Here is a 144,179-nt window from a genome sequence, read left to right on the forward strand (position 1 = left end):
GAGCGCGGCTAGGCCCGACGGCTGAAGAGGACGCGTGGGCAGCATTTGTTTGGCTCGGGCTGGCAGCGACAGGAAGATCAGCTGTCTGTCGGGCTTCTCTGGTTTGATTCGGGGCTATTAATAGCGCAGGGCAGCAGGGCTAGATCAGAGACCCGGCGGCGGGCAGCGGGGGGGCAGGCTGGCGATCAGGGCACCCCCCCCATCGAGCCCCGCCGTACAGGAAGGAAGAGGGCCCCTAAAAGGATATGGGGGGAGGCCCCTGGGGCTGGACAGGCCAGTAGACCGGGCGGAGAGGGAAGTTCCAGGGGGGAGGAATGCAGCAGGGGGCAGGCCGCAAGGCGCAGGGGGCTGACCCCGAGGGCAGCAGGCCGCCGCCAGGGGAGGGCCCCATCTCGGGGGCCATGTGGTAGAAGGACAGAGGCCTCTGATCCTGGGGAGGAGGACCCCAGCCCAGTAGAAATGAGTGGGTCGGATGAAGGGTCCCCCATGGCAAGGTCAATTAGGAATGAGGGTGCGGGGGATGAGTCAGTGTCTGTCTCCTCACACCTTCTTTCTGCCTTGCTCGAGAAATTGGATGAGGGGCCGAGGAAGAGGGGCAGGCCCCGGCACGAGGGCGCCAGGGGTGCCACGAGCGCGGAGGGGACCCGGAGCTCCTCGGACTCGGCGGAAAGGTTCCAGACGGTGAGCTCCGACCGGCGCGCTAAAAAAAAGCGCAAGAGGAGGCGGGGAAGCAGGGCTGCTTCCTGCTCAGAGGAGGCTGATGACGACTCTTCACATTGGGGTGACTGCCCTGTGCCTAAGCATCGGTGGTCCCGGCCACGGGGGCCACGAGGCAGGCTATGGGCGGTTAAACGCAATACACATAAGTCACACAAAACATGGTGTTTGTGCACGGCAGCCCAGGTGTGGGGGAGGGGCCGCAATCGTGGGGTTACAAGGAGGGGCAGAAAGAGAAGGGACACATCGAGGGATAGCTCGGAGTCCACAACAATGGAGTCCACTGATCCCTACGAGGGCGACAGTGACAACCCCTTTGCACCCGGCCTCCCTGACACACCGCTGAGCATGCATATGTCGCAGGCCCTTAAGCGAAAAATTTGGCGCGGGGCCTATGTGGATATATTCAACATTTTGTTACCCGAGAAATCCAAGAAGGATAAGGACAAGGACGGTAAGAAGGGGTCTGACGAGGCAAAGGACACCAAAATGGATAAGGGGATCTTAGTGTGGGCTTACGCCTTCCTGGCATATCATTCAGTAGTTGTCGAGGATGATGTGCACAAGACCCACGAGCTTATCCTATATATGAATATGATCTTAATGGCGTATCAGGAGTTTGGGGGTGAGGCTTGGAAGCAATATGATGAAACGTTTCGGAGATTTGCCGCACACAATAGGCACTGGCCTTGGGACATGGGGCACAACGACCTGTGGCTTCAAGGCAAGCAGCTACCCTGGCTAGCGGGCGGACGCCTACCGGCCACCTGCTGCTGACCCAAGGAAAGGAAGCCACCCTCCCCCGCCCCGGGGTGGGTTCGGGGCCCCAGGCCTCTGCACAGCGTAGTGGGGCGGGTTCGCCCTTTCGGATCCCGCCGTACTGTTACGAGTACGGCGCCAGGGGAGCCTGTTCCAGGCCAGTTTGCCACTTTCGCCACGCCTGCGCTTTGTGCAATGGCAGGCACCCAACATCAGCCTGCTACAGGGGCAGGGGGGGAGGCGGCAATAAGGGGGCAGGGGGCCCTTCCAAGCCCCAGGCAGGAGGAGCTCAGGGTAAGGGGACCAACCCCCATTAGGTTGGACAGGTTGAGAGAGAGGCTTACCGGCTATCGACCTAGGAAAGGTGCCGAGTTTTTGGTTGCAGGTTTTTCTGAGGGCTTTAGGATTCCGTACAAGGGGCTTAGGATCGCTTGCCTTGCGGACAACCTGAGGTCGGTAGCCAGCATGGGGCACGTGGTACGGGAAAAAATTATGAAGGAGGTGCGGGAGGGCCGGGTGTTGGGCCCCTTTGCGGAGCCGCCCCTGCCCTCTTTGCAGGTATCCCCCCTGGGAGTGGTGCCCAAGAAAACAGCCGGGGAGTTCAGGCTCATTCATCACCTGTCTTTCCCTCCGGGTGACTCGGTAAATGATCACATCCCTGAAGACCTGTGCTCAGTGCGCTACACACCCTTTGAGACAGCTGTCTCAATGGTACGAGAGTGCGGACCGGGGGCCCTGATGGGCAAATGTGATATTAAGTCAGCCTTTCGACTTTTACCGATTCACCCCGAGGATTTCGACCTTTTAGGTTTTCAGTTTGAGGGGGAGTTCTTTGTTGACAGGGCCCTGCCGATGGGTTGTTCAGTTTCCTGTTCATTGTTCGAGAAGTTTAGTTCCTTCCTAGAGTGGGCCCACGTGAAGGGTACCGGGATTCGGTCGGTTGTACATTACTTAGATGACTTTCTTTTCGCAGGGCCAGCGGGCTCTGATGAATGCCAGCGGGGGATGGCAGGGTTTCAGGATTTATGCGTGGACCTCGGCGTGCCTCTGGCACACGAAAAGACCGAGGGGCCCACCACTAGGCTTACATTTCTGGGCATTGAGGTGGATTCGGTAGCGCAGACTTGTAGGCTACCTGAGGTCAAGCTAGCGAGGCTGCGGAATACGGTGAGGGTTGTTCGGGCCGCCAGAAGAGTGACGCTTAGGCAGGTTCAGGAGCTATCTGGACTTTTGAATTTCGCTTGTAGAGTGATAGCGCCTGGCAGGGCATTCATGTTTAGGCTTTACCAGGTGACGGTCGGTCTGAGCAAGCCGCACCACAGGATTCGCTTGACGGCTAGCGTTAGGAAGGACCTGGGGGTGTGGCAACAATTTTTGGACATGTACAACGGGGTTTCCTTTTGGAGACAAGACATGTTGTTGAAAGGCGACTTCCAGGTGAAGTCGGACGCAGCCGGCACGGCTGGTTTTGGTGTGGTCTGGAAGGATAGATGGTTTAGGGCGGACTGGCCGCAGGAGTGGCTGGGTACCGCAGTTTGCAGGGATTTGACATTTTTGGAACTGTTCCCAATTGTCGTGGCAATCGAGCTTTGGTCCCCTAGCTTCACCGGGAAGACGGTACATTTCTGGTGCGACAACATGGCCGTGGTACATGTGGTCAACACGCTTTCCTCCAAGAACGAGCGGGTGATGGGGTTGGTTCGTCACATGGTAGTGAGGTGCCTGGCCCATAACATGCTCTTTCGCGCACACCATGTCCCGGGGATTAGGAACGGGGTGGCCGACGCATTATCAAGGGGGCAGTTGGCTAGTGGCTCGCTGCTTGCCCCACAGGCCGAGGAGCACCCGGAGGCAGCCCCCCAGCACCTGTGGCTGATTGGAGGGCCGAAGTAAACAGGGCAATGGACAGGTCCATAGCCGCAAGCACCAGGAGGTCGTACCAGCGGGCAGGTAGGGAATTTTGGGCTTTTCGTCAACTTAGGAGATACGATCAGCTTTGGCCGGCCCCGGTCGAGCACCTACTGGAGTTTTGTACACTTAGTAAACACCGGGGGTTGTCAGCCCGCACAATTCAGGGCAAGCTGGCTGGCTTGGCTTTTATAGCCAAGTCAAGGGGTTTCTCAGACACCACGGGGGACTTTAGGGTCAGGAAAACACTGGAAGGATGGATTAGGGAGAGGGGCCCGGCCCGGGGTGGCAGCAGGCGCCCCCTTAAGTTAGTTCACCTGCGGGGTTTGGGAGACTTGTGGGACGGGCTCTGCCGCTCCCAGTACGAGGCTGCACTTTTCCACGCGGCTGCGGTGACGTTATTTTTTGGAGCTTTTCGTATAAGCGAGGTTTTGGCAGCATCCAGGTTCGATAGCTCCGGCCGCGCCTTTACGGCAAGAGATATTAGATTTAGGCGGGGGTCAGTTTTCCTACGGCTGCGCCGATCCAAAACGGATCAGAAGGGACGGGGCGTGACAGTTAAGCTTTCCCTGACTAGCCACAAGAGGGTGTGCCCCGGGGGAGCAATCTCAGCGTATTGGGCCCTTAGGGGCAGTGATCCCGGCCCGCTTTTCTGTCATTCCTCTGGGGAACCTCTCACCAGGTACCAGTTTTGGACAGTGATGACTAAGGCCCTGGCCCGGATGGGCCTGGACCCCAAGCGTTTTGGGACTCACTCTTTCAGGATTGGTGCAGCTTCTTTTGCAGCCGAAGAGGGTTTCAGCACTCCGGACATACGTTCGGTGGGCCGTTGGAGATCCGCGGCCTTCCGGTCCTACATCCGCCCTTAGGTGAGTAGGGCGGGACGGCCAATTCTGACGCTGCTTTGTTTCCTCCCTTCCTTTTAGATAACATACAGGGTGCGCGTAGAATCCTGATCTGTGGCCACAGCATGATATACTGGGCCGAGAAGAGGGCCCAGGTGACAACGCCAGGCATGCAGTTGGAGCTGGACCGGCATGTGATTGTTCAATGGTTGGGCCGTAGAGGCCTACGGTGGTTTGATTTGCTTCCCCTGTTGTTCAACAGCGGGAAGGTGCAGGGGGTGCCTGGATGGTTGGTCTTACATGTGGGAGGAAATGACCTGGGAGCAGTGACGGGAGTTGACTTGTTGTGGCACATTTGGGATGGCTTACAGGTAATTTGGAAGCGGTGGCCGGACACCCGCGTGTTGTGGTCCAACATCTTGCCACGTAGGTGTTGGAGGCATGCTAGGAACCCCAGGGCGGTTGATGGGGCCAGGAAGAGGGTCAACAGAGCAGTTAAGAAGTGGGTACTCCAGGCCGGGGGGGAGTGATAGACCACCCCGATGTCAGGGCATCCCAGGTGGATTTATATAGGCAGGACGGGGTACATTTAACAGATAAGGGGAATGACATATTTATAGCGGACCTGCAGAGGTGCCTGCACATTCATGTGCAGGGGGGGAGCAGGGGGAATAAATTATAATTTCACCCCCTGCTGTGGCCGATAGGGGGCGGAAATGGGCGTAAGCAGCAACTGTGTGATCTCCTTAGGGGCACCTCTACTGAGGTGTGGGGGGATCCCCTTCTCGGATTACAGGGCTCGACCGGCCTGGGTTCGGTGAGGGGGGTCGCTCCTGTGGCTCGCTGCATGGAGATTATCAGAGACCAGTGGCGAGCCATCCCACATGCCGTGGGGGCGTGGCAAGGGGCAGGGGGCAGGTGTAATTTTACCATGACCCTGCACCCAGGCATGGAGCTTTCGCCCTAGAAGTTGCTCAGTTGAGTTTGGTTGGAAAGTTAACTCCGCCCCCATTTGATTTATGCACCACTGCAGGTCACGTGGGCTTATTTGGTTAAATAGTTAATTCAAGTTGGTTTTAATAAAAGTGACCCTATTTATACCCATTCCTTGTGTCCGACTGTTACTCCGACTGCGCCGCAAAACAGGGTGGGTTTTTTATTTGTTTGTTTGTTTGTTTGTTTGTTTATTTATTTAATATTTTAATATACTTTTCCGTCCACCCCCCAAAAAAATTAGAGGGAACACTTACACAGACACACAAAAATATACATTATCTACCATATAAACTGTATGTGTATGTACACACACACACGCACGTACAGCTCCTCTAACATTATACACATTCAACCTCATTTGCTGCGATAGGAAAAACATACCCAGAGCCCAGAAGGGAAAAAAAGAAAAAAAATCAATTTTTTCCTACCGATTCTGTGTACCTGACCAAAAAATTTTCTACTGATTCTGCATACCTGATGGTACCCATAGGAACCCATCACTGATGGCAGTTCTGAAAGAGGCAGTACATGACAGACAGGCATGGAGAGCACCGAGGGTGAGACGTGAGTGAATGGATGATGACAACATTTCTTTCAGATCCTACATAAAACTACATTACCTTGTTCTGTTTTATCTTTTTTAAACTTAGTAAACCAGTAGCTCTCAACCTGTGGTCCACAGACCCCTGGGTATGTGTGGTGGTGGGGGTGCAATGTCATAATGTTGTGTGTTTGTGTCTGTGAAGGCTTGAGAAAATGTTGATTTAAATCTAGAGTTAAGTCTTGGGAGCCCATGGCCAGCGTCTATGACTACAAAAGATATTTGGCGGCCCCGACCCTCTGGAACCAGCTCCCCCCAGAGATCAGAACTGCCCCCACCCTCCTTGCCTTTTGTAAAGTTCTTAAGACCCATCTCTGCCGTCAAGCATGGGGGAACTGGGACATCTCCCCCGGGCCTATACAGTTTATACATGGTACATGTGTGTATGCTTGCTTTTAATAATGGGGGTTTTAGTATTTTTTAAATTATTAGATATGTTCTTACATTATCTTTGTTATTGTTGTGAGCCGCCCCGATTCTATGGAGGGGGCGGCATACAAATCTAATAAATAAATAAATAAATAAAATAAAATAAATTTAAATTGAGTCCTTGGTGAAGAAAAGATTGAGAACCACTGTTAATAAAACATTATTCGAAGTAATTTCAGCTGTAAATAAAAGCAGTATAGCTTCAATTCAAAGAAACGAACTCTATATTTAACTTTAAAAAGGAAATGGCTCCATTCTGAATAAACTATCATTGTAAAAATGTAGCACAAAGCTGTTTGTTCCCTTAGCATAGCAACTAAAAGCTCTAATTGATTTATCTGCAGCCTCCTCCACAATCTAATTATAACCCTATGGCTTGGCTATCAGTTCCAACTTTGTCCTCCTTGCCCTCTTTTTTCTTTGTTGCCAATATGCTTAATGTAAAATTCCAGAGCATCTGTAAGCTTGTATAATACTTTATGATCACATATCGGCCTGAATTTTTTTTTTATCCTAGTGTGAATTTTGGAATGAGCAGAGTCAATCAATAACCAAAGATTCACACGCTTGAAATCCTGAAGTGTATAATTGAGTTTTTAAATGATACGTGCATGTAGCATGGTTATTCAAACATATATGGTTCTAAGATATATTACAAATTTTGCCAGTAATAATATTGGTATATAATTGAGCTTGCAGTTAACTTAAACTGATTAGTATATCTCCAGGACCGCCTTCTGCCGCACGAATCCCAGCGACCAGTTAGGTCCCACAGAGTTGGCCTTCTCCGGGTCCCGTCGACTAAACAATGTCGTTCGGCGGGACCCAGGGGAAGAGCCTTCTCTGTGGTGGCCCCGACCCTCTGGAACCAACTCCCCACAGAAATCAGAATTGCCCCCCACCCTCCCCGCCTTTCGTAAGCTCCTTAAAACCCACCTTTGTCGTCAGGCATGGGGGAACTGAGATATTCCCTTCCCCCTAGGCATATACAATTTATGCATGGTATGCTTGTGTGTATGTTTGGTTTTTTAAATAAGGGTTTTTAAAATTATTTTAAATATTAGATTTGTTATATGCTGTTTCATTATTGTTGTTAGCCGCCCCAAGTCTAGCTAGACAGACAGACAGACAGACAGACAGACAGACAGACAGACAGACAGACAGACAGACAGATAGATAGTACAGTGATCCCCCGGGTACTGCGATCCCGATCATTGCGAAACGGCTATATGGCGATTTTTCAACCCGGAAGTCAAAACACCATCTGCGCATGCGCGCCCTTTTTTTCTATGGCCACGCATGCGTAGATGGCGCCGGGCAGATCAGCTGCTGGGCGGCTTCCCTGGGTCTTCCCCCTCTTGCTGGCGGGAGGGCGAGCGGCGGGCATCAGCGAGGAGTTTCCCCACCGCCCACGCAAACTCCTCGCTGCTGCCGCGCCCGCCGGTTGTCTTGTCCGCCGCCTGCCTACCCGCGCGCCCGCCGCTCGCCCGCCCTTCGCCCGCCCACGCCGTTCGCTCGCGCCGCTTCCCAGCTGAGTCCTGAAGCGAATTGGCTTCAGGACTCTGCTGGGAAGCGGCGCGAGCAAGCGGCACGAGCGAACGGCTTGTCCGCCGCCTGCCTGCCCGCGCGCCCGCCGCTCACCCGCCCTTCGCCCGCCCACGCCGTTCGCTCGCGCCGCTTCCTAGCTGAGTCCTGAAGCGAATTGGCTTCAGGACTCAGCTGTGAAGCGGCGCGAGCGAACGGCGTGGGTGGGCGAAGGGCGGGGGAGCAGCAGCGAGGAGTTTGCGTGGGCGGTGGGGAAACCCCAATCTTCGGCTCCTCGCTGCTGCGGCGGAAGTAAAAACACCATCTGCGCATGCGCAGATGGTGTTTTTACTTCCGCAGCGCTACTTCGCGAAAAACCGATCATTGCGAGGGGTCCTGGAACGGAACCCTCGCAATGATCGGGGGACCACTGTATACTGGTTTGCCTGTCTTAATAGGACACCAATCTAAAATGGTGATTACTTTTGCATGTATTCAAGTTTCCTATTGCTTATATAGAAAACTTGAATATATTCAGAAAAAAACCCTATTTTAGGGGGTTTTAGATTGGTAGTCCTATTAAGACAGGCAAGCCAGTATGCTAATCTGATAGCATAAATATTCATATTAGGCTATCAGTAGGCAATTTTTATGGCACATTATTCTGACATCCAGTATTAATGAAAATGTTGCTGCTATGGAAACACCTCAGTACTGTTAAATATATAAATTATTAAAGCTTCTGTTGCAGAAAATTGCTCATTTCTAAATCCTCCATGCCACAGAAATATTTGTAGGACCTTTACTAGTTTATACTAGTTCTCAGAAAAAGTTAGAATACAGGTCAGGGGTAAAATTCTACCAGTTTGGGAGTTTGGGAGTTCCAACGATTGTGTGTTGCACAGCTAATCTTTGGAACTCCCCCCCCCCACAAAGTCTGCTAAGCCAAAGACACGGGAGGGGGGGTGTAGGCCAAAAATGGGGGTTGTAGGCTAAAAAATGGTGGGATCCATTTTTCCTCATCTAGTCCAACAGTTTTCTTTGGACTTGATGAGACCAATGGTTTTCTTTCAGCTTTATGTAGAGCCTTTTTGAGTTGTATATAGATTCTTACATTAAGTTTCAACAGAAGCCATATTATATTTTTGTAGTTATTAAACATAATATCTCTATAGTACAAATTTATTTCTGCTTCCTCTTTTCCACCCAACTCTAAAATTCTTTCCATATCTCGCAGTATTTTGATTCATCCTTATCTTTCAGTTCTTGTGTTAGCTTATCTAATTCTGTGCAATCATATATTTTTTGGATCATAATTCTCTATGTTGGCGTTTCCTCTTTTTTCTGATTTTGAGCAATACAAATCCTAATCACTGCGAGTATATGTTGTATGAAATAATAGTATTCTTTTTTCATTTTTTGGTCTATTATGCCTAGCAGGAAGATCTCAGGCTTTAACTTAAGTTTTTGTTTAGTTATTTCAGTAATCCATGTTTTAATTTTATTCCAGATTTTCTTTATTTGGGAACATGTTTACCACATCTGGCAGAAAGTTCCATTCTCATTTCCACATCTCCAACAGTTTGGCCTTATATTAGGGTATATTTTTGCTAATCTGCCTGGCGTTAGATGCCATCTGTAAAACATTTTATGAATATTTTCTTTATATGTTATTGATTTTGTCATTTTATAATTTCTAGTCCATGTACTTTCCCATTGATCCAGATGTATATTATATCCCGTGTTTCTTGCCATTCTATTCTATTCTATTCTATTATTCTATTCATACTTGGAAGCCACACTTGGAAAACTGCATCCAGTTTTGGTCGCCATGATGTAAAAAGGATGTTGAGACTCTAGAAAGAGTGCAGTGGAGACCAATAAAGATGATTAGAGGATTGGAGGCTAAAACATGAAGAACTGTTTCAGGAACTGGGTATGTCTAGTTTAATGAACAGAAAGACTAGAGGAGACCTGATAGCAGTGTTCCAATATATCAGGGATTACCACAAAGAAAAGGGAGTCAAACTATTCTCCAAAGCACCTGAGAGTAAAGCAAGAAGCAATGGGTGGAAACTAAACAAGGAGAGAAGCAACTTAGACCTAAGGAAAAATTTGCTGACAGTTAGAACAATTAATCAGTGGGACAGATTGCCTCCAGAAGTTGTGAATGTTCCAACACAGAAGTTTTTAAGATATTTGATAACCATTTGTCTAAAATAGTGTAGGGTTTCCTGCCTAAGCAGAGGGTTGGACTAGAAGACTTCCAAGGTCCCTTCCAACTCTGTTGTTATGTTGTTGCTATTATTGTTGTTGTTGTTATTGTTGTTATTATTATCATAAAAAACCAGTAATACACAGTAAACAAGATATATATGCTGAATTTCCTATCACAATATCACAAGTCAAACATTTCCCAAGCATCTTGGACTGTGTGATGTATATTTGTATGATGCGTGTAGATCCAAGTATTTATTATTTATTTATTATTAATTGGATTTCTATGCCGCGCCTCTCCGAGAACTTTTTGCAACTGACAGATTATGATTTTGTCAATATTTATGGTTTTCAGATGCAAGCTGAGGTCTTTTGGCACATCACCCAGTGTGCCGATTACTACTGGGACCACCTGTAGTGGTTTATGCCAGAGTTGTTGTAGTTTGATTTTAAGATCCTGATATCAGCTACTTTTTCTTGTTGTTTTTCATCAATTCGACTGTCACCTGGTATGGCGACATCAATGATCCACACACCCTTCTTTTCCTCAATCGTAAAGTCGGGTAAATTGTGTTCCAAAAACCTGTTAGTTTTAATTCATAAGCCCAAAAGTATTTTGGCATGTTTGTTTTCAACTATTATCATTATTATACTATATTATAATTATAATTATTCTATTCTATTCAGAAATCAAGTTTTTCCCCCTGGAATAAACAGTAAAAAGTTATTAAAAGTTTTATTTTAAAAAGTTACAAGTGGATTGAGTCCAAATAAATTTGAAATAATGGAACTAATTAGTAAGAATTCTTCCCATGGGAAAATATTTTTGTTTCCAATTCTTAAAAAGGAATAAGATAATGTTCCCTTTTGCAGTAAATAGAGTTATGCAAAGCACAAAAAGAAGAAAAAGTAAGCAGTGTAAACTAAATGTATAGTGTTATGGAGTGTAAAGCAACACCACTGATTACAGCTCTCTAAAGTTTTCTTTTTGCAAATATATTTGACTCTATCACTTCCTTATCCTCTTCAAAATATTGCCTTTTGTACTAGAATCTTCAGAGAGATGACAGCTTTCATTATTTAAACAAACTCATTTGTTTTCATTCTTTCCCTTGCATCCAGCCTGCTCATTCTTCCTTCATGTTTTACAGCTTTATCTACATTCATTTTCTTTCTGTGATTAAGCAACATTAATATATTTAATGTGTTAACTCACTTTTGTATTCAATCCACAGTCATACAGCACACCTGTTCATTCTTGACCCTATCTCTTATTTTAGATCACTTATTTCTGAAGTAACCCATTCCCCCTATATTTGGTTTATTTGTATGTTTCTTCTGATACGTGTCTCATTCTCATATAACAGGTGCCAAAGTAGATTCATGTATTCCAGATACAAAATGTTCTTTCGTATATATTTGCATATTAGTAAGTAACTACAGAAGTTCAAATCTGTCTTAGCAATATGTGAAACTCCAGCCAAATTTTCTCTATGGTTCTATGATTAAGCATACCATAGAGCCATAAAATTACATCTTCTCTTCTGTAGATTCAGAGTATTTAAACAGAGAGAAAATATTTTACTTCTGTTATGCAAAAAGAAGAAGACGAGAATTAAAGAAGTATAGGGAATGAGATTATAGCAGCTGGGCAAGTCCTAATCCTTTTGGACATGATCTTTGACCTCATATTTTTCCTGTTCAGGTATATGGCACAGCTTTGGGTTATGAGTCATGTAATAACTTCCCACTTGTCACCACCATCTTCTTGGAGGAAAGACATGCCTAGACCAGGCTCTTCCTTGTCCTTCAAGCTTGTAAAAGAGATAAGGCTTATTCATCCATAAAGGTGAAATGAAAATAACGCAGTAACAGCCCGCTCTAGCATAACCTCTTGGCACTTAATAGTTTTGAGCATATGGCTACAGGACAGCAGTTCTATCTCCTATTGAAGAGATTAGAACAAATTCCTCCCTGAAACTATTCCTCTCTGAAACTATTGTCTGTGATCTATCCCTAAATACCACAATTTGCTTCTTACTCTGCTACAGAGCTCCTGACTATGACATTGCACATGCAAACAAATTATCAGCTCTACTAACGTGGGCTACCCACTGTTCTGCCTGACTGGCTCAGGCAATGCGTAATAGTCCAAGGAAAAGAAATCAAACACACACGTGCTCTGCTAATCAGCAAACTTGTATTAAATAAACAAAAAAGGGTTACTCAAAACAGTTCTTAGTGTCCAAAAACAATGATAGTGCAAGGCTTACTTCAGCCGCATACAAAAACACAGGAAAAAACAAACAAAGACAACCTGGAATGAGCAAAGACGTTTCAGGAGTCCTTTTGAATCTTTGAAGCAAACAGCAAGTCCCAGAGTTTTCACCTCCCACTTGTCTGAAAAAGCTGGGTTGAAAACTCCAATGGCACAGAACAGAAACTTCAGAGCAGGAACCACAAAATAACACAGATAAACAGCCACAGTTTGCCTTGGCCTTTGTTCCCTTTTATCCCTTTAGCCCTCATTAAGGGAACCACACCCAGCCCTCAGTATAAGAACCACACCCAGCCCAGGTGCTCCTATAATGACTTGTAATACTCCTTAAAGCGATCCCTTCTTTGCATAGCTCTTCGCTACGCAGATCAATATATTGATCTGCAGAAGAACCCAGGGACGAAAGACTGTCTGAGAGACTGCATGCCAAATCCCCTGGGCTGTCTGCTGAATCCTGTGTCCCAGTGGCCTCGTCCTCCTGGCTGTCTGCCATGTCTTCCTGGCTATCTGTCACATCTTCCTGGCTGTCAGCCAGGCTTTCGCATTCACTTTGTGCCGTGTCTCTCCCATCTGTGGGAGCAATGGCTGGCCCAGGCCCAAACACAACACCCACTGCCCACACCCCATCATCTTCCTTGGTGACCTCAACCTACCACATATTAACTGGACATTAAATGAATGTAGCACCGAACCTATCCACTCTACTATATATAACACAGTCACCAGTCTGGGACTTGACCAACTAGTAAGTGGCAATACTAGATTAGATAACTGTTTGGATCTCATCTTCTGCAACAGCAAAAGTACAATATATGGCTTAAAAATAAAAGAACCTTTTTCCGACAGTGACCACAACATGATAAACTTCAGTCTCAACCTAAGCCACACTAAGATCCACCCAAATAACGCGACTCCGAAATTCAACTTCAAAAAAGCGAACTACAAACTCATTGATGCCCATCTTTCAACATCAAACTGGCAAACTTTATTCTCTAATTGCAACTCTTTGGATGACCTCTACAACACATTCTTGCTTGAGATGAAAATAATCATCAGACTTTATGTACCATTTGCATCTGCCTCAACCAAGAAAAATAACCTCCCCATCTCAATAAGAAAATTACAATAATAAAAAAAATATTTCTGGCATAAAAACAGAAAAGGACAAGTAGTAAACTTCAAAAGCCGTTATAAAAGCATATGCAAACAAATAGAAGCAGAATGTCTCAATTACCACAGCATACAAGAGGAAAACCTTCTATGCACCAAATCCAATCGTGCCTTCTACAACTTTGTCAACAACAAACTCAAGGACTCTAGACCTATCCCACCTCTCAAAGGACCCAACAACAAAGAATACCACAATGATTCATCCAAAGCTAACCTTCTCAATTCATTCTTTGGCTCTGTCTTTGTCAACAGTAACGGCTCATCCCCCAAACTCATCACTCGCACCTCAAACACTCTCAATGACCTAACCCAAATAGACTTCACTGAAGACTGAGTCGAAAAAGCATTACGTGACCTTAAACCTTCCCTATTAGTCGGACCAAATGGTCTATGTGCATACTTCCTAAAAAAAGGTCTCTTCTGCTATAGCTAGACCACTAAGCATAACTTTTGAAAAATCCTTCAGTACCAGCACACTTCCTAAGATATGGTCAGAAGCAATGGTCATCCCCATCTTCAAAAAAGGAGACCCCTCTCTTGTCGATAACTACAGACCAATATCACTATGCTGCGTCCCATGTAAAGTTATGGAATCAATTATAAACCAATCAATTACTCTCCACCTAGAAACTAATAATCTGCTCTCTAACAAACAATTTGGATTCAGAAAAAAACTATCCTGCAATCTACAGCTCCTTCACTGCAAAAACATATGGACAACTCATCTTGATCAAGGAAAATCTATAGATGCAATTCATATTGACTTCTCCAAAGCCTTTGATTCAGTGGTCCATGACAAACTACTTCAAAAACTCAAATCCTATGGCATCTCAGGATCCCTCCACAGCTGGATTACTGCATTTCTGTCTAACAGGCAACAAGTGGTCAAAATAGGAAGCTCCATATCCACACCCGTCCCTGTTAAAAGTGGTGTCCCCCAAGGTAGCATACTGGGACCTATACTCTTCATTCTCTACATCAACGACCTTTGCGATCTCATCACAAGCAACTGTGTTCTTTTTGCAGATGATGTAAAACTCTTCAACACCACTGATAAAACAACTACTCTACAAAAAAACCTAGACTCAGTTTCTGACTGGTCCAACACATGGTAACTACAAATCTCAACCAGCAAATGCTCTATCCTACACATTGGCAAAAAGAATCAGAACTTCAAATACGGTCAAGGACCTCGGGATACTAATAACTAAAGATCTAAGTGCCAAAACCCACTGCAACAACATCACTAAGAAGGCCTCAAGAGTTGTTAATATAATCCTACATAGCTTCTGCTCTGGAAATCTCACACTACTTACCAGAACTTACAAAACTTTCGCCAGACCCATCCTCAAATACAGCTCATCTGTTTGGAACCCATATCGCATCTCAGACATTAACACCCTTGAAAATGTTCAAAGATACTTCACAAGAAGAGCCCTTCATTCCTCCACTCGAAACAGAATACCCCATGAAACTAGACTTACAATCCTGGGTCTTGAAAGCTTAGAACTATGATGCCTTAAACATGATCTAAGTATTGCCCACAAGACCATATGTTGCAATGTCCTGCCTGTCAAAGACTACTTCAGCTTCAACCACAACAACACAAGAGCACACAACAGATTCAAGCTTAATATTAACCGATCCAAACTTGACTGTAAAAAATATGACTTTAGTAATCAGGTTGTTGAAGCATGGAACTCATTACCAGACTCCGTAGTATCATCCCCTAACCCCCAACATTTTACCCTTAGACTATCCACAGTTGACCTCTCCAGATTCATAAGAGGTCAGTAAGGGGCGTACGTAAGCGCACTAGAGTGCCTTACGTCCCTTGTCCTATAGTCTCTCCTATATCTTGTATTTCTTCTCTACTATATCCTCTATAACCGTCATTGTGTATTATTGTGTATTGGACAAAATAAATAAATAAATAAAATAAAATAAAAGCACTCTTATGATTTAAGCTTATTTAGAAATAAGCAAAATGTATCAGAAATAAGCATATTTTCTTTATTTTTCAACATTTATTGTGAAATTTGCATAGCATATTTTTTTCTTATTAACCTATATAAAACAATACATAAAGTAATGGAGACTTCAATACTAAGTAATTAGCTTTATTGCAATATTTTGGTGCAATCTTCACCAGTTATTTTTTATGTTACATTCAGTTTTGGATGAAAATGCCAAATAATCTTACACTCATTAACACTGCAGTCTAAATTGTAATTAATATAATTTGAATAATTATTTCTTCTTTTTATTCTCTACTGCCTAAGCTATCTACACACTAAAGTATTAACAATCTTCAGTCAATACTTTACAAATATTATTTGATTAAAATAGTGCAATGTATTGAGTTTTACAACAACATAATTTTTAAAAAGCTAAACTTTTAAAAACTTTTGTTTAGCTTGTGTAGCCAAATGCCTAATTACAAATTGTACAGAATAAATTATTTAGCGCTGATAAAATACAAATGGCACCTCAAACATCAGTTTCTCACAGAATAAAAAGAATAGAAGCTGCAACTCAAATAGCTTGATGGAATCTATAAACATGGGATTTACAATAGACAACCAAATTCTGATTCTAAAGGCAAGTGCCTTGAGTTAATTAACAGGCACTTTCCAAATATCAGAACTCATGAAGCAGAGTAGCAAACCTGAAAACAAAATAATCAGTATAGATCCTCAGTTAGAACTTTCACTTTGACATCAAGATGAAAATTCTGCTCCCCACCTGGTTTTTCCAGTCAGTTGAACATTACTGTTTTCTACTTCTCCTGAAGACTATGTGACTATTTTCTACTTACATCTTGCCTACATCTTACCATAAAGTCCCTTTCTTCCTTTTTTCTGCTCTCAAGTTATTTGCTTCCTTTCATCTCTACCAGCTACATATCGTTCTGCTTTTTCCCCAAGGCAAAGAGTTCCTGCCCACAACAAGGCAAACCAGTTCAGCAAGTCCAGGCAAATATCTTTCTCCCACCTCTCTTGAGAGGCTTGGATTTTAAGCTAATCAGGAATTCCTTAGTCACTCTCTGTTGTCAAGCACTGTACGTTTTCTTAGATGAATAGAACAGAACAGAACAGAATTTTATTGGCCAAGTGTGATTGGACACACAAGGAATTTGTCTTGAATTATATGCTATCAGTATACAGAAAAGAAAAGAAAATTTCATCAAGAATCATAAGGTATAACACTTAATGATAGTCTGGGTACAAATAAGCGATCAACTCATATTAGAAACCAGTCAATATAAATTGAAAGGATACAAGCAACCAAGTTACAGTTGTACAGTCATTTGTGGGAGGAGATGGGTGATGAGAACAATGAGAAAATTAATAGTAGTGCAGACTTAGTAAATAGTTTGACAGTGTTGAGAGAATTATTTGTTTAGCAGAGTGATGGCATTCTGGAAAAAATGTTCTTGTGTCTAGTTTATTTCTTTAATTTCTTTTATTTATTTATTTGTCAAAACATATATAATATACTAGTAGTTTGTATAAACATAAGTAAAAAGTAACAATAAAGGAGGACAATGGGACAGTAAGACAGGGACGGTAGATACAGTGGTGCACATATGAACATCCCTTACAAATCTCTTAGTAAGGTCTCTTACAGACCTCTTAGTTGTTCTGGTGTGCAGTGCTCTATAGCATCATATTGAGGATAGGAGTTGAAACTGTGTCCAGGATGTGAGAGGTCTGTAAATATTTTCACAGCCCTCTTTTTGACTCATGCAGTATACATATCCTCAATGGAAGGCAGGTTGATAGCAATTGTTTTTTCTGCAGATCTGATTATGTCTGTGTCTGTCTTGTTGGGTTGCAGAACCCAATCAGACGGTTATAGAGGTGATAGATTCAATAATTCCTCTGTAGAACTGTATCAGCAGCTCCTTGGGCAGTTTGAGCTTTCGGAGTTGGCGCAGAAAGAACATACTTTGTTCTGCTTTTTTAATGATGTTTTTGATGTTAGATGTTCAGTTTAGATCTTGTGATATGATGGAACCTAGAAATTTGAAGGTCTCTACTGTTGATATTGTGTTGTCTAGTATTGTAAGAGATGGAAGTATGGGAGGGTTTATCCTAAAGTCTACTACCATTTCTACGGTTTTGAGTATATTCAGTTCCAGATTGTTCCGGTCACACCCAGAAGTGGGCTGCTAAAATGGAAAGGTGATGTGTGCTCACCTCCGTGGCTCTGAATGCTAGTGGAGTCCAGTGCAATTATGCTACTGCACCTGTGCAGATAGAAAAATTGCGCACAGAGACACGGGTGAGCACGTGTTTCAGCATGGGTTTTTGCATGTGCAGAAGCAAAAAAAGGTGCCAAAACATGGGTGCACCTGCATCTCCGCACATGATTTTGCTACCTGCACAGGTGCAGTAGCATAATTGCACTGGACTCCGCTAACACTTAGCTATGGGGGCGAGCACACCTTATGTCCACCTTAGCAGCCCATCTCTGGTTGCACCAGAAAGTTAATTGTTCAACCTCCCGTCTGTATGCGGATTAATCATTGTTTTGAAAAATACCCATCACTGTTGTGTCGTCTGTAAACTTCAATACTTTAACAGATAGATTGTTAGAGATGCAGTCATTGGTTTAGAGAGAGAAGTGGAGAGAGCACACAGCTTTGGGAGGCCCCTGTGCTAATAGTACAGGTATCTGATGTGATTATGCTTAGCTTGAATCTGGTGTCCCATGCCTAGGCATCATATATCAAACTTGAAGTGGTAGTAAATGTGGGAAGGGGAAGAGAAGAGTCTGGCATTCTTTGCCTAAGTGAAAAGGGAAAATGGGTACTTTAAACCTTCTTAATTAAAGTCCTCCTTCTGAATCAGGCTTGGCTCCACCTACTTTTGGAATGTATTCTTTACATATTATACTAAGTCTGTTGTGACCTACAAATTGCTGGGATTTGCACATTCTTTCTTTAGCTCAACATGCAGATTGAGTCAATTATATCTTTACAATTTTAGTAAAACAAATATATACAGAGGAACAGCAATTAATCTAAAAATAAAGGGGAAACATTTGATAAAATGAAAATAAATGAGATTTTAAATCACTTCTCCCCAGCAATGGACATTTATTTGGTCAAACCCTTTTAGCAGTACATCATGAGGTTTACGCACTTAACAAAAATTGTTTCTCGGAAGATGAAAACTTGCTTTTCTTGTGGGGCCATGTAGCTCAAATGTTTATTGCATATTTTCATTTGGCAGAATCAGTCTTGAAATGTTTTGGGAGAAAAATCAATATAAGCTACTTATTTTAAAATGAAATCTATTACATTTGCCTCTCTAATTACAATATTTCTAATATATTTTTTAACTTGAAACATCAGGAGAAGTAACTCTATTTAGTGATCAGACAAGTCAATATCATTCAATAAGGTGGTATGTGTTTGGGAGCTATGTACATAATAACAATAACCACCAGTGTGATGGTAGAAGAGTACTATTTTACTTGACTACATTAATCCATTGTTCTTTTTAATGTAGATTCCCTCATATCATTTTTAGTAAAGGATATTTCAAGAGAGAAAACAAAGAAGCCCTGAGAGCAGCCGAGGGGGAAATCTTATTATCAAACTGGCACAATATTCCTATTTGCTATTCCAACTTACAAAGTCCTTATTAAACAGTACTGAGCAGATTCCTGAAAATGACAAGGATCAAATTGCCAATTATTTTGCCCAAGTACAGCTTCTGTGCCTTGGGAAAGTTGCACAGCAAGATGCTGCTCTAAGGCAACCAATTGTGAAAGGAAATATCTTTCCTGTTCTTTTCATAGTTACTGAGGTGTGCAAATCAATGGTGTAAGTTATTGTGCAACAGCCCTAGATCAGTTTAGTAGTATTTATTAAAAGTAAGAAAACTTCCCCAGTTAAGGTTTTTCATCCCCCTTCAGAAGATAACTTCACCAGCCTGTTAAGCTGCTTCCAATAGGAAATTTTCCAACATAGGAAAATGGCTAGAATTACAGTGATATGAATAATGGCATTGATTTTGAATTGGGTCTGCAAAGCACTGTGAGCAGGAAATCTTCTCTGCCTATGGCAGTGTTTCTCAATTATTTTCTGTTATGCCCCCCCCCCCCCCAGAAGAAGTAAACATTTTGGGGGCCCTCAACTCTCCACTGGAACAATTGATTGCAATATTCAGCATGTTTTCGCTGAAAAAAATGAAGTGGATTATCAGAGTGATTGGGGTGTAATATGTTTAAGGGGTGCCTTAATTTATTTGGCTTCATACTGTCTGCTGCCAACTTGCATGTCTTTCTTCATCTCCCACCGTAGTCACAGTGAAGCCAAGCACTACAGAGTGGCGCAGCAGGTAGAGTGCTGTACTGCAGGCCACTGAAGCTGACTGTAGATCTGCAGGTCAGCAGTTCAAATCTCATTACCGGCTCAAGGTTGACTCAGCCTTCCATCCTTCCGAGGTGGGTAAAATGAGGACCCAAATTGTGGGGGCAATATGCTTGGCTCTGTTAAAAAGTGCTAACATGTTGTAAGCCGCCCTGAGTCTAAGGAGAAGGGCGGCATAAAAATCGAATAAAATAAATAAATATGCTGCAGCATATTTCCTCATCGTAGCTTTTGGGAGACTTATGTTTGTCTCATTATCTCCGTCTCTCTCCTCCTTTCTTTTCATCCCTCTTAAATATTTTTCCATGGTGTCTCTTAAGGGTTTGTTGTCTCCTACTCTGTGCTGTGTGCTATTGTTCAGTGCAAAAAGTCCCTACTCCCTGCAGCAAAAAAGCACGTTATCAAGTGCCTTTCCTAGCATCCAGGGGGGCCTGCCCCACTATTTGAGAAACACTGGCCTATGGGAACCTAAGAAGAAACCAAAAATAAGACTTAATTTTTAGCAGTTGTAGCAGGGAGTATGTGGACCACAAAGGTCATAATAGATGTTTATATATACCGGTATATATTCTGGGCCCTTATTTCAAACATGGAAAAGTATTATTATAGGGTATGTTATAATAATACTTTGTTTTAACTTCCAAAGTTGCACTAAAAATCAATGAGTAGCATTTTTTATTTTGATTTTTTGCATTGGCTGTGCACAAAAAGCAGAATGCACGTTTTAGTGCCCAGGTGTTGCCCAATATTTAACATTAAAAAAGGAAACAGCTTTATGGGTGGCCCATGAGTTTATATGCAAAATCAATTTAGAGTTTATGCTATAGCTAAACATTTTTCCCACCCAACTCACAAGAAAATCCCACTAAATTCCTATGGGGGGAAAATGGGATTAACAATTGCTAAGCACTGATTTAGCCACAAGTTGTCTATTCCTACGTAATGCCAGTTAAAGTACTAATAATTGATTGGACAGTAGCACCTGGCATTTACCAACAACATTTTATTTTATTATATTTCTGAGAGCCACAGCCATCTCTCTTGAGATTCATACAATAATAAGAAAATATTTTTTTCAACTTATATGTTTTACCCAGGATGCTTTTTTAAATATGAGATGAACAGATGTTGCATTTCAAACTATAGATTTGTTTTGTTATCATCTGGATGAGGGGCACATAACTAATACAGGGATTGTCCATAATTATTATCTTATACCATGATTTGTAGCTTAACCTTTTATGTTAAATAGGAAGGTTTAAAATACTATAATTAGCAAGGGCTAATTTGCATTGTCTGCCTGGTATTACAGTATTTGCCACTTTGATTAATTTTGAAACACAATTTAGGATATAAGTGAATATTACTACAAGACATGCAATGCCAGCAAACTTAATTATGGATTATTTTGCTAAACATCAGCGCCAACAAGGTTTATGTTAGATTAAATAAATGTTCTAAATTTTAAATATTCTGACTTTACATCATACAAACAACCTTTTCAAGATTTAGTCTGTTTGTCAGAACCATTCTCTCTAAAATTAATTTCCTTTTATTTCTCCAGCATGCTGATCATATTCACTTTTGTTGAATTCAAGAAAATAAAATTATATATACTGGTAGCTTATACCTTTGAACTAACAACTGTAAATCTTTAAGCATACTAGTTGATATTTTTACCATTTAACAGTGACCCAGATTTTTTTCCATAATGAGCTCTCCTAAATCTTTTATTTTCAATTTTTAAAAGGTGACATCTTATCTCAAACGGTTAGCATTTCAACCTCCAATTTTGTTTCCAGCTATCATCCTTTCAAATCCTTCCATTCTTATATATTCTCTATTTAAATTAAAAAGATATGGGAACAATATACATCCTTGTCTATTTTTTATTCTGAAGCACTCTTTTTCTCCCTTTCAGTTCTCATAGTAATTCCTTGCCCATTATAAAGGCTCCTCAGTGGAATAATCAGATATTGTAGTATACCCATTAACTTTAATATATTCCACTTATAACATGATTGACATGTTTAAATGCCTTGCTGTAGTTAATAACTTATTAGCAATTATCCATCTTACTCTTGCTATCTGATCATGTGTTCCTCTTCTTCAAACTTTCTGGGAATTTGACATTTTTCTTTATCTTCTTTGCTCAAATCTTTTTGTAAGATATTAAATTGCAACCTTGGCTTGAGTTCAAATTATAGGCCAAGACATTTGGAAGGTTTTCCAAATATAAAAGGCAAAGTAAGACAATATGGTTTTCAGAAGAATACAAGATAGTATCAGGACTGTGGAAGAGCAGTGTGGCTCTGTCTAAGTTGTAGTCCCATAATTTTCAAGATATAAAAGTACCATTATTTGGCACTTTGAATACTTTCCAACCTTATTTGATTCCAAAAACAATATTGAGAAAGATAATAAGGACTGAAGGCCTGTCAGAGTGTTTGGTTGTTATGACATGGATATTTCCTTTTGGATCCAATACAAAACATATAGAGCACCAACAATAAAACTTCCCCAGTTACGTTTGTCTGATGTTTTACATTATCTTCTATGCACATTTCATTTATACATTTAGTTTGTTTTCTATACATAAATTACCTTATAATTCACAGGATATTTTATTAATTCCTGTATTTTATTTTTAAACTTTTTTCAGTTATTAAAGCTATTAAAGTTTTCAGGCTAGCTATAATTAGTAGGATATCCATTTATGTAATATTTTAGAAATGACTTCGCATAGGTAACTTTTATGTGTTTTGGAGTACTTTTAAATAAAACATTTGTGACTACAGGTAATTATATTTGTTTTTAACATACTTCCAATTCATGCATATTTTTGTGCATCTATATAGATAATTTTATTAAGATTTTTAAACAAGGATATTAAAAGCTAACACAAACTAATAAAAAGTAAAGAAAAAAGAAACAAAAAAAGCAAAAGATACAGGAGAAAGAAAAAATAAAGAAAAGAAGGAAAAATACAAAAGACTTTAATTGAATGGATTATTTGGAGCTTGTTGATACATGGAGATATAAAAGGATGGTTCAAAAGAATATACTGTACAGTACCTTTTTTCTGAAAGACAAATATTTTTGAAGAATAGACATGATTTGGATTTCTAAGACTGGCTATTTGGCAATATTTATAAAGCAAAGATATTAATAAATACCTTTTCAGTTTTTTTATATTGATGTCCAAGCAAAAAAATTGCCCACAATTCAATTTCGCTATAACCCCCATCCATTTCCCCCCCTTATATGCGTGGGGCAAATCACCAATGTGCATTATACATAGTAATATGTCATACTAATCATTATTATAGAATACTGGCTTATAGAACTACATTAGTACTACTTTTTGTTTTATTTGGTCAATTTTTGAACAAGGTATTTGTTCATCTTACAAGCTGATATGATCTCATAGTGCAGTGATGGCGAACCTTTTTTTCTTTAGCTGCCAAAATAGTGTGGGTGTATGCTATCGTGCATACGCGAGTGCCCACACCCATAATTCAATGTCAGGAGAGGGTTAAAACAGCTCCCCCCACCCCCTGGAGGCCCTCTGTAGGCCTGAAATGGCCTGTTTCCCAACTTTTGGTGGGCCTAGTAGGCTTGTATTTTGTCCTTCCCAGGCTCCAAAGGCTTTCCTGGAGCCGTGTGAGGGTAAAAATTCCCTCCCCATCCCCCCTGGAGGCTCTCTGGAAGCCAAAAATGCCCTCCCAGAGCCTCTGTGTGAACCAAAAATCAGCTGGCCAGCATACACGTGCATGTTGGAGCTGAGCTAGGGCAACGGCTTGTGTCCCAGCAGATATGGCTCTGTGTGCCGCCTGTGGCACCCGTGCCATAGGCTCGCCATCATTGTCATAGTGTAATGGTTAAAATTATATTCACATATTTACTGTTTTCTTGGACTTGTTATTTCAGACCCTTTTTCTATCAGTTTTGCCTTTCACCAACTCATTTCTCTCCCCCCACCCTCTCTCTTTACTTTCTCTGCAAGCTAATTATAATTCAAGAGTTGCTACAATCAGAATAGGGCTCCTCATTTCCAGCCTTCAAATCTGTGTGTGTGTGTGTGTGTGTGTGTGTGCTGCTTATTTTTGGAACTGAAATGTAAAATATCTGCTTGAGGAAGACTCTTCTTGAAATACTTGGAAATGATGTAAATGTACCACATAAAATACAAATAGTCCAAAATAAGAATTCAATCAAATTTCATTAAAATGTTATTTCCCATATATTTAAATTGGTGGCAACTTTTGGAGGCTGCACAGGGTTATTAGGAGCACTAGAGCCTTGGGCATCAGGTTATATATTCCTAAGGGTAAGTAATATGAGTTTTGCCTTAGCCCAGCATTTCTCAAATTTTCTACAATCAGCAATTACTAATTAAATTGTGAGAAAATGTAGGGATTTCCTAATTAACTAACCACTTTTTTGTATGCCATGTTTAAATATGTGGAAATTCACTTTTTTGATAAATAAGGTGATTTTAAATGTATTCATGTATGCCTTTCCTTTGCCTTCATTTTTAAAGACCTCTTAAAATTAAAATGTGCATTTTAAAATTTAATCCAAATGCTTTTCTTTTCCATTAGATTTATTCTATGCATCTTTTTCCATTTAATGTATGGGGAAAAGCTTAATGCTAATATTCATGTTGATGCTTATGTAATCAGCTGTATGCTCCAAAATGCATTTTAAACCCACGGATACATTTGCACAATCTAGTAACATTAACTTCTAACTCTAATCAGCCCAGCTAACTGGTATCAGAGAACTGACAGCATAAGACTTGGTGTTGCATGTTTTTGATGCATCTAGCAGTGCTAAGAGTGGATGGGGCAACTTTATTAGGGATGTTTGTGAGTAAAGAGGTAAAAAAACTACTTTCTTTCCCCCCCACACACCTGCCCAAAGATATATGGCTCTGGGAAACACCAACCAAAGATTGAGGGGTATATACATGCTTGCAGCAATAGGAAGCCAATAAAAACAGGGCAGATTCTAATTCCTAATTTTACTCCAGGGCATTACTTACAAATTATACCATATAGATTTCCATTAGCTAAAGGCAGGAAATATCATCTTAAACTGGAACATGAAAAAATGAGGTTAGTTTCATGGTGGGTTAGGGTTAACAAATTCATCCATTTGTGTCTTCCTGAAACACGAGCTATTTCTCTGCCCAATTAGATGGTCATGTAAAAATATCTGAAATGGGATCAGATCAGATTAGTAGCTGAATGAAACAACTCTTGAGAGTATCAGGACTATAAGGTTCACTGACAAACCATTTCTACATATGTCAAGAAAACTCTGATTGTAAACGCAAATTACTGAATCAAAGAAGGCTTCAGTTTTATTATAAATTTGATCAATAGCATGCAACTGCAGAGAAATGGATGCAAGATATTTTGTATCTTCTTTTTATGCCTCCTTCTAATTCTACATACTGTATCTGAACTAAACAAAAACTATATTTGCCATTCCCTTACTTATGTAGATGTTATGAAAACAAAGTAAATACACTAGCAGAGAAATATTATGGTATTGTTGCAATACCATCTTATGTTTCATTGCTTTATTTATAGCTTAGTTATAGACTAAAATTGTTTTGCATGTAGGTCTGCAGTATAATATTTGTATGTCTAATAAAACAAATATCATATTGCAAGCATTAATGTTAAACAATGTTGACTAGAGAACTTCCTCAATGTCTAAATAATTTGACCTACTACAAGGCAATTTATGGTATACTGTACTGTATATTCCTTAGTAACATTAGGGTGATACTTGTTTTTCCATGAAACGTGAATTGATCAGTTTTCTAATTGCCATTATTTTATACTAGAAGAAAAATGCCTTTCAACCTTCTATGTACAGTATTTTATATTTTCAAAGCCACAGAGTCTATTTCAGATGTCCTAGTTACAGGCAGAAAATTAATCTGTATAAAGTGATTCTTCCTGACTATGCATTCTTACTGCAAGCTAAATTAGGTGTTAAGGGAAGGACATTTTCTTTTAAGACACTTCACCACTGACACGTAAAGCTGCCTGATTTTGAAATTAAGACTTATACTGTATGATCACTGACATATTGAAAGAAAAATCACCATGCAATAGTTTATCTATATGAAAACATATGCATGTGTACCGGACACTTTAAAAAGACACTTGGATGAAATTACCTTGCCATTAGAAAAAAAAATCACAAGTTATGCGGAATTGGACTTGTTTTATTTTTGCAATATTTGGGACTTAAAATAATAGGATTGTTTAGGCTGATAGTTGCATAACATTATATGTATTCTGCACTTTAACCAGGATGTGGAAATTATCAAGATGTTAAACATTTGGGGCATGAGGAGTGCAGGCTGGCCAAAATATTCAAGAATAATTTACCCCTGATTTGTAGCAGTGGATTTCAGCGATGTGTTATAAAGATTTGTTTCTGCTGATCTGACATGAGGGCATCAGAAAAACTTCTGCCTGAACCCAGGGAAAATTTGCTGCTGGACAATGAGAACTCTATTGATCAAGGTGGCCTTGACCAAGGTGGGGAAAGAACGCAGGGCTCCCCAAATACCTGAAGAATAACACATATAGAGTACACTCTTTCTTTCTTTCTTTCTTTCTTTCTTTCTTTCGTTCGTTCGTCCAATGCACAATAATACACAACGAAGGCTATAGAGATTATACTCGAGTAAAATATATTAGAGAACAAATAGAAGTGAAAATTTAGGAAGAGAATATATTAATTAGAGAATAGAAGGATATTATGAGAGTAATAGAAGAATAGAAGAATATTAGATACGATATAGGAGATATAGGAGAGACAATAGGACAGGTATAGTAATAGAAACATATCAATGAAACAATAGAATAAGATATATAGGAATAGAAGAAAGGTATAGGAGATATAGGAGAGCAATAGGACAGGGGACCGAAGGCACTCCCAGAGATCTGGACACGGAATAGTGATTTTTTTTAAAAAAAATCTATATTTATAAGAAGGCGGACTGATTAGATACCAAGGCAAAGTTCCTAATGCGGAACTTGAGTGGAAGCAGTTAACTTATTTATTTATTTGTTTGTTTTGTCAAGTACGCATTGGTAATATACAAAGATATAATAATATTTATATACATGATACATGATACTAAAAGAGAAACATTAGGACAGGGGGCGAAAGCCACTCTGGTGCACTTATGCACGCCCCTTACTGACCTCTTAGGAATCGGGAGAGGTCAACAGTCTAAGGGTAAAGTTAGGCAGATGGCGGGATTTTCACTGCAGGACAACGGGCTTTCTTTTAAAAGCTGCATTCCCGCGTTTCGCAGGGACTGGCCAAAATAGCCCCTTTCGCTTCTGCGAGTCTAGCTGAGATGACACCAAGCCGCCCATCCTCGCTAGGAGTCCCGGGGAGGCGGGGAGGGGGAAGTGAGGAGAGAATTCCACGCTCTGCCAAGAGGAGAGGACGGGGACGCAGCCATGCGCCGCTCCGAATAGGCGGAGTCGCAGATGCGGCGGAGGGCACGGGAAAGGCGGTGGGGACAGACATCCGCAACACACAACGCTCCCGCCCCCGCCCCCCTAGCCAAACAGGGAGCCGGGCTGTTCCATCCAATCTCTGTCTTACGTTCTACCTCGATTGGCCTCTCGCCGGCTAGGTGAGTGCCGGGATTGGTCGGTGTTGCGCAAGCCGCGGCCGTGATTGGCTCGGGCAGCTTTCAGTCCCCAGACCGTCTATGTGTATGTGCGCGAGAGTGTGTGTGCTTTGCTACTGCCGCTGGTGGTGCCCTCTCGGCCTTTGGCTTGAGAAGCGGGTAAGTGGCCGTGGCCGGAGTTTGCGGGGGGGGGGGGGGGGGGGCGAGAGAGACGGGCCGGAGATGCTTGTGTCCCTGTGCAGAGTGGGAAGAAAAAGGCGGAGGCGCGTCGGGGGGCGCGGGTTGGTCCTCCTCCTCTTTCTCTACCTACCTGTCTCGACGTTGCGGCCTGTTGTTAGAGGAGGGGAAGCAGGCCGCGCCTTCCGGGCCGGTTCTCTCCACTGTCGCCGCAGCCCGAGAGAGGGTTCGGATTGAGGCCCTGAGTTATTTTGAGGCCTCGGGATCGCTTGAGAGCTGAGGGGAGGAAGCGGGCGCCGGGAAGGCGCGGTGACAGGGTTGCGCGATATGGGCATCCTATTCTGGCAGGCGGGGGGGGGGGATGAAGGGTCGGGGGGTTGTGTGTGTGTGTGTGGTTGGGAAGCTTGCGGACCTGAAAGGCTGAATCCTGAACTCGCTTCTGAAAAGAGCCCTTTAATTCGGATCAGTGGGAAGAAGATGGAGAGAATGCCATGGGGATGAGGTTCACTTGACAGCTTCGCCAGACCTGGACTATTTCCAGGCTGCTGGGTTGGGAAAATTGGAGATGTTGATTGGTCACTTTAGGTCAGAACCAACCAAATGGCTCCCTTCCGCATTGAAGTGTTAGCTTATAGTACACCAGAACCTAGGTAGGCAGGGGGAAATTTGTTTTAAGTGACCTGGAGGGAGGCATAAATCATTGTTTTCTCTTTTTCATTTGACACATTAATTGGGACAGTTCCCCCCCCCCCCCCACATCAGAATGTTTTCTCTAATTTGATCCGAGATCAGTCTTATCAAGAGATGGCTAAAACGTTTGGGTATATAGAAAAAAAGACTGGCCCCATCACATCAGTTTTGTGCATATAAAATCCTGCTTAGTCAAACAATTCTGAATCACCCCCCCCCCCTCTTTGATTGATTGATTTGATTTGATTTGTATGCCACCCCTCTCCGAAGGCTTTACATCTTAAGCCTGTATATGTAGGATAGATATTTCATATACATCTTGGCTTATATCATGTATGCATTTATAAATCTCTACATCAGTGGTTCCCAACCTTTTTTTTTTTGGCCATGCCCCACCTAAGCACCTATCTGTCTGTCTGTCTGTCTCTGTCTCTCTCTTTCTCTCTCTCTCCTATGTATCATCTATCTCTATCTATCTGTCTGTCTGTCTGTCTATCCACAATATAAAGCAATGCATATAAACAAATCTAATTAATTAAAAACTACAAACTAAAAATCCAGTATAATAAAATCCATCAGCCAATTCAATCACAGTCATACATCACAATTAGTAGTCGGAGGGTCTTGATCTAATTGCTCCATGCCTGGCGACATAACTGAATCTTGAGACTGTTACGGAAGGTAAGGAGGGTGGGGGCAGTGTGAATCTCTGGAGGGAGCTGATTCCAGAGGGCCGGGGCCGCCACAGAGAAGGCTCTTCCCCTAGGCCTACCCAGATGACATTGTCTGGTCAACAGGACCTGGAGAAGGCCAACTCTGGGACCTAACCAGACGCTGAAATTCATGTGGCAGAAGGCGGCCCCATAAGTAAACTGTAAGCATCTCTAAAATCCTGAGGCCTTTCCCCCCCATGACATATAATTCTTATTATTCAAAAAATGAACTACTCATGCAGAGGATTCGATGTACATTCTGGCCATTAATTAGGTTAACAAGGTTCCAATTGCCCCCCTGTGGAGCGTGGGCTCCATGTTGGGAACCAGGGCTCTACACGTTTGAGCAGAATGTACATCGAATTATTCTATTTTCCTAGTCTATATTTCTTCCTAGTATATATTTTAGCTCTTCACAAATAAAAACTAGCCATTAACGAGTATTTCATAGAATATCAGAGCATTTGTTCTAAGTTTTTCTAAATGTTTCATTTTCACTATCAAGCTGTGTGAACCAATATATTATCAGAAAATGTTATGTTCTTTTATAGAAATGCTTCTATGTGGCAAGTGATGACATGTCATCCACGAATCAGCATTGGGGATGTTTAATGCTAGGCATTCTCCCAGAAAAGTGAAAGTGACATTCTTTTTTCCCCTTTAGCTGAAAATAAGAAAGCGTACTGAACTTAAATTTATTTATTTATTTATTTATTAATCAGATTTGTATGCCGCCCCTCTCCGCAGACTCGGGGCGGCTCACAGCAATCGCCATACAATGTAAACAAATCCAATATTTAAATTAATTTTAAAACACCACAAGTTAAAACCAATCATACACACTAGCATACCATACATAAATTTTATAAGCCTAGGGGGGAAGGAACATGTCAATTCCCCCATGCCTGACGACAGAGGTGGGTTTTAAGGAGCTTACGAAAGGCTAGGAGGGTGGGGGCAACTCTGATATCTGGGGGGAGTTGATTCCAAAGGGTCGGGGCCGCCACAGAGAAGGCTCTTCCCCTGGGTCCCGCCAAACGACATTGTTTAGTTGACAGGACCCGGAGAAGGCCAACTCTGTGGGACCTAACTGGTCGCTGGGATTCGTGCGGCAGAAGGCGGTCCCGGAGATATTCTGGTCCGGTGCCATGAAGGGCTTTATAGGTCATAACCAACACTTTGAATTTAAATTCAAATTTAAAATCAATTTAAATATATGGGTAAAGTTTTAATGTATTGATTAAAATAAAAATGAGAAAGCTTGTTTGTATTTATACATTCATTTGGTTTTGATTAATTGGATTACCTTATAAAAGTTGTACATTTTAAATAAATTAAATGGAAAGTGGGTGCTGTGCTTAATCAGGTGCTGCTTTTATTACTTTTAAAAATGTCTAAATTGAAGATGCATATGTTGATTTATAATGTGGCAGAGTTTATCCCTACATTTAATACACTCAGGGGGAGTGAGGGCTCAAAGGTTTTAGACATTGAGCTTGTCAGTTGAAAAGTTGACAGTCCAGGTTTGAAACCCAAGGACTGCATGACAGGGTGAGCTCCCATTATTGCCCCAGCTCCTGACCACCTAGTATCTTGAAAAGCGTAAAATGAAAATAGATAAATAGGTACCACCACTTAAGTGGAAACATAATAGCATTCAGTGCACCTCCATGTATACTGGACACATGGTCATAGAAATGTCTTTGGCCAATGCTGGGTCCCTTAGCTAAAAATTGGAGTGAGTACTACCCCTTATATTGAGCACTTTCCCCTAGAGATGGAAATGACTGGATAGAAGAAACCTTTACATTTACCTTTTTAATGCACACACATTAAATGTTTTGATAGTAAAAAGTGCTATATAATAGCCAGTTGATATGTAGTAGGTTTTATTGAGATAAATTATTGTTACATTCTAAGATCTATGCTTAGAGCCTTGATGAAGAACCTGTGGCACACAGAGCTATATTGGAGGGTATGGGAGGCGTTGCTATAGGTCATCTCCAGCGAACATGCACGCACTGACCAGCTGATTTTTAGCCTTGGGGAAGGGTGTTTTCGCTCTCTGGAGGCTTCCCTGAACCTTCCAGAGTATGATAAACGGCCCAACGGGCAAACTGGAAGTTCAGAAAAATAGATTTCCGGTTTGTCCATTGGGCCATTTTTTGCATCCTGGAGGTTTTAGGGAAGGCTAGAGCAGTGCGGGGGGGAGTTGTGTGCATGCATAGGGCATGGGGTTTTGTGCATGTGCTGGGTGAGCGCATAGGTGTAGGTATGCACGTGTGTGTTAGCGTGCACACACACCCTTTTAGCCAAAAAAGGTTCACCATCACAGATTTAACAGTGGTATAGCTATTCTTCTTTTGCTACAGTCCTCCCAATTCTAATATGTTCATATGTGGGTAAAAGTACATAGTGCTATTTTGTGCTTACACAGCTTTAGTAAACAATATATCTATTTTTGCTTGGTAATGATTGCGAATAGTTTTTGGAAATTTAACTATACAGTATTTGAAATACACGCTGATCCCAAGTCATGACTGGCTTGATATTTATAATATACAGAAAATATGCAAAAGAAATAATTATATAATTATTGCATCAGGAATAACTTCATATATTGCATGAAATCCATGTTGAAACATAGGTGTGTAAATGATTATGCTGACACTCTAAAACTGAGGGGTTAGCGAAAGAGGAACTCATGAAAAAATTTAATGTGAAAGGTTGGAGAGTGGCTATAGATCTGTATTGGACCTAATAACATGTACCGTATTTTTCAGAGTGTAAAAGAGGCTAAAAATTTGGGTGCATCTTATACTCTGAATGCAGCATTTTTTCCCCAAAGCTTTTTCCCCCAGCCCTAACTAGTTGCTAACAATCTTCCCAGCTCTTATCTTGCAGGCTCTTTCATTGTTTCTTTCTGTGAAGAATATTTTCCAAGCCCTAAATCTTCGCAGGTTTCTTTTCATTGCTCTACTTGCTCTGAATATTTTTTCTAGCCATAACCAGGTGCTAACAATGTTCCCAGCTCTTACCAGCTTGTAAGCTCTTTCATTGTTACTCTTTCCGAATAAGGTGCGTCTGAAAAATACGGTAACCTGAATCAATTAAATATTCAATATGAAATATGCATAATAAGTAATGATAAATATCAGGATAAGATATTAGGTACTTCTTATGTACTTTCTGTGGTGATTTAAAGTTAAGATGCACGTGTGGGTTTTGTATAATATTTTTTATAAAAATGAAGTTGCTTGGAGGCAGAACAATGTAATAGAAATAGTTGATGTAATAGAAAATGTAATAGAAATGACTGATGCTGTAGTTATAAGAGCATTTCACTTTTCAACTGGCAACAATGAAATACTGTATACAGTATTTCAGTATCAATGCTCCAGTAGTTTTAAGCTCTGTAAAATAAGGTATAAAAATTTCTTACAATTGGTTATTGATATAAAGAAAATATTATCTTAAAAGAGAGTGTGAACAGATAAGTTGAGTGGTTTTCTTTAAAGAAATGCCTCAGAAAGAATAGAGTAGAATAGAATGGAATGGAATAGAATAGAATAGAATAGAATTCTTTATTGGCCAAGTATGATTTGACACAGAAAGAATTTGTCTTTGGGATGTGTGCTCTCAGTGTACATAAAAGAAAATATATATTTGTCAAGAATCATGAGGTACAACACTTAATGATTGTCACAGGGCTCAAATAAGCAACCAGGAAACAATATTAATAAAGATCTTAAGGATGCAAGCAACAAGTTACAGTCATACCGTCATAAGTAGTAAATGGATGATAGGAATTATGAAAAAAAACTAGTAGTAATAGTAGTGCAGACTTAGTAAATATTTTGACAGTGTTGAGGGAATTATTTGTTTAGCAGAGTGATGATGTTCGGGGGGGAAACTGTTCTTGTGTATACAGTGATCCCCCGCTCGTTGCGAGGGTTCCGTTCCAGGACCCCCCGCAACGAGCGGGTTTTCGCGAAGTAGCGCTGCGGAAGTAAAAACACCATCTGCGCATGTGCAGATGGTGTTTTAAACTTCTGCAGCGCTAGCGAGGAGCCGAAGATTGGGGGGCGGCGCGGCTGTTTTAAAACGTCGCCGCCGACATGGGGGGCTCGCTAGCACCCCCCGAACCCCCAACCTGGATTTGGGGGGGTGCTAGCAAGCCCCCCATGTCGGCGGGGATGTTTTAAAACACCCGTGCGGCTTTCCAATGAGTCCCGAAGACAAACGCGGAAGTTTGCCGTTTGTCTTCGGGACTCATTGGAAAGCTCCGATCGTTTTAAAACAGTTGCGCCGTTCTCCGCTGACTCCTGGCGAACTTCCCCGCTTTAGGAGTCAGCGGAGAACGGCGCGCCTGCTTGGCTTCGCTGCCTGCAGCGGATCAAGCCCGGCTCCTCTCGGCCCAGCATCCCAGGCCAAGCGGCTGCCTTCCGTCACTGAGCCTGGCTGGCCCGGAAGATCGTAGCGCGCGTTGGCTGCAGCGGCGGCGACATTGCTGCCGGCTTGGCTTCGCTCGCCGCTGCAGCCAACGCGCGCTACGATCTTCCGGGCCAGCCAGGCTCAGTCACGGAAGGCAGCTGCTTGGCCCGGGATGCTGGGCCGAAAGGAGCCGGGCTTGAAGATCGCAGCGCGCGTTGGCTGCGGTGGCGAGGGCTTGCGATGGAGGGTGGAGGAAGCAGCCATGGGAGGGCGAGCTGCCTCAGGGAGGAGGATCGGGCGGGACCAGGTGGGGGCTGGAATTTCTCCGCTGGGAAGAAGCGGCCAGGGCGAAGGGCGGGCGAGCGGCGAAGGGCGGGCGAGCGGGTGCTGGGGAGGGCTTCTCGCCCTCCCGCCAGCAAGAGGGGGAGCGAACGGCGTGGGCAGGCGAAGGGCGGGCGAGCGGCAGCGAGGAGTTTGCGGTGGCGGTGGGGAAACTCCTCGCTGATGCCAGCAAGAGGGGGAAGACCCAGGGAAGCCGCCCAGCAGCTGATCTCCCGGTTGCCATCTACGCATGCGTGCCCATAGAAAAAAAGGGCACGCATGCGTAGATGGTATTTTGACTTCCGGGTTGAAAAATCGCAAATTACCCTGTTCGCAATGGTCGGGGACGCAATAACCGGGGGATCACTGTAGTTGTTTTGGTGTGCAGTGCTCTGTAGCAATGTTTTGGGAGTAGGAGTTGAAACAGTTTATGTACAGGATGCGAGGGGTCAGTAAATATTTTCACAGCCCTCTCTTGACTCGTGCAGTATACAGGTCCTCAATGGAAGGCAGGTTGGCAGCAATTGTTTTTTCTGCAGTTCTGATTATCCTCTGAAGTCTGTGTCGGTCTTGTTGGGTTGCGGAACCAAACCAGACAGTTATAGAGGTGCAGATGACAGACTCAATGATTCTTCTGTAGAACTGTATCAGCAGTTCCTTGGGCAGTTTGAGCTTCCTGAGTTGGCGCAGAAAGAACATTCTTTGTTGTGCTTTTTGATGATGTTTTTGATGTTAGGTGACCATTTTAGATCTTGAGATATGATAGAGCCTAGAAATTTGAAGGTCTCTACTGTTGATACTGTGTTGTCTAGTATTTACTAGTATTCTAAAGTAAAGTTATAAAAGATTTACAGAAAAAAATATGGAAAAAAAGAAAATAATCATTTATATGCCTTTGACATTTCAAGTACATTTTTCAACTCTTCCAGGCTGCAGAACCTGTTAATTACATTTTTTTAATATAAAGGCAGTGTGATGATTATAGAAAATTGGCTATAAACTGAAAAAATAAATGGTTATTATGCATTTGGTTTATTGAAAGGATTTATTAAAAACTACCTTTTTAAGCAAATCCCATGCTGTTGTTACGCGAAGATGTCACAATGTCATCATTTGTAATTTCCTGCCAACTTCACAATTGACTTTGATTTTAGGCAACAAGTAAAGGTTGCAGCCATGTAATTGCAAGGATGCTGCAACAGCCAGAACTTTTGAGGAGCAAATATAAATACCACTTATTCAATACTGTCACAATTTCAAACAATCACTGATTATTATAGTGGGAAGAATGGTTTTGTAGATGTTGGGCTAGAATCATTTTTCTCATCTCTTTTAAGACTGATTATATTTTACTATCAAAAGGAGGAAGGGGCAGCGAGGTAAGTTAGAACCCACTCTGTCTTATCCGGAAAGCCTGCACTTTCCCAGGTCCAGAAGGCCACCCCCCCTGCCACCGCCTACAGCTCCCCTTTCACTTACCCCCATTAAACCCCCTGCTGGGTTAGCATCTCCTGAAGCTGCATTGCAGCAGCTGGTCCATGTGCTCTGTTTGGAAAAAAACAGCAAAGGGGAGAAATAGCCACTTTTCTCCACACTAAGTTTAGTGCAAAAGCAGCAAGCAGCCATGAAGGCAGCCAGAGGAATATGGGGAGTTACTCCCTAGCCAGTGTCTTGAGGAGGAGCATCTCCCCATATGCCTCTTGCTGCCCCCATGGCTGCTTGCTGCTTTTGAACTTAAACATAGCTCGGAGAAAAGTTTCCCAACAAGGGAGGGAAAGCAAGTAAAGGGGAGAAACAATTTTGGTCCTCTTACAATTCTCAGTATAAGAAGTAATAAGAAATAATCAACTTTTTTTGCTTGACTAAAGTATGATTAATCTTATTTTCCTAATTTTAAAAATACAAATTATGCTTAATATGAATACCTAAATAGCTTGAAGTAATATCTAATGGCAAATTTCATGTGCTCTGAAACATGATTGATTAAGATGTAATTAATCTTATTTCCTAATTTTAAAAATACAAATTATACTTAATATGAATACCTAGATAGCTTGAAGGTTAATATTAATACTTAATATTAATACTTAATATTCCTGTGCAGTATTCATTTGATCGTTTATATTGAGCATACATATTCCATTGTCATCACAAAAAAGTTGATTTACTATTATTATTAAGTAATTTTATATGATCACACATATAAGTAACATAATTTAATTTATCATTTATCTTATAGAACAGTCTACTTTGTTAAATATTCAGTTTACAACCCAAATCATTGCATTGTTTAGAATGGATTTATTAATCTATGGGCAATAACTCCATACATTTTTTAAATCAAACAAATTGAATTTCATATCGTTCTATCATCATTAGGAATGTTCTGATGAAATACTTATCATTCTGACTCCCCATATGATCAGTATCATTTTTAGATTTCTGTAGAAGACAATAACCTTATAAAAAGCAATGGACAACTTGATTACAATGTACCATTTCTTTTAGCCACTTTTTAAAAAAAATAAAACTACTTTTAAACTTGGTTTAAAAAGTGCTAATTAAAATCATGTGATTGGCATCATACAGGTTTCATGGACAAATAAAATGATAGATCAGATGGACAGACAGATGGCAGAAAATGACATACAGTACTGGGAAAATATGGCTCAAACTGAAGTACTTTCTTACAGGACCCTGTTGAATTGTAGGTATTCTGAAATAATTAGACTGATGAAAATATACATGGAACCCAGGAACAAATTTCTACATATAATGGACAGTTCAGATGTTGCAGAGAAAATGATCATGACTTTACATAGATTTTGTCTTGAGAGGACTTTTTCTTCCTTTATTCTTTTGCTATCTTTGCTTAATGTTAAATCAAACTTCAGAAAACCTCTTCAGCTGCAGCATAAGGACAATTTTATTCAGAGACGCAGGATTAGGAGTAATCATAGAACTCCAGATTTGGCATTGTGATGTGAATCAAGATGTGGAAAAGATAATGGCTGCAAATTAAGTATGAGCATGAAACATGTGCCTTGATAAGCCTTGGGCATTTGAACTGTTCAATTTATCTAAACCTATAAAATCAGTTTATACATGTACATCATATATTGTTAACTAATTGGACAGCTAGGATCTAGGTCAGTGATGGCAAACCTTTTTTTCCTTGGGTGCTGAAAGAATGTGGATGCACTCTGTCATGCATGTGTGTGTGCCCACACCCATAGTTCAATGCCTGGGGAGGGCGAAAACAGCTCCTGCCCTCTGGAGGCTGGAAATGGCCTGTTTCTCAACTTCTGGTGGGCCCAGTAGGCTCGTGTTTTGCCCTCCCTAGGCTCCAAATGCTTCCCTGGAGCTGGGGGAGGATAAAAATGCCCTTCCCCACCCCCCGGAAGCTCTCCGGAAGCCAAAAACGCCCTCCCAGAGCCTCTGTGCGAGCAAGTAATCAGCTGGCTGGCATGTACTATATGTTGGAGCTGAACAAGGGCAACAACTCACTTGCCAGCAGGTATGGCTCTGTGTGCCACCTGTGGCACCTGTGCCATAGATTCGCCATCACTGATCTAGGTGTTGTTACTCAAAGTATATTTTTGTTTCCGTTTGTAATTTCATATTCCACTACTTTAATTGTAATGCAAAGTGGATTGTGTGGACAGAAATCAAAGCAGATTAAGCAAATATTGGCAACGTTTTATTTCATGTTTACGTTATGTTGGCAAGGTTTATATCATTTTAGTTGAAATCAGTAAGATTTAGTTTTGATAGAAATATATATAATGACATTATAGGTCTATACTAAGTAAACAGACATGTATACAGATTTTTATTTGGTTGAATATAAATCCAATATATAATATATTGAATTATAGATGAAGAAATCATATTACTAGCATTAATATGATACAGATAAAATACAATAGATTAAATTGTATAGTCAAAGTAAAAGAGAATACTGTATGTTAACTAGCAAGACTATATTTAGATTTCATCTTAATATGTATCTGGATACATTTGCTAGTTGAGGCTCGTTATTTTCCTTTGAAACGAATATAGTTTCAATTCCTGCATAAAAGGTACAGGTATTCCTATTGAAATCTTCAATGTACTGCCCAAAGTTCTTTATCACAGAGTTCATTCTCATTTCAATGATAAAAGGTGAAAGAATTAGAAATGATAAATTATGAATTACATTTTCATTCATATGTGTCAAACTGGCAGCCTGCAGGCCAGAGTTGTCATGTGCTGGCCCCATCCCGGCTGGTTTAGTGAAGGGGGGGGAAAGTCCCGATATGTCAGTGATGCCGCCATGACGATGTGAGTTTGACACCCCTGTGATAGACCATCTAATCCAATTTGGAATAGGTATAACTTCACACAAACAATGTGAATTTGGAAGAACTTGCAGAAGGAATGAAATACTGAAATATATAAATATATTTATTTTTGTTGATCTTCCTGTGTTCTTTATATTGATTAAAGGCAACTAGCCTCATCTTCTGTATCTCAGAGTTTTGATGCATCTGCTAAAGACTGGAATACAATTTGAGCTTTAAATTATCATTTATATAATGTTACTCAAATATTTTAAAATGAAATCAACCTATAAATTTAATTTTTCAAGACAAACATACTCATATTTCATCTCTTCAAACATAATTTTTTAGAGGATTTGCTGGATTTTGTGGATGGGTTTATATATGCTATTACAAATGTTTAGCATCAGATGTCTACAGTATGCAAAAATATTTTTAGGGTGGGAATGGTGACATGGAAAATTTCAGTTTTAAGAAGATATTATAATGGAGCTAAAAGATAAGTAACTGGTGCTAGATGCTCCGGGACTTCCCCAGCCAGCCACACATCTATGGGGCCCAGCTGGCATAACACCACATCCCCCTGCTCAGATGCCAGCTGTGCCATTCCCTGCCCAACCATCTGGGTCTCAGTTTCAGATCCTGGCCTCCTTAGTACCTTTCGACCCTGTGCTGTTACAACAACTGATTGTGGCCACTTTTCAACAGGGCCTCTCAGCTAGTAGGCAGCTCCATGCTGCTGTAGCTCCACTCCAACACACACTATTTGCAGAAAAGACAGCTGCCCCCCACAGAGGTCCTAGGGCTTGTGTAGACAATTCTGACCAACTGTCAGATATCTCTGACACTGGGAGCCAGGATTATTACCAGGGAGAGGAGGGCCCTGGGGTGTTAGACCTTTTGGAGGATGAGGGCCTATCTCCTGACATTCCCCCCGTATTGTGCTTTTTCCACCTGGCCTATTTAAATTGCTTCTTTTCGCTGTGGGCCTGACCACTCCCGCTACAGCAGATTCATCCCGGCGGGGTCCTCAGTCTGACTCTCTCTTTTCAGAAGTGACTCCAGAAATAGATGTTGTGCTGGCCCCAGCCTTTTCTGGATCCGATGAGGAGGCAATGGGTAACCGTGGCCTCAGGTTCTGTTCCTTCTTCCTTGGATCTCCACTTTTTTAATGTCATGTCAGACCTTTCAGACCTCATGCTTCCAGCAATTGATGCACTTGTTCTGGCGCTCCACACCCGCACTATACTACCCAGCGAGTCTGAGGAGCTACTTAAACCTGAGGATAGGAGAACAAAATATGTCCTCACTAAGGGACACCAAATAGCTGCTTGGATGGTCAAGACCTCCTCCACTTCTTTCTTCACAAGAACTGCGCTTATCTGGTTATGCCAAATCACATCCCTGCCTCCAACCTCAGAGTTCAACAAGACCTGAGCAGGGTTTACGCAGCCACACATTTCCTGGCAGATTCCACTCTGCATACTTCACGCTTTGCGTCTAAGGCCATGTGGTTTATTTATTTATTTATTAGATTTGTATGCCACCCCTCTCCGTAGACTCGGGGCAGCTCACAACACAATAAAACAATTTATAGCAAATCTAATAATTTTTAAAAAACATTTAAAAAACCCCATTATTAAGCAGACATACATACAAACATATCATACACAAATTGTATAGGCCCGGGGGAGATATCTCAATTCCACCATGCCTGGCGACAAAGGTGGGTTTTAAGGAGTTTACGGTGGGGGCAGTTCTAATCTCCGGGGGGAGCTGGTTCCAGAGGGTCGGGGCCGCCACAGAGAAGGCTCTTCCCCTGCGACCCGGCAGACGACATTGTTTAGTCGACGGAACCTGGAGAAGGCCCACTCTGTGGGACCTAATCAGTCGCTGGGATTCGTGCGGCAGGAGGCGGTCCCGGAGATATTCTGGTCTGATACCATGAAGGCCTTTGAATTGTGACCGGAAATTGATCGGCAACCAATGCTGACTGAGGAGTGTTGGTGTAACATGGGCATACCTGGGGAAGCCCATGATTGCTCTCGCAGCTGCATTCTGCACGATCTGAAGTTTCTGAACACTTTTCAAAGGTAGCCCCATGTAGAGAGCATTACAATAGTCGACTCTCGAGGTGATGAGGGCATGAGTGACTGTGAGCAGTGAGTCCCAGTCCAGATAGGGCCGTAACTGGTGCACCAGGCGAACCTGGGCAAACGTCCCCCTCACCACAGCTGAAAGATGGTTCTCTAATGTCAGCTGTGGATCGAGGAGGATGCCTAAGTTGCAGACCCTCTCTGAGGGGGGGGGGTCAATAATTCCCCCCCCCCCCCCCAGGGTTATGGATGGACAGATGGAATTGTCCTTGGGAGGCAGAACCCACAGCCACTCCACTTTATCCGGGTTGAGTTTGAGTTTACTGTGGTTGCTAGACACAAGGCACAAGTGGTGTTTGGCCTCCAGTGCTATAAGGAGACAACACCTTTTTGAGGAATCCCTGGAACCGATTCTTGTGGAATCATGTGACCGCAAGAAGATCCTTCCATCCCTCTCCAAGAAGGGGTTTTACCGGCAATCTCCCTACTCTTGTAGGCCTTTTCAGCCAGCTGACCAGCGCTCCAATTTCCCCCGAGTGCCAGATCAGTTCAGATCTCAGTCACACTTGCCCCAAGACAGTCCAAGCAGGAGGAGACAATTCAAGTGCCCCTTCCAGGGTGGCTCCATAGAATGGCCTTTTATAAAGGCAAAATGGCAAGGGGCCGATGTTCCCCTCAAGTGGCATCTGGCCAAATTTGTATCAGCCTGGGAGGAGACCATCCAGGATTCCTAATGCTAATTGATTCCTCACTTTCATGCTAATTGATATTCTTTTGTTAGCATTTATATTTATACCACAAATATGTTTAGTATTAAAATTAAAATGTAATTAATTAAAAATATGTTCTATTATATTTAGAATTACATTTTCCTCCTTTCCCTTCTACTCCTCTCTTGCAGTGATGGGTCAGGAAGCTGGAAAACCCACATGGCCAAAACCAGCAGGAGGCTATCAAACTATTACAGGGAGAAGATATGGAAGAAGACATGCCTATGTCAGTTTTAGACCATCTCTGATGAATCAAGAAAGATATTCTAACCAACACACAGAAGAATGTGAAGGATTAGAACTAGACAATGTTCTAAAAGAAAATTTATTGTGTGTGTGTCATATAATTACAAATTATTATTATTTGATTCAGAGAAAACTTTCTACTTTGGGCAAACATTGTACAAAAAGCTATCATGTTTTCCCGAAAATAAGACCCTGTCTTATATTTTTTTAAACCTGAAGTAAGTGCTTGGTCTTATTGCCATGCATTGCGCTCGATTGGGCTATTTATGAAGGATGTCTTATTTTGGGGAAAACAGGGTAGGATGTTGTGAACATAATTTGGGTATATTTATTAATCTTTTTTATCTATAACATATATCTGGATCTTATTTGAATAATATGTACTTATTATGTGTAATCCAAGTCTACTCCCAGATTTGCATTATTTATTTTTAAGTCAGCCTGACTTCTATAAAATAGATGATGAAACTAGGTCATCAGTGCTCATTTTCTTTTGTTATTCATTCAAAGACCATATCTTTAAATATTAATATTTTGGGGTATCCATGGTTAAGTTACTTGTAATTTCTAATTTTCTGGGTTGCTTTAATTGGAATGAATAGTTTACAGCAAAATAGTATTTGGATACAATGTGAAGTTGTTTTAGTTGTATAGGGAATGCAATGGCTCCATGGCTTAGACACTCAGCTTGTCGATCAGAAAGTTGACAGTTCAGCTGTTTGAATCCCTAGTGTCACGTAATAGAATGAACTCCTGTTACATGTTCCAGCTTCTGCCAAACTAGCATTTTGAAAGCACATAAAAACACAAGTAGAAAAATAAGGACTACCTTGGGAGAAAGGTAACAGTTTTCCGTGCGCATTTGGCATTTAAGTCATAGAAACATAGAAGTCTGACGACAGAAAAAGACCTCATGGTCCATCTAGTCTGCCCTTATACTATTTTCTGTATTTTATCTTACAATGGATATATGTTTATCCCAGGCATGTTTAAATTCAGTTACTGTGGATTTATCTACCACGTCTGCTGGAGGTTTGTTCCAAGGATCTACTACTCTATCAGTGAAATAATATTTCCTCATGTTGCTTTTGATCTTTCCCCCAACTAACTTCAGATTGTGTCCCCTTGTCCTTGTGTTCACTTTCCTATTAAAAACACTTCCCTCCTGGACCTTATTTAACCCTTTAATATTTAAATGTTTCGATCATGTCCCCCCTTTTCCTTCTGTCCTCCAGACTATACAGATTGAGTTCATTAAGTCTTTCCTGATACGTTTTATGCTTCCACCATTCTTGTAGCCCGTCTTTGGACCCGTTCAATTTTGTCAATATCTTTTTGTAGGTGAGGTCTCCAGAACTGAACACAGTATTCCAAATGTGGTCTCACCAGCATTCTATATAGCGGGATCATAATCTCCCTCTTCCTGCTTGTTATACCTCTAGCTATGCAGCCAAGCATCCTACTTGCTTTCCCTACCGCCTGACTGCACTGTTCACCCATTTTGAGACTGTCATGCCAGCCATATGACCATGTCTTCAAACAACACTGACTCTTCAGCTTAGAAACGTTCCCTAGAGTCAGGAATGACTAGCTTGTATGTGTGAGGGGAACTCACCTTTATGTTAGTTTGCCTTTAAAAATTATTGACATTATATAATTGGTTCTTTCTATGTTGAATACTATCAAATTTTTGATTGGTTTTGCTAAATCTTACATCTTAAATTTCTAAGAACTATTTGAAGTTTTCCTCAATCAAATTGTACAAAATAATATCCCTCAATTGTACTACTGCAGTCCTAGAGGCAATATTATGTAGGATGACCTTCTATTTATTTAACACATGTACATAATATTGCTTTACCAAAGCTGACTCACAACATATAGAATGTGAATTACAATAAAGGGTATTATGTGTACCATTATAATAGTAATCAGAAGCGAACATCAGTAAGTAAATATCTCAAATTCCATCATGGTTTTTTTCTAAATGAGAAACATTAAAAAGAAAGTTTGATAAAAGGAAAGAGGAAGCATATCTAGAATCAAATAAAATCAGTCAATGAAACATCTGTTCACAAAGTAGTGACACTACTTGTACCATGTTAAATGAAATACTGTATCCCGTATTTTCAGAGTATAAGATGTACCAGAGTATAAGATGCACCTTAGTTTTGAGGGAGGAAAATAAGGGAAAAATTACTTTGCCTCCCAGAAATATGCCTCCCAGTAGAAACAGTACTGATGATATACACTGTTTGCTGTGTATTTCTGTGCATGTGTGTTTGACCCATAGAAATAGCAAAGAATTGGAGAAATGTACATTATGGCAGTATATTAATGCCAGAAAGTTTTCTTAAATGTAATCACACTAACTCCTTCCAATTATTTAAATAGATCCACTCCAAACATGACTAAGACAGGATTTAACTCAACTGCCTTATCTTAATACTAAAACAGGACACTGTTACATTTCAGATTACAGTATACTTTTACAGAACTTTAAAATTGATGTGGCTTTCTGGAAGTATTCTCTGCTGTTTAAAAGAAGATACAATAGCACTGGGCCTCTTCAGATCAAGCACTTATTTTAAAAAGCACCTTCATTTTGTTAAATTGTCTAGAACAATAATAAAGCAGTCTTTAAAAAATAAGTCTAATAATTTGTACATTTGTACATTCTATAGACATTTATAGTTATTGACTTACCTCCTTGTATTCAGTTTCAATAGTCCAACATTACCAGCAGTCCACCTCCCAGCAATTTGCCTCCTTGCAGCTAGTTTCACTTTCAATTGCTTGTGCTAATCAGGCTTTGCGCTGTTTGCTGCAAGGAGGTAAATTGCTGGGAGGAAAAGACCAAAGGGTGGGGGTGGTTGGGTGGGGCTACTTTTGTTATGTAAGACGCACCCAAGTTTTCACCCTCTTGGGGAATAAAAAAGTGTCTTATACTCTGAAAAATAACAGTTTGGGGTGATTCTGTTTAATATTAATGATAAAGTACCTATTCCTAATCTATAAGAAAATCATTTTTACAAGTGGGCAGTTGCTTAGATTATCAGAACAAGATTATTCATAATGAAGGCAGCAGATTAATATTGTATAATGACTTGGAAGTATTATATAGCATGCTACAGCTAATTATATAATTTCATTGTTTAAATATATAGTTTGATTCGCTATAAAGAGAAATCAAAATGCTGGTTTATCGTGAATATAGATGGATGTAGCATTGCTTCCAGCTGTACGGATTCTGCTCCAGTGATCTTAGAAGCCGATGTCTTAGAAGAACTTGAACGATTAAAGATAAATAAGGCAATGGGTCCAGATGGCATCCACCCCAGAGTTCTTAAAGAACTCAGATCTGTCATTGCTACCCCCCTGACTGATTTGTTTAACCAATCCCTGTTAACAGGAGATGTTCCTGAGGATTGGAGAATGGCCAGTGTTGTGCCTATCCACAAGAAGGACAGTAGAGAAGAAGCTGGTAACTACAGGCCAGTTAGCTTGACATCAGTGGTAGTTAAGATGATGGAGACTCTACTCAAAAAGAGGATAAATCAGCACCTAAAAAACAATAACTTATTGGACCCAAATCAGCATGGCTTTACTGAAGGCAAATCATGTCAGACTAATCTCATTGATTTCTTTGACTATGTCACAAAGGTGTTGGATCAAGGTGGTGCCGTGGATATTGCCTATCTGGACTTCAGCAAAGCCTTTGATACGGTTCCATATAAAGAGCTGATAGATAAATTAGTGAAGATTGGACTTAATCCCTGGATAGTTCAGTGGATATCAAGCTGGCTGAAGCATAGACATCGGAGAGTTATTGTTAATGGTGAGTATTCTGAGCAGAGACAGGTTACAAGTGGTGTGCCACACGGGTCTGTTCTGGGTCCTATTCTTTTTAATATGTTTGTGAGTGACATAGGGGAAGGTTTGCCTATTTGCCGATGACTCTAAAGTGTGCAATAGGGTTGATATTCCTGGAGGGGTCTGTAATATGGTAAATGATTTAGCTTTACTAGATAAATGGTCAAAGCAATGGAAACTGCAGTTTAATGTTTCCAAATGTAAAATAATGCACTTGGGGAAAAGGAATCCTCAATCTGAGTATTGCATTGGCAGTTCTGTGTTAGCAAAAACTTCAGAAGAGAAGGATTTAGGAGTACAGTAGTGATTTCTGACAGTCTTAAAATGGGTGAGCAGTGTGGTCTGGCGGTAGGAAAAGCAAGTAGGATGCTTGGCTGCATAGCTAGAGGTATAACAAGCAGGAAGAGGGAGATTGTGATCCCCTTATATAGAGCGCTGGTGAGACCACATTTGGAGTACTCTGTTCAGTTCTGGAGACCTCACCTACAAAAAGATATTGACAAAATTGAACGGGTCCAAAGACGGGTTACAAGAATGGTGGAAGGTCTTAAGCATAAATCGTATCAGGAAAGACTTAATGAACTCAATCTGCATAGTCTGGAGGACAGAAGGAAAAGGGGGGACATGATCGAAACATTTAAATATGTTAAAGGGTTAAATAGGGTTCAGGAGGGAAGTGTTTTTAATAGGAAAGTGAACACAAGAACAAGGGGACACAATCTGAAGTTAGTTGGGGGAAAGATCAAAGGCAACATGAGAAAATATTATTTTACTGAAAGAGTAGTATATCCTTGGAACAAACTTTCAGCAGACGTGGTTGGTAAATCCACCGTAACTGAATTTAAACATGCCTGGGATAAACAAATATCCATTGTAAGATAAAATACAGGAAATAGTATAAGGGCAGACTAGATGGACCATGAGGTCTTTTTCTGCCGTCAGTCTTCTATGTTTCTAATAGTTAAGCGTGATAGTGATTGCTGTTTTATTGCTAGCATCTGCTCTTTATGCTCTTTATTTGTTCCCCCCCCAAAAAAAATCTTTATCCTTATTTATTGATTATTTGTTTGCTGCCCATCTTATCATGAGGTGACTATTTAATTTCTTTAGGGCTGCATCTGATCCTATGAAGTCATTCTTTGTTCTACAATTCTAATGTAGTTTGTTGAGCACATTATGAAGTTGAACATTCTTGTTTTTATGTATCCCTGAACAAAATTGAGGGAAGATCCTCGATTTACTTAGTAATCTTTGCTTGCAGGATATGTCTAATCAGAACAGTGGAACTGTATCCACCAATGTGTTTGTTTATCCACAACAAACCAAACGTTTTTTGAATTATTTTTCCATTGGAATCATGCCAACAAATAGCATATTAGTAACTTTACTGGTGTAATATTGAAAGGTGAGGTAGAATTGCAAATTGTTGCAAATAGTTTTTCTTCCAAAAATTGGTTATTTTGATGTCCAGGTACTTTTTCTAAATGACTTACCTATATATTATGTTCTGATGACTTATACTGAGTCTATACCACTTTGCTAGGATTTTTTAAAATTGGCTGTACAACATCTTTAAGTACTGGTTTTATCATGTCTGTTTTACTATATAATCCAATAACTTGTCTTATCCTTCCAACATACTTTTCTTTATAATCTTATATAAAGGTTCCAGTCCACATGTCCCAGTAGATTCATCATTATTACCAAATCTTGGATCTGAAGAACCTGATTGTGAACCTGATTCTAACCAAGCTATCAACATAGATACTTCCATGTTTTCTCCAACATGCTATAATTTGTTTGATCGGCAGAATGTTGCCAACAATGAGAATTCTAATGACAATGTGAAGTCTACTTCTCAAGAGTGCAATGATTTTCATGGCCAGAATGGAATTGCCTTTGTAAATATTGACTCTTATGAACCAGACAGCAGTGATGGAGAGGACGATGCTTTCCAATGTGCTATCACATTAGCTAAAGAAGAAACAGAACTATTTCAAGAAAAACTGGACAATATGCTTTCTAGGTTCGAAAAAGATATGGACTCCTTCAGTGATCTGCAGTCACATCTGTCTAGTTTCAGTCATAATACCATAAGTAAAAGTTTTGAAGATCTTAGACTAGTGCCTTTTAGAAGACTTTCTAGCATAGAATCAGATACTGTTTATCAAAATAAGTCACTTTCGAAAATATCGAATGAAGAAACTTTAGCAAAAAATAACCTTGTTTCTACTTACGATTTGGAGCAGAGAAACAGCAGTACAACTGAGCCTACAATTAGGTCACATGTAGGAATTTGTAATGCACTAAGTACTACAAGCAGGAAGGTGGACCAGGAGAATTCAGCCGAATTGGTAGTAAGACCCAAAGTTAGAAAACAAAATCCTGTTAGTGAAATTGATAAAAAAAAGTCTGTAATGAATACAGAGGAAGAAAAGAGAAGTAGCAAAATGTGGACTGATAATATGGATGACCAACAATGCAATGCTGAAATTATCTCAAAGCACAATAAAGAAAAAAAATCTAATGTGGTTTTTGACCCCAAAGAATATGAATTGGCTGAAAAGAAAATACAAAATCAACTAAGGAAAGAAAATATAAGTCTTCAAGAAAAAAGTAAAATAGATGATAGTGCTTTTTGGGATGAATTTGAAGATTGTGGTAGAAATCTGTATAGTTCCATCAAAGATGAAGATGACAGGTAAGTTTTTTAAAAGAAGTTTAATTTTACATTTTCCAAATATGTGATTATTTTTTGTTAATATGTGTAAATTGAAAATTGACCCAAAAAGCCTGAATCCTCAATGTTAGTGTTATAATTCCTTTTCAGACATCATAGGGATATCTGAACAGTGTATCTCTTCCAACTGTGTGTTGTGCTTACAAATGGCTGGATCAGACACTGTACCTTTAAATATCACAATCCATTTAGTTTCAGCTAAATGTATTCATTCATTTTTTTCTATCAAGCAAATAAATATTTTGAGAAACTATACAAAAATGTGGTTTGCAGTACTTTCATTTTTGGAAATAAATTTATTTTACCAAGAATATTTCAGTGATTTCTACAACAACATGGCTTGATCTCAAATCATCTTACTGGAATAGAAAAATACTCAAATGTGTTCAGAGGAATCCTACCAAACTCCTTAAAATCCTTGTTCCTGTACAAGCCATTGTGGCTATTTTTTAATATTATAGCCAAACCATTAGTTTTTTTAAGTGATTTTTGAGGGAACAAATAAGAAGATGATTGTTACATGAGAATTCTGCTCAATGATCTCTGATTTGAACATTAACAACGAAATAGCATAAATGTACTTACTTTTTTCTTCAGTGGTATTGTCTAAACATCCCAAGAGCATTTAACAATTTTATAAGATATTACTGGCATCTCATAGAAACTTGTCTATGTGTAGTACTGTGTCTGAAGTTAGTTAAAAAAATACAGAGCAATGAAGAACTGAAAAGTGATTGAATGCACAGGTAAAATCTGATTTCATGCTATCAAAGAGAGTTTTCCTTTTAATTATCAGAACTTCAAAAGTTGGTCCAAAGGGTTGGGAAACCTTCCAAAGCAAATACATGGTAAACAGTTACCACCCCTTCATTTAATTAGTTTTATGCTTCAAGAATTGCCTTTGTGTTCTATTTGTTTTGAACTGTGCAAATGCAGTGTTTATGTACTTCTTAGGTTTGATTAAGCTGAAGATTATACAGAATTATACAACCTGTTGACATATGGTTAAGGTGTCAATAATATGTTCAAACTAAAATATTTCATCTGCCAAAACTACTTCTGAAACTTGCAGGGAAGTTTTTTCATAAGTAATCACTGTTAAATAATTGTGATACTTCCTTATAAATTAGGAAGAATTAGGAATACATCAGAATACAATATTTTTCCTGAATATTTGAACGCATTTCCTTATTTTTCATTATATCTCTGTCAAATATGAAACTGCCGGAAATGTTCCTCCTCTTTTAAATCTGTGTTGAAGAATTGAGAAATGCTTAATTGGCTTTGTACCTTGAACCTGGCTTCCAAAGAAAGAAACTTTAAGATTAATACATTACTCCAACATTTCTCCCAGGTGATTGCCTTGGGGGTGAGGAATATCCTATTGTGTACAGTTGGGGTTTCTTGAAGGTGAAACCTACCTTCAAATAAAGAATGCAAAGAAAATTTTGGAAGCCTAAGATGAAGGCTGAGGATTTTGGAAGTCTCAAACTGATTTAGATATCTATATACCTAAAGTAAGGAGATAGTGGCTTTAAACACAAACAAAAATATTCTGAAATTATGTCTACTATTTTAGTATTTAAATGGGAAGGCTTTAGTTTCATAATTTTAGAATAATAAAAATATTTTATAGTAAAAACATTGCCTAGATTTGAATGAAAATGAAATTTTCAATGTTATTTAAAGCAAGCTTTTCTATTCGTATTATTATTTATTTATTTTTATTAGATTTGTATGCCGCCCCTCTCTGTAGACTCCGTATTACATTAGATTTATATCTCTCATTCTGTATGTTTAATCTGCTTTGTGATATACTGTAAGTTATTTAACAATCAAGAAACATACAAAATAATGGAAGTATTCATAATACATCTTAAAATTGGCAGCATTCCAAGTTTGCTGTTAAGCATTTGCTTAGTGCTTACAGGCATTGCTGTCCAATATCATTAGGAAAAGGCTTTGGATTTTAAATGTAATTAGGAAGTACTGGAATTTTACAGGGGTGTCCTGTTAGCAAATAGTTCAGAACTGGGATTATGTAATGTTGAGGTCAAGGGTTAAATGAAAAATAGTACAAAGACCATAATTTATATATAAAAATAGAAGCTTTAAAATATTCAGGAATTTTTATTCTATATCTAGCTCCTTGTGCTATGGTTGATCATCTTGATGTTTATAGGAGCAAATTATGTTTAGCAAATTTGATTCCACCAAGCTACCAACTGCGTATTCTATTCATTCATTATTTATTTATAATTTCTGTTTAAAATGTAGGTATGTGTAAGAAGAAAAAGAGAACAATATATGAAAGTCATAACATTGTTTCATTGCGCTCTCAGCATGTTTATTAGAAGTTTAAAAGATGTTTATTGCCAATCCTGTATTATTAAATATTCATTTTCATATCAGAAATGAGCTTAAGGGAAATATTATTTTTCTTTACATCTGATTAGTTCTAGTGTGATGCTGTTGAGGAATCTAAAGTCTAGTATCCAAGACGAGATTTTTAATAAAATTGATTTATTTATTTGTTGCAATTATATGCTGCTCATTCCGAAACACAAGCTAATTTTCTTGGTGCTCCTTCAGATTACAAATATTGTATTTTATTTCATTATAAATATAGGAGAATTTGTAAAGGATTTTTTTTTAATAGTATGGTTTTAATAGGAAATTATGTCCTCCTCTTATGGACAGAATCATCCAAACCTGTGCATGTTATATCCAAAGGGGAAACTATACGTGTTTTCAGATCGTTTCCATTTTATGCTCAACTTGATTGAATCATGGCAACTGTTAATCTTTGTGTAACTGGACGCTCTCAAATTGCAGCTCAGAATGCAGTGATGGTGAATGGCCTGCATCCCTGCCTTCTTATTTTTCTATGACTGTGAAAGATCAGTCCTCCAGTGATGAAAGCTGGGAGACACTTCCAGGCAAAGAGGAACAGGAACCTGAAGAGCAGAGTGATAGCAGTGCTGTGGAAGAGGAACATAATGAATTTGGCTTCCAAACACGGTATGCCATTCTAATAACGAGTGCTTTTTAAAAAACAACACTATGCTGTACCGTATGCACTATATACATATGCTTCTCTGAAAATATGATCTACCCAAAAAGTAAGTCCTAGTTTGATTTTTACACATGTGCCCAATATAGGTCTCCCTCCATAATAATCCCTAATTAAGACCCCACTCATTCTAGGGCAGTGATGGTGAACCTATGGCACGGGTGCCACAGGTGGCACACACAGCCATATCTGCTGGCAAGTGAGCCGTTTCCCTAGCTCAGCTCCAATGTGCATATGTGTGCTGGTCAGCTGATTTTTGGCTCACACAGAGGCTCTGGCAGGGCATTTTTGGCTTCCAGAGAGCCTCCTGGGGGATAGGGGAGGGCGTTTTTAACCTCCCCCAGCTCCAGGGAAGCCTTTGGAGCCTGGGGAGGGTGAAACACGAGCCTTCTGGGCACACCAGAAGTTGGGAAACAGGCCATTTCTGGCCTCCAGCGGGTGGGGGAAACTGTTTTTGCTTTTCCCAGTCATTGAATTATGGGTGTGGGCACTTGTGCATGCGTGATAGCACACCCAATGCTTTTTCAGCACCTGATGGGAAAAAGGGTTCACCATCACTGCTCTAGGGTGTATGAGTAAAAATTAAGCTAGGCTGGGGATGGGGATGTGGAGCTGCTGTACTACTATACTATGGACAGTTGCAGTCACATCCTGACACCTGCCTTATCAACCCAGTTATTTTGCAGCTGGCAAAGCTTTCCTGAAGGCCTCTGCAGCCGATAACAAATTGATCCGGAGCTCTACTATTGGCTACAGTGGCCTTCAGGAAAGCCTTGCTGGCTGCAAAAAAAGTTCCTGAAGGCCACTGACAGCGAAAAATAGGCTGAAGGATGATATGTCCAAGTGAGATGATACAGTGGATGACATTTTCCCCAAAATAAGACCTGGTGCATTTTTTGGTGGCAAAAAAAATATAAGACCTGGTCTTTTTCGGGAAAACACTGTACTGTATACAGAATGTAGAAAATGTATATACACATATGTTTATATTATGTACTACTGTATTGCATTAAACTGTATATATATATACAGTGTTATCAAGAGCAAAGGAGAAACAAAGAAATTGATCATAAAGGGAGGTATATGGATTAAGAAAATACAGCTGACATTTTTGGGGAAAGATGTATTTGGTACAGTTTTGGAATGTTTTTCTGACTTGAGCTAATTGCTGATCTTCCTGTCTTTAGCAGCAACGATAGAATCAGAGAACCCCTGAGTAAGAAGAAGAACTAAGATTCAAGTTTAAAATATTCTTTAAAAATCCCTAACATAACAAAAACCTGCAATAGAGTTTTCAAAATATATTTCAACAGGCTAAACAGATATTAAATGTAAATAAATATATAGCTTATAGATTAGTTATGAAGGTAGACAGCTAGCATGAGTGTAGAACATTTAGAAACAGTCTCAGAAAGGGTGCTTTTTGCAATTTCTTTCCTGAACCCGAGGTTCTGTTTTCAGGAAAAGAATCAGATGAATTGATCCATTTTGGTGATAACAGAAGTGCTAAGTCTTATTGACATATTGAACATTAACAAATGACCAGGTCTCAATGGCATCCACCCAAGGATTATTAAAGAGTTTAAAGTCAAAAATGTAGATCACCTAATTAAAATATGCAACCTGTCTTTATACTTGGGCTCTGAGGTGAAGGACTGGAAAGTCAGCTAATGTAACTCTTTATTTTTAAGAATGCTCACAGGAGATGAGGGGGACTGTAACAGGGGTGGGTTCTAACTTACCTAATTACTGGTTTGCTTCCTTCCATGCCACATGGTGCACCTTACTGCACATGTGCAGTGTCGAAAAATACTAATTTTTTATTTAAAGTCAAAACCAAGATGGCAACCGCATGCACAGTGCCGGATACTCTACTTCTGTGCATGCTCAGAAAAAAAAAATTCAAGATTTTTTTAAAAAAATGATGGCAGTGCCCACAGGCCAGCACCAAATGAACCAGGTTCATGAAATCATCGTGACATCACCAACGGTTGCTATCGGTTTAGCCGAAGCGGGAAGAACCCACCCCTGGATTATAGGCCTGTCATCTTAACATCTGTTCTAAGAAAGTTAGTGGAAACTGCAATTAAAGATTAAATTATCACACTTTTGGAGACACAGGCCTTATTCAGGAATACCCAACATAGGTTTTCTAAAGAAAAGTGTTTAATTGAACAGAGGTTTTTGAGGGTGTTAATAAGCATGTGGAAGAATGAACCAATAGGAACTGTCTGCTTACATTTTTTAAAAAGCCTTAGATAATGACGCTTTTTAAAAACTTCTCTATAAACTTACCAGTAACAGCCATGGAATAAAAGGGCAAATTCTTTTGTGCCCTAATCAAATCAAATATTTTTATTACTGTATAGGCAAAGACCAGCATAAGAAAGTGGGGTAGAATTAAAAAGCATAAAAATACATCAGAATAAGTTATTACATATGAAAAGCTAAAAATATGAAACAAAATTCTAAACGGAGTAAAAAAAAGGTGCTAGGAGCAGTACAAGGCATAAGGAAGCACAGCAAACTAAATCTATTTCACTACAACTGACTAGAATAACCAGCTATGTGCTCATTAAAACTGTTTTATGGTATCAATATGTTTTATATTTTTTAGATCTTTATATGTAATTAATTCTATTTAATAAGGAGTATTAAATAAGATACATAAGGTTACATCTGTAACTTATCACTAGGCTCATCACTACATGAAATGAGACTGGTTTACAAAATGGAAAATGTAACTGAAGGAATAATTCATAAGAGACTTACGACCAGATTTAGGTTTCATAAAATACATTTTTACAATATATTGTACTCTTGTTTTATTCCTCAGTAATTAACAAGGAGTTCTGTAATATATTCTACTGTTGCTGTTTTTCTGTCTGGTAATGTACAGTACTATGTTTTTTGCCATTAGTATTACTGTCATAAATGCCAAAATAGCAAGCAGCACAGTATTTTAAAGCATTTAAACACTTTAGAAAATAAATAAAAAAAGGGAGAAACCTGCATTCTTGTTTTGGGTAAAACAAAGGAAATTGCTTCACATGCATTCTGAAATATCACAATATTCTATGAAGACCTCGCTTAGCAACTTTCTCAGCAAATATTTAGAGTTTTAAAAATGAAAATGCACTCTGCAATCAGTGCTCACATTTATTACCTTTGCAACATCTTTTTCTTTCCATCATGTATTTGCCATTACAGTCAACTGACATTGGTCTTTTGTTCCTGACCCATTTTTTTTATCTTCCCCTCACAGAGTGAAGTGATTGCCTAAACAGTCTCTTTCTGAGATGCTTTTCTCAGCTGCACTTCCTTAAAAAGTGCTAAATACAAGTTAATAAGTCATTTATGTTATCTTAATTAGCCTGCTTACAGCTGCCTATAACTGACAAGACTTTAATCATATAGTAGTGTGGTGTCACTAAAGTCACATTTCTCTTAATGATTTAATGTTTGCTACTCTTAAAGAATATATATCTTTATGAATAGAGCAAATATAAAGATTCATTTATGGGAACACATAAAAAGCATTTATATGATGTGAACCTTTGTAGGAGAAATTTCATTGGGATCACATGATCTTTGTCTATATACAGTAGGTTGGATTGCATACTTCCTACCAGAGAAATAAAGACTCTTTATCCAAAATGCTAAAATCTAAAAACAGTTGAAAAATACTGATCTTATTTTCAATGTTATTCTCTTGCTTACAATATTTGGGCATAGTGCAAAGGCATATTTGCAATAATAATACAGATTATTTAATTTTATCAATACAAAAATAGGAAAAACCTGGAGATTTATCAAAATAAAATCTCAAATTGATTAAAGATTTTTAGTCTTAGGTTTGGATCATTTTCTTAAGAAATGAATGAACATGTATAATTTTTCAATCATTTGTATAAATAAGTTTTATTTATTTAACTTTAGGACTTTTGTGGAAAACAGATTTTAGATCATATTTACACAAATATCATTCAAAAGGATCAGAAATATGTGAATACTACAATAGCTAGTAAAAGGTTTTATCTTATAAAATAGAAAATGATAATTTCAGCCTTTTGCTTACAAATTGATGTTTCACTTTCTCAAGCAGCAAATCTACTTAATCCTTGTTTTCTTTCGTTTTGTCCATTTTTAATATTTTTCTGCAGGCTTCAGCTGTGTTTGAGCTTCTGGTACTGTACATAAAAATTCAGGTTGTTCTGTCACACTCAAGACTTAGTTCTATGTGCATACTTCTTCTATATATTATTTTAAAATTTCAGTTCATTATGCAGCCATAGAAGTTTCCAATTTTTTCAGATTTAAGTGGATGTATTATCCAATACTATTTCTTAAACTCTTCCATCTGTGTTGAATTATTTTCTTTTGAATTTCTATCCAGGTAATTATAACCAATATATCTCTAACCTAAAATCTAATGCACCATTGTTTCATATTTCTTTCTGAAATAAAAAGTTATCAGCAAGACAGATCTAGAATTTAATCAGACATCCAGTTCTTAACAATATTCACAGCATTTATGACTTCTTTAATTTGATTTCTTTTTGATTTCTATGTTTTGTATTGGCCTAATTTAACTACCAGTACCTAAAAAGATAGATGTCTTAGAATAGAATAACAGAGTTGGAAGGGAGCTTGGAAGTTCTCTAGTCCAAACTCCTGCTTAGGCAGGAAACCCAGAGTTTCATAAGTAAATTGTGAACTACTTGTCCAGAGTTAGGTATCTGAGATGGCCAGCCATAGAAGTAAAATGTATTTCTTTCTTCAATCCCCACCAAAATAAAATTACTGTCTTGCATTCTCTTTATATCAAAGCAAAAACAATATCTGTTTATTTTTTGTTAAAAAAATACATAATAAACATTTTATTGCTGTGCTATATGCTGTTATGTATCTTAAGATAAAATATATATACATGTCACATATAAATATAGTTCATAAAGCATCACATTTTAGCTATGCTCTTGAACTCTGCTATTATTTTTAAAGTGATGTCTGTTGAAAATAGATTGCAGGTATTTGGCTTAGCACTCAGCATAAATAAAGGATTCTGTACTTTCTATACTATTTACTTACATGTAGTTTAAATTTCGTATTTGCTATATTTTGTATAGCTTTTCTCATTTTTATATAAAGGGAACAGACTTCTCTAGAGGATGGAGAGATTCCTTGGTTGCAATATCATGAAGAAATCGAAAGTAGCAGTGATGAAGAAAATGATCAAGCTAGCCATTTTGTACATCCTGGGTTTTTTATGTTAGATGGGAACAACAATCTAGAAGATGATTCCAGTATGAGTGAAGACCTAGATGTTGAATGGAGGTTGGTAGACTCTTCTGCTATCTTCGGTACTTTGACCTAGGTAAATGGTGATTGGGAACATAGTTTTATATTTTATTTGAAATAGAATTGCACAATGAAACCCTTGGTCCGTGATAAGTGTAAGAGCTTCTTGTTAATGTCATATCAGAAATATACAACAATGGTAGGCATCTAAACCACACTGGACTTAATAGTAGTTGCCACCCGCTCTCTGATTGTCATCCTTTACACCAGTGTCAAACTCAGGGCCCGGGGGTCTGTGGAGTACTTAGATCTGGACCACGGGGCCGTGCTGGAAACAGCAAAGGACTGGCCTGTGGTGCTTCTGCCAGCGAAACAGGCTCCCATGCTCTGTTTTTGGCTTCCACGGCCTCCTTCAACCCTCTTCCTGTGAAAACAGAGCTTGGGAGGGCCATTTTCACTGGCAGAGGATGCAGGAGGCCATGGTAGCCAAAAATGGAGCTTGGAAGACCATTTTCGCTAGCAGAGCACTTGGGCCACCACAGGTGCCCCCAACAGGAGTGACATCAAACTGGCCATAACTCCCCGGCCCCTCCACCCTGCCCACTTGTGGACAAACAACCCTGATGCAGTCCTCCATGGAATCAAGTTTTACATAGATCAAATGCTTAATGGTTTGAGAAAGATCTGAGTAAATTGAAAGAGTTAGAAAATTAGAAGGCTGGAAGAGGTAGGAGAGACAAAATAAGAAAACATTCTTTTGCTGTGTCTTTCTGTCATTCATGTCTCAAGAACTGATCTCATATGTTGGATTTCATCTCACATGGGTATAAATGTGATTTCATGGCAAGGCTGTGTTCAGTTTGTCACTTAGTTCACTATTGTCCTGAAATACTAGAAAGTCTAATTAAACAGCTAATCTCCTATTGTTTACATTCTCCGTACTGAAGGAGCGGGTCCAGCAGTCACATGGGTTGCTCATGTCCAATCCGGTGGAACTGAGCCTAGTGTTAAAAAAGCTTGCTGGATCCGCCCCTTCCCCAGAATTCGCTCAGTTCGCATATCCTGCGGTTGTATTGTGATAGCTCGTTCAACATTCTAACACCTTCCCTTCGATCTTTCCTTCAAAAGTAGTAAGAATTGTTTATCCTTATTTGTTTACTTGCACTAATAGCGCCAGCCGTTTGTGGCTCGGCTTTTTTCCTTGGGAGAAGTTGCGGTTTCGTTTCCCCCCGGCTGTTTTGCCGTTTACGATCCCCGCTGCCGCTTGTGGATTCCTTTAATCCTTTGGCCTGGAGGTCTTGGTGCAAGTATTGCTTCATTGATTTATTTATAGTACTATTGTTAAAGGGCTTAAGAAATACCTCCTGCGGAGTGAGACGCTTGTTTCTAGTCTCCTGGACTTAGTCGATCGCTTCCCCTTTAAGAATTCTATTACGGAGCGATTTTTCGGCGCGAAGGCCTTCGCGCCCTTTTTTAATTTAGGCCTCTCGTGTTGGCCTTCTGCCAGCCGCGTAGGCCTCAGTCCACCGCTTGGATCCCGGAGTGGGCTTTGGGACGCTCAGGCTTAATTCTCCACCGGCTAAGCCTCCAACCAGAGTGCCTTGGTTACTTTAATTAAAGTTTAGGGAGGCTGGCCACGCTGTATTTGGGGACACGAACTCTGGGTTTGCCCAGATTGCCCTCAAGTCTCAGCAGCTCCGAGGCCTCGGAGCAGGATCCATTCCTCTTGGGAAGTCTTTGAAATTCTTCTCCCTAATTATTCAGTTATTTGGCTCAGCCTTGTCTTCTGTTAATTGTCAGACTATGGCTACTTTTCCCAAGAGAGGCACCACTCAAGGTCCCAGAGAGGCCAGGCCTACAGGCGATGAGATTACCAGTATCCCCCAGGCCTCGACCTCCTCTTCTTCAGGGGCCCGCCCCTCGACCAAAGTCACCAGGGCTGAGAAGAGAAGGGACCTAGCCCTACAAAAAATCCATGACAAATCAGCAAAGCGTTTGAAAGTACAGGCCCAAGTACTCAGTAGTCATGACCCCCCAGAGGCTTCTAATCTGCCTTCTTCTGGGGTCACTGTGTTATCTCTGGATGAGCCAAACCTAGACAGACCCCAACCTAACCTATGGGGAGTAGGTCCAGAGGAACCAGATATTATTGAAGATTCCCCCCAGCCAGGATCCTCCCAGGCCTTCAGGGATTCTTCTGCCATTCCTGCTGATATTTCTAGTTTACCTCCTGAATTCCAATCTATTTTTTCTGTGTTATCCAAGGCCATTGATGCTAAACTCTCTACCATCAATGCGCTTCCCTTACCTCCTCCACCTCCTCGTCCCTCCCGCCCCTTGGGTTCTTCCCCAACGGTTAGAGCTCCTATTCAGGATGAATCAGATTCCTCTCAGGACGAATATGAGGATATGGAGGAGGATGAGGATCCCTTTCAAGGCCTCTCAGAGGATGAGGAATCCCAAATAAAGGTTCCTTCTCCAATTACTATTTTTCCCTCTCAATTGTTCAAATCTCTCCTCCTCAAAGCTAGAATTGCTACGGGATTGGCGGCCCAGGAGAAACAGGCCTCCACATCCACTGATCCCCCGGAGGAGAATTTGCCTTACTTCACAGAGGAACAGGAGGATAACGAGGTAATTCCTATGCCTAAATTGTTTAAAGATGCCTTACTTAAGCAGTGGGATTTTCCAGCCTCTGGGCTTAATCCCACAACCAAGGACAAAAAGTTGTACAAACTCTCCTCTTCCTATGAGGAGCTCCTATCCTTTCCTAAACCGGATGAACCTGTCAAGATCCTTCACTCGGCGGCTGCTGTGCCAGGCGAAGCAGAGGAAGTCCTCCGCCCAGAGGACAAGCGGATTGAACAGATGCTCAAAAGAGGATTCACCGCAGATTCCTGGGCCATTAAAAGTTCTGCAGCGGCTTCCTTTTTCTCCAGAGCCATGCTTCTGTGGCTTCGCCAACTTCAACAGCATATTCCTCCCGATGACTTGAGAGGTCAACAAGACTTCAACAAGGTCTTTGCAGCTGCTCAGTACGTGGCTGATGCCACTTTACAATCTACTAGATTTTCTGCTAAGTCTATTGCAGCTTCTACAACGGCAAGAAGACTCCTATGGCTTCGCCCTTGGCAAGCAGGAGTACGTCAGAAGTGGCAGTTATCTCTGGGACCCTTAAAGCGCGACCTTCTTTTCGGGGATCTTCTGGATCCACTCCTCACGGAAACCACGGACAAGAAGAAAGTATTGGGTCCAACCACCAAAAAGGCTACCAAAACGCAGTCCTTTCGTCGCCCAGGGCGTCAGCAAGATCAAGCGGCTTCCTATCAGAGATCTCCAGGTCAGTATTCCCCCCGCTTTCGTTCCCAAGGTAGGAACTCCAGGGGCAGAGGTTTTCGCTTCCAAAGGGGAGCGTCCTCTAACAGGGCTTCAAAAAAACCTAGATGGTAGTTTTTCCTCGATTCCCATAGGTGGTCGCCTAGCCCATTTCGCCTCTAATTGGCGTCTCACCTCCAAGGACCCCTGGGTCATTGACACTGTTCAAACAGGCCTTCTTTTAGAATTTACTTCTCCCCCCCCGAAACGTTTTATTTCCTGCCCTTCTCCCAGGTCCTCCTCAGATTGTAACCGTATGGAGGAGGCCATTTCCCACTTATTGTCCATCAGAGCCATTCAACCGGTTCCCCCCGGTCAGAAGGGTCTAGGTTTTTATTCCATCCTATTTATGGTTCCAAAATCCTCCGGAGGTTGGAGAGCTATTTTGGATTTAAAGAAGCTGAACCTATTCATCAAATATAGGAAGTTTAAGATGCACTCCTTATCATCCATTTTGGCCGCCATCCACCCGGGAGATTTAATGGTCTCTTTAGACCTCACTGAGGCCTACCTCCATATTCCTATAGCCAAATGCCACAGAAAATTTTTACGTTTCTCCTTTCAGGGCAGGCATTTCCAGTATAGGGCGATGCCATTTGGCCTTTCCTCGGCCCCTCGGGTCTTTACAAAGCTCTTGGGGTCCCTGGCGGCCTATATCCGGGCGTCTCCCATCCACATTTTATGTTACCTTGATGATATTTTGATTCATGGGAACTCCCTAGAGAAAGTGAAAACAGACCTTTCTGTCACCATGTCAGTTCTTCAGGACCATGGATTTTCCATCAACTTTGACAAAAGTCATCTCCAACCTTCCACATCCATTTTACACCTGGGATCCGTTATTAATTCAGAATCCTCCCAGGTCTTTCTCTCTCCTGAGAGAAAAATCAGTATAGGGGAGTTAATTTCATGCATTTTATCTCAACCTTCAGTTTCCATAGTAACCCTGTCTTCCCTTTTGGGGAAGATGGTGTCATGCATAGGCATCATTCCTTGGGCTCGCCTTCATGCTAGGGAACTACAGTGGCTCCTATTACCCTTTCAGAGATCGGGGCACAGCAACTCAAGTCGTCGCATTGTCATCCCACCAATTGTTCGCAGATCCTTCAAGTGGTGGAAGTCTCCGGCCATGGACAAAGGGTCCCCGTTCAGGTGCCCGGATCAATTTGTCATCACCACAGATGCCAGTCTATCGGGATGGGGCGCCCACGCCCAGGGGATGATAGCCCAGGGCACGTGGTCCCCGGAGGAAGCTTCCAAGCCAATCAATTGGCTAGAGTTAAGAGCCGTATCCCTGGCTCTGAAGCATTTCTCTCCTCGCATTCCCAACTGGCACGTTCTCATTCTCACCGACAACATTGCCACAAAAAGCCATATCTGCAGACAGGGGGGCACGAGATCCAAGGCCCTCATGAGGGAGGCCCTCAAGTTAGGCCTTTGGGCGGAAAAACATCTTCGGTCGCTCCTAGCCGACCACATCTCGGGGAGCCTCAACGTCCAGGCGGATTGGCTATCTCGAGCAACGATAGACCCAGGAGAGTGGAATCTCCATCAAGACCTGTTCCATCAAATCAGCCTCAGATTCGGCCTACCAGTTCTGGATCTCTTCGCGACCAATGCGAACGCCCAACTTCCTCGCTTTTTTTCCAGATTTCCATCCCCGGGAGCGGAAGCAATCAATGCCCTCCGGAGCCCATGGCCTCCAGGCCTACTTTACGCATTCCCTCCAATTCCAATTCTCCCGGACGTGATTCACAAGGTCCTCACCGAGAGGGCCCGAGTAATCCTAATCGCCCCTCATTGGCCCCGCCGGCCCTGGTTCGCGGATCTCCAACAGTTGTCCGTCCAGGACCCTTGGCGACTCCCCGTTTCGGGGGATATGCTGCGGCAGGGGGCCTCATTCCATCCAGACCCGGAGTGGTTCCACCTCACCGCCTGGCTGTTATCAGGAGAGACTTAGAACTGCGTGGCCACGACCCCGATACAGTGGAGGTCATTTTAAAGGCCAGAAGGGGTTCGACCAATCGAATCTACGACCATACGTGGTCCAAGTTTCACCAGTGGTGTCTACAGGAAGGCCTCTCTCCCCTGTGCATCCCCATACACAGGATCATTTCCTTCCTTATGCAAGGTTTCCATCAAGGACTTTCCACCAGCACCCTCCGGCGTCATCTGGCGGCCATTTCCTCTGTCCTAGCAGGGCCCCGCAGACAGCCTCTCCGTTCCCTTCCAGAAGTTCAGGAATTCCTCAAGGGTATAGCCAACCTCAGACCTTCCAAGGTCCACAGGTATCCATCCTGGGATTTGCCACGGGTTCTCCATTCCCTCACGCAGGCACCATACGAACCCCTAAAATCGGCGTCCCTCAGGTACCTATCCTTTAAAGTAGCATTCCTGGTGGCTATTACCTCTGCCCGACGCATTTCGGAGCTGGCTGCCCTCTCAATCAGGCAGGACCTCTGCCAATTTCATCAGGACAAGGTAGTCTTGCGACTGGACCCCACCTTCTTACCCAAGGTCAGTTCCATGTTCCACAGAACCCAGGATATTGTCTTACCTTCCTTCTGTCTCCAACGGGACCATCCCTTGGCAATTAGATGGCACACCCTGGATCTCATCAGAGCGCTGAGGATCTATATCCAACGCACAGGACCCTTTCGGAGGTCAGAAGCACTTTTTATAGCCTATCACCCCAGAGTCATGGGTACCAAAGTGTCTTCAACAGTGATTGGCCGTTGGATCAGAGGGACTATATCTAAGGCCTACGAGTCGGCCTCCCTTTCAGTTCCAAAGAACATTACAGCGCATTCCACCAGGAGCGCAGCCACCTCGGCCGCTTGGGCGACTCAAGCCCCGTTGGAGGAGGTCTGCAAAGCAGCCACTTGGGCCTCGCCAAATTCCTTCATCAGGCACTACAAGATTGACTCTTATGCTTCAGCGGACGCTGCCTTCGGCAGAAGGGTACTCCAATCCGTTATCTCTCACGATAGCAATCTAATCCCACCCTAGGGACCATCTATTGGGTATGTCCCATGTGACTGCTGGACCCGCTCCTTCAGTACGGAGAATAGGCGTTGATTGCTTACCTGAACGCCTCTTCTCGTACGGTGAGCGGGTACAGCAGTCACTTCCCGCCCTTGTATGTGTCTTCTTTACCTTCCTATAACCTTTCTTCCTCTAACAATGAGAGTTGAACACTACAGAGCTTCACAGCTGAGCCTAGTCTATGGATTCGCGAATTCTGGGGAAGGGGCGGATCCAGCAAGCTTTTTTAACACTAGGCTCAGTTCCACCGGATTGGACATGAGCAACCCATGTGACTGCTGTACCCGCTCACCGTACGAGAAGAGGCGTTCAGGTAAGCAATCAACGCCTATTCTATTTATTTTCATATCTAAATATGAAATAGCAGAAACTGTATTTTTTCACCATGTAGAAATTAATAATGTAAGGTCATATTTATTCAGAAACAAATTTTTAAGCATCATTGCACATGTTTTCACCTCCACTTAGAAATTAAAGAATAACATTATATTTTCCTGTAGGCTGCTTGATGAATTTGGGGATGGTCTTGGGGTTGCTCAAGCAATATCGTATGTGGATCCTCAGTTCCTTACTTATATGGCCTTGGAAGAACGATTGGCACAGGCTATGGAGGTAGGTTTTAAGATTAGATAAGGTGAGAAAAAAGCCTGGATTAAGTCTGTTTATCATTAACTTCCACTATGGATTTAGATTTTTTAAAATGTATGTAATATATCTAAAAATAATGCAATATATCTTTTTATGTAATCACTGTACCACAATTACCATATAAATGAGTGGAAGAGGGATGCATATGAGGGAAGGGCACATGCATGGACTATGTGCGCATGTGAGGGGTGGAGCACATTAAAACTGGCTGGGTAACTTTGGACCAGTCACTCTCTCATCTCGACCTACCTCACAGCAATTTTTTTTTGTAGGGAAATAAGAGGGATATATCAAAATATAATGATAATGATGCACCCGGCAGTTCTATGAGTCAACTATATAGGTATTCTAAAAATTGAAGAAAAAATATGTCCATCATCTGATGTGGACTGAAGGTCTTTGTGAATTTATAAAAGGGCTCCAAATTTTTGCAGTATGCGTGTACCTGTACTGGGTGGTTTGCATCCTAAAAGCTATTTTTGCAGCTGCTAAAAGCTACTTTTGCAGCCAGAAGCTTTTTATTTCTTAAAAAAACAAGCCAGTTTTATTCAGTTGGAAAAAGAATAAAATAAACAAGGCAAGTAATACAAATACTCCTGTTGGGAAAAATTAAATACATATTTTTCCAACTCAGCCAAAAAGTCCTGTTCATATATTTGCTCCAAGATCAAGACAATTCTAATGCAAGTCCCATGCAAGAGTGGTTATCTGAAAAAGAATTAGGATGTTATTCAGGTGCACTACCACTTATTTATGCAAAATATTGAAAAGTGTTTTCTTCGTGAACCTGAAGAAGGCAGCTGGAGAATGAACCAATTCATATTATGTATGCAAATTTGCTGGACTTAGTATCAGGCACTATTATGTTCTGAATCCGCATTCATTTTGATCTAATTGTAAGTGCTTCATAAGTCTAATTAAGTGAGTAAAGAATATGCATCAGATCTGAAATAAGAGGCAATAAGTTTTGTTTTGTTACAGAATTAGGAAGATTGTAATGTTATTTACTTGTTTGTTAATTTGATTTTCAAATTGTCCAACTCCTGTTGACTATTGGCAGCTGACAAAATAATGAAAAATATAAAAAACAAAATATAGCAAAACAGGCAAAAACAAAATGCGGAATTATTACAAAACAGTACTCCAGATAACACATCAAAAAATAAAACATCAGAAACACTTGCATACTGTATCAGGAATTCTTTTTGTGTGCAAAAAATGGGGTCGCAGAGGTTGTAGAGAAAAGTAAATGAAAATTTCCTTCAAATTGTAGTCTGGAAAGGCATTTTCAAAAAATATATGGAATGTTGCCTTTTGCCTGTGAGCTGGGCTGTGAGCTTCTTTCCAAAATTGGTGTATTTTTTGTGCAGGGAAAGAGATGCAGGTAGCAGTGCCACAGGGAGAGGGGATAAGTGGGATGCTTACAAATAATGGGACAAATATTTTTGATATGGAAAATAGATCTTTCTTCCTTGCTTCCAGAGGATGTATGAATTAGGAATTGTGTGGCCAGAATTATTGGAATACGCAATTTAAGAATGATATGAATATAGTGACAAGACTATTGCATAATCATTTATTTTTAGTTGCAGAGCAGTTGTACTTTATAACATAGGGCCAACTCAAAGTGATTGCTTATCAATTGTTTCAATTAGCAAGAGGTTCTGTAATAACTGGGTAGATAATTTAATATGATGCATTATAGTCTCATCTATGAAATTAGCGACTGTGTCACAATCTTAAAGGGTCTCTACCTAAAGGGGAATAAAAAGTTGCAAGGATATTAAAATTCACTAGCTTGTTGTAAGCTATTTGAGCTCATCTTAATTGATCAAGAATCCTCCTCCAAAACTCAAGAGGAGAATCTACAAAGTGTCTCAAAATCAAGGTGCTGGAGTACACACATTTACTTGTGAGTAACTTGCAATTCCATTGATACGACACTTTCCAGGAGAAGAATTAACTTCAGCAGGCAAGCCTGTAAAAGCATAAATCAGGATATCTGGTTTCCTGTTGCAAACAGAGAAACCTATGTGCATAGGTTATTTCCAATAGAAGAGAATACATATAATTCAGGATTGAATTCTATAGTTTGGTTGCTTGCTGGCAGACATTTCATTACCTGACTAGTAATATTGTCTGTACTAATGAATACAGTGATCCCTCACCACTTCATGGTTCACCTTTCATGGCTGCAGTGCATTGCAGTTGCTGAAAGACTCGGAAGTGAGCATGGATGGTGGCGCTTTTGCCTGAGTCGGACCTTCTCCCCTAACCCAGCAGTAATGAATGGAGTGTAGCAGTAACGGATTAAAGGTTTGCAGGCAGCTGAGTTAGCCAGTCCTGGCGGGGGGGTTGGGGCTAACTCAGCTGCGCGCCTGCCTTGTCCCTGCAAAAGTGACGCTTTGCTGCTGGGTGCGGAGCGGAGCCTCCGGGGGCGCCCTTGCAAGGATTCCCCAAGAGAGAGAGAGAGAGGCAGAGGGAACACTTGGACAATGTGTGGGGGGGAGAGAGAAAAAAATCCTACTTTGCGGATTTTCGTTTATCATGGGGGGTCCTGGAACCTAACCCCTGCGATAAACTGTACAGGGTTTGCTTCTTGTTTATATGTAGCACCTTGTTCTGCCAGTGTTGTGAGTTTTATCCTTGATAGTTCTTTGATTAGATAATTGTTTCCTGCTTCATTGGTGGTCTGGTCTTAATCCCTGATTATCTGAGTATAGTTTGCTGGAGAGGATGTGTTCTGGTCTTTTTTCTTTTCTACTCAGGTTTTTTTTAATGTCTCTTTTATTTATTTATTATATTTATTTTAATTTAATTTAATTTAATTTTAGGCTTTATGATGATGGTGAATGTGATTTCACCGAAACGATCTGGCAGCCTCTGCCTTGTCCTTGATAGTTTGAAAAGGGCTGCTGGAAAAGGATATATATATGGTGCTGATTTGTTTGAATGCCAAGCTTCCAGGAATTTCCTACCATTTTTAGATTTACTTTGGTCTAGGATGCTGTTTTCCAACTGTGAATGGGTCTGTCAATATGTTGTAGGATTAAAGAGTTTTTATTGTATCTTCTGACTGCTAGTTGGTGTTGTTTTAGTGGACAAATGGAAGTGAACAACTCTGAAAACTTTCAGTGCCCACATATTTAGGCTAAATAAAAGCTTCCCTGATTTTAACAAATGCAAATATTCTTTTCGTTGTAAAATACAAAATTGTATTTAGTATTCTATCACCAGATCTTGAATGACGTGAGAATATTTAATTGCTAACCTTTTCCCATGCTTCCTGTATTTTTTACAATAAATATTTTTATTTTAAGTCAACTTATGTTGACATTTGAATGAATTCCAACTGCAATTTTAGAATCTGCAGATATGTATAAATAGAAAAATGTCACATCTGTATCTTCTGAAAATGATTGTATGTATGCTGAAATATATAAATTCTAAACATGGACATTTTTTATAAACCATCAGAAAAATGGTCAGAATATAACTAAAAGCATGAGCTTTTATTGAGTGCATTGGCATTATGTTTGCTTTCTACTACTTAATGACAGTTTAAAGGTCTTTAAAACTCTATCACACATGCCTCCAAGTGTTCATATTAAGAGCTTCCAAAGTATTTAAAATGTCAAAGAAGCAGATGCCATTTCTGATCAGTTTTATTGTCAAGATGCTTCTTCATTACCTTTGCAATCATGTTAACAGCAAAGATGTTCATTTCAAGCAGCAAATTGCTGACAGTGTTGATAAGTTCTGACACTTGTCATGTTCTGGCACTGGACTTGCAATTGTTTCAAAATCATGCTAATTCTTCCCTGGTTTTTCAAATACAGTGATTTAAAAACTGGCATTTTTTTTTTTTGCTCCTAAGTAAAAACGTATTTTGAAATATATAAGAAGCACAATACAGTGGTACCTCATCATACAAACTTAATTGGTTCTAGGAGGAGGTTCGTAAGGTGAAAAGTTCGTAAGATGAAACAATGTTTCCCATAGGAATCAATGTAAAAGCAAATAATGCGTGCAAATCCTTCAGGAAAATCCCAAACTTTAGAAGGGAGGCGAACAGAGGGCAGGGAGGAGCAGCTAAAGGGGGCGGGTGGAAGAAGCAAGGCTTGGCTAAAGGGTGAGTGGGAAGGAAGAAAGGCAAGGGGGCGCCCCTCCCTTTTCTTTCTTAAAAAGACACCCTTTCAGTTCCTTTGCAAGCACGTTGTTCTCTGCAAAATCTTTCCTCCCCCAAGCTGCCCCTCCCTCCTCCCTTTTCTTTCTTAAAAAGACACCCTTTCAGTTCCTTTGCAAGCACGTTGTTCTCTGCAAAATGTTTCCTACTCCAAGCAGCCCCTCCCTTTTCTTTCTTCGAAACCCCTTCATCCCAGCAGCAGCTGCTTGGGTTCGTAAGGTGAAAATAGTTCGGAAGAAGAGGCAAACAAATCTTAAACACCGGGTTCGTATCTTGAAAAGTTCGTTAGAAGAGGCGTTCATAAGATGAGGTATCACTGTATTTTAAATCCATAAGTAAATACACATAAATGATTTTGCTATTTTAGTAATGACAGTTTAATAATTGCAATCCCTTTTTCCCAAGTACAGTTAAATTAAATTAAATATTTTATTCCAGTGTATAATGCTTAATATTCCCAGCTAAGCAGTAAAAAATATTTAAAAACCATCTTAGTATTATCCCAGCACAGTACTTCAATTGTTTTAAAGTAGGTCATCCTGTTAGTAAATGGATTCTCTATTTCAGTTGAATTTAAAACAAGCCATTCTATTTCTTATATTAAAATTGATTCCTATTCTTTACCACACTACAGATATAGAGATATATATTATATCTATTTTATATAGAGAAACCACAATATCTCGCCTGCCCACGCCGTTCGCTCCCCCTCTTGCTGGCGGGAGGGCGAGAAGCCCTAACCAGCACCTGCTCGCCCGCCCTTCGCCCGGCCACCCGCCGTTCGCTCGCTGCTCGCCCGGCCACCCGGGTTCGGGGGGGTGCTGGCAAGCCGCCCATGCCGGCGGCGACGTTTTAAAACAGCCGTGCGGCTTTCCAATGAGTCCCGAAGACAAACGCGGAAGTTTGACGTTTGTCTTCGGGACTCATTGGAAAGCGGCGCGGCTGTTTTAAAACGTCGCCGCCGGCATGGGCGGCTTCCTAGCAGCCCCCCAAACCCGGGTTGGGGGTCCGGGGGGTGCTGGCAAGCCTCCCATGCCGGCGGCGACGTTTTAAAACAGCCGCACCGCCCCCAATCTTCAGCTCCTCGCTAGCGGGCAGGCAGGCGGCGGACAAGCCGTTCGCTGGCGCTCGCTCTCGCCGCTTTCCAGCTGAGTCCTGAAGCGAATTCTTCTCGCCCTCCCGCCAGCAAGAGGGGGAGCGAACGGCGTGGGCAGGCTGCGGACAAGCCGTTCGCTCGGGCCGCTTCCCAGCTGAGCGAACGGCGTGGGCGGGAGAAGGGCCCGCGGGTGCGCGGGCAGGCAGGCTGCGGACAAGCCGTTCGCTCGGGCCGCTTCCCAGCTGAGTACTCAGCTGGGAAGCGGCCGAGCGAAGCGGCAGCAGCGAGGAGTTTGCGTGGGCGGTGGGGAAACTCCTCGCTGATGCCCGCCAAGAGGGGGAACACCTAGGGAAGCCGCCCAGCAGCTGATCTGCCCGGCGCCATCTACGCATGCGTGCCCATAGAAAAAAGGGCATGCATGCGCAGATGGTGTTTTGACTTCCGGGTTCAAAAATCGCAAATTAGCCTGTTCGCAATGGTCGGGAACGCAATAACCGGGGGATCACTGTACAAGAAATGGAAAATATAGTAGAAGATATAAGGAAAATTAAAAATACAAGAATTAGGGAAATGAGAAGGAAAATATTATTCGCTTCAGGACTCAGCTGGAAAGCGGCGAGAGCGAGCGCCAGCGAACGGCTTGTCCGCCGCCTGCCTGCCCGCTAGCGAGGAGCCGAAGATTGGGGGCGGCGCGGCTGTTTTAAAACGTCGCCGCCGGCATGGGGGGCTTGCCAGCACCCCCCGGACCCCCAACCCGGGTTTGGGGGGCTGCTAGGAAGCCCCCCATGCCGGCGGCGACGTTTTAAAACTGCCGCGCCGCCCCCAATCTTCGGCTCCTCGCTAGCGCTGCGGAAGTAAAAACACCATCTGCGCATGCGCAGATGGTGTTTTTACTTCCGCAGCGCTACTTCGCGAAAACCCGCTCGTTGCGGGGGGTCCTGGAACGGAACCCTCGCAACGAGCGGGGGATCACTGTACCTCTACTAATATCTCATTTTGCCACCATTTAGTCAATCCATCAATCGTGTCCCCATCTGACTGCACTAGCAGTTTGTATATATTAGTTGCTTGCGCCTTTATCCCCTCACTTTTTTCTCTTATTATTTTCTCTAACCCTGTCTCCTCCCGCCATAATACTTCTTTATTCTCCCTTTCATTTAGATATTTACATATTGCATTTATTTGTAGCCACCTTCCCTTACCTAACCACCATTCTATACGATTTCTACTTGGCCTGCCATCCTTCTCGTATAACTGTTCTATCTTAGTTATCCCTCTTCCCTTCAACTCTCCTATAACCCTATTTAAGTTAATTTCGTTTTCTCTATTTATTACATAAAGCGATGACAGTTTAGATTTATATAATCCTATTTTCCCTTGCCATTTTTTCCAAATTTCCATAGTCCCTTTCATTGGGCCTATTAATTTACCTATATCACTCCTATTCCACTTCCTAAAAATTAATTCTCTATTGTTCATCCCGTTTATCTGTTTTTCCAATTTCGCCCATTTATTTTCACCTAATTGCAACTCCATTAACCTTTCCATTTGAAAAGCTTCCCTATACAGCTCCAAACATGGAACTCCCCATCCCCCCTCTTTTTCATTCGCAATTAACCACTTTTTTCTTATTCTTGGTCTCTTGTCTTCTTCAATCCAATAATTTAGTTTTTTGTCCCACTCTTTAACCTTACATACCGATAGCCCCCCCGACAGCACCTGAAATAGGTACATCATCTTGGGAGCTATCATCATTTTTAAAGCTCTTATTTTAGAGAGTCTCCTTAGCTTTTTATCTTTCCAGCTCCTCATCTGTTTCAACATTTTCCTCCATATTAATCTATAATTAATCTCTTCAATTTTCACTGGGTTTTTTAATAACCAAATTCCCAAATATTTTATTTTTTTAAGTCCTAATTTCAACCCTGATTCTTTCCTAATTTCTATCTGTTGTCTCGGATCTACAGTGATCCCCCGATCATTGCGAGGGTTCCGTTCCAGGAGCCCTAGCAATGATCGGGTTTTCGCGAAGTAGCGCTGCGGAAGTAAAAACACCATCTGCGCATGCGCAGATGGTGTTTTTACTCCCGCAGCGCTAGCGAGGAGCCGAAGATTGGGGTTCCTGTTTTAAAACGTCGCCGCCGGCATGGGCGGCTTGCCAGCACCCCCCCCCCCGGACCCCCAACCCGGGTTTGGGGGGCTGCTAGGAAGCCGCCCATGCCGGCGGCGACGTTTTAAAACAGCCGCACGGCTTTCCAATGAGTCCCGAAGACAAACGTCAAACTTCCGCGTTTGTCTTCGGGACTCATTGGAAAGCTGCGCGGCTGTTTTAAAACGTCGCCGCCGGCATGGGCGGCTTGCCAGCACCCCCCGGACCCCCAACCCGGGTTTGGGGGGCTGCTAGGAAGCCGCCCATGCCGGCGGCGACGTTTTAAAACAGCCGCGCAGCTTTCCAATGAGTCCCGAAGACAAACGTCAAACTTCCGCGTTTGTCTTCGGGACTCATTGGAAAGCCGCGCGGCTGTTTTAAAACGCCGCCGCCGGCATGGGCGGCTTGCCAGCACCCCCCCGAACCCGGGTGAGCAGCGAGCGAACGGCGGGTGGCCGGGCGAAGGGCGGGCGAGCGGGTGCTGGGGAGGGCTTCTCGCCCTCCCGCCAGCAAGAGGGGGAGCGAACGGCGTGGGCAGGCTGCGGACAAGCCGTTCGCTCGGGCCGCTTCCCAGCTGAGTACTCAGCTGGGAAGCGGCCCGAGCGAACGGCGTGGGCGGGAGAAGGGCGGGCGAGCCGCAGGCGCACGGGCAGGCAGGCTGCGGACAAGCCGTTCGCTCGGGCCGCTTCCCAGCTGAGTACTCAGCTGGGAAGTGGCCCGAGCAAAGCGGCAGCAGCGAGGAGTTTGCGTGGGCGGTGGGGAAACTCCTCGCTGATGCCCGCCAAGAGGGGGAAGACCTAGGGAAGCCGCCCAGCAGCTGATCTGCCCGGCGCCATCTACGCATGCGTGCCCATAGAAAAAAAGGGCACGCATGCGCAGATGGTGTTTTGACTTCCGGGTTCAAAAATCGCAAATTAGCCTGTTCGCAATGGTCGGGAACGCAATAACCGGGGGATCACTGTATATTTAAACACATAATCTCTGATTTTTCCATATTAACCGACAGTTCCGATTCCTGCTTAAACTCTTGTAAAATATTTATTATACCTTTAATCATCTCCATCGGGGTCTGGGTCAATATAATTGCGTCATCTGCAAATAAATTTATTTTCATTTCTAATTCCCCTATTCTATATCCTGCCCAAGTGTTATCTTGTCTTATCTTATTAGCTAAGATCTCTATTGCTATTACGAATAATTTTGGAGACAAAGGGCATCCCTGCTTGGTGCCGTTTAATATTTTAATACTCTGCATTCTTTGTCCATTCACTCTTATATATGCTTCATTTCCTTTATAAATCTCTTTTATAGTTTCACAAAAATTTCCCCCCATATTTAATTCATTACATAATTTATATAAATAACTATGGTTAACTTTATCGAACGCTTTATAAACATCTAATTTCAAAATTCCCAATTTCCTTTTAGTAGCGGTAGCATGGTGCATCACATTCATTACATTTCTAATTGGTTCACTTATTTTCCTTCCCTTCACGAATCCATATTGATCCTCTTCAATTATTTTTGGTAAAATATTTTCTAATCTATTTGCCAGTATTTTCATAAATATTTTATAATCCTGATTTGCCAAACTGATCGGACGGTAAGACCCAGGCTCTCTTAAATCTCGACCCATCTTCGGAATGGTAACAATTTCTGAAAGCTTCCATGTCTGCGGGATATCACGATTTAACAATATATTATTAAACAATTTCCCCAAATGCGTCAACAACACATTCACATAAGTTTTATAGAATTCCCCTGTAAACCCATCTGGGCCCGGTGCTTTGGCTTGTTTTAACCCTTTAATTACTCTAGCAATTTCATCTTGTGTAATTTCTGCATTCAAAATTTGTTTATCTTCTTCACTTACTATTTTCCCAACCTTGAGGACTCCTATCTTCACTTGCTCCTCTTTATACAAATCTTCATAATATTTCCTCATTATCTCCTCTAACTGGTCATTACCATATCTAACCACTCCACTAGTGTCCCTCAATGCTAAAATACATGATTTTTCTTTCCTCTTCTTCAGATATCTCGCCATTTGCTGCATTGATCTTGTCCCCCAGCTCTGTATTTTTTGTCGCATCGCCATTCTCATCTTATTCCATTTAATCTCATCATACACCATCAACTGTTTCTTTTTCAATTTCAATAAACTATTCCAATCTCTACTTTTCGTTAATCTTAACTGCTCTTGTATCAAATCTATTTCCCTTATCTTCCTTTCCCTCTCTCTACCCCACCTCTTCCTAATATCTGCTTCCATACATATACATTGTCCACTCATGAAGGCCTTACATGCATCCCATACAATTGATTGTTTAATACCACCCACATCATTAATTCTAAAATATTCTGATAACTCTGTTTGCAATTTCTCTTTATCTTGTTCCCTAGCAGTTACAACTGCATTATATCTCCAAATTCTTTGATTTCGTTCCTGACCTATTTCCAATTCTGCCAATAGTGGGGCATGATCTGATATCCATATACTTTTAATGTCTACTTTTTTAACTTGTATATTGCCTCCCCTATTCATTAATATGTAGTCTATGCAGCTAAATGTGTGATATCTTGCTGAATAATATGTAGCTCTGTTTAAACTATCTGCATGTAGATCCACCATATTAAGTCTGTTTAAATGTAACATCCTACTATTTGCAGTCCCATTTGTTAATTGCATATTAAAATCTCCTGCCAAAAAAGTTGAGCCCTCCTTAAAGTTGTCTAACTTCTTCTTAGTACTGTATTTATTATAAATTGTTTTGTTTTCACATTTGGGGCATAAATTGCTGCTAATGTCAGCTTCTTTTGATTTATTTTCCCTTTAACAAATATCCACCTTCCTTCTCTGTCTTTCTGAATTCCCACCTCTTCAAAATTAACCCTCTGGTGAATCAGAATCGCTGTGCCTCGACTTTTTTGTGTTCCTCTCGACTCAAACACCCATTTCCAATTTCTATCATTAATCAAGTTATCCCTTCCTCCCCTTCTTTTATGTGTTTCTGTCAAAATCATAATATCCACCTTGTATTGCTTAGCTATCCTTAATATCCTAAAACGTTTCAAATCCGATCCCAAACCATTCACATTTAAAACCATTATCTTACACTCCGTCATAATATACCAAAATCACCCTTTTCCCCTCTTGTTTTGCCCTTGGTTTATTTTTTTCCCCTTTCTTTACCCCTATTACCCCCCCCAACGTGCCTCCCCCTGTGCTCCCCCTACTGAGAGGGGAGAAGACAAGAAAAAACCTTTCCCATACATGAGGCACATTATCTGGATTGCGTTCCCACTCAACTAGCTCTTTCAACCCTTTTTAATTTTATTAAAGAGAAAATTTCTCCCCCCCCTCCTTTCTCCTTTAAATAATTCCTTCTTTAATTTTAAATTCTTAAACCACCTTTTTCTCCCCCTTAGACTTCCCCCACTGAATGACAGGTATACAGGAATCCCAAGGCATCTCCAAGAAAAAAAATAATAATAACAACAATAATAGTAATAGTAATAATTCTTTTCCTCCCCCCCCCCCCCCACAACAAGACAAGGGACCAAACACCATCACTTTCTGGCTCTCTTCTCATGCAGCGCCCGTGTTCTTCTCTGCTCCTTTCTGATGGCCTCCACCTGCCCGCTTAACTCCTTCAACTGCTCTTCCCTTCGTCTTTCCTCCTCATCTGGGGTACTCCGACCGTCAAAAGCCTCTTCTCCTTCATATGCTAGTGCTCCAGTTTCATCAAACTTAATCTCCAGTTGATCCAATAAAGCCTTTCCCTCCTCCAATGAACGTGCTCTGTACATTTTATTGTCCTGGAACACCAAGATGGCCACTGGGTAGCCCCAGCTAAATCTGGTTCCACTTTGATATAGCCGGCTTGCAATTGGTTTCAACACAGCTCTCGCTCTCAGGGTTTCCCAGGAAAGATCTCTCAGAACCCTTATCTCATTTCCGTCTTGTTTAAGGCTCGTAGAAGTCTTCAAAGTTTTATAAATCATCTCTGCTTTTTTTTCACTGAGGAAAGCGATGATCACATCTCTCTGTCTGCCGTCTCTTCTGGGGGCTGCCCAGTGAACTCGCAACAACTCCTCCACGCTGACATGCACGCCTGTCTGTATATTTAACCAAGCACAGACAGCTTCTGTTAACTTTAAATCAGAGGCCGAATCCATTCTGAACCCCCGTAAACGCAAATTCCTCCTTCTCTGTCTGTCCTCCAAATTTGCGATTCTATCATTTATTTGTCTTATTTTTCCATCGTAATCCATCACTTGTTTCTCAACTTTGAGTATCTTTCCAGCAGAGGAATCTCCCTCCTTTTTAATTTGCTTTACTTCTAAGTCCAGCTGTTCCATTTTAGTCGCAACTTTATTAAATCTCTGTTCAAATCCACTGCAAATGTCCAGCAGTTTATCCAGGTTTTTTTCAATGTTTGCTAAGCTGGAAACGTCTTCTTTTTTCCCTCCCTCCGCCATTTTAAGATTTATTGTACTCACTTATCACTTCCTTGTTACAGCGAAGGCACCTCCGTCTTTGCTTGAAATCGTAAATCTTCAAATTCTCTTTAATGCCGGCAGATTCCTGTATCTCCTATTTTTTTCTAAGGAAGATTTATAGTCTTTTTAAGGGGGAGAAAACTCTTTACATTTTATATTTATTCGGAGCCAGAGATGAAATGCCTAGAAAGCAATTCGGCGCATGCACAATCTCACTTGAGTGATACCTAGACCTTCAAGAACTTGCCATGATCAGCATCAATGGCTTCACAATCCCCCCCCCGCCATCACCTGATCAGAAGAGGCGTATCAGGTAAGTGCAACACCCTTTTTTACTGCTTATTCAAATAGCTTCTTAGTTGCCATGATTCAACTTCCAGACAACTACTGCAAATCTTCCATCGACATATTGCCAAATACCAGTGTATTGCTAGTCAAATATTATTTTCTCATTTAAAACATATTATTATCATTTTTCAAGAGACTGCTTTAAGCAATTTGAATCCCTATTAAGAAATTTTCAATAAATTATTTATAGTTATAGCTAAAAAATAAAAATATATAGTCAAATAAACTTTTATATACGGTACATTGTAAAATATTATGCTGCTATATTTATTATTTATTATGCTGCTATAAATCTATTCTATGAAAAATAGATAAAATAATTATGCTTGTTTGTTCTGTTGTAAAATTATGAAATAGCACTATCTTGTTGCTTATATCCTTGAGATTTTAATTAATATTTATTGTTTCATCATTGCTTATTTGACCCCTATGACAATCATTAAGTGTTGTACCTGATGATTCTTGACAAATGTATCTTTTCTTTTATGTACACTGAGAGCATATACACCAAGACAAATTCCTTGTGTGCCCAATCACACTTGGCCAATAAAGAATTCTATTCTATTCTATCTTTACTAACTAACTTTCCACATTTCATTAGTTGCTTGTGATATGTTAAATGAAATCAGTCAACTTTACAATAAGATTGTTCCTCTTGTGGTGAGTGAGTAAAGTATAAGACATTGATGGAAAATCTTTTCTCCCCTGGGTGCCAAAAGAGCATGTGCATGCACTATCGCGCACACACAAGTGCTCATACCATTATTCAATGCCTGGCGAAAACATCTCCCCCTCCCCGAGGCCCTCTGGAGGCCAACTTTAGGTGGGCCCAATAGGCTCATGTTCCAAAGGCTTCTCTGGAGCCGAAGAAGGATAAAAACGCCTTTCCCCATCACCCCGGAAGATCTCTCAGAGCCTCTGTGCGAGCCAAAAATCAGCTGGCCAGCACACAGATACACATTGGACCTGACCTAGGGCAATGGCTCACATGCCAGCAGAGCCAGCAGATATGGCTCTGCGTGCCACAGGTTCAACATCACTGGTATAAGATGCTGTATATCAGAGGTGTGAAACTGACAGCCCACGGGCCAGATGCGTCACAAGTAGTCCAACTTACCCGGCTCTGCAAAGACATAAAATGTTGCAATACATCATGTGACACGATCGAGTTTGATACCCTAACTGTATATCATTAACACTAACTGAAATACATAGAAATTGTTATTTGTTGAGGAAAAAACACCAAGAAGCCAAGGCAGCAATTCATGACATGAGAAAAATTTCCATAGCTGATGCATTTGTATGTTATACTGCCCTTGTAAATTTAAATAACTGTTTTGGCATCATGTCCAGCTTAATAAAGTAATACTTGGACATCTTGAATTGGATGGATTTTTGAAATTTCAAATAATTATGTAAATTGTGACAAATGGTAGGAAATCTTAGGAAGGTGAAATACAAAAGCCTCAACTGCATCTTCTGTATTTTGAGTTTTTCTCTGTATTAAGTCATATTAGGTTTGCTTTGAATATTCTTTCCAGGTTTTATTGATTGGAAACTGTTTGAAGAACCTTGTATATGAACATTATTAGTTTTGATAGTTTTTAATGTAACTGTACTCTGGTAGTGACAATAAAAACACTTCTAGCTAAACCTAATAATTGGAGGTCATAATTTGAAGCAAACAACCTAAAATAGTTTACCAGCAGATACAAAACCAGTGTCCATTTAAATGAAAGTTTTCATTTAGTTGGAGGGGTAGGGTAGATCCCTTCAGTTGTGCTAATCCCAAAGGAAAAGTATTTTTAAAAATTTCATAAATACAATTCTGTCGTTAGGTGTGGGGTACAATTTTTAAGAAAGTTGTGCTCCTCCCTTCACTAACCTGAATCTTTTCAAATTCAGGTAGAAAGCATGTTCATCCGAAATGACTTATCAGCGTCTACCGGTACTTGCAATTTCTGATTGCCTACATTCCACATGTAGATAATTACTTAAATTGAGAGGTAGGCAGCATTTTCTTTGTATTTATTTTTGTGGTTCAGTAAGTCACTTATGTGTGGATGTGTAGCAGTGATTTCTTAAAATGCATTACACTGCAGGAAATGTTTGCATAGAGGTTTTGGAATTCCAAACATTCTAATTTCTTGAAAATGACATAGTTTGAAATGTTAATGGAATGAAGTAATTAGTACATATTTTTGGTATTGTTTTGGTTTTACGTCAGATTATCTATCAGAAGGAACTGATTTCTATATCTTTAAGTAAAGGTTTAGAACCTCAACTGAAAATGTATCCATTCCATAAGAACTACATTTTAATAAAATTGCTTTAGAATCAGTAATTGTGTATTCATACTGAAGGCTTTAAAACTGCACATTGTAATGATAATAGCATCTAGGACAGTGATAGGCAACCTTTTTAGCTTGGTGTGTCAAAATTCGCCAAAAACCCGAGCATAACTTGGGTGGTGTGTCACCTTGAGAAAAAAACTGGAGGGTCAGGAGCGGTCCCAGCTACGTCTTTTTTTCCACTCCCCTCCTCCTTCCACCTGTTTTGCAGTCATGGTGTTGTGGAAAGAAAGGAAGGAAGGAAGGGGGGGAGAGAGAGAAGTGTGCAACACAGTTACTACTTGGGAGAGAAAGAGGGGGGAGAGAAAAAAACTAAGGAACACTCCCGAGTCAGCCAAATCGCAAACGGCGCAATTTTTTTTTAATCGGTGCAAAACAAAATTAAGGGGAGAGGAAAAATTATAATAATAATTGCGCTTGCTGTACCTGCTTGCAGTCGGTGGGAAATTGGAAAGCGGGAAGATTTGCATCTTGGCCGCTCCATAACAGTGTTCCCTCTAATTTTTTTTCGGGGTAGGCGGAAAAGTACAGTGTCTGAGCGACAGTCCCTTTGGGACTGGGCGGCATATAAGTATGTATGTATGTAAGTATGTATGTATAAATAAATAAAGAAAGAAAGAAAGAAAGAAAGAAATGTGGGCGTGCGCTATCACACATGAGCAAGTTCTTGCATCCATAATTCTATCTCTTCTATGTCTCCCTCCCTCTTTCCTCCCTCCCTCTTTCTTTTCTATCTCTCCCTCCCTCTTTCCTTTCTATCTTTCTCTCCCCCTGCCTTTCTCCAAGCCCTTCCTTTTCCCCTCTCCCTCTCCTACTACCCCCTCTCCCTCCTTTCTATCTCTCCCTCCCTCTTTCCTTTCTATCTTTCTCTCCCCTGCCTTTCTCCAAGCCCTTCCTTTTCCCTCTCCCTATCCTACTACCCCCTCTCCCTCCTTTCTATATCTCCCTCCCTCTTTCCTTTCTATCTTTCTCTTCCCCTGCCTTTCTCCAAGCCCTTCCTTTTCCCTCTCTCTATCCTACTTCCCCCTCTCCCCTCCTGTCTATCTCATCCTCCTCTTCCCTTTCTCCCATTCTCTCCCTCTTCCTTTCTATCTTTCTCTCTTTCCTTTCTATCTTTCTATCTTTCTGTCCCTGCCTTTCTCCCTCTTTCCCTTCATTTCTCCCTCTCTCCTTTATCTCAATTCCCTCTTTCCTCCCTGGCTGCTGTGCCTGCCCTGCAGCCCCACCACGGACGGACTGCCTTAGCATCGGCGCCCCCCCCCCACACACACGCTGCAGCTGCCGGACCATCAGCGGCACACACACCCACACACCACACACGCTGCATTTCTCCCTGCCTTTCTCACTCCTCTTTCTTTCTTGCTCTCTCTCACTCTCTCTTCCTTCCTATCTTCTCTCTCTCTCCCTTCCTTTCTTTCCTTCTCTCTTCCTTCCACTTTTTTCTCTTTTCCTTCCTTCCCCTATTCCCCTCCCTCTCTTCCTTTATATTTATCTCTACCTTCCTTCCTCTCTTCCTCCCTTTCTCTCTCCCTCACATTCACTTTTCTCTCCCTTCCCCCCCCCCTCCTTCTGTCCTCTCCTCTTTCCCTCCCTCTCTTTCCCTTCTTTCTCTCCACATCTCCGGCATGCAGCTGGCTTTGCTGACCGGCACAAGTCTCAAGCCAGCTGCCCCGGAAAGCCAGGAAGGTCCTCCTGCCCCCCCCGCCGAAAAAAACCCCGGAGGTCTGCCGCCACCAGCCTGAGCCTCCCGTTGCTCCACTCGGCTTCGCTGTGGACCTCAGGTTGTGTTTTCGGGGGGAGGGAGCGGCGGGAAAGCCCTGTTCAGGCCAGGAAAGCTGGCTTTCCGAGGAAAGCAGCGCGCTTTTCAAATGCACTGCTTTTTTGCAACTCTTTCCTGGGCAGGGGGGAGGGAGGAGGCCCCTCACCCCTCCCCCCGAAAACACAATGGAGGATGACAGGCAGGGCGAAGCGGGGTGGAGCTACGGGAGGCTCAAGCAGGCAGTTCGGCGGAAGAGGGAGGAGAGAGGGAGGATCGGGCGGGTGGAGAGCAGCGCCTTCTACTGCCGGCGCCCCCCCCCCCCCCGCACTAGCAGGGGGATGGGGATTGTGTGCACATGGAAAAGGGTGCACGGGGGTGTATTTTGGGGGGGGGCCGCGTCCTCACGCGCGCAGCTTACGGGGAACGGTGCTCCCTAAAGCTCCCCGTTTCTCCGGTGGCCGCGTGTCACCAAAAATGGCTACGCGTGTCAGTGCTGACACGCGTGTCATAGGTTCGCCATCACTGATCTAGGACAATGAAGGTGAACCTTTTTTGGTTTGCATGCCAAAAGGGTGTGTATGCATGTGCTAGCACACCCATGCTGCGCATGCCTCACAGGCCTCGCTAAAACCTCGGACGATGAAAAAACGGGCAAACTGGAAGTTCAGAAAAATGGATTCCCGGTTTGCCCATTGTGCCATTTTTCACACTGCAGAGCCTTCGGGGAAGCTTCCTGAAGCCTTTGAGTGCAAAAACCAGCACAACGGCAAACCGGAAGTCCATTTTTCCGAACTTCCAGTTTGTCGATTGGGATATTTTTTGCCCTCCGGGGCTTCAAGAAGCTTCCCTGAAGCTTCCAGAGTGCAAAAAATAGCATCGCAGGCAAAACAGAAGTCTGTTTTTCTAACTTCTGTTTTTTCCTGTTGGGGCAGTTTTTTGCAGTCCAACTTCCCTGAAGTCTCGGAAGGGCAAAGGCCGAAAACCAGCTGGCTAGCACGCACATGCGTGCTGGAGCTGACATAGGACAATGCCTCACTTGCTTTCCGATATGGCTCCACATGCCACCTGTGATACGTGTGCCATAGGTTCGCCATCACAGATCTAGGATAAGTATACTAAATTTTACAAATGGAGAAGGGGGACTGACTAGAATGACAGTTTGATTTCATTCATCTAGAATTAATATAGAGATTAGCAAACAAAAAGCATCCAGCAATCACATCATTTTGGCTTCCGCCGTTAATGATAAGTTAGCTACATCAATATTGATGCATTAAGCGTGAAGTCCTGATGCTTTGCCTACCGCCCGTAACAACTCTTATCTACAATCATTTTCCACTTATTTTATCTTAATCCAATTTAGCATTAAAATATGAAATTGCCGTTCATTTCAAGGCACAAAACTCTGCAAGGAGGCTTTCAGTGGCTTGGAAGGAAATTTAGGGAGATTATTTCATATCATTTCATAAATGGGATTTTTGTATGCTTTTCTACTTTCTGTGTTACTGCTACGTAGATCTATATTATTTAGAGAGATGATTAGCATAAGAATGCTACTAAGTAAATTTTTAGCCTCATGTTATAATGCTATGATGATAACTTCTCCATTGCATCTGGAAGGAGAGTCCAACATGGGTAATACTCCAATTAACATATTAATGAGCACCGCCCCCTCTGCTCTCCCCATGAGCCAGTTTTTAAAACTCAGTCTTAGAGTAGAGACATACTGAGTTGTAGCTTAGGGGTTTTAGTAACCTTAAAATAATAAAAATAATTCTGTAAAATGTTGTTACCGTTTTAATCCTTTTCTTTGTTTTTCAGATGCTGCAATGGAAGAGGAACAGACGGTCAGGGGTCTCTGCCCTCAGTGGGCAACACCCCCAACGAACCTTCTCAGGGGTTGTTTGCCTTCCCCCAGTGGGAGCACCCCGAAGAGAAGCACCCAGCCTGGGAGTCCCTGGTCTCCGAGACCATACCGGGGCTGTCAGCCAAAGGTGGGGGGCTCCACCCCCCCCACTGGGAGGCTTGAAGGCGTCTCGCACGGAGCGAGGAAAGCCGAGCGCCTTACAGCTGACAGGGAGGTCAGCGCCGAGCCGCGGCAGACGCAGGGAGATCGGAGCGTCTCCGAGCTGCCGGAGAAGCCGGAACGGCTACCGCCGCGCCCGCCGCAGTCGCCGCAACCGCCAGAGCCCCTCGCGGGGTCGAAGCAGGCGAGAACCGGCCTGGGGAGTCGGGAGAGGGCGAGGAAGCCCCACTCTCCAGCCGCCCGGCGACGGAGGGACCCAGCAGCGGTCCGAAAGGTCGCGGAGGCTGGGCGCCGCCATTTTGGGGAGCGGCTAGAGCGGCAAGCGCCTTTTGGCGCGAAAAGCAGCTGGTCAGGCGGCGAAAGAGCGCGAACGAGCTAGATGGCTCTAGTGCGCAGGCGCAAACCCGGGGAGACCCGAGACGCCATTTTGGGAGCTTTTGCTGACGAGGCAGGCGAGAACCAAGCCACCGGAGGTCAGCCAACATTTAGCCTGATATAATTCACTCCCAACCGTGAGTAATATGGAGGAGAATCAGGGAAAGGAGGTCACAGGCTCTCCTGCCATCCCTAAGGACAAGGTGAAGGGGAAAGCCAAGGAAAAGACAAAGCATTCATCTTCCTCCTCCTCCTCCATTAAAGAGGCTGAAAAGCGCATTAAGGCGCTAGAACAAAAGCTGGAAGCAGCACTTCAATCGCCTCCAGGGGGTCTTCCTCTGACTCAAAGGCATCCTTTGGACCCTATGTCACCCCCATCCACCTTTGGGCCCTCAGGGGTTACGCCTGAGAAGGACTGGTCACCAGATAGGCAGTTTCTACCCCTGCCTCAAGTTATGCCCTCACCCAGCACATCCTGGGCCAGACCAGCTTCAGCAACACAGGCACCACGAGGCCTTCAGGGGCCATCAGCTACCTTCACGCCCACAGCGGCGGGCTTACGGTCCCAGCCCGGGGCGTGGCACAATTTACCCCCAGACCTGCAGGACCTTATCGCGAATGCGTACTCGCAGGCTCCCGGGGTACAACAGTATGGAGGGTCTCCACAACACACACCAGATGCATGGTCGGTTCCGCCCCCCTCGGGTTTTGGCTCTTTATTGGAAGAACAAGAACAGTTTGAGGAAAGTGAACCGGAGTATGGCTTTTCCGAGGATGAGGCTGCACCAGAGCAGGCCCCTTCGGTTGGCTTGTTCAAGCCAGCACTCTTCAGAACCTTATTGTCTAAGGCTAAGCAAGTGATGAACCTGCCGGGTTCAGAAAAGACTCCGGAAGCCACTGAGTCCGGTCAAATTTCAGCCTCCCTACTGGACGAGCCTCAACCCGAGTCTGACCATTTTCCTGCATCAGGCATTTTCGTAAAGGGGATCAAAAGACCTTGGCAGCAGCCTGCGGCGGCTCAAGGACCTTCCACCCTCGAGAGGAAATTTTATACCTTCGACGAGGAGGTGGAAAAGCTGCTCGAATTTCCCCCAATCGACCAGCCGGTCGTTACGCTGGTCTCCAGCGCGTTGGTCCCCTCAGAGACCGGGGAATGCTTACGACCGGAGGAAAGGAAGGCGGAGACATTACTCCGTAAAGCCCACCAGATGTCTGGCTGGGGATTTCGGGCTGCAGCAGTGGCATCATTCATCAACCGCGCTTCCCTCATGTGGATCAAGGAAATGCAATCCCGCCTAGGGCCCGAGGACGGGCGCCTCCGCCAGGACTTAAGTAAACTACTGGCGGCGACAGAATTTTCGGCGGACGCCACTCTCCACGCGGCCAAGTTCGCCACCAGAAGCATGGCAACCACATTGTCATCACGTCGCCTGCTGTGGCTACGGAACTGGCAGGCAGATCTTAAATCTAAGTGGCGCCTAGCCTCCGGTCCCTTCCAAGGTTCCACCCTCTTTGGGGACCTGTTGGAGAAGGTTTTGGTGGAAGACAAAGATAAGAGGAAGGTCCTTCCTAGAGCTCACAGGAGGCCGGATAGGAGGTTCACGCCGTATTCAAGGAGGCAGTCCTTTCGCTGGGAGACTTCCACCGGTTCCGCGCAAAACCAACGTACCTTCTCCCAGGGACAATACAACCAGCAGTCCTATAGGAGTGACCGTGGCTCCTATCAAGATAGGACAAGAGGCTATCATCAGTCCAGGAGGCCCTTTCGTGGTAACTCTCAAAGAGGGTTCAAACGCATGAAATGACGCGACCAGCCCGCAGCCAATCGGAGGGAAGCTGCAGGGGTTCTGCAGGGCCTGGCAGGCGACTTCCTCCGACAGGTGGGCCACAGCAACAGTTACACAAGGGCTCCGATTGGAATTCATCCAAACACCTCCCAGCCGTTTCATACGTTGTCCCATACCAAGGGACATTCCAAAGCAACTGCAGTTGCGCAAGGAAATCTCACATCTGTTAGAAATCCAGGCCATAGAATCGGTGCCGCAACAGGACGAGGGCAAGGGGTTTTATTCCATGATTTTCATCGTTCCCAAACCCTCAGGAGGCTGCAGGTTGATCCTCAACCTGAAGCAACTGAACCTTTTCATAAAATACCGAAGGTTCAGGATGCACTCATTGCAGACCATTCTGGCTTCCATTCGATACCGGGACATCTTAACATCTATCGATCTCAAGGAAGCATACCTGCATGTCCCTATCCATCCGGACCATCGCAGGTTCCTCAGATTTGTCACCGAAGGGAAGCACTATCAATACAGGGCCATGCCATTCGGCCTGTCCTCGGCCCCCAGAACGTTTACAAAGCTCCTGGACGTACTGACTGCCAGCTTAAGGGCTCGATCCATCAGACTGATGGCGTACCTGGACGACATAATCATCTTGTCCAGATCCCAGGTAGCGGCAGAGAGGGAGCTCAAAAAGACTATTCACACCTTAGAACTACACGGCTTCACAATCAATGTGGAGAAAAGCCAGCTAGTACTGACTACCAGATTACTACACCTGGGAGCTATTATCGACACTCAAGAGGGCACGGTGTCGTTGTCACCGGAGAGACAAGACAATATCCGGCGATTAATTTCCGGTCTTCGCAAAGGACCAGTAACACTGTCACTGCTGTCAAAAATACTGGGGACTCTGGTGTCAGCCATTGGCATCGTTCCCTGGGCCAGGTTCCATATCAGGACACTACAGTGGTTCCTGCTTCCAGCTCAAAGGAGCAAGGTGAGCCACTCACACAAACAAGTATGCTTACCACAGAAAGTCCGGGAGTCCCTCCAATGGTGGACTTCTGCCGCCATAAGCAAGGGCTCCCCCTTCCAGATAACAGATCAGGTCATTTTGACAACCGACGCCAGTCTTACTGGATGGGGAGCTCACATTGGAGCTCACATGGCTCAAGGTCTGTGGACTGCAGAGGACCTCTCAGCGGTCAACATAAACTTTCTGGAGTTAAAAGCTGTTTTCCTAGCGCTAAAGACATTTGCATCCCTGGTTCATCAACAGCACGTGCTGGTGCTCACGGACAATGTGGCGACCAGAGCTCACTTGAATCACCAAGGGGGCACAAGGTCGCGGCGTCTCATGGAGGAGACGGAGACACTATTCCGCTGGGCCGAACAACATCTGCGGTCTCTAGCAGCGGAACACATCGCAGGGATCTCCAATACGCAGGCGGACTGGCTGAGCCGCTCTACCTTGGATCCGTCAGAATGGAGACTGGATCCGGCTCTGTTCCAACAGGTGGTGAGTCGGTTTGGCCTTCCACTGGTGGACCTATTTGCCAGCCCCTCGAACGCCCAACTCCCGAGGTTCTACACGAGGTTTCCAGAACAGGGCGCAGAAGGGGTCAACGCTCTCCTGTCAGCCTGGCCACCAGGACTTCTTTATGCCTTTCCGCCAACGAACCTACTACCGAGAGTAGTGGAAAAGATCCTGAAGGAGAGAGCGGAGGTGTTGCTGGTGGCCCCTCATTCGCCTCGACGTCCGTGGTTATCCGACCTGGTGGCACTGTTGGTGTCAGCCCCTTGGAGAATTCCGGACCGGATGATATCCCTCAGCCAGGGGAACCTACAACATCCAGATCCCCAGTGGCTTCAACTGACCGTTTGGCACTTGAACGGGTCAGGTTACGAGGGTTAAAACTACCGGAAAAGGTCATCGACACCATGCAAGCGGCAAGGCATCCATCTACCTCTCGGATTTATCAGACGACATGGGCAGCCTTTTGTGACTTCTGCGACAAACACCAAATCAATACTGAACAGGCCTCAGTGATTACGGTTCTAGAGTTCCTACAGACTGGACTGGATCGGGGCTTAGCCCCTAATACACTTAAACGGCACGTGGCAGCCCTCGCGACCATGATACAGGTTGAGGGTGTCCATTCCTTGGCTTACCATCCTTGGATTAAGGATTTTCTACGGGGAGCTGTAAACCAACATTCCCCGCCGATCCGGAGATTCCCGTCTTGGGATCTTCAACTGGTCCTTAAGGCCTTGACAAAGCCACCGTTTGAACCGTTGAGAACCATACCATTACGACTCTTGTCGATCAAGACAGCCTTCCTTGTTGCTATTACGTCGGCTCGAAGAGTGTCAGAAATAGCGGCATTGTCAGTGCGACCTGACCTTTGTGTATTTTACCCTGACCGAGTGGTGCTGAGATTGGACCCTTCATTCATACCGAAGGTAAATTCAGAGTTCCACCGGAAACAGGAGCTCATCCTGCCTGATTTTTGCACCCATGGCAATCACCCATCGGAATTGCGATGGCATAAGATCGATGTACGCCGTGCGGTCAAGATTTACGTTAGACGCACAGAGAGTTTTCGGAAGACGGAAAAGTTGTTTGTTTCATTTTCTGCGGATAAAAAGGGACTTGGACTCTCATCAAGCTCCATTAGTCGTTGGATCAGGGACTGTATTGGGGAGGCATACAGAGCTCGTAACCAATCGGTTCCACCGGGAGTGACTGCTCACTCGACGAGGAGTGCGGCGACTTCAGCGGCCTGGGCCACCCAGGCGTCCATAGACGACATCTGTAGAGCTGCAACGTGGTCGGCTCCGTCGACCTTCATACGACATTATAAGTTGGACTCCTTCGCTTCCGCAGAGGCGGCATTTGGGAGACGTGTGTTACAAAGAGTTTGTTTATCTCCAACGTCCCTGACAAGACCTTTTCCCTCCCATGGGCCGTAAATCTCTGGTATATCCCATGTTGGACTCTCCTTCCAGATGCAATGGAGAAGAACCGTTGTACCTACCTGAACGGTCTTCTCAGTGCACTGGAAGGAGAGTCCAAACCCACCCGGTAGAGTTTGGGTGCAGGGACGCCGGAGTAGGCAGTTAGTCAGTTATTAGTTGTTAACAATAAAAATTGGTTATCCTCTTACTATGTTTCTTCGTTTTAAAACTGGCTCATGGGGAGAGCAGAGGGGGCGGTGCTCATTAATATGTTAATTTTAACTCAGTCTCTACCAATAGAATTGGAGTATTACCCATGTTGGACTCTCCTTCCAGTGCACTGAGAAGACCGTTCAGGTAGGTACAACGGTTCTTTTAAGTTACTTTAAGTAGAATGTTAAGATAATAGGTGTGTTTTTTAATGGAAACATTTTCTTTATCTAAATTATGAGTAACAATAGCATTTAGGTTTATATACTGCCCCAATATAGGCACTCCTGGGCAATTTACAGTGTAAGCATTATTTGCATATTGCCCCCCCAGAATCCGGGTCCTCATTTTATCAACCTCCCAAGGATGGAAGGCTGAGTCAGTCTTGAGCCCTATCAAAACTGAACTCCAGACTGTGAGCAGAACTTGCATATTATACAGCAGTTTAACCAGTGAGCCACTACGGCTCTATCTTATCACATTTGCAAGGGAGCTTTAATTTAACTGATTTCTCATTTTCCCATTACAGTGGTCCCTCGACCATCGCGAGGGTTCCGTTCCAGGACCCCAAGCGATGATCAATTTTTCACGAAGTAGCGGTGCGGAAGTAAAAACACCATCTGCGCATGCGCAGATGGTGTTTTTACTTCCACAGCCGCCCCGCCCTTCGCCCCGCCCCACCCCGTTGCTCGCGCCTGGGGTTTCCCCGCGCGCGTGCCGCCCGCCCACGCCGTTGCTGGGGCTGCTTCCCAGCTGGGAAGCGGAGCTGGGATGTCCCCAAGCGCGCGCGCGCATTGCTGGGGCCACTTCCCAGCTGGGAAGCGGAGCTGGGGTCTCCCCAAGCGCGCGCGCGTTGCTGGGGCCGCTTCCCAGCTGGGAAGCGGAGCTGGGGTTTCCCCAAGCGCGCGCGCACCGCCCGCCCACGCTGTTGCTGGGGCCGCTTCCCAGCTGGGAAGCGGAGCTGGGATGTCCCCAAGCACGCGCGCGTTGCTGGGGCCGCTTCCCAGCTGGGAAGCGGAGCTGGGGTTTCCCCAAGCGCGCGCGCACCGCCCGCCCCGCCCACGCCGTTGCTGGGGCCGCCGTACCGGGGCAAGAGGGGGAAGACCCAGGGAAGCCGCCCAGGGAAACTCCACCATCTACGCATGCGTGGCCATAGAAAAAAAGCACGCATGCGCAGATGGTGGAGTTTACTTCCGGGTTGAAAACTAGCGATATAGCTGTTTCGCGATGCTCGAGGACGCGAAACTCGAGGGTTCACTGTACTCATATATCTTAGTAGTATGCAAGTGATGAAAAAGCTCCCCACTTTGGGCACAATGAGAAAGTTATCTGACTTCCTTGACTGCACAGTAGGGGGGTATCTTCACTTTCAGCAGATAACAGCATATATTAGTAGTAGAACTCTTCACTTATCAATAATAATTGGAACTGGCAACTCTGTATTGTTTCCAATACATCACATGACCATGCCAACTTTCAACATCAGTTATGGCAGTTGCTGTTGCTGCTGTGACCATGCAGGACAATGAATCCTGCATAGTTACAGCATCTCAGGACCATGTGATTGGCATTTGCAACCTCCTGCCTGCTTCCCCACAGACTTTGCTTGTCAGATACAGGTAGTGAAGGTTACAAATAGCAATCACATGACTGCAATACTGCAGTGTCGTAAGTGTGAGCATGTAATCACTTGACAAGAATTCACCCAACTATAGCCACCCTTTGTTCAGGCTCTTGCACTTTTGAACAGTCACTGAATGAATGGTCTTTTATCAAGGTCTACCAGTATCTTTTAAAATACCTTTTTAATGAATAAGATGAGACTCAGCAAAAGATTTTGTCTTATGTTTATTGAGTATAAATTGGTTTTTAATATTTTTGTCTTGGATGAAAATACTCAATAAAACTATATGTTAGCCAAAAAATATTTGCATAAAACACATCGGAGATAACATTATTTTCACCATATTTTTCTTATAATTTGATTAAACAACAAAACGCTTTTTAAACATTTCTGTAGTTAACTTGTATCCATAAATGTACAGTGGTACCTCTACTTACGAACTGAATTCATTCTGTGACCAGGTTCTTAAGTAGAAAAGTTTGTAAGAAGAAGCAATTTTCCCATAGGAATCAATGTAAAAGCAAATAATGCATGCAATTAGGGAAACCACAGGGAGGGTGGAGGCCCTGTTTCCTCCCAGGAGATTCCTAGAGAGGCTCCACAGAGGCTTTTCCCTGCCTTTTTCAGCCCTCTTTCCTCTCAGGAGATTTCTAAGAGGCACCGTGGAGGCTTCTCCCTGCCTTTTCCTGTTACAATTTCAAAGGCTTGGGTTTGTAAGTAGAAAATGGTTCTTGAGAAGAGGCAAAAAAATCTTGAACACCTTATTCTTATCCAAAAAAGTTCATAAGTAGAGGCGTTTGTAGGTAGAGGTACCACTGTAGTGAGTTCTAAAACCCTTTACTCCAGTTTGTACTGTTGGCAACACTTCTGTGCATGTGCAGAAACGTCCCGGGTGGGTGGGCAGAGCGCCTCACTGCTACCGATTCTTAGAACCGGGTCAAACTGGGAACAACCACGGCTGTCCATAAAAGTTATTCATTATTGCTTCTGCTTTTCTAAACATTATGCCTTGTAAATTGAAATATAACTTACTTAAAAGCCAAAATATGTCAACAAATTAAATCACTATTGTTAACCAATCAAGCTCATGAGACCTCTCTCTAAGTTAAGCATTGTTGATAGAAGATGTCACTCAATGAAGAAGAAAAATTCATCTTTAATTTCAAAAACATGTCTGTCTTTTGATAGCCATCGAATCATGAAGTATAAAAAGAGATACTGATATTCATCTTTTTTGCCTGAGGTAATGATAACAACAACAACAACAATAATAATATAATTTGACGTCACAAAGACGTCCTTCCTGGAGTCCACGTTTCGGCCGGCCAGGAAGGACGTCTTTGTGACGTCAAAGCTCCGCCCATGGAATTCCCTATTGGGATCCCCCACCTCCTTTCCAGCCTCCTGACCGGACCGACAGCTCCGCGGCTCTTTTGAAAAGCTAACAGCTGGGTGGCGGGGCTTCTCAGCGTCCTCCTGAACCTGAACGCCGACCCTGAACTTTTGCCGAACTCCCGGGTTCGGTGTTTGGGAGAATGTCGAGAATGTTCCAAAAGGCGACAGCCGGGCGGCAGGGTTTCTCAGCGGCCTCCCGAACGCCGGACCCGGAGGTTCGGCAAAAGTTCGGGTTTGGCGTTCAGGTTCGGGAGGACGCCGAGAAGCCCCCCGGCTATTTCAAAAAGCGACAGCCGGGCGGCGGAGCTTCTCGGGGGTGGCAGCGGGTTCGTAAGACAGAAAAAGTTCAGAAGAAGAGGCAAAAAAATTTCGAACCCCGGGTTCGTATCTCGGATTGTTCGTATGGTGAGGGGTTCGTATCACGAGGTACTACTGTACTGGTTATAGGTCAGTTTTTTGTGCATTCTGACATAACCAAAGTTTCTATAGTTTGCATTGTTAGAAATGAGTTTATAAAAACTGGAAGGACACGTTATCATCCCTATCAGCTGAGAGATTAAATGTGTTTTTCTTTTACCAGATCATCCAGAAGGTATGGCTAGCTGAGAAGAGCTAAATAGCTTGAAATAGATCTATACTAGTCTCCCTTTACATCTTTATTAATAAAATGTGAAGTTTTCATTTAAATATAAATGTATATGTGTGTATATATGTGTGTGTGTGTGTATACTGCTCAAAAAATAAAGGGAACACTTAAACAACACAATATAACTCCAAGTAAATCAAACTTCTGTAAAATCAAACTGTCCACTTAGGAAGCAACACTGATTGACAATCAATTTCACATGTTATCAGCACATTCAACTTTGTACAGAACAAAGTATTCAATGAGAATATTTCATTCATTCAGATATATATATACACACTGCTCAAAAAAATAGAGAACATTCAAAGAACACATCCTAGATCTGAATGAATGAAATATTCTCATTGACCACTTTGTTCTGTACAAAGTTGAATGTGTATGTTTGTGTGTGTGTGTAACATATTTTTGCTGATAATGAAAAGAAAGGGAGACTAGTATAGATCTATTTTGAGTTTATTGTTCTCATCAGCCAGCCATACCCTTACTGGGATTTGAACCTGCAGCCTCTGCCTGGTTCAAATCTCAATCCCAGTGGATTTAGCCTCTAGACTACAGGCGCTCCTCCTTATCAGTTTGTACCAGGAAAGGGTTATATGGTTGTTGTTGTCAGGTTTTTTGTCGAGTCACCCTGATATACCCAAAGATGGGAGGAGTATACAACTTCTTTTTTGCCTCTCGGTCCCACCAGGGGCCATATTTCAAGGCAGTTAAACCTTTTATAGCTGACAACTATAATCTATAATTGTAACATATTTGGCTTATAATAAAAAGGAAGGGAGACTAATATATATGTGTGTGTGTATGTGTAACTTTTTTGCTGATATGTGTGTATATGTATATGTATATCTGTTTGTACATGTATATATATGTATATGTAATATCATAGCATAATATCAAAGATTTGTTTTGTTTTAATTTATTATATGTGCCATAAAGTTTAAGAAAATGTAATGGTAATTTAAAAGTGCATAGAAGATTACATTTTCAAGGTGTGTACTATCTCACTCAATATTCAAACTCACTTTATTGTATTAGTTGTATGATGGTTTCCTGGTTTTGCAATGGACATTGCTAACTTACTTTTTATTTGATTATTTGTTCATTTGTTGTGTGCATGGGGAAAGAGGCAAATGATATATGTATATTCAGACACCGTGGTAAATGTTATTTTTATTTCATTGATTTTTTTTTTAAACAGAAGCTGCTATCCTAGTCACCTTATGCACTATGCTATGATGATTTGAATGTTTGCTTTCCTTGTAAACAATCATGTTTATAAACTCCCAATAGTGCAGTTTATCAGTTGAGATTTTTCTGTGCCATTGTAACCAACTAGTAATATGAATTGAGGAGCATAAAGTGTTTCATTCTGTATTCCCTCAAGCTAAATGAATTCATTCAATAAGTTTCTTATTTGATTAATAGTTATCTGAATTTTGAAAATGTTCCTATGAACAAACTTTCATTAGTTAGGTAAAAAAAAAGGTTTTATTAAATGCATGTAGAATTACAAATAACTAAATAACAAATAACTAAAGGTAAAGGTAAAAGGAAGAAGAAACCGCTATGGTTTAGCAATGATGTAAGGGCTATAGTCAATGAAAAAAAGGCTACCTATAGGAGGTATAAAGAGTCTGGAAGTATAGCTGATAGGGAGGTGTATAAAATGAGACAGAAGGAGGCAAAACAGATAATATATGCTGCTAAAGCCTCAAAAGAGGAAGAAATTGCCAAATCTGTAAAGAAAGGGGATAAAACCTTCTTCAGATATATTAGTGATAAAAAGAAGAAAAACTGCGGCATCACGAAGCTTAGTACCGGGAATAATACAAGCATTAATGGGAATAAGGAGATTGCTGACCATTTCAATAGCTACTTCTGTTCAGTTTTCTCAAAAGACACCTTACAAAATAATACTATAGAGGGATATAGCATTGCTTCCAGCTGTACGGATTCAGCTCCAGTGATCTTAGAAGCCGATGTCTTAGAAGAACTTGAACGATTAAAGATAAATAAGGCAATGGGTCCAGATGGCATCCACCCCAGAGTTCTTAAAGAACTCAGATCTGTCATTACTACCCCCCTGACTGATTTGTTTAACCAATCCTTGTTAACAGGAGAAGTTCCTGAGGATTGGAGAATGGCCAGTGTTGTGCCTATTCACAAGAAGGGCAGTAGAGAAGAAGCTGGTAACTACAGGCCAGTTAGCTTGACATCAGTTGTAGTTAAAATGATGGAGACTCTACTCAAAAAGAGGATAAATCAGCACCTAAAAAACAATAACTTATTGGACCCAAATCAGCATGGCTTTACTGAAGGCAAATCATGTCAGACTAATCTCATTGATTTCTTTGACTATGTCACAAAGGTGTTGGATCAAGGTGGTGCAGTGGATATTGCCTACCTGGACTTCAGCAAAGCCTTTGATACGGTTCCACATAAAGAGCTGATAGATAAATTAGTGAAGATTGGACTTAATCCCTGGATAGTTCAATGGATTTGCATCTGGCTGAAGCGTAGACATCAGAGAGTTATTGTTAATGGTGAGTATTCTGAGCAGAGTCAGGTTACAAGCGGTGTGCCACAAGGGTCTGTTCTGGGTCCTATTCTTTTTAATATGTTTGTGAGTGACATAGGGGAAGGTTTGGTAGGGAAGGTTTGCCTATTTGCCGATGACTCTAAAGTGTGCAATAGGGTTGATATTCCTGGAGGCGTCTGTAATATGGTAAATGATTTAGCTTTACTAGATAAATGGTCAAAGCAATGGAAACTGCAGTTTAATGTTTCCAAATGTAAAATAATGCACTTGGGGAAAAGGAATCCTCAGTCTGAGTATTGTATTGGCAGTTCTGTGTTAGCAAATACTTCAAAAGAAAAGGATTTAGGGATAGTGATTTCTGACAGTCTCAAAATGGGTGAACAGTGCAGTCAGGCGGTAGGGAAAGCAAGTAGGATGTTTGGCTGCATAGCTAGAGGTATAACAAGCAGGAAGAGGGAGATTATGATCCCGTTATATAGAATGCTGGTGAGACCACATTTGGAATACTGTGTTCAGTTCTGGAGACCTCACCTACAAAAAGATATTGACAAAATTGAACGGGTCCAAAGACGGGCTACAAGAATGGTGGAAGGTCTTAAGCATAAAACGTATCAGGAAAGACTTAATGAACTCAATCTGTATAGTCTGGAGGACAGAAGGAAAAGGGGGGACATGATCAAAACATTTAAATATATTAAAGGGTTAAATAATGTCCAGGAGGGAAGTGTTTTTAATAGGAAAGTGAACACAAGAACAAGGGGACACAATCTGAAGTTAGTTGGGGAAAAGATCAAAAGCAACATGAGAAAATATTATTTTACTGAAAGAGTAGTAGATCCTTGGAACAAAGTTCCAGCAGACGTGGTAGATAAATCCACAGTAACTGAATTTAAACATGCCTGGGATAAACATATATCCATCCTAAGATAAAATACAGAAAATAGTATAAGGGCAGACTAGATGGACCATGAGGTCTTTTTCTGCCGTCAGACTTCTATGTTTCTATGTTTCTACAATAATGTATTTTATTGTTATTGACCCAACAAAGTGAGATTCTATCAGATGTATGAAGAACTTCAATGAAATGCAATAAAATATTGAATTAACAGATTAGGGGGAAAATCTCTGTTAAATCCAAAAATCCATTAAATTCAAATTTATCTCAATTACATTATGAAGGCTATTATGTAATGGACATATTTATGCCATTGACACAAGTGATGTAAAAATGCCAATTTTGTGAAAGGATATAAATGAAGCTTATGGAAGCACAAATAATTAAATATATTGCCAGAATTGATTACAAACCATCTAAGAACAAAAACCTGTGAATTTGGCTTGATACAGCCAGCTGAGGAATTCTGTGAGTTGAAGTCCACAAGTTTTAAACTTGCTAAGTTTGGAGAAACATGATGTATATACAGCGTTCCCTCGATTTTCGTAGGTTCGAACTTTGCGAAAAGTCTATACCACGGTTTTTCAAAAATATTAATTAAAAAATACTTTGCGGTTTCCCCCCCCCCCCAATACCACGGTTTTTCCTGCCCAATGACGTCGTATATCATCCCCAAACTTTCGTCCACCTTTAATAAATACTGTATTTTTTTAAAATAAACTTTAATAAAGAAACATGGTGAGTAATAATCTAAATGGTTGCTAAAGGAATGGGAAATTGCAATTTAGGGGTTTAAAGTGTTAAGGGAAGGCTTGTGATACTGTTCATAGCCAAAAATAGTGCATTTACTTCCGCATCTCTACTTCGCGGAAATTCGACGTTCGCGGGCGGTCTCGGAACGCATCCCCCGCGAAAATCGAGGGAACACTGTATTCTTAAGAACCACAAAGTGCTTTGTAATGAATGGATAGAATATCTTCAAAGTATCTTCTCAGAGACATAAAATAAATGTACTAGCCATTCCCTATGCTCTCTGATCCATTATTGTATTTGGCATTTGTTCACCAAGCTTGGCAATCTTTTCATACTGTATAAATTTATGGTCTGGTAAATGAAAACATGACTGCAAGTATAACAAATGGAAACAAGATAAAAAACGCACCTTCTTCAATTTGCTGTCTTTCAAATATGTTGAACTGGAATTCCACAATTCTAACTAGTGTGTTCTATCCCAAATATATGGAACTGCTCTTTATCTCCTAGGCAAATATTCCACATCGGTTTGTCTTGGCTATCGGCTTGGTGGTGACCAGTCCATAAACATTCCAATAAGATTTTTTTGGAAAGTTATGAACTAGATAATAGTGGCTACTTAACTACTTCATAATAAGCATGCATACTGTACTGTGCTTTTCTCCTGAGCAATACTTACAGTGATCAATGACTGAAATAAATATTTGACTTAATGAGCAATAAAGCATGCATTAGGAGAGGTGGTTGTCGCTTTAAAATGTGGAAAATGAAAGAGAAATGTCTCTGCGTGTGGCATTTGAAAAGATGACATTATTTATATAATAATACCTCCTTAGTGTTAAGATTATTGAAGCCTCTATTTTTATGCCACCAATTTCAAGTTACAACTAAAAGTAATTGGAAAAAATGCCATAATTCATGACAATGTCACACTGTTACTAAAGCAATTGAATTGGAATAGACAGTTACCCACCTTAATAAGATACACTCAAGTTAATTAACAAAGTTTATATTATAATTTATCATAATTTAATTAATTTTTACTATAAAACTTTGTTAATGTCATGTATATTAATATGGCCTTCATTTCTGCAAAATAGAAGCAATTAATTTATATCTAGTTTATAGTTACTGAATCCTACATAGTGATTGCACAGACACACATACTTACATGTATATATAATTATGTACTTGTTTATTTTCATGTATTTTTCTAGACCGCTCTAGCACATCTAGAATCTCTTGCAATTGATGTTGAGCAGGCTCATCCACCAGCTAGTAAAGAGAGCATAGATTGTCTGCCACAAATTATTATTACAGAAGATCACAACGGTAAGAATAAATTACATGCTCACTGTTTTAGTCCAGTAACTTTATATGATCTAGTAGTATGATATCTTATTATATTTTGTAACTTAATTTGGTTGAATATGACTATTTTCAAGACTATTTTAATTTATTAATAACCATTTCACCATAATTTTTAATAACCTAGTTTTACATTTGTATACTAATATGCACATTATTTTCCTAAGCTGTAGGGCAAGAGCAGTGTTGTGCTATTTGCTGTAGTGAGTACATCAAAGAAGAAATTGTAACAGAGCTTCCATGTCGCCACTTCTTTCACGTGACATGCATAACCCTTTGGTTACAAAAGGTGTGTAATTATGTTATACTTTAATGTATAAAACTCCTTTAAAACTATGAGATTTTTTTAAAAAATGTGTATAATTCTATCATCTATCTTCTGTGTGTGTGTTTATGTGTATGTGTGGGGGGGGGGGGTTGCATGTGTGTGTTGTGAGTGTGCGCGCGCGGGCAGATGTGTGTCTGTCTGTCCGTCTGTATCTATCCATCCATCCATCTTCTGTGGTCACCCACCTATCACAAGAAACTTTGAGCAGCTGACAATAATAAAAATACACAACAAAAATATTTTAGACAAAACAACAAAAAGGGTCCAAAGTTGATATTCTGATAAAACTTGCATTCATCAATCAATCAAACAGAATAAGCAGATCCTATCCACATCTTGGTCCCAGTGTCTTGGCAAAAGCCAGATCTTCATTGTTTTCTGGAAGTCCAACAGGTTGGAGCCATCCATATCTTTAAGGCAGGCTGTTCTGTAAGATAGGCACTGTGACAGGTAAGACATGATTCCAAGGTTTCACAGGTGATAGTTTCATAAGGGAATTTGTTGCATGCCTACCCGATCTATTAGAAATAGGCAATTGCATAACTAACCTGACCCAGAGCCATGTAGCAATTTAAAGATGATAACTAGGACTTTAAATTACATTCAGAAGCTTACTGGAAGCCAGTGCAGTTCATCAAGGGATGGTGTTACCTGGGCATACTGCAATATGATTACTACTGCCCAAGCTACTGTATTTTGAAGGATCTGTATCTTATAAATGCTTTTAAGGACATCCCCACATGCAGCATTTGCAGTAGTCCAGCTGATTAAGGCATGAATGACCTTGAGCAAGGTCTCCTGATCTAGGAAAGGGCACAACTGGTACATGAGATGTATTTGAGCAAAGGCTGTCCTAGCCACAATTAAGTCTAGGAGAATCTTCAGATTGTGAGCCATTTCTGACTACTGGAAGAGTGTAATTGTAATTCCAGGCAAAGTTAAAGATGGCAAATCGTTAGGTGGTGGGAGAGGGGGCTATTGAGTCAAGCTGAACCCAGATTATCTCTTCAGATCTGTAAACCAGTCACTAAGAAAGGCCCATTAATTTTGCTGTTTAATATCAGTGACTTAGTTTACTTCAGTCTTGGTTGGAAACACATCAGCAGTAGCGCTGTATATTGATGTGCATAATGGTGATCAGCTGTGTTGGTATGGTACCTCACAAGGTTGCTGTTGAGAGTAAAAGAAAGAAGCAGAAACATATGTTAATAATGTTTGCTGCCTTGAGTTCTTTGTAAAAGTAATAAAGCAGGGTACAAATAAATAAAATTAAAAATAAAAATAAATTTAATGTTTTCTAGACTTGGGCAAAGCATTTGAAAAGGTGCTTTGCTAAATGAGTTATATGATCCAAGCACTATCCTTGAAGAGTTAAATTATTTCTCAAAGGTTTAAGATTCCATGCTATGGATCACTATGAAAGAGGCGGGAAATATAATTTCAACTAAGTACCAGGCAATTAAATAGATCTTCATATGCTCTTATACAGTGTTTCCCAACCTTGGCAACTTGAAGATATCTGGACTTCAACTCCCAGAATTCCCCAGCCAGCAAATGCTGGCTGGGGAATTCTGGGAGTTGAAGTCCAGATATTTTCAAGTTGCCAAGGTTGGGAAACACTGCTCTAATAAGTGAAGTGTATACTGTTAAGAACACACAGACTACCTAGTAAACAGTTTCAAATAGATTGTTACACAATGGAGAGAATTTACAGTCCCTTCCAGATTTCACAGCACTTTTGGTGTGTGTGTGTGTGTGTGTGTGTGTGTTTGTGTGTGTGTGTGAAAAGAGCTATCGAAAATGAATTAGGTGTCACATAGAGATTGCCATTTGATCAGAAAATATCTCAATGTAACTGAAATGTACTTGCCTGCTAGGAGAATATGTGATATATTTTAAACACACGAATATTATGTAGCATCTAATACTAAGCACCTTATTAAAACAGCTAATGATATTTCCATATACCATGTAACATTGAAAGCAAAAAGATAAGGGGATGCAGAAGATGGGATGGTTCATGTCATTGACCCAGTGAACATGAATTTGTGCAAACTCCGGAGGACAGGGGAGTCTGCCATGCTCCTTTGCCCATGGAATCGCAAAGAGTCAGTCATGACTTAGCAATTGAACAAATATCTCACATGAACATATGAGTAATTGTGTGTAATTAAAATTAATATTTATTTATACCATAGAAACCACTATGAAGCTGACATGAGCCTTTTAAAGGAGGCAACATAAAGATGTGAATCTAGATCTTTTTAGCTTTTTCGCTTGCTTTAATTTGCAGTTCTTCCCTAAATATATTTGAGACTGTACATCTGGCTACTCTTGAATTCTTGACCTGAATTGTACTTAAACGGTGGTGTTTTCTCTTGCCTAGTCTGGAACATGTCCTGTGTGCCGCCATGTGCTTCCTCCTGGGCTCTCAGAGTCATCCGCTCCCTTATTCACCTTCTTGCCCGATCAAGATTCTACTCCTTCAGTCCAGAGTGCCTCGGGAACACAATAAAGGAATACCTGAACAAGAATTTAGCCCATCACATTGTACTATAAAGTTCTTTTATTTAATGATAACATGAAATTGGTTTTGTATATGCGCCTGTGTATGTGGCATACTATACACACATACACAAAAACATGTAGAAATTCCAACACACACATTTTGCAAGAATATACGCGCTTACGAAATGATATAAAATTGTAAGAAGAATAACCGGACTGAAAAACGAAAAGGTTGCACTAGTTTCCTGCGATAAACTTATTGCTCTTAACTGATATCTAATGGTAATTATTCAATTTGTCTTGAAAAATAATTAATGTGGCACTTATATTCAAAGTTATGCAGCTGCAGTGCAGCTGGAGCTTACACAAGTTATGCATATGATATGTTTTACATAATATGATTTTAGAGGCTGGGGTTATTTCTTTTTAAATAGTGCCACTTAATTACTTTGTATATAACTCTTTCATATTTGCATCAAATGTGAAGATGTTCTGTGATAACATCAGTAGCATAATTTGGTTTCACTGAAAATAAACAGCATATAATCAAAGAATTGCCCTGTGATTTCATCATGACCTGTCTGCTTGAGACTTTTGTGACTAGTACAAAATAGGTCTAATTTGGATTATTTTACACAGTTCAAAATCTGCACTTTCACATTGCCATTATAAGAATTGACGAAAAAGCAAAGGAATTATAGAAGGCTTTATAGAGTTAAGTGGCTTGATCTTAGAAGAATCTGCAAGTCTTTCATTGGAAAAACAGGAGTTAAAATCAGGATAGGCACATTTTCATAAGTACAAGTTTTGCAAAGCTGTAATATCCATATAATAATTATACACAATAGAAATCAAGTGACCTGTTATTAGAACATCAGAATAGTCTTGTAGTGCATTTTCTTAATGTATTTAGTTTCTTATAGCATTGTTTTGAGTGAAACTGCAGTTCATTTCAGTAAAATACCGAATTAACTTAATAACTGTTCATTACTATATATTACAGAGAGATTAATCAAAACAAAAGTGTTTGAGTGTTTGAAATAAGTTTCTTAATAATTAAATAGAGATATAGCATATATTAAATGGAGAAAGGGTATAGGTTATCATAAAGTGCCATAAGATATGCTTTCAGAGATCCTACCCAGGTCTTTTTCAATTAATTTAATATTAACTGGATTGAACCTTTATAGAAGAAGAATCTATCTAATGACTACATTTTTTTTTCTTTTTAACTGTAGTTAGAATCTATTTTCCTTCACTCCCCTAGGAAAAATAAATTTTGCAATAAAACAAGCACAGTGAAGGATTGTGTGGGGTGGAAATCAGTGAGTAATCCAATGTTTTACTCACAAATTCCAATAATTTCTGGAGTTGAAGAGAAAAAGAGTTGGGATATGTTTCAAAATGGAATAAACTAATTAAGACTTCCAGAGCATTGTACTCCCACTCCTGCAAACTTGCATTGCTGAAGATGCAGCCGTTCCATTTCTTCAGGACTAAAGGAAAACAAAATTATGTTTACAGTTGCATACCATGTTTTCCCCAAAATGGAAGGTGTCCTGATATTAAGCCTAATGTGGCTTTTCAGGGCGTGCGCTGAAATAAGCCCCCCCTAAAAAATAACCCACCCACCCCCAACTACTTTCTGGGGAAAGGACGGGACATGCCCAAACCGCTAGGCCGAGCCCGCTCAGGGACAACAGGCAGCCACTCCCTCACCCAGTGGCTTCCATTTGTTACAAGACGCTCTTTATGCAGTAGGCATATTTTTGGCCGGGAGAAAGAGAAAGAGAGCAAGTGGGAGGTGGATGCACACAGGCACTGACACAAGGTGTGCACATTCCACAGGACGGGCTTGGCTCCTCAGGTCTGCATCTGGTGGCATTTTGAAATCCACTCCTACCTGCGAGGAGGAGCAGACAAGGCAGGGATTGAGGCTCAGGAGCCGGTGTGGTGGGAGAGGATTGCTCCGCCCCATCCTCCACCCCACAGCGACATGGAGAGACCCAAAAGTGTCCTTCCACCTGCCCTGCCTCCTTGCACCTCTGACTCACCGAGCAACTCTCTCAGTGGGCTCCGTAGCAGGGCCCTCCTGTCGCCTCGGTCCTTTCCCGCTGCTGATTGCTACACTCTGCTGCTGTGCATGAGTTAATACCAAACATTTTGGTTTATTGCAGTAATAAAGCTGCAGAGAACTACATTTTGCTCTTTCTACCCTCATTAGGATACCCTCATAATTCTAAATGTTATTACCATTACTAAACAGGTTTACGTGCTTTATTGCTTTAACATCTTATAGATTCCCATGTTGAAAAAAGTACCTTTAAACAAAACCATGTTTCCCTGAAAATAAGACATCCTTCCAAAATAAGCCATCCTTTGAAAATAAGCCCTCCCAGCAGCGGTGGGCTACAAACCGGAATGCTAAATTGCGCTCACCGCCTGGCGGCATACAAATCTAATAAATTGAATTGAATTGAAAATTCTTGCGGGACTAGCGCAATTTTGCTGCTGCACCTGTGGAGGTAGCAAAATTGTACCCATGTTTAGGCAAGGTTTTACCTGCAGCTCTGTGCATGATTTTGCTATCTCCACAGGTGCAGCAGCAAAATCGCGCTGGTCCCGCAAGAACTTACAAGCCATGGCAGCAAGTTCAATTTAGCGTTCCGGCTCATAGCCCACCGCTGCCTCCTGGAAATATTTAAATGCATGCCCAGCCGGTCCCCATCATTTCTTCTGGTTATGGTGAGGGAGAAATCAGTTAAGATGGCAAAAGGATTCTTGCTCCACACGCCTCCAAAATAATAAGACTTCCACAAAAATAAGGCTAAGTGCTTATTTCGGGGTTCAAAAAAATTAGGACCGTGTTATTTTGGAGAAAATACGGTATGGCAATGGTTAGTTAAGCTGTTACTACCTGTAACTGAGGAATATGCAGACAGCAGATTCCATGTAATGTTTCTTTCAGTTTGAGGATATAAAGTAGCAAAAAAACACCTGTCTTTAAACTTCACAGGAGATAAATACAATGATTATCCTAGCACCTGTGACCAGTGAAGGGCTACCAAATTTTTTACTACCACACTGTGGGCCTGGTTTATGTAGGACGCCCTGCATTTTCTTTTAAGATATTTCAGTGCAAATTGGGTGTTCGGGGGTAGAGCTCCATTTTTGCTACCCACTGCATTCCCTCCCCGGTCCAGGCAGTAGCCCATCTCTGCCTGTGATAAGCTATTAGTCCATAAATCTCATGGAAAACTCAGTAAATGGAGTACACAAGTTATTGTGTCATTTATGTTAATCTTCCATCCTGCATTTCTGCATCTGAACAGCCATTCAACTAGTACTGTATCTATAGAAACAAGCAGAATGTAAGGTAATGAGCATATGGGAACAAATTTTATATTCCTGTCTGGCCATACAAAACACAGGGAAAAATACATATGTGCAATGCAAGTGAAGTAAATAAAGTCAATAGTGTTAGAAAGGAAAAAAGCAGCCATTAATTTTGGTTTCTTCTCCATTCGGAGATTTCATCTCAACAAAATGTCGGCAACTGCCAGTCAATACTAACCATATACACCCAGAAGCTACATAGAGAAGAAAAGTTTGTAAATCTCTCCATTGATAGATGAAAGGGTACAATCAAGATTTCAGCGATTTGAATTGGTGTACTGAAAGCTCTGTTGGGAAAGTAATGCATCTAGTTGATGTTGAGGGCTCGGGGAAATAGCTCTTAGCAGTTAAATAATGAGTCCACCAATCCAAGAGCTAATTCAGGCCAATAAGAACTATTCACTATTTCTAAATCTAAATTATTTGTGTGTGTGTGTGTGCCTCTGGTATTAGATTAGCTTTTTCTTATATGGCCCTAATGCCGCCATCAGTTTTATTTCCTAGAAAACGTTACTTTCTGAATAATAACATTTTGGGTGATGCCTACATGAACATAACATGTTGCCTTTTATAAATTTTGAAGTAAGCACCAAATACTACACGCAGCATTTTTCTATACAGAAATATTTTGGCATGCTGCTTAAGTAGCAGGTAAGCTGCCTTTTCTCTGTTGTCCCTAAAACGTTGACCCCCTTGGCTCCCCTTTCATTGGAAATCAATTTTCCCTTGGCCTCTAAAACTCTCGTTCACAGCTTTAATATTTCACTGGAGTGCCATTTCATCCAAATTTGAATTTGAGAGTTTTCTTTTAGCCTTTGTGTCCTTAGGATCAGAAATGTTAAGTAGGATACTGACAGTGGGGTACAGTTGATTATATTTTGGATGTACTTCTATGGTTACCAAAGGTATAGCCCAATTTTCCATTACAAGCTAAAAATGACACATATAAGCACTCTGCAACCTTGCAAAACATGTTAGGCTAAGGGAGAATGGTGGGTGCAAGATCACCAATTGGCCTTCATAGCCAAAGTTGGACTTGAGTAGCCAACGTAACCAGGATGCCACATGGGTTTTACTGTTTGAAGAGGTACCTCAGATTTTGTGTAGGCTAAAGGCCCAATAATAGACCTTTTTATTCAGAGGCCCCCAAACTTGGCAACTGTAAGACTTGTGGACTTCAATTCCCAGAATTCTGGGAGTTGAAATCCACAAGTTTGAAGATCTCTGTTTTAAATGATAGCTTTCCTCAAATTAAGATAAAGAACAACTGAACACAACAGATCTGCTCCTGCAAGATGCTACCAGTTTTACCCTTTAATATACACCTCCATTCTAGTTACATGGATCGTTAGCTACAACCTCTTTAAGCTCTTAGAAGGATATAAGTCTCTTGGAATTGCTTCCCTACCTTTAAAAAGTTGCACAACTTTGTGATATGATATGAGCATGTAAATTAAACTAATTTTCTCTGTGAAATTGAGCTATTTCCTCCATGCTTTCTGGTTGTGTGTAAAAAAATCAATAAATTGTTTCTCTGTTTGAATATTAACATTTGTCTTGAGTTAATTCATCCTATTTCTTGTTTATATAGAAAGTGATCCTGAATTCATTTCCTTTAATATTTCTATTCACCACTTTGCTTGCGCACGTGCCACTATTGTGTGGTTTTTCGCCCTTTGTGCATGCACAGAAGACTTTGCACATGCACAGGGGATTAAAAAAAGAAAACGGTGGTGTCTGGCCTTGTCCTGCCGTCACTACCAATTCTCCAAACCCCTGGCGGCCACCACTACTCTTAAACCAGGCCGAACCAATAGCATTTCACCCCTGCTAGTCAGGGGCGGGTTCCAATTTTTTTACAATTCTGTGAGTGTAGCTTATTTTGTGCGTGTGGCTTGATGGTCATGTGCCGGTGGGCATGGCTTTGTGGTCATGTGACTGGGTAGGAGTGGTTTTGTGGTCATGTGACTGGGTGGGGGTTGCTGGGTGGTCATGTGTCGGAGGGTGTGGGGCCAACTTGACATCACTCACGTCAAGGATTAGAGTTAGGGTACCTGGCCTTTTGTCACCTCAAAGGCCTTGTCTATTTACTATTTACTATTACTGAACATCCAAAATATACTATTTAATCCTATGTATATATGCCATATGTGTGCATACATATTATACACAGTCACACAAAAGGATACATTATCTGCTATATATACTGTATGTGTATGTGTACACACACACACACATACACCCTCTTCTAAAACTACACATTCAACTTCACTGAATTTGGAAAAATACACCCAGAGTCCACTCTCTGCCACACATTTAACCATAACTTTTGTACATTAGAACATTACACATGCCTTCAGATGTTCTTCCCCAACTTACACATCACTGTTAGAGGCAGGAAATGTCACAGGTTGAATAAAATGTGGTGAAACTCATTTAACAATTCTCTTGCTTAGAAATCAAACTTTTGGGCTCAATTGTGGTCATAAATCCAGGATTCCTTCTCCTTTCTGACAATTTTCTTCTGTTAGAGGCACCCAAATAATCCAGACAATGTAAAGTTTTCTGCTGCAACATGGGGTTGAACTAGATGACCTCCCAGATGTCTTCTAGCCCTAAATTACTGTGCTGTTTCAAACTGTCTTCTGAAGCCACTTTAATGGCAGGATTTGTGGTGCTTCCTTCCTCGTCTCCCCCCACCCCCATTCTCTCTCTTTCTTCTTCTGTCTTTCTTTTTCTTTCTGTCGTTATCTTTCTCTTTTTTGCTTTCTTTCTCTTTCTATCCCTCTTATTTTTCTTTTTCTGTCTCTTTCTTGTCTCCCTCCTTCCACCTTTCTCTATTTCTTCCTCCCTCCTTCCCTCCCTTTCTTCATTCCTGTGAAGAACCCCAGAAGATCTTTGATAGCAGGAAGAAAAATCAGAGGTTTTGAAACTGAGAACATGCCCATTGATCATATGGCATTCTTAGAGCTCCACTGTTGATTAGCTTAGTCTAAGAACGACAATTTACAATAAGCTCTCAACTCAAACTTTGTGCACACGGGGACCCCCAAACGTGAGGGGGTTTTTTTCTCCCTTGGAGTCCCCCTGCTCCACACCTCATTTAGGCCTGGTAAATCTCTCTACAGCCCCGGGACCAAAAAGTAGTGGTGGGGTGCTGCACCCACCCATGCCCCATTTTGGGCCTAGTAAGCTCCTTGCAGTCCCCTGGGAGCCAAAAGGAGCACGAAGAGGACCGTGGAAGCAGGGGTGGGTTCTAACTTACCTCACTGCTGGTTCACTTCCTCCCATGCCACAAAACAGAACTTGGCTTCTGCACATGCTCAGAAGGATTTTTTTTAAAGAAATTTATTTATTTTTTTAAAAAATGGTAGTTTCTGTTACAGATGAAGACATTATTTGCATAGCATAGACTTTCAATTTGTCAGATGAATTTGTCAAGGCCTCCCTGTAAATAATATTCCTGGCTTTGCTGGCTGGCTGGACGATGACCAGGCTGTCAGGTGAACTGACTTGGGAGCATGCCACAAAGAACTGCCCATGGTAGAAACAGGCAGATTCCCTTACTTTTTTTTTCCTAATCACATCTGTAAATCTTACTGTGGTTTTTTTTTTACTCTTTTCCCTTTAACTGGTGTTACAGTAGAAGGGACAGATTTGTCTGAACTGAGGAGGAAAATATGGGGTAGGATCTGACTCAGCCTACCAGCATCCATTGGTATTTGTCTGGCTAGCGTCCTGTTAGTGTGTGAGAAAGTTGAGGGGTGTTTGGAAACTCAAATAGTATTTGCTGTGTGAGCAAGAAGGAGACAGGAAGGAGCCTGTTCGTGGCTTAGCTCAACTGTTGTGTAGTAAAACTGCTTGCTTCTGTGAAAGCAAAAGCGAAACTGAAACTCCTCTGCTTGTGTTTTGCATTTGGATCAGATTTCTTTTCAGGTTGGGAAGGGGAGTAGAACTCCTTAGCATCAGAGCTTATTAATAATAATATAAGAGATACTCATGCTCTGATGGTCATTTTAAAAAATCATTTCTTATTGAGCACCTAGAAGCCAAGAAGAACATACATGGCAAATTTCAAATTTGTAGGATTTACGGTTTTGGAGATTTTGTGATTAATGCGTCAGTGGTTTTCACTGCTTAAAAAAATAAAGGGAACACTTAAACAACACAATATAACTCCAAGTAAATCAAACTTCTGTGAAATTAAACTGTCCGCTTAGGAAGCAATACTGATTAACAATCAATTTCACATCCTGTTGTGCACATTCAACTTTATACAGAATAAAGTATTCACTGAGGATATTTCATTCATTCAGATCGAGAATGTGTTATTTGTTCCCTTATTTTTTTTGAGCAGGATATATACAGTTGTACCTCTACTTAAGAACGCCTCTACATAATGTTCTGTCTGGGTCACTCCGGAAGCTATGACCAACCCAAAAAGATAAGCCAGACACACCGGTTGAATCCAAACACAGTTTTATAATGATAAAGAGAACAGAAGCCAACAGAAAATGTCCTTACAGATCAGGAAAACAGTGGAACTCCAAATAGATACACGAATGCAATTGTTCATACAGAAACACAGGATCCTTAATGCCAAATGAGGCTGTTGATAACAGACACCAACCTCCCACGGGTCTTCAAGACTGCTGGGCCACGAGCCAGGAACAAAAACGCTGAGAGAAAATGCAGATAACAGCAACTCCACTTTGATAACACTCCACGCTGCCGAAAGGGTTCACATGCCTTATAAACCCTTCCCTGCTAATGAGGACCACACCCAACCACCAGGTGCTCCTCATTCAGCGCTGATAATATCTACGCAGTTGAGTTCTCCTTTGATCTATGCGTCTCTGTCGCATACTAATGATAGCTTGTGCTTCATCATCCAGTAACTCCAGGGACTCCAGAGAATCCAAGCTACTTGCTGGAGATATCCCTTCCCCAGGGCTCCCAGGCCTTTCTTCCTCGTCACTTTCCTGACTGCTATCTCCCCTGTCTGGCTGAAAAGAACCCTCCCCTCTGCTCTCAGACTCCCCCGGGCATGGGGCCAGCAGAGACGCAGCTGGCCTTTGATCTGGCTCACGCTGAACCACAACGCATAAGAACTTTTCTAGATAAGAACTGGGTGTTCAAGATTTTTTTGCCTCTACTTAAGAAACATTTTCTACTTAAGAAACCGAGCCTGGAAAAATTTCCCAGGAAATTTGAGAATGACACGAAGGCCCGGCCAGTTTCCTAACATTTCCTTTTTAATCCCGGCCATCTTGGGCTTTTCTTAGCTGCCAGAGGAGCCTTTCAGTGGCGCTTAAGGAGGCTTTGGCAGTCCAGAGCAAACGAAGCATTTTCCTTTCTCTGGGTGCTTGGAGAGGGAATAAACCTCTGCCAGCGCCTAGAGAAAAGAAACACTCCCTTCGCTCTGGGCAGCCGAGAGCGAACGGAGCGTTTTCCTTTCTCTTGGCTCTGCCTCCGTGTCCCTCTTTTTTTTTTTTCAGCTTTAAAGTTTTGGATTTTTTTAAATTCCTCTCACCTCACCTTCTTCCTTCGACAGCGACTGTCCTCCTCTTCTTCTTCCTCCTCCTCCCACCCAAATTCCGAGCTTTTATTTCTTTCCTAATGGGTTTGCACGCATTTTTTGCTTTTACATTGATTTTTATGGGAAAAATTGCTTCTACTTAAGAATGCTTCTACTTAAGAACCTGGTCACGGAATGAATTAAGTTCTTAAGTAGAGGTACCACTGTATATTCAATCATCAATTTTCAAAAGACTGATTGTGCTTTGCAGGTTTTCTTCAGACTATGCTAGCTGTGCATGATGGGAGACTAAATGTAGAGGTGTTGTCTGCTATGAGAAGACAGATTTATAACTAAATTATCACCATTTATCCTCCACTAGTTCCATTTATCTAAAACATTTATCTTTGCTATTTCCTTTAATGGCAATTTATTTCCTATTACAGTTCACTAGCCACAGATAGACATTTTAAATCATAGGTTACTGATTGAAAGAGATCAAAATATTTATTTGAAATCTTTCTCTTTAAAAAAAAAAGAGAAATGTGTTTTATTTCCTATTACTTTTCAAATGGCCTCTAAGAGCAAAACATTAAAAAAATAAATTGAATTGCTGCAATAAAAATGAGTACATAAATATAAATTTATGCAGACATCTGGCCGCTGAGGTCAACTAAAGAATTTCATTGAAAAGGGATCCATAATACATGCTATATCACCTATTATTCTCTATCATTCTCGAATATCTTAGAAAGTAGCTAGTGTGGAGTAGTAGTGAAGACATTTACTTAGCTATAGCAAAGTGAAGTTTAATCTGCTGCAAATAAAAAATTAAAACTCTAGTTACAGTAAAATAAAAAGCTGAACACTCTAAAATCATGGTTCATAATAAGATGGCATTCAATTAGCATTACACAGTGAAGTCTCTCTCCGGTCTATAAATTGCTGGCAAGGTGGCAAAAAAAAAATTCAAGGATCATTCCCATTATAATGTTTTAGATGTTTTTATGTTACCTGAATCCATTGAATTATACAAGGAAAAAATAAAAATCATTACCAGCCAATTTAAAATGTTGGTGATAATCTATTAAGTCCTATATGGCAAAAGACCAGGTAATTTGAGGGACCATGTTCCTCTCTTGATATAGATAGATTCCATCCATTAGTTAATGTTATCTGGTGAGATCCAGGAAGGCCTTTTCTGCAGCCTTCCTATAGAAGATCATTCCACCCAAGGTCAAGCTATCCCAACTTTGATAGCCTTCTGGAAAGAAGACTTGGCTTTGCCATCTGGCCTGGTTTTCAGAGAATGGTGTGGAGCCCATAAAATGACTGTACCGTTCTTTAATAACTCTGCTCTCCTGATAACTGCATTGTAATGTTTTTAATTGTTCAAATCATTTTGATGTTCGTATTGTTTGTGAGCTGTTTATGACTGGCACAGTGGCTTAGAGCTGACGATGTTCACCTCCCACTCAGAAGGTTCAGTTTAATCCTAGGCAATGACAGATGGTTCTCTATCAGAGTGTAAAAAGAAAATATCTGATGCAACCTTTGTGTTGGCGTCAGGAAACACATCGGGCCAGTAATAGATCAGCTTCTTTCAGTCGCCCCTACTCCACCCCAATATAAGGGATTACAACAGTGCTAGGTTCCTACCAGTGCACTAAGGTGTGCCATTTCAGTAGCAGCCCGCCGATTGTGCAATTTACATGGCGGCTCCAGTGCCATCTTCACCAGTCTATTGCGTACTGCCATCTTTTTTTAAAGTTTTGGGCCTTTTTTTGCTTCCTGGGCATGTGCAGAATCAAAATTTCGCGAGGGGATACTCGTGATGTGAAATTTCCACGTGGAAGAAAAAAACCCACCAGAATTGTGCATGTGAGAGCATCCCCTTGAAAGATTTCAATGATTTTTTGCTTCTTGTGCATGCATGGAAGCAAAATACTGTGACGGAATGCATGTGCGGGTGTGCGCACATATGAAGTAGAAACACGCACATAGCAACTGGGCACATATGTGAAATGTGATGATTTGTGTGCACCGCTAGTTAGGTAAGAGGAACCCACCCCTGGATTACAGGATCATTAAAACAAAAACAAAAAAATTGTATGGCCATTTTATGTTTATTTCCTTTGGTACTGTTTATGTCTTAGTTGTAAATCACACAGAATTATAAATGTGAGATGGGCAGCTATATAAATTGAATAAATAAACACATAAACTCTGTACACAATTATTCCAGTCTGGGATGTGGGAGAGGACTAGTATAAAGGATGGAAAGGTTTGCTAGGCTACTAGCTATGGAAGAAGGGCCCGGGAAAATGTTTATTGGATACCTTTATTGTCTGCTGAACTTTTTATGGATATGCATTGCATGTTCAGGTTAAGCCAGTGGTGGTGAACCTTTTTTTCCTTGGGGGGCGAAAGAGCATGTGTGCATGCTATCACACATGCATGAGTGCCGACACCCATAATTCAATGACTGGGGAAGGCGAAAACAGCTTCCCCTGCCCCACAGAGGCCCTATTGAGGCCTGTTTCCCAATTTCTGGTGGGCCCAGTAGGCTCATTTTTCACTCTCCCCAGGCTCCAAAGGCTTCCCTGAAGCTGGTGGAGGGTAAAAACACCCTCTCCCATTCTCCCGGAGGCTCCCTGGAAACCAAAAATGCCCTCCCAATGCCTCCGTGTGAGCCAAAAATCAGCTGGCTGGCAGACACATTCACATTGGAGCTGAGCTAGGGCAATGACTCGAGTGCCAGCAGATATGGCTCCGTGCCATAGGTTCGCCATCGCCATGGGTAGGTGGCTATGCAGTGTATATTTTGTTTGCAAATTTAGCAGCTACCTATTTTAGGCTATATTATCTTTTTTGCTGTAACTCCTTTAATTTCAGTTTGGTTACCTGTAACACAATTGAGTGCAGTGTAACATGCAGTGTAAATAAATGTAAAAGGGTGACTATGAGGGAAATATTTCTTTAGGAATGTGAAAGGAATTTTCTTTTTTTCTGCCATAAATCAATGGCAACCTGATAGAATTCACTTATTCTGAGATACCTGTTAAGACAGAACTCTTGGGATCTCTGAAATATTATTTGTCCATTGCTGAAAGTTGTACAGTTATACAGTTTTGTTCCTTGCATTTGCTTAAGAATACATTATAGAGCATCAGTTATTCTATCAAAAGAGATCCAATAGTGTTGATACCCTCTTACAATGACAAAGCTGATCAATATTAACAAGGCAGCCACTTTGTTGGTTCGGAAACTGGAAAACCTGCTGAGTTAAAAATAATTCCAGTCCATGAGTATTTTATCTCCTAAATGATAGAATAGTAATCAGCTATGCTATGACAATGTAGAGATAATCTCTATAAATGTGAAGATTTATTTAAGTTCCGCTGATATTAAGATGTTTTCTATCATCTTTTTAAAAAGCCAAGACAAAACAGCAATGTAAAATCATAGGGCTGGAAGAGATCTAGATGGTCAGCACAATTAATCAGTGTACCAAGAAAATTTCATTTGATTTGATTTATTGGATTTATATGCCGCCCCTCTCTGCAAACTCGGGGCGGCTCACAACAAGGTAAAAACAATACATAATAACAAATTGAATACCCACCAATCCAATTACAATTTAAGCTAAAAATACCCTATTTTTCAGAGTATAAGACGCACCAGAGTATAAGATGCACCTTAGTTTTGGGGGAGGAAAATAGGAGGAAAAATCTACCTACCAAGTATTCATCTGGCTAGCGTCTGGTCAATTTCAGCACATTATTTTATCCCCTGGTTAGGGCTGGAAAAAAAATCTTCAGAGTGAGTAGCAATAAAAATGAGCCTGCAAAGACTTAGGGCTGGAAAAAAAACCTTCTTTGGAGTAGCAATGTAAAAAATCCTGAAACCTGGGAAGATTATTAGCACCTCGTTAGGGTTGAAAAAACCCTTTTCAGAGGGGGTAGCAATGAAAACAAGCTTACAAGCCAGGATGAGCCAGGAAGATCATTAACACCTCATTTGGACTGGAGAAAAAAGCTTTGAAGAAAGCTGAGAAAAATTTGGAGTATAAGGCACACACAAATTTTCAGCCTCTTTTGGGGATAGAAGGTGCGTAACTGTCCAACCTTCATTGATTGTGCATCCATGACTTCCACAAGCAGGCTATTCTATTGCTTATTAGCTCTGACAGCCAGACAATCCCCTCTTAGGAAAGATTGGATCTTCCACTCATTGCTTTTTGTCTTACTCTTACATGTTCACAGGAATAAATCCTTGTCCCTTGCCCTGGGACTTCTCATGTATTGGAAGACTGCTATCATGTTTTCCTTTAACCTCTAAACAAATTACACCATGCTCCTTTAATCGCTTTCCCTAGAATTTAACCTCCAAGCATCTCATCATTTCTGTCACTCTTTTCTGGACTCTTTATGCTACAATAGAATTGCATAGCTGGCTGGAGGAACAAAACTTGAAAAATGAAAAGCACCGCACAGTTTCATCTATCCTCTTAAAGATATTTCTCAAACAGACATTTATTCACCTTTTATTTTATTTATTAAATTTAGAGACTGAGTCTCACCTGGAGCAATTCTGTGCAGTGTACAATTTAAAAATATTGGCAGTTGTGAAGTGTGAGTGAGAGAATGGCTTCTATAGTGGCACAAGATTAAGTGACCATCTCATTCCGCATGCATGTTGCCAACAGGAGATGGGAAAGGTCACAGTCAGTGAAGACAAATGCAGTAAAGATTCTAATAAAAGGAAATGGCTAAATTTGTCTTGTTAAATCATTTCCATCACTACTCAATAGAGCACATTGGGGGAAATGTAATTCATTCCATATATATTTCAATTCATAGCTACCTTACTCTGACTAACAGTTAATCTGACCACAATCTATAATTGGTTGGTCATGGAATGCCAGCTATGAAGAAAGGGGCCAGGCAAATCCTGGTTTGCTTTATTGCCTGCTGAAAAAAGACCTTTGAGTGCCAAGGTATCTCATAATTCATGGGCTTCTAATAAAATTGGATATGTTTTATTGTTTATTCACTGGCAGATCTGCTCTTTTGCGGCTGCATTTTTCCCTTGACATATGTACTTCAGTGAACAGGTGGAGAAGTACTTAAATAAAGCTTTGTCCATTTATGAAAATGAACATGGTGTCAGACATGTACCTGTAGAATTTCAAGAACCAGAATGACTTTGCCTTCCAGTTTTCTTTGCCATTGTGCTGTGTGTATGTTAATGAGTTAGGAGCAAGGCAGTTAATTAACTGAGCAACTTCAATTAATTCAGAAATGGGGTCCTCCCAGTTCGGACTACTTTGCCCGAACTGGTAGCAACCTATTGGTGATGTCACAATGATTTCACGTAACTGTATCAGTCGGTGCCCGTCCATGGATGCCATCCTCTCTTTCTTTTGGTTTTTATAAACCCCTTTTTTTCTTCTGCATGTGCACAGAAGGGTTTCAGGCACTATACATGCAGTCACCATCTTGTTTTCAGCTTTTGGGGGGGATTTTTTATTTTTTCGATTGGGGGGAGGTCCAGTTTGTTTTTCTTCTGCACATGCACAGAAGCCATGTTTCCAGCACTGTGCATGCAGTCAGCATCTTATTTTTGGCTTGTAAAAAAAAAATTGGATCTTTTTGCCACTGCACACGCACCCCCTCGCTCTTGCTAAGCACACATGTGCCCATGAGGCGTGGCACAAGAGGAAGCAAACTGGCAGCTAAGTAAGTTAGGACCCACCCCTGAATTGATTAACATTCTTATTGAAAACATCAGGATGCTTTTTAAAAAAAAAGACCTGGTGATTTCAATAGCTGGAATTAAATGGGTCATAGGTAAGAAAGCGAGGACAAATAAAGGGAAATATTTCTTCACCCAGAGGGTCGTTGGTTTATGGAATTCACTTCCAGAAGAGGTCATGACAGCTGTCAGCCTGGATAGCTTCAAGGCAGGATTAGACAGATTCATGGATGCCAAGTGTATCGGTGGTTATTGAAACGGATGTCCATGTGCCGCTTCTATGTTGGTTGAGGCAGGCAGGATTCCCTTGAGTACCATTTGTTGGGGGTCAGGAGAAAGGGAGGGTTTTGCCTTCTCTTTCTGCTCAAGATCCCCATGGACAATTGGTGGGCCACTGTGTGACACACAATGTTGGACTCGATGGGCTTTGGCTTGATTCAGCATGGCTCTTCTTATGTTTGGAGCACCCTCCATATTTTTTTCCTACTTCCTACTTTTCCTTAACCAAGATGTAAAGCAGCCAATAAGAATTAAATGGTTTAGAAACTTGTAGAGAATCTGATGGGTACATTTCTTCACCTCTGACAATAATGAGACAAATATAGTAATGGCATCCTGTAATAACTACTACTTTCCCCCATTTAGAAAATAATGAGAGGGCCAGTTCTATGAACATCTATGTTTCTCCTATCAATAAGCTAATTGAGGCAATTGTCCATAGGAAAATCCTTAGATGTTTCCATTACATCCCTTGTAGAATATGAGAGATCAGCAATGGGATCTCTTAAGATGGGATTGTCACTTCTCCCTGTGCACAGTGAAGGACTACCAAATTTTTACTACCACAATGTGGCCATGGGTTATGCAGGACGCCCTGCATTTTTTTTCAATATCTTTCAGTTAATAATAATAATAATGCCCTCATCACCTTGCGGTTCGACTACTGCAACACTCTCTACATGGGGCTACCTTTGAAAAGTGTTCGGAAACTTCATATTGTGCAGAATGCAGCCGCGAGAGCTATCGTGGGGCTTCCCAGATTCGCCACGTTTCTCCAACACTCCATGGCCTGCACTGGCTGCTGATCAGTTTCCGGTCACAATTCAAAGTGTTGGTAATGACCTTTAAAGCCCTACATGGCATCGGACCAGAATACCTCCGGAACCGCCTTCTACCGCACGAATCCCAGCAGCCGATAATGTCTCACAGAGTTGGCCTTCTCTGGGTCCCGTCAACTAAACAATGCCGTTTGGCGGGTCCCTGGGGAAGAGCCTTCTCTGTGGCAGCCCCGGTCCTCTGGAATCAACTCCCCCCAGAGATTAGAACTGCCCCCAACCCTCCTTGTCTTTCGCAAATTACTTAAGACCCACCTATATCGCCAGGCATGGGGGAACTGAGACATCTCCCCCAGGCTTTTACATTTTATGTACGGTATGCATGTGTTGCATGGTTTTTAAATGATGGGGGGGGGGGTTAACTGTTTTTTAATATTAGATTTGTTTCCATTGTAATATTGTTATTATGATTGTTGTGAGCCGCCCCGAGTCTTTGGAGAGGGGCGGCATACAAATCTAATTAATAATAATAATAATAATAATAATAATAATAATAATAATAATAATTTATTAGACTTGTATGCTGCCCTCTCCGAAAACTCAGGTCAGCTCACAAAACAATAAAACAATATAGAACAAATCTAATAGTTAAAACTGTAACTAAAACCCATTATCTTAAAAACAGTCATACCCACTCATAACTTTAATGGTCAGAAAAAGGGGATATATCAGTGCAAATTGGATGCTCTGGGGTGGAGCTCCATTTTTGCTACCCCATTGCGTTTCCCCCACCCCCACCCTGTCCAGGCAGCAGCCCACCCCTGCCTGTGCACTATTGTTCTGATAATATTCAGATGTCTCCAACTTGTTGTATACTTAAAAGACAGGAAGATACAGACTCAGATCTTTTGAGTTTAAAAGAAATGTTGTCTACAAATTTACACAGCTGTTACTTTTAGTACTGACAGTATTTCCAGTTACATCAAATTAAAATATTTTAGAAGGCTAAGAAACTATGCACAGAGTTTGAAATATGATAGAAAAGTACTAGCAAAGTAGTATATTTTATTTCTAGAAAATCCACTTTAGATCTCTTTTAAACTATTTACTTTTTTTCCAAAAGACAGTTATTTCACTTTTGTCATCTATATTTGAGTGGGGACAGTTCTCATTACACAGATATGCCTCATGACCTTAATTAGGAAAAATAGCTGACAGATTTTTCTGACTTTATAGTTAACAAAAGTTCATTATTAGAAAACTCAATTAACCATAAATTTTTGAATATTCTTTTTTCTGTATTCTGTTTCATGGCAGAATTACATAATATCCCATTTATTTTTATTCTTGTTACATAGCCAGTTTTTGATGTTGCTAGACATATTTCTTAAGACATCCAGCTCAAAGACTCAAACCCTGAATTTCATTTCTTGAAGAAATTGAAGCTTAGACATGTACAGGAATAATCATGAATTTAATCATGAATTTATTCCTGCTAGGAGAAAAATTAACAGAGACGAAGATCAATTAGCTGTTACAAAGAATTCTAATTATGAATCAAATGCAAGTTCCATTGATAGAACAATTAAAATTGAAATCCTTGTACCTTTTCCCCCGCATACACATTGAGAGAGAGAAGGAGGGAGGGAGATACTGCAGACTCTAAAATGAGTTTATAGCAGATTGTGTGACCATGTACAATTACATGATCGGCTAAGAAGATATTTAGCAGAAAAGAGTTGCTCTGCTGGGCATATGAGAGTCAGTTATACTACAGAAGAGATATTAGAAAACAGTCCTGAAAAGGGGTCAGATAAACAGAGCATAATCATCTGTGTCTCTTCATCCCTAGGCAAGAAAGGGTTAAACAAGAGAGAAAATTTACTGCATGTAGATCTGCATATATTTGGGCTTCTTCTATGGGAAAATTGTTTTTTCAACCTATAATGAAAAAGATGGTAGCATAATTCAAAACAGCTGACAAAGAAAGGAATTTGAGGCAATTTAAATGACCTGTGACTTGACTATTAGTCAAGTTGGAATGATGACAGAAGAACCCTTTCGACCCTCCTCCTACAAGTTGGGATAGTGATACCAGCTCCGCTATAATCACATATAATCATCTGGTGGCATTATCTAACTCATAAATCTGGCTGTTTCAACAATTGCCTTCCAATCTAATGGATTTGAAAGCATGTGAAGATTGGATTTAAAAGCATGATAAACCATATACTTATTTTTTCCTTCTTCAGAGTATCACACACACACTAATACATTGTTTTAAGCATATTAATCTCCAAATGCTACCATCGCAGAAAATTAAATTTACTAGAAATCATGCCACTAAAAATGTTGCCACTAAGGTCTGAAAAATAAAAGAAGGTGAATTAGTGTTCATTCAAGTAAGACATCTATTGAAGGGTATGAAGATTATAAGATTTCCCCCGCCCCCCAGAATAGTAATCTACAGTGTTTGTCACATTAGCATAATTTAATTTTTAAAACTCAGGCATTTAATAAGTATTGTATAATGGCATTTGGTACTACCCGATTTTCTAGATCCTTTCAAAGAACAATTAGACTTTTTTTAAAAAGATACCATTTACAAGCTTTTCTTCAATAAATCCAGCATTTTCCCCCCACCAATTATTTCTAATTGTATTCACAATAATTCTTTATTTAATACTATTAGGAATTTATTTGCTTCAGGCACATGGGATTGAGATCTTGCTTGTCAAAGATCAATGGAAAAATTGGAGCAGATTTTATTGGAACTTAAAGTTCAGTGCTTTGGAATTACCACCTACAAACTTTGTTTAGTGTCCAGAAGAGTCTTCTTAGGTAGTGTGAGTTGATTTCCAGCATGAACAAACCAAAGGACAGTGGTGGGAGGAGAATTAATTATCCATGAAATCCTCCATCTCTTTCTTCATGGTGTCTAAGGACTTCCTCTTAGGGGTATAATTTAAAATTCTAGGATTTCATCCATACCTCTCCAAAGCTTTAGAGGGATAGTCATAGTTCTTTTAAAGAAAATTACAATGCGACAGAAGGTTGAAGTTGTAAAATACATAGTGAACAATTACATTAACTGCAAATTATTTAATTTACAATCAGTTGATTGAAATTAAATTGTTTGGTCTATCCATTTTTTGTTTTTTGGATTCCAGTCCCAATTCACTTTGGAGTCCTAACTCCAAACCTTGAAGTTATCAAAATAGTTACAGAAGTATGTCTTTATACCAATGATCCTTTTTATTGAATTATCTCATTTTTCTATTGCTAATAATAGTTAGTAGTACTTTTGTACATACTACAATTGTCCATTTAAAATCAACTATCCAATTTGTAATGTTTGATAAGGATAGAAATTGTGTTGGTAATCAGTGCACTCTAGATGATATTACTTCCAGAGTTTCTATTCCATTTGAGTCTGGTGGCTGAGAATTATGGAAATCTGGAAGATGCCTGGCTGGGAAAGGCTATCAAATTATTATTATTATTATTATTATTATTTATTGGATTTGTATGCCGCCCCTCTCCGTAGACTCGGGGCGGCTAACAACAGTAATAAAAACAGCATGTAACAATCCAATACTAAAACAACTAAAAAACCCTTATTGTAAAACCAAACATACATACAAACATACCATGCATAAAATTGTAAAGGTCTAGGGGGAAAGAATATCTCAGTTCCCCCATATATGGCAGCAGAGGTGGGTTTTAAGAAGCTTACGAAAGGCAAGGAGGGTGAGGGCAATTCTAATCTCTGGGGCAAGTAGGTTCCAGAGGGCCGGGGCCACCACAGAGAAGGCTCTTCCCCTGAGTCCTGCCAAACGACATTGTTTAGTTGATGGGACCCAGAGAAGGCCCACTCTGTGGGACCTAACTGGTCACTGGGATTCGTGCAGCAGAAGGTGGTCCCTGAGATAATCTGGTCCGGTGCCATGTAGGGCTTTATAGGTCATAACCAACACTTTGAATTGTGACCGGAAACTGATCGGCAACCAATGCAGACTACAAGTGTGTATCAGTAATGGGTTGCAAATCCCATCACTACTGGTTCACGCTCATGCTAGCACGCATACAACACACATGTACAGAAGTATCCAGGGTGGGTAGGCAGAGCCTCTCACCACCGCTGCTACCAGTTGGTAGATCCAGGCCGTATCCCTGGTGTGTAGGTTGGTTGATACATTCTTTTCTCCTCTTCCCCCAATTCCCTTTTATTTATATTTGCTCATGTTCTGCAACTTATAAGGTTCCTGATTATTGAACCACTGAAAGCACTCAATATTGCAATTAATGCTGGATCAGCTACTGCTAATAGGTGGCAGAGTTATCTCTCTCCATTGTGATTTTTAAAAACTCAAAGTTTAATAACTTTACATCAGGTGCCAAGTTTTAAAACTAAAGCTTGATAAAAATTGAATTTATCAGAGTACTTTTAAGATCTGAGGCAAGAGGGAGGGAGAGAGAGAAAAAGAAAGAAGGGGGAGGGAGAGATGCCAATTTGTTGCATTTGAGTATGTGTGGTTGAAATCTTAGCATCTGTTTGCATGGCTGCCTGTTAATATATATTGTGCACCCATGCATGTAGATAGTACATCAGAGAAGTGTGAAATGACAACATTAAGATGGGGAAGCAGTACAAACAGATGGTGTGTTCACTTAAACATGTTCTTTTCTCAAGCTTGCTAGAACAAATGCTGTTGAAATGTTGTAATTAGTTAAACTAGTTGAATTATGTACACAAACCATTCTAAAATGGAAAAGGGGAATCTGAAAGCCATACTGGGACTTGGTTAGAAAATAAATCTAGGAATTTCCTTTTAGCAATAAGTTACAGCTCTTGCAAAGCAGCTCTTGCAAAATTGATCATCTTAGTTTAGCACTTGTTTGTTTGTTCATTAGATTTCTATGCCACCCTTCTTTATAGACTCAGGGTGGCTCACAACAAAGATAAATACAAAAGTAGAATATGTAAGAAATCTAACTTAAAAGTAGTCTAAAATCCCAATCCATAAAAGCAGCCATCCACATTCATCTCATCAAATTATGCATCAGCCAGAGCTAGATATTAGCACTCAACGGCCCCAGGCCTGCTGGCAGAGATGAGTCTTCAACATTTGTGGAAGGCCAAGAGTGTAGGGGCGGTACCAATCTCTGGAGGGAGTTCATTCCAAAGGGCTGGAGCCACCACAGAGAAGGCTCTTCCCCTAGGCCCCGCATTGTCTGACTGACAGCACCTGGAGAAGGCCAATTCAGTCGCTAGGATATATGAGGCAGAAGACAGTCCCGTAAATCCTTACCAACAATAATTAGGATAAACTGTAGCCAGAGGTTTGTTTCATATTTAACAATTCCGCACCAAATACATCAGTGATGTGTGTGGTAAATTAATTGACGGAATATATCTGTTTATTGTCTAGCATTTGCTTAAGTCATAAATATTATTAATTACATATAATTAAAGTATAGATGGGACATTTCCATGACCTCAGCAGTAGAACATGTGGCTTATGTCGGTAATTTGACATTTCTACCTTAATTTGAAAACGTATTGATTTTGTTAAAAAATAAAATATATTTAATACAGACACAGCAATAACATTGATCATATAAAATGTTAATATAGGCTAATAATACATACACAGTAAAAATTTGAAAATCTTGCCTGCTCAACAAATATTGTTCCAGAAACAAACTGCTGTGTAGAAAGGATATAAACAGGGAGCACATTTCAATAAAAATATTTAATTGGCTTTGACCATTTTCTGAATTGAGTCTACCACTTCTAACTTAGAATTTACCAGTCACTGGTGTAAAATTTAATTTTGAAGTAGGCACATCTTGAATACCATTTAGTGGAGCACAAAAAACATGACTTACTTTCTAGAACAATAGTTGCCAATTCCAATCCCCTCAAAGTGAGGTCACTATCAAGAAAGCAAGGTCAACAGTGAAGGCTGCATGGTTGCATGAAATAACAGTGGTAGTTTCTACACTAATTTGTTTCTTGTTCTGAGCACAATGGAGCCTCATCTAAGTTGCATTGGTTTTTGGGGAGGTGTTCCACAACTGATTTGTGCTCCGTCCTTAAGAAACATTTTGTTCAGAACCACTTGAGCATCTTTCTTTTTCTTTTGGACAGCCTCCAGTGAATCTTTCAAGAAATCTATACTAAATAATATTGAAAAGAGGTTTCTATCTATCTATCTACCTACCTACCTATCTATCTACTTACCTATCTATCTATCTATCTATCTACCTACCTACCCACCCACTCACCCACCAGACTTTGTAGTACCATCACCTAACCCCAAAAACTTTACCCTTAAACTATCCACTGTTGACCTCTCCCAATTCCTAAGAGGTCAGTAAGGGGCATGCATAAGTACACCAGCATGACTTCCATCCCCTGTCCCAATGTTTTTTGTTTTTTCTTTACTAGTATCATGTATATAAATATTATTACATCTTTGCATACCACCAATACGTAGTTGACAAAACAAACAAACAAACAAATAAAGGATACACCCCTGCTGTAGCCAATCAAAATGCAGATATATTTACACAGAATTAACAAGCAGAGCAGATAAAATGGGCTGCCACGTTCTGGAAAATATTATTTTCAAGCTGGAATAAGCAGAAACACATAGACTTAGGGGAATTTCATGGTATGTTAAGACAAACATAGGATGACTGTCTCCATTCCTGCTTTCCAGGAATGATTAGTGGCTGTTTTATGATGAAATAACTTGGCAATGCAGATAAGCTTATGTTTTTATTTAGAAAAGCTTAAACAGATGAAAGGAAATTGCCACTTCAGGATTTAAATTTTTCTTCTTTGGGCCATGTAGATAACACACAAAATTGACATGCACACGCATTCGCTCACACATCTCCCAAAGACTGAAATCCCACCACATAGGTGCAGCATTCTCAATGCAAATCAGATCTTTTCTTTTCTTTTTAATTTTCCTTATAGCTCCTGATATTTTCTTCAGCTCAGCTTCAGAAAGTTCCCAATCCTCCAGTTCAGTTTTTGAGGACATTAACTGTTCAACAGAAATGAACAAAGACCTAGTGTTCTCCTGCCCAACACACACACACATATTGTTTTGTGTACCTCTACCTCTCTCTCTTTTCCCCCCTTCCCTTCATCACAGTGTCACTTATACTGGAATTCAGCAAAGAATTACAACGTTTTAAATACTTGCACAGTGCCTGGGTATCTTATTGGGAAGAAGCCCTGGAGCTTGTTGAGCAATGTGTTGATACTGGAGAGTAGGACTCATGAGCAGATGTAGCACCAGGGATCAGAGTCTGATAGAAATTACAGGAGGTTCAGATCTCAGTTTTGCTATTAAGACATTGGATCATTGTAGGTAACCTCTCACTTCAATTTCAATTATATTTGAATGTAATTTAATTCAATGTAATTCAAGTAATTACGTACAAATCCAATTCAATTATAATAATTACATGAAAGTTGTGGCCACTATTGGAACAGAATACATGAGGTGCCTGGCAATGGGGAAACAATATTTATATTGTTTTGAGTCACAAGTAGAAGCCTATCATGTAGAATATTTTATCCTCTATTTCTGGAAGCTTTGTGCTTGTTTTAGATATGGATGAAGCTATGGCTAGCAGTCTGATACAGTGGTTAAGGCACCAAGCTAGAATCCAGAGACAGTGAGTTTGAATCCTGCTCTAGGCATGAAGCTGCCTAGGTGACTTTGGGCCAATCTCTTTCAGCTCTAGAAAGTATGCAATGGCAAGCCACTTCTGACGTGAAGGAACTAAAAAAGAAAAGAAAGAAATCCATTATGAAATCCACTTTTGGTAAACCTTTGAAGGATTTTTTGAGAAGAGTCAAAGAAAAAAGAAAAAGAAACCAGGTTCTAAGACATTATGTGACTACGGTAATTAAATATTCAATTTTTAGAAGTAAAAGGAATAAATATAAAGTTGGTTGATTTGATCAAGCTTAAAATAGGTGTGTTGTTATTCTTTACTGGAATTTTGTTGCCATCAGGACCACATAATAAGTTATGGACCCTTCCCCCCCCGGACAATGGATGGACAGATGGAATTGTCCTTAAGAGGCAAAACCCACAGCCACTCCGTCTTAACAGAGTTGAGTTTGAGTCTGTTCCCAGAATCCCCAGAGACTGTAGAAACCCCAATGATGGTAATGTCTGAGTCAGAGGAGGGATGGGAATGAGAGACCAGGAGCCCCTATTAGATGCCCGAGTAAGAAGGTCAAGAAGCAGACAGGAATGTTTTTATGGGGAAAAGTTCAGAAAGTGAGTCTATGAAAGAAAGTCTAGTCAGTTTAGCTCTAAGAAACAGTTGACCACACCCAGTCTGTATATAAAGGAGGGTTTCTGGGTAAAGAGGTATGACATTCCAACATTCGTCATGGTGGAGGACTCAGATCCAGACATCCAAAACTGGCGTGCTGAGAAACTGCTGTGGCTTCTTTAAGAGTCATGCAGAGATGTCAATGAATGAGAAAGAAAAGAAACCTGGAGATCTGTAAGAGTATGTGTGTGATTTACAAACCTTATCTCAAGGAAGAATGTGCAAAATTAGCTCTGCCAGCCCTTTGTTATCTCTTGGCCAATTTGAGTGGGGCCTCTGCCAACATAAACTGATAAATCTGCTCCTGTTTGTACAAAATATCTTTAACTATATAAATGGTTTGAATTGAATCCTTTGTTCGTGGGGGCTTCTTTGTTCTGATCCGGTTGGCCCAAAGCAGAACAATCACTAGTTCAAAGTATCTGTGCATATGGACTTGGCAAAAAAGGCAAAAGGAAATGACCTCATATTCACAATCCCTTAGATAAAGAGCAGGCAGAATGATAGATAAAGAGAGAACACAAATTAATTCTCTTAATTTGCATTAACTTTCTACGTGAGAGCTAGTTTGGTGACATGGCTAAGGTATCAAGTTAGGAACCAGGAGATTGTAAATTCTAGTTTCACCTTGGGCACAAAGCCAGCTGGGTGACTTTGGGCCAATCACATTCTCTCAGCCCTTGGATGGAACCAATGACAAACCACTTCTGAAAAACCTTGTCTCAAAATTGGAGGGACTTGTCTCTGAGTATCAGACATTATTAAACTGGAAAAAAAACCTTGTCTATTGAAACCCTATCACCCCTTTGTGTTTAGAAGGTGCTGAAGACCATGCCACTGGATTTATACCCCAACAGGAAGAGTTAGAAACCAAGACTTCTCTGAGTTGAATATTTTATTTTCAACATTCTTTCAGTTTTTGAAAGGTGAATGAATTATTTAATACACCCAAAGGCTACCGACAGAAAATAATCCTAATATAGCATTAAAATATTCATGCAATAAACAATAGCAAATAAAAGAGAATTACATTAAACCATGAAAGATTGCTAGTTACATACTGTAGGTAAATAGTTACACAATGACCCTGATTTTTATTCAGAAATAATTGCTGCAATTCAGTACTTTAAAAAACTTACTCCTTAAAACATATCATAAATTGCAAACATGCAGCTCTATCTCTTGTATATCTGTTTCCAAACTTAATCACAACACACTCTCCTCACTGTATACAATTAGGTTTTCACTTCAGTTAGTTGCCATAGGATTTAGATCCAGTCTTAAGCCTACTTATCTGGAAATATGCCATCCTGAGCACTTGGAGACTTATTTTTGAGGGGACATAATGGATCAGGCTTTGACATTTCCTTCAGCATAAGTACATGAAATTCACTGGACTTTCATTGTGAGCCTCCCCGAGTCCTCAGAAAGGGGCGGCATACAAATTAAATATATTATTATTATTATTATTATTATTATTATTATTATTATTATTATTATTATGTCAATACAACACAGCACAAACAAGATCACTATGCTGGATTTCGTATTTCATCACCAGTCAGGCACTTCCCAAGCACCTAGGACTGCGTGATGTAGCAGAGAATTATGTTTGCCGATCCCAGTAAAGCGGCTTTTTGCAATTGACAGATGGAGATTTTGTCAATTCCGATGGTTTTCAAATGTCTGCTGAGATCCTTTGGCACTGCGCCCAGCGTGCCAAGTACCACTGGGATCACTTTCACTGGCTTATGCCAGAGTCGTTGCAACTCGATTTTTAGATCTTTGTATTTCACTAATTTCTCTAGCTGCTTCTCCTCAATTCTGCTGTCTCCTGGGATTGCGATGTCGATGATCCATACTTTCTTTTTCTCCACAATCAGGATGTCTGGTGTGTTATGTTTCAGAATTTGGTCAGTCTGAAGTCGGAAGTCCCACAGTAGTTTTGCTTGCTCATTTTTGACCACTTTTTCGGGTATTATTATTATTATTATTATTATCAACAACAATATTAATATTAATATTGTTGTTGTTGTTATTATTGATGTTATTATTATTATTATTAATATTAAGATTGTTATTATTATTATTATTATTATTATTATTATTATTATTATTATTATTATTACTTCCCTCCTCCAAATTTCTTAAGGCAATGTCCAATGCTACAATTCTGTGCACTTGGTTCAGCCAGGTCTAACTTCTGACTAAATATGTATTGAATCTGGTTGCGTTAATCTCAAGAGAGTCTTGAGCTCCATCTCAATAGGCCTGATCTTATGCCATGAAAGACTTTTGTAAAGTTGGGCACGCATCAAATGAAATGGCAAATGATTTGCCTAATATTACTGTACTTGGGAAAGAAACTTGCTATAGCAGATGGCATAGAGAAAACATTTATAACATACAAGAAAATATATTCAAACAATCTTAAAAATTGTAATAGAAAGTTTTTTTCATTTTTCCTTTCCATCTCAAACATTTCTGTTAATGGCACAGAAATTTGCCAGACATTATAAACAAACAATAAACAATCTCTCACTGCCAACCCACACTCAGTAAAAGACCTTGGAATACTAATATCGAATGACCTAAGTGCTAAAGCCCACTGCAACAATATTGCCAAAAAAGCCTCTAGAGTTGTTAACCTGATCCTACGCAGCTTCTGCTCAGGCAATCTCACACTACTCACAAGAGCCTACAAAACTTTTGCCAGACCCATCCTAGACTACTGCTCATCTGTCTGGAACCCATACCACATCTCAGACATCAACACCCTTGAAAATGTCCAAAGATATTTCACCAGAAGAGCCCTTCACTCCACCACTCGAAACAGAATATCCTACGAAAATAGACTAACAATCCTGGGCCTAGACAGCCTAGAACTACGGCACCTAAAACATGATTTGAGTATTGCCCACAAGATCATATGCTGCAACATCCTACTGGTCAATGACTACTTCAGCTTCAACCACAACAACACAAGAGCATGCAACAGATTCAAACTTAATATGAACTGCTCCCAACTTGACTGTAAAAAATATGATTTCAACAATCAAGTTATCGAAGCGTGGAACTCATTGCCGGACTCAATTGTGTCAACCCCTAACCCCCAACATTTCTCCCTTAGACTCTCCACGATTGACCTCTCCAGGTTCCTAAGAGGCCAGTAAGGGGCGTACATAAGTGCACTGGTGTGCCTTTCGTCCCCTGTCCAATTGTCTTTCCTTTCTCTCACTTATCATATATATTTTCTTTCTTTCATATATCCTCTCCTCTAAGTTCACTTTACCCTTATATATATTACTACATGTCTATTTTTCTTCCTATGTATTTGTGTATTGGACAAATGAATAAATAAAATAAATAAATTATGATTGTACTCTTTTTAACCTGGATCTGGTTTAGAGGAGCTCTTAACATTGTTCCAATTGATTTCTGTTACACCAAAGCATCCTGTTTTGACAGCAGCTGCAAAATGACTTTTCTTTGTCTGGAAAGTGAAAGCATTGCCTTTCAAGGTGTACATGTATTTCCACGTGCAAATATGTCAATGATCAAAGAAGCCCCTTTCTGTTCTCAGTATAGAAAGACATAGACCTGTGGAAATATAAAACAGTTATTATTCTGACTTTAATTTTTATACACCATTTACTATTTTCTTTCTCAAATTCAGTGTTGTTGTTTTTTGACAGACAGTTTTATGACTTTAGAATTGGAGCAATGTACAAACACAATAGAATATTGCTTCTGGCACAATATCTGAGATCTAGCAGAGTATCACTGAACAGTTTTGAACACAAAGCATATGAATCACTGCGAAAATTGCCCTCAAGTAAAGCAATACCAGTCTACAATTTCAGTAGCTTATACTCCTTCTTAGAAGTGGTTTTGTGGTCAATTCAAAGAACAAAGGAATCAGAAGAGACAAAGCAGCATCTTGGCTCTGCTGTTGACTTTACACACTTTGAGGAGAAATGCCAGAAGGGGAAATGAATGTCTTTATCTGAATGGAACATAGACCATAAAATAATAGGACCTCAGAGGCCTTCTAGGCCAACTCCCCCACTCAAGCAGGAGACCCTATACAAGTGTTAGTGAACCTTTTTGACACCTAGTGCTGAAACAGGAGCCCTAGAAACCAGAAGAGCAGCTCTCCAGCATGCATGTGTATGCTGGGAAACTGAGCTTCCGATTTTTGGTATACGTATGTATGCCAGTCACATGGTCTTCTGGTTTCTGGTGCACGTGCACATGAAGACTAGCTGGCCAGTGCGCATGTTTGTACCAGAAACCAGACATGTGCTAGGGGGCTGCTTTTCCAGCACTCCCATGCACACGAAGACCAGCTAGCTTGTGCGCATGTGCATACTGGAACCTGGAAAAGCAACAGAAAATGGCTGGTCGGTCTAGAAAGATAGTTCTGTGTTGTGAGTGCTCCTCGCAAGCTCTAGTAATGATAGATTCTGAGGTGGATGAGGTGGGCCCATCTTGGTACCCTGGGCCAGTGGTGTTGCCAGCTGATGCAGAGAGTGAGAATGAGGGAGAAATAGACCTGGATGAACCTGAAGGACCACCAGAGGTGATAGATATGCCAATGACAGTAGAGTCTGACTTAGAGGAGGAGAAAGATCTGGAGCCTTTGCTAGATGCCCGCTTTAGAAGACTAAGAAAAAGACAAGAATACTTGTATGGGAAAGGAAATAGTCTGTAGTTTGTAACTCTAGGGAATTGTTGACAACTTCCTATATGTATATGGCGTATGGGTAATTTGGGGTGGAGTTCCAACGTTTTGCTATGGAGTTGGATGATGTTTGAGATTTTAGCCAGGTTGCGCTAGCCGTCTGTTATTTTCCTGCTAAAATCCTTGGAGTAAAAGTGCCCTGTCTGCAAAGATGCTGGGAAGCTGTAAAAGTAAGTCTGTGAAACTGGAGACTCCTTATCTCATGAAGCAATGTTCAAGTAGCTTTGATCTTTGGCAAAGCCTAGTCGTGGAACTGTTATCTCTTAATTACCTTTACTGAGAAACTGCCAAGGTTATCTCACATGCATGACTTTGGCTTGTAAAAAATGAGACTTTACATATAAAAAGATTGATTTGAAAAATTAGCATGTAGATTCCTTCTTTGTTTTCAAGCTGAGTAGGCCCAGAATAGAACACTCTGTTTGCTACTTCTGGCACATATGTCATAGGTTCACCATCATGTCCCTATACTGTTCTGCCTGACTGGGCTCAGGCAATGCGTAACAATCCAAGAAAAAGAAATCAAACACACACGTGCTCTTCTAATCAGCAAACTTGTATTAAACAAACAAAAAAGGGTTACTCAAAACAGTCCGTAGTGTCAGGAAACAATGATAGTGCAAGGCTTACTTCAGACGCATACAAAAACACAGGAAAAAGCAAACAAAGACAACCTGAAATGAGCAAAGACGTTTCAGGAGTCCTTTTGAATCTTTGGAGCAAACAGCAAGTCCCAGAGGTTTCACCTCCCAGTTGTCTGAAAAAGCTTGGTTGAAAACTCCAAAGGCACGGAACAGAAACTTCAGAGCAGGAACCACAAAATAACACAGATAAACAGCCACAGTTTGTCTTGTGCCTCTGTTCCCTTTTATACCTTTAGCCCTCATTAAGGGAACCACACCCAGCCCTCAGTATAAGAACCACACCCAGCCCTCAGTATAAGAACCACACCCAACCCAGGTGCTACTCTGATGACTTGTAATAATCCTTCAATTGATCCTCCTTTGCATCGCTCTTCTGCTACGCATGTCTATGAATTGTGCTGCAGAGGAATCCAAGGACGAAAGACTGTCTGAGGGACTACATGCCAAATCCCCTGGGCTGTCTGCTGAGTCCTGCGAACCAGTGGCCTCATCCTCCTGGCTGTCTGCCACGTCTTCCTGGCTGTCAGCCAGGCTTTCACACTCACTTTGTGACGCATCTCTCCCATCTGTGGGAGCAACGGCTGGCCCAGGCCCAAACACAACATATACCATTTCAGACAAATGGCTATCCAATCTCTTTCTGAAAGCCCCCCAGTGATACACCCACAATTTCAGAACTTTTGAACATATCTTCTCCTTCTACTAGGGGACTGTGATCATCTGGAGATTTTTTAAAAATACATTCTTTTGAATGCACAAGGAAGTGTTTATAGGAAGCAGTTATATTTCACTTCAGAAAAGTAATAGTAAATCAAGACAATTCCCAGGCTTCTGGCTTTCAGTTTAAAAAAGACATATGATATCAAAGAAAAAGCCAAAAAAGGAGAGAGGACAGCATAAGAGAAGTGTCCTGGATGGGAGGGGGATCCCAGATGTGTGTTGTGGTTCATAATACATTACTTAGTTTAATATCCAATGTAACATCAACAATCATCTTCCAGCAATTTCCAATAAGAAAAATGATAGCCATGCAAGACTGACTGAAGACTTGAGTGAAAATCCCATGGTTGGTATAGTTGATAGTTGGATTCGATTTATCTTTTCATTTCTAATTAGTCACCAGAGGCTCAAACAGGTCAGAAAAATCAAGATGGTATCCACAGCTGCTCAGTCAAAACCTCGGCTTCTTTTTAATGTGCAAGATTGTTTTCCATTTTGGAGTGTAGAGTGTTTAAAAGCCGAACTGAGAATATATTAGAACAATTCAGAGGACTGCTATTTTACACTACACCACATACAGAAACCTTCTGAAAGGCTTTTTGCCCGATGGTGATCAAGCGATAAAACTCAAGAGATTGTTCAAATGATGAGATTCTTTGGGGCCATTGCAGATGCCTTTATTACTTACATCTTGTCCTGTTGAAACATTGAAAAGACTTAAAAATAAAAAGTAGAAAAGTATTTGCTGGCAGGGAAATGTCGCAAGGAGGAAATAAAAATACTTCCTCTCATATACTAAAATGCAGTTTCTTCTGGATTTGAGGCAATTTGGTGCTTTAGAAAAATTGATTACATATGAATACAGCCCACTTGTCCCCATACTGCAGAAAATAATATAGCCACGTATAATGTAACTATCCTCTCCAAAGCATGAAATATAACTGCTTCTCTTCTTACCAAATAAACACTTCAACTTTTATTATCATGATCTCTTATACTGAAACCATTCACAACCCTAGAGCCTGAATGCTAATTAAAAATATTACTACTAGGGTTGTCTATTTTTAGACTGCATTGCATGACTTAAACCTCAATAATGCTGTAGGAAAAAATTGTACAGGCTTAAAACAAATAGAGTGATACCTCATATTACAAACTTAATTGGTTCCGGGACAAGGTTTGTAAGGTGAAAAGTTTGTAAGACGAAACAATGTTTTCCATAGGAATCAATGGAAAAGCGATTAATGCGTGCAAGCCCAAAACTCACCCCTTTTGCCAGCCAAAGCGCCCGTTTTTGCACTGCTGGGATTCCCCTGAGACTCCCCTCCATGGGGAATCCCACCTCCGGACTTCCGTGTTTTTGTGATGCTGCAGGGGAATCCCAGCAGCGCAAAAACGGGTGCTTCACTGGCAATGGAAGTGTTTGCCAACAAAGAGGAAAAACTTCACCCAAGAATGCATTTGTATTTGACAATTTCTATGTTCAATTGCCTACATAGCAATAATTACTATTTTTCCACTGAAGGAAAAAGAAAAGGGGGACAGCAAAGAATGATATGGGTCTGGGTTTGAGCAGACTCCAGGACACAGTGGAGCCAGGCGTGGGGGCTAGTAGTGAAATTTACTTACCTTTCCTATCATTTTAGAATTGCATGCTTCACATATATTTTTTACCCTCACTTCTCTCACCCGTGTACTTTTTCACCCTCTGTGCATGTGCAGAGGCTTTAAAAATGTTAGCGTCCAGGTGGGTGGGTGGAGCCTTGTGCTGCCGCCGTTAATGGTTCTCCAAACCATTAGTGGCCGCCGTTACCAGTGCACACGAACCAGGCCAAAACAGTAGCATTTCACTCCTGGTGGTGCCTGGTGTGCTATGATCCATGGGGTTGTGAAGGGTCAGATATGACTTAATGACCGAACAACAACGGTTTTTCCAAAAGAAACCATAATTCAAAGATGGACCATAGATTTGCAAGAGGCAACAAAGTGCACATTCTAATACAGGTAAAGAATCCAATTATAATATTCCAAATTTCTGCTTAAACACATCTAGTGAAGGTCATCCACTTCTTCTCCAGGCACTTGGTCCCTCTATATAAATGTTTTGCTGTTAAGTTGCTTTTCCTAACATTTAACTTCCTACCACTTCCTATCACACATTCAATCTCTTGGGAGATTAGAGAAAAAGACTGTCGTGTTTTCTGTGTGTCTTTACATTATCATATCAATCCAAGTTGTGTTTTTTTGCTAGATAACCACCAAGGGTATAAAGATTAATAAACAAATAAACATTTTCTTGTGGCTAAACATTCTCACTGACCTCAATCTCTCTTTGTAGGATTTGCTTTCAGTCCCCTGATAATCTTGCTTCTCTCCTTTGCACCTCTTCCATACTGTGTATTTCTTTTGACATATCTAAAATTACATTTATGTTTTCTGCAGAAATGTCCCACTACTAAATTAATTCAATTTGTGACCCAGTACAATTTGAGGATACTTTTCCCACATGCTTTCACCAAGCAGAAGAAACTATCCCAAACCTGTCCATTTGATATGTTTTTTCCAACAAAAAGGACATTTGATTCCTTTTCCCCAACTTTACATTTCTTTCTCTTAAATCTTATAATGATCAGATTTAAATGTACCTATGTTTTTGCTGTTTTTCCCCTCAGTTGCTTTTAATGTCTTCTGCCTATTTTTTTTTTCTTTTTCAGTGCTTTTATTAATCTTGCATATCTGAAAAGAAATAGCACATTGAATATGAATTCTTGCATGAAGTATAAATAATGATTTCTCATATTTGGGGCATGTGACTTTTAAAAGGAAAATATGGGCTCAATTCAGTGGTGGGATTCAGCCAGTTCCCACCAGTTTGGGAGAACTGGTTGTTAACTTTCTGAACAGTTTGGCACACTGGTTGTTGGAAGAAATCACTAGGGCAGAGAACCAGTTGTTAAATTACTAGAATAGAATAGAATAGAATAGAACAGAATAGAATTTTTTATTGGCCAAGTGTGATTGGACACACAAGGAATTTGTCTTGGTGCAGATGCTCTCAGCGTACATAAAAGAAAAAGATACATTTGTCAAGAATCATGTGGTACAACACTTAATGATTGTCATAGGGGTCAACTAAGCAATGAAGAAACAATCAATATTAATAAAAATCTTAGGATACAAGCAACAAGTTACAGTCATACAGTACTAAGTGGGAGGAAAAGGATGATAGGAATGATGAGAAAAACTAATAGAAATAAAGTGCAGATTTAGTAAAAAGTCTGACAGTGTTGAGGGAATTATTTGTTTAGTAGAGTGATGGTGTTCAGGAAAAAACTGTTCTTGTGTCTAGTTGTCTTGGTGTGCAGTGCTCTGAAGCGACGTTTTGAGGGTAGGAGTTGAAACAGTTTGTGTCCAGGATGCGACGGACAGAAAAGAACAGAATAGAATTTAATTCAATTCTTTATTGATTGGACACACAAGGAATTTGTCTTTGATGCATATGCTCTCAGTGTATATAAAAGAAAAGATACATTTGTCAAGAATCATGAGGTACAATAATTAATAATTGTCATAGGGTACTAACAAGCAATAGGAAACAATCAATATTAATATAAATAATAAGGATACAAGCAACAACTTACAGTCATACAGGCCTAAGTGGGAGGAGATGGGTGATAGGAATGATGAGAAGACTAATATTAATGGTAATGCAGCTTTAGTGAATAGTTTGACAGTGGTGAGGGAATTATTTTTTTAGCAGGGTGATGGCACTTAGGAAAAAACTATTCTTGTGTCTAGCTGTCTTGGTGTGCAGTGCTCTATAGCATTGTTTTGAGGATAGTAGTTGAAACAATTTATGTCAGAATGCGAGAGCTCAATAAATATTTTCATGGCCCTCTTTTTGATTTGTGCAATATACAGGTCCTCAATGGAAGGCAGGTTGGTAGCAATTGTTTTTTCTGCAGTTCTGATTATCCTCTGAGGTCTGTTTCTGTCTTGTTGGGTTGCAGAACCGAGCCAGACAATTACAGAGGTGCAGATGATAGGCTAAATTCCTCTATAGAACTGTATCAGCAGCTCCTTGGGCAGTTTGAACTTCGTGAGTTGGCACAGGAAGAACTTCTTTGTTGTGTTTTTTTAATAATGTTTTTGATGTTAGGTAACTATTTTAGATCTTGAGATATGGTCGAACCTAGAAATTTGAAGGTCTCTACTGTTGGTACTGTATTGTCTAGTATTGTAAGAGATGGAAGTATGGACGGTTTCTCCTAAAGTCTACCACCACTTCTACAGTTTTGAGTGTGTTCACTTCCAGATTGTTCTGGTTGCACCACAAGGCTAGTTGTTCAACCTCCCATCTATATGCGGATTAATCGTTGTCTTTAATTAGACTAATCCCACCACTGGTTCAGTTATTTGTTGAAATGTGAACACTCAAAATATACCATTGATTTAAATGATGTGGTCATGTTCCTTTTGGAGTAAATAATTTTGGAGAGCCTCAGTGGGGCAGTGGTTAGAGTGCAGTATTTCAAACTACTTCTGCTGATCACCAGCTGCCAGCAGTTTGGCAGATCGAAGCTCAGTAGGCTCAAGGTTGACTCAGACTTCCATCCTTCCAAGGTCGGAAAAATGAGGACCCAGATTTTTGGGGGCAATATGCTTACTCTCTGTAAACCACTTAGAGAGAGGGCTGCAAAGCACTGTGAAGCGGTATATAAATCTAAATGCTATAATGCTGTAGATTACATATTCTGAAAGTTTTATTACTTTCTGATTTTGTTTTTTGAATTACAGGAAGTTCTTGACTTACAATTATTCACTTAGTGACCATTTGAGGTTACAATGTCCCTGAAAACAATGACATGACCATTTTTCACTCTTAATACCATTACAGCATCTCCAGGATTACATGATCATAATTCAGACACTAAGTAACTGGGTCATATTTATGATTGTTGCAATGTCCTGGTATCATGTGATCATCTTTTCCAACCTTCTGAAAAGCAGAGTCAATGTGGAAGACAGATTCAATTATCAACCATGCTAGTAACTTAACAACTACAGCAATTCACTTATCAACTGTGGCAAGAAAGGTCATAAAATGGGGCAAAATTCACTTAACAACTGTCTTGCTTAGCAACAGAAATCTTGGGCTTGGTTGTGGTCATAAGTTGAGGAATACCTGTATATAACAATAATTATAAAACTAATATAGGAATGAAAGAAATGAATATACTTCACTTTTATATTGGTAAAAAAAAATGCAGGTAATAGAAAACCAAAGAAGATACTGTATATTCTTCATCTGTTCCATATTGATCTGGACAATAATTTGAATACATATTTTATCTCCAAGAATTCAATTTTGAGGAGTGTTCTGACCCAGCCTCCAAACACGGCAAACCCTCTGAAGTTAACTCAAAAATTCCTTTATTAGGAGCGCCAGCAGTTTCTGTCTCATCGCAAGCTAACAGGTTTGTCCAGCAGGGAGATGAATAGTCTGCCACTTCTATTCATCTCTGTCCCCCTGCCTTTTATGCCCAGATCTAGGGCGGGGCTTCACTAGTAGAGGTGACTCTTACTTCCCAAGGATCTGCCCATGGATTTCCACTGCTCTCCTCTCCTCTCCTTTGCCTTCTGCACATCCGCGCAGCAAGTACTAGACCCAGCTGTTCCTTCTCTTCCTCATCAGCCACCTCCAGACCTAGGGACTGTTGACTCTCCATCTGAGGACTGACGGACAGCCCAGGCTTTGCCTATCTCTCTCTCTCTCTCTCTCTCTTTATCTCTCTCTGCCAACTCCATTTCCTCTTCCTCCTCAGAGCTGACCTTGACTCCCATGCCTCCTCCTCCTCCTCCGATTCGGTTGCTGGAGAGACTGGCAGCTGACAGGCCACAACAAGGAGCAATTTAGAAATTTGAACTGCATGTATGAGTTTATATGTTTGATTTTCTGTTTTAATTGTTAAGTCAAATAATCCAAATTTAATAATTATATACAGTAGTGGGATTTAAATTTGTAACAATAGGTTATGTGGGCATGGCTTCTTTGGGGGCATAGCTAGCTGGTCATGGGACCTGTTCGGCATGGCTACATACATAGTGTTCTGCTGGGTTCTCTGGTAGGAGCCTCCTGAAAATTCAAGGGTACAAATTTCAGACACACCCACGTTTGAAAATTCAAAACAATGTTCTTTATCCCAAAAGTCAAAATAAACTAAGCACTCTTTTTGTATTGCAAAGAGCACTTGTCCCAAAACAACTGGGTAGTCTGTACAATTAACCTTAAGCAGTCATTAAGTACTTAGCTAGCAGCTGTGAAGAAACTTCACACCCCTTCTTTCAACGAAGTGAGATACACACACGCACACACACACACTCACTCACACACACACATTGCTCTGCTTTGTTTTCAAAGGCGTGAAAAATCAACAAGCAAAGTCCAGAAACCAGCAACCCAGGATTCCTGACAAACTGCGATCAGATACTCTTTCATAATGGCTAAACCCACACGCTGCTATTTATAGCAGCAGCCCTAATTACTGGAGCCCCACCCAACCATAGGTGGCCACCATTTTTTCTTGTAATAATCCTTTAGTTGTTGTCTCCTATGCATCACTCTACGCATGCGTGGATGTGTCATTAATTCTTGTTCAGAATCCAAAGATGATACAGATGATTGATCTCCTCCTGGGCTGTCTGCCAAACTCCTCTCTTCCCTGTCACTCATGCTGCCTTGGTCAGAGGAGGCTTCATTGGCAGATTCCATCGGGAGCAAAACAGGCCTGTGGCATGTGGATGTCTCCCCCACATCCACCTGCACATTCCTTGGGGCAGGAGCTGGGCCAGAGCTAACCACAACACATAGGGACTACTCAGAGGGCTGAAAAAAGTGATTTCTCACCAGTGCTCACATTTACAACTGTCATCACATTTTTTGTTTTAAGCCCTATCTTGTCACTATGATGAAGAAGAGCACCACAGTTGTGATACAATAAGAGGGTATTAACTGAAGAATTCAGAACCTGTTGAACTACATCCCTTCCATCCTTCACCTATATTGTTCTTATTCTATTGGACTCCATAGGATTGGAGTCAAACATTTGAATCACCATCATTTGCCTGTCTCTGAGACCAACATTGAGACAGTCAGAGAGCAGTGCCTTTTATTTTTTTTCCCTTCATTGAAAACACAGTGGCATATCAGGATAATAATTACATATAAAACAAAGCCAATGAAAAGTTAATAGTAAATCTTAACACACAAGCTATTAATTATAACAATAATGTAATAACAGTAATTATAGTAGTATGACAAAAAAAAGTAAAGTGTTTTTTTCAAACCTTTGAGTCAGAATTGACTGCTAGCCAATGCCAGGATAAATCCCTAGAATTGACTGCTGGCCTTTGCCTCTTTGCTGGCAATTTCAACTCTCCAAATTCTCCAATCAGCATAGCTGGAAGTCATAGCTGTCTGGAGAATTCTGGGAATTGAAGACCACAAGCCTTAAAGGGAGGAGGAGGAAAAGGCTGTGCAAGTAGTGAAGCCTGGGTGTTAATGGAGGAGGGGAGAGATGCTGAAAAAGTCAAAACCTTCCCACCCTCCTTCCCTCTTCTTCTTCAGCAATCTCCCGGCCCCTGTGCCAAGCATCTCGCCTGCCTCATCCCTGCCCTGTCCAGCTATCATGGCTCTGCTTTTTTCAAAGAAAAGTAGAGGAGGAGGGAAGGGGGGGGGAACTCCGGGACACTATAGAAGAAGCTCCATTGATTGGCCTCTGCATTAAACCCTCTGTGGACATTAGTGAGAGGAAGTACATTAGGAGCTTTTAAGTCCCTGGAAGTGCGGATGGAAAGGGGTGGGGCCAGGCAGTAGTCGGTTTTACTGGTTCTGCAATCTGCATAGAATCATAACTTCTTCTCCCGAACCTACCCCAACCGGTAGAATCTCACCCCTGATTATATAGCATCATAAATATATAGGTTAGAATTTATTTATTTGTTTATTTATTGTTAGAGTTGGAAGGGACCATGCGGGTCATCAAGTCCAACCCCCTGCCTAAGCAGGAACCCTATAGCATCCTAGCCAAATGGCAGTCCAATTTCCTCTTACAAATGTCCAGAGTATTGGAGTTCACAATGTCCGCTGGTAGGTTGTTCCACTGGTTGATTGTTCTGACCGTCAGGAAGTTCTTCCTTATTTCCAGGTTAAATCTCTCCTTGGTCAGCTTCCAGCCGTTGTTCCTTGTCTGGCCCTCCGGTGCCCTGGAGAATAAAGTGATCCACTCCTCTCTGTGGCAACCCCTCGTATACCTGTAGACTGCTATCATGTCCGCTCTGGCCCTCCTTTTCTCTAGGCTATCCATGCCCAGTTCCCGCAGTCTCGCTTTGTAAGTCTTGGTTTCTAGATCATTTTGATTGCTCTTTTCTGCACCTTCTCCAGAGTCTCCAGAGAATAGCTTAGTCTACTATATATATTGCTCAAAAAAATAAAGGGAACACTCAAATAACACATCCTAGATCTAAATGAACAAAATATTCTCATTGAATATTTCATTTGCACAACTATTCCATTTGCACAACAGCAGGTGAAATTGACTGTCAATCAGTGTTGCTTCCTAAGCAGACAGTTTGATTTCACAGAAGTTTGATTTGCTTGAAGTTATATTCTGTTCTTTAAGTGTTCCCTTTTTTAAAAAAAAATTTAGCAGTGTAGTTCACTGGAGAAAGCAATTATGTTTGGAAGAGCGGTAAAGAGGAAACCAGGCTGTCAAAGAACAAAGTGGGTATAAAGAACACCATCAAAGCTGACACCAGCCAGAGCATGAAACAAAGAAGATTAGTGCAAGATTTGAAGATGTGGAGAGACCTGGCCCATTGAATCGCCAAGAGTTGCAGTCGACTGAACCTATAACATCATCATCATCAGTGTATGAGAAATTCAGTTTTAATTAACTTAGAAATTAGTTATGGCAGCTAAGATAAATTAGTTTTTGTTTTTGTTTTGCTTAAATCCATTCAATGTTTTATGGTAGCAAATTATTCTAAAATGCCATTGAAAGGTCAAGGGCAATCTTTGCATCGAAGAAGGCACAAACCTGTGATTCGGGTAAATTGTTTCTCTAAAGAATGCCTGAAGTTGGCCAGTTTTAAAAAAAATGGTTCCGAAAATACAATCAGTGTGTTTTTATTGAAATGGTAAATGCTTTACAGTGTCTTCTTTTTTCCTTAACTATGGGGAAATTCCTTTTAACCTTTCTGTTCTTTTCAAAGATCCAGACAGCCAAGTGGATGTAAATGTACCATTCAGCTGTAAGTTTCCAGATTTTATATTTTAAACAATATTTCACTTGACAGAGGAAAAAGGTTAGCACAAAAAGGTCAAAGAGAATTGTGCTAGGTTTTGTGTTTCATCTATAAATTGCTGCTCCTCCTGTTTATCTTTCTTCACGTCTTGTGAATTGTGCTTAGCATAAAATGAACCTCTAACATAACAAGTATAACTGCATACACATTAGCAAATTATTTTAGGGTGTAATGATAATGGCCACTCAGAAAAACGCCCACTCATATAAAATACACTGCTCAAAAAAATAAAGGGAACACTTAAACAACACAATATAACGCTAAGTAAATCAAACTTCTGTGAAATCAAAATGTCCACTTAGGAAACAACACTGATTGACAATCAATTTCACGTGCTGTTGTGCACATTCAACTTTGTACAGAACAAAGTATTCAGTGAGGATATTTCATTCATTCAGATCTAGGATGTGTTATTTGAGTGTTCCCTTTATTTTTTTGAGCAGTATATATATCATAATTTTCAGAGTATAAGACACACCGGAATACAAGACGTGCCTTAGTTTTGGGGGAGGAAAATAGAGAAAAGAATCTGCTTACCAGCTAGCTAGTATCCTTAGTCTGGTCAGCTTCAGCACATTATTTTTTCCCCTGGTTGAGGGCTTAAAAATAATTTATTCTGACAGCATAACAATGAAAGAGCTTGCAAGCCAGTAAGAGCTGAGAACATCATTAGCACCTGGAAAGAAACAGCCTGAGCAAGTAGAGCAATGGAAAAAACCCTACAAAGACTTAGGACTTGGAAAACATTCTCCTTTGCAGAGAGTAATAATGAAAGAGCTTGCAAGCTGGTAAGAGCTGGGAACATTGCTAGCACCTGGTTAGGTGAAATGAAGGAGACCACACAGGAATCTTTGAAGACGGTTCCGTTTATTCAGCTCTCTTGCAAGTGACTTCAGCAAGGAACGTGTCTGGGCTGTCAGTGTCAAAACAGCCCTATTTATACTTTAAAGGCTCGCGCCTAAAAGAAACGGCCGCGCGTCTTAACCAATCAGACGCGACCTTGATTTATTCACATTTTAAATTGACAGAGACAGTATTTTTACAGAATTTCTTTTTACAGACTTAACACCCCTCCCTCATTGGTTGAGTACAACCGTCAATCAGTGTAATCCTCCAGTCTGCTTGGCCTGCGTGAAGTCCGATCAGACCTGCGCAGATCATTTGCGTCTGGGATTTCTACGGAGGAGCATGGCTCGCTGTGATCTCCTGTTTGCGGCTGGGCCCGAGTTGGGGCTCCGGCCTGCGGTCGAGGATATGTTGGCGTTGCACCGATTCCTGATGAGGAGGACGGCTCGGAGTCGTTGGAGGATACTTCTGGCCGTGGTGAGTCCATTTGGTAGTAAAAAAGTTCAGGCTGTGTGTGAGAGTCTGCTTGGGGGGAAGAATTTTTGTTAGCGGCCTGTTCGTTGTCAGGTGTTATACGCCCCCGCAAGTGATCTATGTGCCGCTTCCATGTGCGGCCATCCTCTAGTAAAATAATATATGTTTTAGGAGCTGTTTGCTGGATTATTTTTCCTTTGAGCCAATTTAAACCTCCATCAAAATTTTTTGCAAATACATTTTGCCCTAGGTACAAACTTCTTTCAGGGTTTACACAAATTACATCATTATAATTATTTGTACAGTAACGGGGGTGCAACCTGTCCAGAGGGGACCTTATTTTTCGACCCAATAGAATTTCTGCAGGGCTTTTATTTGTGATGGAATTTGGGGTTATATGCTGCATTAATAAAAATTTATCTAAATTGTGTTGTATTTCTCCTGGGCCTGCCCTGCGTAGTGCTTCCTTGGCTACCCGCACATAACGTTCTGCCAGACCATTAACCCATGGGGAATAAGGAGATGTGAGGGTGTGTCTGACCCCCAAATTACTTAAAAAACATTCAAATTGTCTGGCAGTCAATTGTGGCCCGTTATCAGAAACCAGGATGTCTGGACACCCATGGGTGGCAAACAAATGGTACAGAGCCTTTATAGTGGCACAAGTAGTGATGTTTTGCATGGCTATTATTTCTACCCATCTAGAGAAAGCATCTACTACAATCAAAAAATTCTGAGATCCAATAGGGCCCGCAAAATCGATGTGTATACGTGACCATGGCCCAGTGGGTTTCTCCCATTCAACCGGTGTTGTCTTAGGGGGATTGGGACGTGACTCCTGGCAAGGGTCACAGTTTGCTACCCACTGCTCGATGTCAGTGTCTAGGCCTGGCCACCACAAGTGTCCCCTGGCCAAACCCTTCATTCTCACAATGCCTGGGTGGCCCTCATGCAGCATACATAACACTTTCTGTTTTAGACTGTTGGGAATGACCACCCTGTCACCCCATAACACACAACCCTTCATGTAGGACAATTCCAACCTTTTTGATTTAAAATCTGTTAGTCCTGCTTCCTCAGGGTCTCCCAACCAACCCCTTTGAATACAATTGATTACTTTTAGCAATGTTGGGTCCTTTCTGGTGTATTCAGCTACCTCTTTGGCTGTGGTCAAAGGGTTTTCCTCGAAGTCTAAAAGCAATATGTCCTCTGACGGGGTTGGGTCTTTAACTAAGACTGCCATGGGGCATCTGCTTAGGCCATCTGCATGGTTTATTGCTTTTCCACCTTTGTGGGTTAATTCGTATTGATAACCTGATAAAAATAGTGCCCACCTAATTAATCTGGGGGACATGAAAGGAGGAGTTGGCTTGTTAGAAGCTAGTAGACCTAAAAGGGGTTTGTGATCTGTGATTAGTTCAAAATTCCTCCCACACAGGTAGTTGTGAAATTTCTTCACGCTAGATACTAGGGCCAATGCCTCTTTGTCCAGTTGGCTATAATTTCTTTCGGCCATGGACAATGTCCTGGAGAAAAAAGCGATTGGGGCTTCTGTTTTGTTAGGCATTATATGGGCCAATACCCCGCCTACCCCATAAGCCGAAGCGTCACATGTAAGCCTTATGGGCAATATTGAGCTGTATTGAACCACTACGCTTTTAGATGTTAACAATTGTTTTATTTTGCGAAAAGCTTCGCGCTCAGGTGTGCCCCAGGTCCAGGGAATTCCCTTCTGCAGCAGTCGGTGTAGAGGTTCTGCTGCCGTTGCCTTCTGTTTTAGAAAGACAGAATAAAAATTAAGAAGGCCCAGAAATGCTTGGAGTTCTGTCTTATTATTTGGCTCGGGTGCTTCTGTTATGGCTTTTAATTTTTCTGTTGTGGGGTGGATTCCCTCACCGTCTATTCTGTAACCCAGGAATTCGATGCTGTCGGCTCCCCATACACATTTGTCTGCTTTTACTCTCAAACCCCTAGATTGTAGCCTGGACAATACTTCTCTAATTCTTTCATTTAATTGTGATTGGTTTTCCCCTGAGATAAGGATATCGTCAAAATATGGGGTGGTTCCTTTGATGCCTGCCAATAAGCGCTCCATGAGACTTTGGAAAATGCCTGGGGCTATGCTAACCCCAAATTGTAAGCGGGTGCATCTGAAAGCACCCCTGTGAGTTACTATGGTCTGTGCCAGAGATGTGGCCTCATCGACCGGGAGCTGTTGGTATGCCTGTGCGAGGTCGATTTTAGAGAAGACCCTTCCCTCCCCTAGTGAATGCAGGAGTTGTTGGACTACCGGAATTGGATAAGGGTGGTGTTGGAGGGCTTTGTTAATGGTTGCTTTGTAGTCTGCACAGACCCTTAACGAACCATCAGGTTTAAGCGGTGTTACTATAGGGGTTTCCCATGGCCCTTGCTCCACCGGGACTAAGATGCCCTGAGCTATTAGTTTATCCAGTTGGATGTCCAATTTAGGGAGGAGCGGTAAAGGAACCCTGCGAGGCTTGAATCTGACAGGGGGAACCTTGGGGTCTAGAGAAAAAGAAATAGGGGCCCCATTATACGTGCCCAATGTAGGGCTGAAAACCTCAGGGAACTCATGCACAAAATCAGGAATATCATTATCAGCATTAATTTTACAAATTCCCAATATTTCAATGCCCAGAGGAGACATCCACGTTAACCCAAGGAGGGAGTGTTTAGCTCCCTCAACCACGACCAATGGAAGAGAACATTTACATTGCTTAAATTGGACAGGCACATCCACTTTCCCTAATACAGGTATAACATTTCCCTGAAAATCCCTTATGACCAGAGTTGTCTGCATAAAATCAGTTTTAAGAAAATTAGGCATATACATTTTAAATTTGTCCCAAGGCATAATAGAATACTTTGACCCTGTGTCCAATTTGAAATTACAAGGTTTGCCATTTAAAAGTAACGAAATGACAATTTTGCTCCCTTTTTTCGTATTTGCGCAATTTACGTAAGTTTGTGCGTTACCTCGTGAGTAGTCACGGTTAACGGTGGAGTAGTTTCTTCGGTTGAAGCCTCTGGAAAATTTGTTGTCTCGCGGTTGTTGTGCCTGGTTGTTAAATCTTTGTTGGCGAGGTGCAGAGAAGGACTCCTTGGGAAGGGGCGCTCTGCATGCCTCGGCGATGTGCCCGCGCCGGTTGCAGCGGCGGCAAATAGCATCTCGGAACGGGCAGCGTTGTCGTGAGTGGTTCCCTCGGTATCCGGGGCAAGGGTTGGATGATCGTTGGTATCTGGGCTGTCTGGGTTGGTCAGATGGCAGCAGGAGACAGGTGTCGTCGTCCGTAGCAGCTGGGCTGAGGTCATCCGGTGCCTCGGCGTGGGAGACAGCAATGGAGATTTTAGAAACGGTTTCTTTTTTCTCGTGTTCTTTGAGTTCTTTTGCGGCCGCGTCAGCTACTTCGGCAGTTTGAGCCAGCTTAATAACAGATTGAAGCGTTGGCTCGTCTTCAGTTAGGATTTTATTGCGGACTGCGGCGTTTTTCATTCCAAAAATAAGAGCGTCGGTGAGGCGAGCTTCCGGGCTGTCAAATTTGCACTTTGACAGCACCGTACGAAGTCGCGTGGCGAATTGGTTTATGGATTCCGACTCACGTTGTGTCATTCTTGAAAATTGGTGTCTGTAGACTACGGCAGGTTTCGTTGGCTTAAAGTGATTGGCGAGTCTTTCTTGAAGGTCGTCCCAAGGAACAGCTTTAGCCAGGAGCGGGTCGGTCAGCGTTTGGACGAGGTCGAAGATTTCAGTACCGCAATAATTTAGAAAAATCGCCCGCTTCCTGTCGGCTTCGGCTTCTCCCATTCCTGCCGCTTCGAGGAAAATCTCGAATTTTGCCATGTAGGCGTCCCATGACGACTTTTCGGGGTCGAAGTAGTCGGGAGCCCGGCCGATCTGGAGGTTGTTCATTCTTGACACATGGATTCGTCGCTCTCTCGTCGCCAGTGAAATGAAGCAGACCACACAGGAATCTTTGAAGACGGTTCCGTTTATTCAGCTCTCTTGCAAGTGACTTCAGCAAGGAACGCGTCTGGGCTGTCAGTGTCAAAAAAGCCCTATTTATACTTTAAAGGCTCGCGCCTAAAAGAAATGGCCGCGCGTCTTAACCAATCAGACGCGACCTTGATTT

The 144,179-nt window shown here is 41.3% G+C and overlaps 1 protein-coding gene across 2 annotated transcripts; it reads left to right on the top strand.

The window, feature by feature from the left end:
• The first annotated feature begins 27,260 nt into the window (after positions 1–27,260).
• Positions 27,261–99,686, top strand: PJA2 (praja ring finger ubiquitin ligase 2). Of its 2 annotated transcripts, XM_070742946.1 has the most exons (10): positions 27,586–27,666; positions 36,432–36,549; positions 41,162–41,362; positions 46,815–47,850; positions 50,725–50,910; positions 56,114–56,299; positions 63,184–63,295; positions 96,149–96,263; positions 96,467–96,588; positions 99,014–99,686. In XM_070742946.1, the coding sequence occupies exons 1-10, from the start codon at positions 27,589–27,591 to the stop codon at positions 99,140–99,142; spliced, it is 2,283 nt and encodes a 760-aa protein (XP_070599047.1). In that variant the 5' UTR covers positions 27,586–27,588; the 3' UTR covers positions 99,143–99,686. The 2 variants fall into 2 exon arrangements, with proteins under 2 accessions (XP_070599048.1, XP_070599047.1); XM_070742947.1 differs by lacking the exon at positions 36,432–36,549 and having other exon boundaries at positions 27,261–27,666.
• The last annotated feature ends 44,493 nt before the right edge of the window (positions 99,687–144,179 follow it).

The sequence above is a fragment of the Erythrolamprus reginae genome, chromosome 2, assembly GCF_031021105.1.
Source record: "Erythrolamprus reginae isolate rEryReg1 chromosome 2, rEryReg1.hap1, whole genome shotgun sequence".
Lineage (NCBI taxonomy): Eukaryota > Metazoa > Chordata > Lepidosauria > Squamata > Dipsadidae > Erythrolamprus > Erythrolamprus reginae.

Bases quoted from the DNA above. Each gene is read 5' to 3' on its own strand.
- PJA2 (XM_070742946.1), top strand. From the start codon at position 27,589: ATGTGTATGTGCGCGAGAGTGTGTGTGCTTTGCTACTGCCGCTGGTGG. The intron at 47,851-50,724 runs GTAAGTTTTTTA...CTCAAATTGCAG, and splicing joins ATCAAAGATGAAGATGACAG to CTCAGAATGCAGTGATGGTG. The intron at 50,911-56,113 runs GTATGCCATTCT...TTTTATATAAAG, and splicing joins GAATTTGGCTTCCAAACACG to GGAACAGACTTCTCTAGAGG.